Consider the following 144,179-nt stretch of genomic DNA (forward strand, 5'->3'; position numbering starts at 1 on the left):
CTGTAAAAGACTCATTGCAAGTTATCGCAAACGCTTGATTGCAGTTATTGCTGCTAAGGGTGGCCCAACCAGTTATTAGGCTCAGGGGGCAATTACTTTTTCACACAGGGCCATGTAGGTTTGGATTTTTTTTCTCCCTAAATAATAAAAACCATCATTTAAAAACTGCATTTTGTGTTTACTTGTGTTATATTTGACTAATGGTTAAATGTGTTTGATGATCAGAAACATTTTGTGTGACAAACATGCAAAAGAATAAGAAATCAGGAAGGGGGCAAATAGTTTTTCACACCACTGTATACATGGTACTGAACTTGAAATACTCCAATACCAAAACTGTCAATCAAAAGGAGGTCCAGCCCCTTTGACAGCTCCTCCAATAATCATGCAGAATCCCAGCGTCTTGGCCAGCCCACTGCATCATTTACTCCGATTGATGCTAAGCTTCCCTAGAAATAATGTTTTGAAGCATTTGTCCAAACAAACATCGAAGCTTTGCTGCACTGAAAACAAAGCTTATTCTGAAGTGCCATTGAAGTCCAGTGAAGCTGCACACGTCAATGGGTTTTAATGGATTGAACTGCCATGGGAATGTATGAGGGGGGAAAAAAATAAAAACGCGTTTTGATGACCAGCAAGAAATTGCCAATTCTGAATGAACTAATAATGAAATTGAACAACGTTCTCGCATGCTCTTTGTTATAGCGATGCAAATACAATACATATTTGGCAGATTTTTTGGGACATTTTAGAGGAGACAGAGCTTCCCTTGCAGTCTTACGGCCAGTTTATACTTCACACTGAGGACGTGTATGAATGCACATCATGGCTGCCACGCGTTCCCAGAGTTCATTTGATGCATCCTCTGAGCAGGTCCTCAGAAATTAATGTGATGGGTGCGTGAGTTGCAGTACCAGCAAAAAGTCAGGGGGCACAGTGTGATCAAGTTGGAACGGGATGTCAGAGTCTCCGTTTACAATCTATGTGTGATGGAAAGCTGCTATGCAGATCCTACAGGATTTGCCTGCTTCGATGTTTGATAATACTACCACTACTACATTTTATTTATACAGTAATCCCTCGTTTATCGCGGGAGATAGGTTCCAAGGCCGGCCGCAATAACTGAATTTCCATGAAGTAGGGACACCATATTTATTTAATTAGTGTATTTGGACGTTTTTAAACCCTCCCTGTACCGTTTACAACCCACCCTTTATTAATAACAGGGACAACTGTTAAGTAATATGAAATCGGTAGATAAGTTTACAGTTACTGTATAGCGAAGTACACGTAGCTATATCTATTATATATATATATATATATATATATATATATATATATATATATATATATATATATATATATATATATATATATATATATATATATATATATATATATATATATATATATATATATATATATATATATATATCTCTATCTATCTATCTATCTATCTCTATCTATCTATCTCTATCTATCTATCTCTATCTATCTATATCTATATCTATATCTATATGACGTGATGAATATGCTGTGCAGTAAAAATGACGACGATGAAGGTGATGATGACTTGTAAAATACAGTCATCGGATGCACAGTAAATCTCTTCAGGCGGCGGTGCCATTTCCTGGAGCAGCTCTTCCACGGTTTCCGAAGGTGTATCCGTAGTAGTAGGAACTGGCTGTTTTTTGCGAGGCTGCAAAAACATTAGTTGCTGCCGCTGCTTCTTTTTCCAGTCAAAGAGCAGCTTGTAGGCGGTCATGACATCATCGACCTTGTTGCAAAATTGGACCGATCGAACCATATCATCGTCCCATTCCTGTGACCGCTCTTGCAGATCCTTAGCCAGTCTGCAGATGTCGGCGAGCCGCACCAATCACAGGCCCGATTAGAAAGCGGGAAGCTGTGATTTGTCGTCTCCCTCCCATGTACCAATCACAGCCCGTGTTACAACACACTTAGCCACCGAACTTGTTTTGTTTTTCTGTCCCCCCTGGCCATTGAACCTTACTCTTATTCGATGTTAATTAATGTTGACTTATTTTGTTTTCTTATTGTGTCTTTTATTTTTCTATTCTTTATTATGTAAAGCACTTTGAGCTACTGTTTGTATGAAAATGTGCTATATAAATAAATGATGATGTTGTTGTTTTGTTGTTCTTAGACTAGGAAATACTACTACTAGATTTAAAAACCCACAAAGTCGTGAATCCGCGAAAAGTGAACCACGAAGTAGCGAGGGATTACTGTATTGCACATTTCCCATGCTCAAAGCATGAATGGTTCGAAGTGGTGAAGCAAAATGCCGACATACAGATGCATTCGTGGTGCTTTTATATTCAAGCGTCGCATATTCCCCATCGTAATGACGCGATACATTTTAAAAATCTCACTTCAAAGTCTTAAAAGCCAAAATCTTCTGCGCCATCTTTTTTTTTTTTTTTGCACCTTCACAGCAGCATCAGAATGTACTGCGGCATATTTGAGCCACAGAGAAATAATAATAAAAAAAAGACGCACATGGTGAAAAGGTCCATTTTGAGATTAAATTGGAAATTTCAGCTTTAATCTCGAAATGTCCACTTTAACCTTGTAGTTTATCATTAAAGTAGAACGTCATAAACGTCATCTTAAAACTGACCCAGTTATTAATCACTACGTGCTTCTGGGGCTTCCTCCTGAACTGACAGCAGCGGCAGGCAGCGATTGCCACACAGAACACGTTACATTTCTGATATTCCAGCTCTCTGCACATTTAGAATCCTTAGATTTATACTTGATATCACTTTCATGATGAAATGCATTAAAGTATTATGTTACATTTTACAAGTAAATCGTCAGCTTCATTTAAATAATGAATACTGTTAATAATTACACATGTGGGTGTGGCAGGGTGGCAGAGTGGCAGCGCTGCCATCTCACAGGGTGTCACATCGCTGGTATTCCCTGCCTTGAAGTTTGCATCTTTTCCTGCTGGGTTTCCACAGTGTGCTCCAGTTTCCTTCCAAAGACATGAAGGTTTGGGGATTTGGTGAAGCTAAAATGATGCCAGTGTGTATGTGTGTGTGTGATTGTATTCTCCTTACGATGAGCTGATGCCCCATCCTGGAATTCTGTTTCTTTCTCGCGCCCGATTCTTGCTGGAATGGGTGCATCCCCAGATTGATGAATGTAATCATTAAAAATCCTTTTCAGAGATACTGTGGCAAGGTGTCCTCAGAATTTAATGGGCGTTTCGGGCAATTCACAACACAGAGAAGCTGAACCTGTGATGATATTCGCACTGCCATCTGGTGGAATCTTCCGGATTCACGTACAAGTATAAATAGTACACTGCTCGGGTAGCAGTAGCATCCACAGTCACATGCGTCACGTGAAGTATGAACCTGACCTTAGTGCATTCAGCTCTGCTATAGAAATAACACTAATCAGTTTGCCTGTATGTAACATCATTAATCTAGACAAGAAATCGAAAATCTCTTCAAAATGATGGATGAAGATAAAATCCAAATATCAGACCTATCCTGAGCTGCACCGTACTGGAAACTGTAAAGAAATTGCACCCTGGTGTAGTAGACAGACAGATACGGGGCAGGAATGTTGACCATTTTCAGGATGGCATGTTTTAGGATTTTAGAAAAGAAAGAACTGCTGTGTTTGTGAACTGTGATGGCAGCTGATATTGTAGTCAACAGAATAAAAACCAAAAAAAAAAAAATTAGGATTGTGGGAATGGGAATTGTTCAAACCTGTAGCTCTTTCACTTCCTCCATCTTTCTCTGTTCTGCCACTGCAAGTTTCTCTTTCCATTCTCTAAAAGACAAATACAAAATATGAATAAAAGTCATATTTTAAAATCGATAGATCAATACACAACCAAATGTTTTCCAATTCATATTTTGCTCCTATAACACAGAACTTGGGAAATAACGCATCACTTAATTAGTCCAGGAGTCCAATTAAAACCAGAAGCTGGTTGGAATAAAAACCTGCAGCAGCCACAGTGGGCTCCCAGGACCGAGGTTGGGAAACACTGGTGGAGTGCAAGAATCAAATGCCTTACAGGACCCTCTATTGTTTTCTTCACTAAATATACACTAAATTAGATTAGGTCATCTGTCGGACGGAATAACAAAAATAAACTTGAGAAAGCAGTTTCATTTTGGCCATTTTTGACCACAAAATAGAACTTTAGTAATGCCAGTAAATTATAACCTAAGTTTAACAGAAAGACAAGCCTTTCTAATTGCATTAGCACCACTGAAACCCATCTAATAATGAATTAGCATGTAGACGGGACTCATTAAGGAAAGGCTCAAGGATTTGACCATTAAGACCCTGAAAGAATGGCTGCTGAAAATGGGGCTTACAGCCATATGTGAGTAATAAATTAAAAATTAGGCACTTCAAACAGTATTGGCTTTTACAAACATTAGGAACGTCTTGGCTATATACGGTTATTCAAGAAAAGATTCATCCGCTTTCAAAGTGCCATATTTTTTACAACCATGATGTGCCTAACAACTGATCACATACCACTTGAAAGAAGGGGATTAGGGTTTCTGACTGTCACTGGGAGATGGCGACCCCGGAGCAGAAAGTGTTTTGTGATCTCCACTTCCAAAAAAAAAAAAAAAAAATACGATTTGGCACTCTACTTCTGGACCCTAAGATCACCAGATCTCTTGCCGTGTGACTTTTATTTGTTGGGGGTACATTAAGGATTCTTTTATGTGTCACCACTCCCAACAGCACTGGATGATCTCCAAAATCGCATTAGAAGAGCCGGGAGTACAGCGACACCCGACATGCTCAACCGAGTACGAGATGAATCTGACTGCTCATATTCAGCATATAAACCTTTATGCTCACCTAAACCAGGGGTCCTCAATCATGGTCCTGGAGGGCCGCAGTGGCTGCAGGTTTTTGCTCCAACCCAGTTGCTTAATAAAAAGCACTTATTGCTAAAGTAACACTTCTGCTTCACTTTAGTGATTTTGAGCCCTTATTGCTTAATTTTGTCTTAAACAGCTATTTGAATTGCTCCTTATTATCAATAACATGCAAATGACAAGAGAGAGCAGCATTTCTCCATTTTGCTTATTTACATTTACACCTGTGTGTATTGATCTGCACTATTGGGTTTAATGAAATACTTGGAAGAAAAATGAAGAGAAAAACGTGAAGGACTGAGAATTACTCATCCATTTTAGCCTTCAAATCATTTGCATGATAGAAAGGGAAAGAAAATCTAGGATATGAGAATGAGCTGACGTAGCACAATTAATTTAATTTCATAGCTTGTTAGTGCTTTATTGGCAAGAATTGCTTTCTAATTAAGCAACCAGGTCAGAACAAAAACCTGCAGCCACTGCGGCTCTCCAGGACTGGGATGGAGGACCCCTGCCCTAGGCGGTCGCCTACTTCGCCTATGCCTAAGGCCAGGCCTGGTGGGCAGGAGGAGAAGTATAGAAACCTAATCAAGGACTTTGTTAACTGGTGCGACTCAAACCACCTACACCAGGACTGGGATTGAGGACCCCTGACCTAAACCATTTACAATTTACTGCATTGCTCTGTAATGATTTACAAGTAAAATAAATCATTTTGAAAAAAAACGGATGAATCTTTTTGAAATCACCCTGTATATTTAAATTAATAGCACTTTTGACTGGTAGTTCACAGTACATAGACACTCTGCTAAAATCAACTTTTGGTTGAATCAGAACCTGAACTTAACACGTTTGACTCCATCAAAAAACTTCCATTTACACAGAAGTAATAAGCTGAACAGAAGTCAGCAAGTAATTTGCCCCCTCGAACTCTAATTGCTAAATTTGAAGGCATTTGTCTGAGCTGCCTTGTACAATTAATAGCAAACAACAAAAGTCTAGAATCAGTTGATCATCATCACCACCACCACCACCACCACCACCACCACCATGTAATAAATCAGGGGTGGGCAAAGTCGTTCCTGGAGGGCCGCAGGTTTTTGTTCCAACCCATCCATCCATCCATTTTCTAACCCGCTGAATCCGAATACAGGGTCACGGGGGTCTGCTGGAGCCAATCCCAGCCAACACAGGGCACAAGGCAGGAACCAATCCTGGGCAGGATGCCAACCCACCGCAGGACACAAACACACCCACACACCAAGCACACACTAGGGCCAAATAGTTGCTTAATTAGAAAACAATCCTTGCCAATGATTACATTTCATGGCTTGTTAGTTGCTTTAACTCTGCTATGTCAAGTCATTCTCATATCCTAGATTTTTTTTTTCCATTCCAAGGATATCATCCAAATACTTTGAAGTGTAAAACGGATGGGTAATTCTCAACCCTTCACTTTTTTCTCTTCTCTTTCCTTCCAAGTATTTAATTAAACCAAATAGTGCACGATAAATACACACAGAGGTGTAAAGGGGAACAAGCAAAATGGATAACTGCTGGTTTCTTTTGTCATTTGCATCTTATGGCTAATAACGAACAATTAAAATATGAGAATGCAGCTGTTTAAGACTTAAATAAGCAATAAGGGTTCAAAATCTCAATGAGGGAGACAACTAAAATGAAGCAGACGTGTTTCTAGTGCTTCTTATTAAGCAACTGGGTTGGAACAAAAACCTGCAGCCACTGCGGCCCTCCAGGAATGACTTTGCCCACTCCTGTAATACATGAGCCAGTCGATTACCTTCATGACCACAGAATAAATGTAGTCAGAAACAGAAACCCTGTAATATTTCACTTGAGTGGGTCAAACAAAAAAAACACCGGCTAAAAACCATAAAACTTACGCCTCAACCCGGTTCATCTCTTGCTCCTGCTCTAGAAGTTTTTGTTTGAGGATGAAGATCTCCTGAAGGTCAGCTTCACACTTTAAGGCGTCGGTTCCTTGGAAATTCTGCTGCATAGCTCTTAGCTTCTCTATTTCTGCCTTTAGGTCTGGAAAACAGAGACGGCATCATAAACAGAAGCTGAACAAAACATTACAGTGAGGTTTCATTTTTTTGTGTGTTGCGGTCAAGGTCAGGGTTTTTATTTAGTCATATTTACTTTTCTTTTTTGGTTGCAACCAAGAATACAGAAATAATCATTCTTCATTTACATAGCAATTTTCTCACTACTCAAAGAGCTTCAGTGAGTGGGGAGCCACTTCAGCCACCAGTAATGTGCAACATCCTCCTGGATGACGTCAAGGCAGCCATTTTTGTTTTGCACCAGGATGCTCACCACATACAAGCAGTCAGGTGGTGAAGTAGTGAGAGAGATAGTCAATTAGAGACAGGGGATGATTAGGGGGCCAGAATGACTAGGCCATGGTGGGCAATTTAGCCTGGACATCGGGACTCACCCTACTCCTTATGAAGGATGCCCCAAGATCTTTAATAGCCACAGAGAGTCAAGATGTGCAGCAACTGTGTGATGCCGTCACGTCAATATTGCCCAAAATCACTGAGGAATGTTTCCAGTACCTTGTTGAATCTATTCCAAGAAGAATTAGGGCAGATCTGAAGGCAAAGGATGGTCCAACCTGAAATCGGCATGGTGTACCTAATAAAGTGGCCTTTGAGCGTATACCACGTTTGTAAGAGAAAACAGACTTGAAAAAAATGCCAAATGTATCCTTTAAGGAGCTCATGAAAAAGGAGCAAAGTGATAGCAAAGGCCTGGCGAGATGTTCTGAAGTCAGACCGACATTGGGAGTATGCACTGAGACAGCACATTGCTGCACCCACCAAATGAAGAACCACCCGAGGATCCCAAATTAGGACCCGAGCTCAGCCGTGCGACAGGTGACACCTCAGCCCCACACTAGTTCAAATGGAATGGAACAGTGTGAGGTTTTTAGTACAGCGGCTGGAGTGCCAATCCCGCCATCAACTCCAAGTTGGCGGGACCTCCTTGCAGGGAAGGATGCAGGCGAACGTCATACCCAGGACAGAGCAATGGCAGATTAAAGGCCTTGCTCAAGGGCCCAAACAAGTGGAATCACTTCCACCATTTATGGGATTCGAACCGGCAACCTTCCAGCAATTGCTGGCACAGACACTGTACAAATAACGCTTCTATTAAGTGCTACTGCTCCTTACCTCGGATAATTCTAGAACTGGGGTCTTCGTTGATTTTTGCCACATTTACGATCTTCCGTGCCTGTTTGGCATAACGCAGTGTACTCAGGGTTTCTTCCAGGCTGACCGCAGCTGGGCTCACTGTAGCAATCATTGCCGTTTTCGAGTTTCCTCCAAGACTTTCTTTTAAAAGCCTACAAAAAAAAAAACAGAAGGGATCTGTCCTGGTTTCATTTTTAAAACACGTGTCTCACTAGAGCCAATCTGGAGAGTCCTGCTCTGCCATTCAAGGGCACTGAAGAAGTTTCATGCGTCTTACCAGGTCAGCACAGAATCCCGATAGGGAATGAACGGCTTTTTCTTCGAATGGGAGGCCTCTGAAAGAGCACAAATCACTTTCCCCAGAGTCATTAGAGATTTGTTGATACTGGCCCCTTCCTAACAAGAGGGAAGAATTTTAAATTCCAGGTTAAAACTTCTTAAAAATCATGAGAGAGACCAGGAAGTGCTAAACAGCTGCTCCAGGATGGCTTCCTGTCGATAGAGGCTCCACCCACCTGCAGCCCTGAACTGGATTAAGCAGGTTTGTGAATGAGATGTAAAAAAAAAAAATAAAAAAAAGTTAAAGAGTTGGTGAAGGAGGAGGAGTTTAAATACTTGGGAACAACAGTACAGAGTAATGGGGATTGTGGAAGAGAAGTGAAAAAGAGTGGTGGAGAAGAGTGTCAGGAGTGATTTGTGACAGATGGGTATCCGCAAGAGTGAAAGGGAAGGTCTACAGGATGATAGTGAGACCAGCTAGGTTATATTACGCCCCCCACTCCATCATCAATGGGGGAGGAGTGAAAGCTTTAGATCAGGGGTGTTGAACTCCAGGTCTGGTGGGCCACAGTAGCTACAGGTTTTCATTCCAACCCTTTTCCTAATTAGTGCCCAGTTTGCACTGCTAATTACCTTCTTTACCCTTCACTTTAATAGCCCTGTTTTTAAGGATTCAGTCCCCTGAATGTATTCCTTTCTTCATTATATGGCAGCCAAAATTAAATGAAATTTGAAACGAGACAGATGACCAGCTAAACCAATTTCACTCCAACCAGTTCCTTAATGAGAAGGAAATTCTTGCTGTTAATTAAGCCTGTTATTAAACTCTGAGGCGCGTTGCTGCTCTCATTTCCAAAACTGTGGATTTTCCGGTTTTATCCAAGAACGCCGTCAAAATGTTTTGGTGACCCAAGAGATCAAACATACCGAGACCTTCGCCTTTTTTTATTTTCAGATATTGTATGATAGACACCAGTTTTGGTTCATTTTGTGTCTCATTCTTGTTTGGCTGCTATTTAAGGAAAAAGAAACAACTAAGGGGCATGAGTCAAGTGAATTAAAACTAAGGCAATTAGCAGCAAAAGCTGGTCACTAATGAAGAAGATGGTTAGAATGAAAACCTGCAGTCACTGCGGCCCTCCAGGACTGGAGTTTGACACCCGTGCTTTTGATTTATCAAACATTTTAAGCTCCAATTTGACTGAACTCTGTTTTAGGGTCCCCCGATACCGAAAACAATCAATCAATATCTTGTTGATGGGCGTGTGTGTGTCTGTGTGTCAGTTTCTTGAGGACGGTCCAGAGCTCAAGCAGAAGCCTGTTATGAGATGACGAGGTGCCGATTATTTTTGGAGCCAATTCATGCAAGAGAAAGAGTCCCTCGAGAGGAACCCTCAAATATCATCATTCTACAATTAGTTAGGAATTCTTCTCATCAATTGCTATTGTAATGATGTGCTTTATGATCAGAAAGATCAGCAACAGAGAGGTAAATAATTACTGCAATGTTACAGAATAGTTCGGGTAACTTGGCTCCTAGGGCACCTACTGACGCTCACGTCCAAATTTTTTAATGTGAACTCTACCTGTGAAGGTATTTGTCAAAATAAATTATTCAAACCAGGACTTGTGTTGATGACACACAGCTGTACTTCTCAATAGCGCCTGATGACCCCGACTCTCTTGGTTCACTGACCTCCAATGTCTTACTTGTGTTTTGGAGTGGATGAGAGGAATTTTCTCAAACTAAATAAGAAAACAGAAATCTTAGTGATCGGTAAAAAATGGATATAATGAGAATATTAGCAATAAACTTGATCCATTAGGCTTAAAATGGAAGTCAGAGGTAAAGAATTTAGGGGTCATTATTGACTCTGACCTAAATTTTAAATCGCATATTAATCAGATCACTAGGACAGCATTTTTTCCATTTAAGAAATAGAGCAAAAGTTAGACATCTTATAACTCTGAAAGATGCTGAGAAAGGAGTTCACGCTTTTTTTAATTAGTCGACTAGATTACTGTAACACACTCATCTCAGGACTACCCAAAAAAGACACCTATCGATTGCAACAAGTGCAGAATGCAGCTGCCAGAATCTTAACAAGGAAAAGAAAATCCTAACACATCATGCAAGTCTTCGTATCGTTACACTGGTTACCAGTGCCATTTAGAATTGACTTTAAAATCCTGCTTATGGTTTACAAAGCCTTCAATGATCTGCTCCATCCTAGATTGCAGAATTCCTCCCACCTTGCACTCCAAAAAGTAACCTTAGATCTTCAAAAGAGGGTCTGCTTAGAATTCCAAGAGCTAAACTTAAAAGAAGTGGTGAGGTGGCCTTCTGCTGTTATGCACCTAAAATCTGAAATAGCTGACCGATAGAAATTCACCAGGCTAATATGGTGGAGCACTTTAAAAAAAACTGATAAAACACTTTAATATGGCTTTCTCATAGCTTTACGTTAGCATAACCCTGATATTCTGTGCATGCATTGAATTATCATTTGTATCATATCTACCCAATCTGTACTAACCCCTACTTTCTCTGCTGTTCTTTTTCTGGTTTTCTGTGGTGGTGATCTGCGCCTCCCACTACCTGAACAGGGAGCCATGCAGTCCCTCCATTGATGGATTGAAGGCCAGAGGTCCACATGACCCTCATCGTCCAACACTTCCACGTAAAACCTGAAAACCATGAGGACTGATTGAGATCATTGATATTAGGTAGAATGCCCATTGGGGGCTGGGTGGTCTTGTGGCCTCTGAATCCCTGCCGATTTTTTCTTACAGCCCCTGGAGTTTTGTTTTTTCTATTCTCCTGGGGCCTCATGTATAAACGGTGCGTACGCACAAAAATGTTGCGTATGAACATTCCCATGTTCAAATCACGATGTATAAAACCTAAACTTGGCATAAAGCCACGCACATGTTCATGCTAGCTCAAACCCTGGCGTACGCAAGTTCTCTGCTTGGTTTTGCAGACTGGCGGCACTCAGCTTCAAAGCAGTGCTACTGTTCCTGTGTGATTATCCTTTTCTTTTTTAGATCCACATCCCTGACGCGGCTTAATAAATACACTGAAATTAACCGCATATTGTTCATTAGTTTAATGCATCTGATTGTAATTAATCTGTAACTATATAATGGTCCACAGAATGGTCAAACTGTTCTAAATACAATAGCTGCTTTAGCATTGTTACTCTCACTGCACTCTCTTTCAGCTGCTCCCGTTAGGAGTTGCCACAGTGGATCATCTTTTTCCATATTACTCTCACTGCACAACTCGGAGTATTTATATCACTGTATCTGAATGGGGAATCACAGCAGCAGCTGATCGGAAAGAGAATTATCGGTATACAGCATCAAGCACACGCTGTCTCAGCCATGTACACAGTCTATATGAACTTCTCTCATACAGCAAATGCTTCAGAGGCTTTCCTGTACGGACCTCGTGGTTCATAAAAACAGTTTCATCCCAAGAACTATAAATGCACTCAATCAGCCCATCAAATGCTCCTTGTAGAACGGTTTGTACTTATTAGTACAATCACCTTACTGTAAACTTAAGATACAGTTATAATATTGCACAACCTGAGCCACTTTATAAAGCACGTATTTACATATGATGACGATATCATTTTTAAGATGAAATGCAGCAAAATATGTTTATTATACAGATAAAACTAACTTCATTTAAATCTATATTGTTAATAAAAAAAAACATGATGTGAGGACATGGTGTCACACCGCTAGTGAGACTCTGGCACTCAGTTCACGGATTGTTCCTGCCTCGCGCTGTATTCTTGCTGGGGCGACACTGAAAGGATAGATGCATAGAATAATTAAAAACATGTACTACGAAGATATTTCGATGTTCCATAAAAGTTTTGAAGAATCAGCATTCTAAGCTTACAGATGGCTTAACGTCTATTACAGAGCTGATTGTGTGGCGATTGGGTATTTGGAGAAAGAAAAGGACGGACAGGAATTGCGGGTTAGTACGTTTGAAAGAGACAGTACCGCTGCAATGAGGTATTTCATCAAAGGTCGCGTATGGTGCAGCAGCATCTTGATCACTGCGCCACCGTGTTCCCATGTTTAATAACATGCTTAAACTATCATCATGAAAATGATATCAAGTATACATCTCAGTATTTTAATTATTCAGAGAGCTGTAATATCACGAATGTAATGGATTTTGTGTCCTGTTGGAGGAAGAGGAAGCCCTTTTAAGAAGCAAGTAGTGATTCACACACATAGAACACATACAATACAAAAGCATTTAAAGGTGCTACTTTAGTTACGATGGGATTTGAGAAACTAGTAAATTAAACGATTTTAAGATGAAGTTTATAATGTACTACTTTAATGACAAAATAAACGATGTGATTAAAGTTGACATTTCGTGCTCCCCACTATTTTTTCCGTACCCTAATAAGCTTTCATATGACACTCAGACGGTGGGCTACGACTTGCCTTTTCACGGCGACTTTGATTTCTGACAACTTTTTTATTTCGGGCACTGTGCGACTTTGTGAACTTGAGCTTTCAAGTTTCTCCGACACTCTGTGTCACTCAATCAACTTCCTTTTGTTGATTATATCACCGTTTAAACCGACAAATAGTACGTTTTCCTTGCCTCCACTTGGTATTCGCTGAAATTCTTCTATTTCCCCCGTGCTTTTGCCATTGCCTTTTCACAGAACGCGGAGCTTAAGGGCTATTTATATTGATTTGTACTGTACATTCAAAGAGGTGTAATTCTGCGAGGAGTTTTGGTGGGGCAGCAGGCGTGTGTATGTGTGTTAACTTTCACACTGACCAGGATTTATGGAGCGGAAGAACGTGGAAGTTGGCGTTCGTATCTGGATTTTTTTGTGCATACAGACATTTCCGCTTTTGTCCACATGCCATGTTATAGTGTGAATTCTACACACGGCGTTATGCAGGAGGCCCCTGGTCAGTGGAGCCGACTTTATTCTTTGTTACTTAGTATTGGCTAATCTTTTTTTTCTTCATCTTGTAAAGCACTTTGAGCTCCATCATTTGTATGAAAATGTACTACAGAAATAAAATGTTCTTGGTGTTTTGTGGGTTTGTTGGGTTTTGTGTCTCAGTAGCACCCCCTACAGGTCACCTACAATGCAGAAAACATTTACAGTCACTTAAAGGACAGTATTGAGTGCCGTTTGATTATTAATACCACACCCTGTTTTGTATAAAATGTTTAACACAGCAGGTATTATGCTATGAAACACAATTTACAGATTATATATTTACTTACTGCCAACGTGCTAGGAAGCAGTCAGACATGGAGTTAGGCTACTGAATGGAGAGTTCTGCCCTCATCCTATTTGCCAGTATAGCACATTTACCTTAAATGATTGCTGCTTCCAACTTTCACTATACTGAAAAATCTTAAACCAACTGATTTTTGTCAAAATTAAGTATTTCCTATTTCACCCACCTTTTCTTAATTTAGCAAAAAAATCATTTATGTTTTGAACTATACTGGTTCAGCTTTTTAAAGTTGATCAATTAAAAAAATGGAAGTGAAGGTCTGAAAGCTGGCATTGTACCTTCTGGCAGATGGCAGAGACACAACAGTCAAAGTAGCTGGAGGGCAGAAGCGACTGGTAGGAAATTGAAAAATGGTGCTGAGTAACACCGCGGACAGACGGCATGAAGACTGAATCAGCTGCTGGGACTGGAGGGCATACGGTCACCCAAAGACATGAAGAATCAGATACATGGCTGCAAAAAAAATTGTCACCAGACCTGGCAAACAAAATAAAACTTCATTCTAGCATTGGCAAGCCATCTTACTATCCCTATTGTTTTATTTCATTTACAGCAAATGAATGCGCACGTGCCATGGAGGACAGAGGGGTATCCTACTAAGATGAAAGGTGCCAGAGAACGGACACGCAGATGGTGGAGGAGGTCAGGAACAGTTCCATCCCCCATATGTTAGGTGGCGGTGGTCTTCTGGATGCGTCCAAGCGGTGGTTCATGGGAACTGGAGGCAGGAAGTGCAGCCCTGGGTTCTGTAAGGTTGTGCTGACTGGGGCAGGCTGACCCCTGAAGTGCTCCCCACATGTCATGCCATGTCAAGCATTAAAGAAGACTCCTGACTAATTTGTTGAGGTAAAGCAGCGGGCAAAACTAAACCAGAGGAAGAAGGAAACACTTTAATTTGTATGCTTTTTGTCTGTGCTTCATTATAAAAGTGCTTGATGGATTAAAAATGAATTATTTGAACCCGTGTTTGTGTTGGGCATTATTGGGTGTTTTTTGGCTTGGTGGTGCCCCCTACTGATTACAACTGTTAACTTAATAGAGCAAAGATTTCACCTTCAAGAGTCAGTTTAGAGTGCAGTATATTTCAAAACAATTCATCAGAAGTAAATGCATTTTGCCATTATGAATAAAAACTCCTACTGTACCTTGAGCCGCACCCCTGTTGTCTGCGCCGTAGAGGAGCGTTCACTTCCAGCTAAATCCACCAAATTAACGTGACTCCTCATCGTGTGCTCATAAATCTCACCGTCTAAAGTCTCTCTCTATTTAATAATAATAAAAAAGAAATCATTTAACTCAGGGTACTCACACTATGTCAGAATTAACTTCACATATCTGAATACATTAAGCTTGACTACACACATCTACACACACAGTATATGCACACGTACACATGCAAAATTACGGAAGCGTATTAGGACCACGGTGAAAAAAAAAAATACGGACACAGCGAAGAAAAAAAAAGTCTAAAATGTCGAGATTAAAGTCGACATGTTGACTTTATTCTCGACATTTCCACTTTATTCTCGCCATTTATGTCGAGATTAAAGTCGACATTTACACTTTATTCTATTGTTTATTTTGTCAGTAGAATGTCGCAAACTAAACTTCATCTTTAAATGAATGTTAAATTTACTAGATTTTCTCAAACCCCTTCATTAATTAATGTAGCACATTAAATGCTTTATATTAAGTGTTCCCCGACGCAGTTTTTAATCTCTATGCGCTTCTTCAACTGACTTCCTCTTGCACTGAGAGGCGCAGACAGCGATCGCCGCACATTGACTTCATGATGTTCCTGCTCTAAGAACATTCAGAATACTAAGAGAAATACTTGATATCTTCTTCACGATGAAATGCATTAAAGCATGTATTAAACATGGGTGGCGGGGGGCACGGTGGCGTGGCTATAGAGCTGCTCCCTTGCATTAAGGGGTCCCCAGTTGTATGTTCAGTGTAGTGCAAAGTCCCAACAACTGGATATATGAATGGGTATCGCACAGGTTTAACTTAAATATTGTGTAAATATTGGGCTTGGTGGGTCGGAGACATGAACACAGGATTAAATGGATGTTCTTCTGAGCGGGCTTTCTTTATTGCATGCGTGCTGTCTCTATCTGACGTACTAAACCTCCAGTTTCTATCCTTGCTTTTTCTTTCTGCACATAACCAATCACCACAAGATAAACGTCTTTGTGAAATTAAAACAAGTTATAAACTTAGACCTCGGAGTTTTCAGAACTTTAAAATATTAAAGCATGTGGGGGCACGGTGCTTGCTGGGATGGAGTTTTCAGAAATTAAAACAAAATCTTCATTATACATGCTTAATTATGCCATCCATTCAGGGATGCGCCCATCCCAGCAAGCATCTTGTGCGAGGCAGGAGTAAATCCTGAATGAGACGCCAACACATCGCAGGGTGAATACGTGCAACATATAAAGTAGCAGGGTCAATAATACATAACAAAACCCCACATCCTACATGTCTTTGAAAGGAAACTGAAACACGCCGAGTAGACCCACCAGAAAAACATGCAAACTCAAGGCAAGGAACACCCGGGACCCCCTTGCTGCTGCGAAGCAGCAGTGCAACCACCACGCCACCGTGCCCCATAAGCTTTAATACATTTTAAGTTCTGTACATTTTAAGTTTTGAAAACTCTGGGGTCTAGGTTTATAACTTGTTTTAATTTCACAAAGACGTTTATCGTGTGGTGATTGGTTATGTGCAGAAAGAAAAAACAAGGATTGGAACTGGAAGTTTAGTACGTCAGATAGAGACAGCGCGCATGTAATAAAGAAAGCCCGCTTAGAAGAACATCCATTGAATTCTGCGTTCGTGTCTCCGACCACCACATCACGAACCCAACATTTACACGATATTCCAGTTAAACCTGTGCGATACCCATTTATATATCCAGTTTTTTGGAGATTCGTCACACTTGCCATAAAGTTCACTACACAGAACATACAACTGGGAACCCCTTAATGCAAGGGAGCAGCTCTATAGTCACGCCACCGTGCCCCCCGCCACCCATGTTTAATACATGCTTTAATGCATTTCATCGTGAAGAAGATACCAAGTATTTCTCTTAGTATTCTGAATGTTCTTAGAGCAGGAACATCATGAAGTCAATGTGCGGCGATCGCTGTCTGCGCCTCTCAGTGCAAGAGGAAGTCAGTTGAAGAAGCGCATAGAGATTAAAAACTGGGTCGGGGAACACTTAATATAAAGCATTTAATGTGCTACATTAATGTAGGGGTTTGAGAAAATCTAGTAAATTGAACATTCATTTAAAGATGAAGTTTAGTTTGCGACATTCTACTGACAAAATAAACAATAGAATAAAGTGTAAATGTCGACTTTAATCTCGACATAAATGGCGAGAATAAAGTGGAAATGTCGAGAATAAAGTCAACATGTCGACTTTAATCTCGACATTTAGATTTTTTTTTTCTTCACTCTGTGTCCGTATTTTTTTTTCACCCGTGGCCCTAATACGCTTCCGTTCAAAATTGACTTTACACACGGCGGATTTAAAACATTTAAATGCCTTCACGCTCTGCCCACTGTTTTGCAGGTTTAAATTTTAAAAAGGGTACATTTGCCATTTTTGCTTCCCATCTCAATAACCCTTAATGGCAAAGGGAAAAAAAACATTTTGAGGAAGGTTAACAAATTTATTAAAAATCAAAAAAGTACTAGCCGTTCTACTTGTCTAAGACGGGTTGAAATCTTGGCAAAGACGTGAGCGTTAATGTTTGCAGTGCACCAGCTATTGGAAAAAGAACTTTGCAATGCAAGTAGTAACTGAATATATTGCAGTCGTCATTTCAACAGATGGCACATCAAACATTAAAATGCTTTTACAAATCCCATTCCAAAAGACATAACAGAGACATACAGTATGTACTGCATTTGTCATACTAACAGATGACACAAACACTACTTTTCAAATCCCATGCCAAAAGGCATATAACAGAGACAAAACGCATTACATTTGCAAATCTCATACTAAATAACAGAGACATAGACATTGCATTTTGTTTGAATATTTATGATGCACCATCTGTGCAAGGAGAAGGACAAATGGAAATGATCTCATTTGATCTAGGCTTTGTAAAAGTAATTTTAATGTCTTGAGTGCATTTATTGAAACATATTTAGCAATGCATGTAGTAAATTGAATGAACTGCAGCTGACATTCCAACATAGGGCACATCAAACATTAAAATGCTTTTTCAAATCCCATTCCAAAAAACATAACGGAGACATACAGTATGCATTGCATTTGTCATTGTAACAGATGACACAAACACTCCTTTTCAAACCCCATGCCTAAAGGCATATAACAGAGACAAACAGCATTGAAACACTTTAAATTTGCAAATCTCAAACAACAGAGACAGACATTGCATTTTATTTGAATACTAGCAAAATACCCGCGCTTCGCAGCGGCAAAATACTGCCTTAAAATTTTTATTAAGAAGAAAATTAAACCTTTTTAAACTGAGGGAAAATATACCAATAATTATTTGTTAAGCATCTCTTTGTATACCACATTGTCAGTTCGGCCCTCCGGTTGTAATATGACCAAGCTGTGCGCTGAGCTTACTCTTGAGCATGTAACGTACAGCTGGCCATGTGAACAGTAATCTTGTCTCAAATCTCACAGCTTGGATTGCTGCTGTCGTAATCGCTTTGAGTTTCATGGTTTGTTTCAATGACGACAGTATTTGCAGGATTTGTTCTGTTGAAGTGACATTCGGCATCTGTCAAGCGCTGTAAGTATACAACCGGTTTCATCGATAACTTCACATCCAGCTTTTGAGAGTTTAAACATTCATAAACATCAAAGTGTCCACTCCTGAAATCGTCACCTGTCAATCTAAGATGTTTAAGAGGCATTGGCGGTTGTCCAAAGGTGTAAAATATTTGGCCATTTCGGTACACTTGAAAGCGACAACCAAACAATTCAGCGGCAGCCATCAACTCACATGCAGAACCATAGGTGAAGGGCTTAAGCATTTCACTCTTCTAGTGCTCCTGTGTAGTCTAATTATCTCCTGTACCGTCATCAGTCCACACATTGAACTTGTCCAGTCATTCAATACATAAGACACAATGTTCCTCCGGATATCAAGAGTGAGCCTGATATGGCCGTGTAATATGTAACAAAGAGAATGGAAAAGGCAGGTGCCATCTCCGGGCATGGAAACCACTCGGTAAGTGACAGTTCTTTGATCGATGGTGATCACCTCGATAGACATGTTAATGGGGGTACGGTTGGAATGATAAAGGAAATGGGTACCTGAACAATGTAAAGTAAGTCTAAAATATCTACATAATACCTATAATCATAATAAACGAACAATAAAACAGCGGAGAAGCCGTGGATTAAATAAAAAGGCTGTAGTTATCAGCAGGGAGACGTGAATCCCGTGGTGAAGCAAGAAAGGAAATGGAGACTGGAGCGACAGACGGCCTTATATAGGCAGGCAGCCAACAACGTGGGAGGCGTTGGGATGGGGCATCCAACGCCGCCTCACACGGTGACCGAGCTGCAGGCTATGGACGTATATATGTACGTAAGTAGGATTCAGTTAGTGTTGGGAACCCGCGTATCAAATTTCTTGAAGATGGGCCCATAAGTAACAAAAACCGTTGAAAAGTTCAATATGTCGGCCGACAGTGGCATCATACCACTGAAATAAGTACATACATCGGTTTTGGTTAGCGCAGGGAAGCCGCCTACCAAATTTCGTGAAGATGGGTCCATATATAAAGTTTAACATGGCAGACGTTGTCTACCATTATGACCATTACGCGTAGAATTTCGAAATGAAACCTGCTTAACATTTGTAAGTAAGCTGTAAGGAATGAGCCTGCCAAATTTCAGCCTTCTACCTACACGGGAAGTTGGAGAATTAGTGACGAGTCAGTCAGTCAGAGCTTTGCCTTTTATTAGTATACTGTAGCATTGTGATGCACCATCTGTTGGAAACATTTTGCAATGCATGTAGTAATTAAATAAACTGCAGGTGACATCCCAACAGATGGCACATCACAAACATTAACTCTGCTTTTGCAAATCCTATTCCCAAAGGCATATAACAGACATATGCATTACATTTGCAAATCTCATGCTAAACTGCATCCAACAGAGATGCATGCATTGCATTTTGTTATTAGCTTGAATATTTGTGATGCACCACCGGTTGGAATGACTAAAGCAAATTATGCCACTTGGTATAGAATTTGTAAAACCAGTGTTAATATTTGTGATGCGTCATCTGTTGGAATGACACATGTAATGCATTCAATTATTATTATATGCATTGCAAAATACATTCCAATAGATGGTGCACTGCATATCTGTAATATGCCTTGTGGCATGAGATGTGTTAAAGCGGTGTTAATGTTTGCGATGTGCCATCTGTTGGCATGTTAGAGAAGCACTCTTTTTGCTCAAGTGAGCTTTTGCACCATTTGGGACTGCTTCACTCAAGTCTCGTTACTCTTGCAGTTGGTCACTGATGTGGGTGCGCGCCTGCGTGCCACCACCCAGATACAGTGGGCCGTTTCCAGCATTGTGCAGCAGCCTAACATCGGAGCAGAGGGTATCTGGAAGTTTTATTTTTTTTCCCCCAATTTAGTGGGATCGGGCACAGAAGAAAACAGAGACCTTAGACACCAAATGTAACAATTCTGTTTAAACAAAGCAGATGTAACAGATGTTGCTTTCAAGCAGGGGCGTTGCACATTTTGTTCAGGTTCTCTGCACCGAGGGTATATTTACGCGCCTCTTTCAGATTCCGACGGTCCTTGCACACCCAACACCACCACTTTATCAGACAGTAGTGAAAGTTAACACTCTTTACCTTTGTCTGTGTCACCACTACAGTGAAAACGGAGTGAGATCGGGAGCTCTTTTCATTCATTCCTGTAGATGCGGTGGCCCTCTGCTTGTTCCCCAGCTGTAGCCAGGACTGGTGAAAGAAAGAAAAAGGCCATTTAAAACTTTGAAACAAAGTTTTGTCAGAATTCCCCATAACCCACTTTTACGCCTGCTGATCATGTAATGCAAACATTTTGATCAAACGTACTTACTCGGCACAACACTGCTGATCAATTTGCAGACATGTCCCAAAAGCCATTGTCTATTGTCATTACCTCCAAATAGCCATGCTCAAACAAAGCAGCGCCTTAAAGCCAACATCACATTATGTGACTTTTTGATGTTGCTCTGCTCAGATTTATGGACTCCTCTTCATCCCATGTCAAATTACACGACTGGAAACCGCAGCACACGTCACATCCACCGACCTCGTAGTGCAGTTTGGCCGGCCCTATTTCTGACAGCCAATAGCGTGCTGCCTGATGGAGCCAATGCTGTTTCAGCAACAATCTTTGCCTCTCTCTGGCCCCTCCCATTTTGTTATGGAATGTAAAATGTGAGACAGAAAGACGAGCTGCTCTTCCATGTGTGAGGCCCACACCCCAAGTGCTGCCCGATGTAGCTGGCACTGTACGATAGATTAATGGCTGCAGCCTCGGAGGTAGACAGGGGTGGGGAAAGGGATGAAGCAGCAGGGTGATGCCACTAAAGTGCTCTGTCTGTGAGCACTGCCGTTTTTAAACCAGTTTTTTCCAGTAGTCTCCCGCCCCTTCGGACAATTGAGCAAGTGTACGAGATGTAATCAGTTTGTGGTTAGTAAAAGTAGTAGTGTGGCCTGGAATGTTTTTTGGGTTACAAAACGTGTGCCACCTACAGAAAAAGGGGTTGGGAAGCACAGACTAACCTATGCAAACCTCTGATCCAGAGCTCACTCCACAGAGGACAGCCTGCGACGGTGAGGGTCGGCTCCATGCACCCTGTGGTATGGCAGCTCAGAAAAACTAAAATAATGAACACAATCACACTGGGGAGTAGAGCAGGTGTGAGAAATTGTGAGGACGGCTCGTCTCTGGGTTGGCACGAGGCGGTAGGCCAACTGTGCATTGCCTGAGCTGGCACGCATGGGCGGTCGTCTTGTCTCGATATCAGCCCTTGGGCAGCAATCAGGCAATCACTCCCCAGCATATAAAAGCACAAGGGGAGCACAAGGTGTGGATAAAGGAAGAAACAAAGAAAGAGATGAATAGAGCGGAGGTTAAAGGACAGGAGAAGAAGCAGGCAAGAAAGCAAGCAAACAAGCTGGTGGAGGAGAGTAGAGCGCCAAGGAGGAGTGTGTGGCCATCGCTCAGGAGGGGGCTTGTGGGTCACTCCTGTCGAGTGTCTTGGGGGCAGGAGCGACCATTACGCTCTGGTGGGGTTTTCGCCAGGTCCATCTTAACGTATGGGCACACTGGGCAGTTGCTTGGGGGTCCCATGCAAATCTATGAATGCTGTGACTTGTTGTCAATAAATAAATCCTATACTCTACTAAACTAAATACTTTTAAATTGTGTTACAAGTGGACATTGGCAATCGCCTCTGATTTAGTGTCATGGTGACCTCTGCCACCTCACGCGCCTCTGTGTACGGATCTCACGCACTACAAAACGTCAAAGCGTGTATGTGAACGTCGCTCCAACTCCGTTCTCTACAGAGACAATTCACAAATGTTTGTGTCGAACACCCGATTCATAATAAATAATTCATAGTGTGCCATCTCCGTCTGTATGGTTTACCAATTGAGTTTTACTTACTGTATATATTGACATTTTTTCCCCCCCAAGGCTCATGTTAGATTGTTCAAATGTTTGCGTTGATGTTTTTTTTGCTGTACAGCATGTATTTTTAATGTTTATACACTGATTTTGGTGGAAGTACCAATGCAATTTTCTTCTATAATACGCTACCGTGGCTGTTCAGGATTTTAAATCACCTATAGCTCGCAAACCGTTTGACTTATTGACCTGAAATGTGGTACACATACACTACATGACGTCTACTATCTGCTTTCGGGGTGATGATTGACCTCCAAGGTTATTCCTCTCTATTTTATTGTAGAATCGACTCTCAGCAGGGCAGCCATGTAGCGCATGCGTACGGGCGCCGTTCTCATCCCTACCAACTTGGCCGTCACTTCTTCATATCTTTACTCATTCTTCAGGCAGATGACTTCAGTGCCAGCTTAAGTGAAAAAATTTATGAAAACGTACTAAGTAATTGAAACGCACTGACTTAATCAGTTTTAACGTGAAAAGATGCTGACAAAAGAAGAGAAGAAGCGGGCTGCTAGGGCGGAGAAAAGAAGAGCTGCTCAGGAACAGCAAGTGCATCAACCTCTGAGCAGACGAATAAACGTACAGAGAAGGAGGATGAAAACTAGAAGTGTATTCACTGAACGTTATCGTTCAGTGCGCCTACTATATACACACACACATATATATATACACACATACACACATACACACATACACACATACATATATATATATATATATATATACACACCATTTTAATTGACCATTTACATTTCGATTCCTGCGAGTGGTTGTGTAGGTGGGGGCCCAGTGCACTGCTTTGCCTTCTAATGTTGTTAAAACGACCCTGGGTGGAGCCAATGGAGTAGCAGTGGGAGTACAGAGCACCCACACTGGGTGGAGCAGGGCTAGGTGGCTGCCCGCAGATGCCATCGGATTGGCAGCCCATGAGCCCTGTTGGTCGACGTCTCTCCGGGCTGCGAGGTCCTAATAGGATAACCTGGAGAGATTGTCAGTTTTAAAGGAAGACACCAGGGCTTGAAGATTGTAAAGAAGTTTCCGGCCAGACCTCATTTAAATGGTTCTTTTTTTAAATTGGATTTTAACCTCCACCGTGCACCGATCAGGACTATCGGCTGTGTCGGGTTCAAGGGGCTCCCAAAAGCACTGAGTGACATTTGTATGAAAATGTGCTATTGAAATAAACGTGGTCTTTGTTGTTGATAATACCCGACACCGTCGACAGCCTTTACCAGGATGAGCTTGGCAGAAGAGGACAAAACGCAAACCAAGCAAGGGGATGGTGAAAAAGTGAATTTATTAAAACCAATTAAAAAAAAAAAAAATCAAAGTGTCCAAAAAGCGCAGAGCTCAAAATGTCAGCAAACAAATAATCCAATAAAAGAAAGGCACAGTGGAGGTTAAAAACACTTCAATAAATAATCCATTAAAAACCAATGAGGTCCAAAACCAGAGGGACAGTCCGTTTATATATAAAAAAAAAAATACAATGCTGCCCTTTAAACCTGGCACCGACTCCCCTTATTCGTTCCGCACCTTGCAGAAGGAAGAGACACCCGCTGACAGGTGTGATCAACCTTCATATCGGGGCTCCATTCCCGGACGCACTTCTTTCGGCGTATGCCAGGCAACCCATCGAGCCCCCCACGCCACTCACCTTCAGCCCTTGCAGGGAGATGCCAATCAATCAGACCACTCCTACTACCATTAAAGCTCTCGGTAGGAGAGCCCCTTTCACAGCCTCCAGCTCCCACGGCCCAGAGGTTCACTCCTGACCACCTGCCTCGCTCACTCGCCATCTCTACCCGTTTTTCCTTTTACCCTCATCCTTGTCTACCTCTCTTAGTCACTGGCCAGTCTATTTTCCTCTCGAACCTCTGATCTGCTTTTTCTTCTCCCCTCTCTCATACTCTTACTTCCCTTTTAAAACAGGGACGTGGCACAGCTGTGGCAATCAGCAGCCCCCTGTGCCAATTAGTGTCATGGGCAATTCTGCACCTGTGCACTGGAGTGTGGGGCCATCTGCTTCCATCCCACCATGCTACCACATTCCCAACACTAAGATGTGCAGGCAGCAAGAATTTATTTAATATTCACCCACCAGGCGCAGACCTCACTGTACTGCACAGACCACATTTCCCCTCACTGGGCATTTTGAGCGGTCACAGGAGCCTCTGTGTCACTTGAAAATACGTCACCGACACCACCCTTGTACGCAATCCTTCTGGTAAATTCAACATTAAAAAACGGGCCACTTGCCGGTCTACAGACCTCATTTACTGCATTGCTTGTTGAACGTGACCAGCCATCTGCACGACATTGGGGGAAAAAAAACGTGGGGATTGTTTCATGGAGCCCGTTAAAAATCAAAGACCTTACAAAGCCTAGTGTAGAACACTGGCCATGCCTTACACATCCACACTGACCTCTGGGTTCTTTCACAGGGCTTCAAAAACACTTTTCAGAGGAGAAACAGCTCAGTCTGGGATCACACGTCTGCAGGTCTTAATGATCTCCTTTCTTCTGCCCTAATGGCAGCTTTTCCATTCCTCCTCCCACCTGCTCTGGCTCTGTTCCCCCCCAGCCTGTCCTATCCTTGTCACCCCGCTCTTCTTCAGTTGCACACTTGATTGCTATACAGCTAAACGTTCTTTCCTTCTCAGTGTTGAAGCGATCTTTCATTTTCTTTTTTTCCCTTTGCCGATGCAGCCTTTCACCCTTTGTGAATTTCCCCTTGGGATTAATAAAGTATCTATCTATCTATTCAATTAAAACGAAACATTGTGAAAGTGCAACGGCAGACTAGACATGAACACTGGCTATTGAATACAAAGTGGTTACCAACAAGATTCAGTTAATGTGTTAGAGTTCCAGGCTGCCACCCGGTCCCCCCTATTCCTCTTTCAGGTGGAGGGTCCACAGGAGGGCAACCCCCATGTTGCATTTTCAGGCCCCATGGTAGGTCCAACCAACAAGCGCTAGTCTGTGGGCACTTCTGCCAGGCCAGGAGGATACCCACAGGCAACCCCACACTGGGCAGGGTACTCTTTTAGGGCAGATGGCAACTTTTGTCAACAGTAAGGGGTCAACATCCAGAGACAGAGGGCGATAATCAGCTGTAAAGCGTCAAAACTCGCCACTATATTATAGTTAGACCCTCCATTAGACTCGTCGATTTGATGTCACATCCTTGCACGTGTATAAGGAGGAGCGTAAACGTCGCCTAGAATGGCAACGACACTGGGCGAGAGTGCAAAGCAAAATGCTCTGTGCATTATTATTTATTTTTTGTGTAGTATCGACTTATATTCTGATGCAAGCGATCTGGAAATTGAAATCGAAAGACAGATAAGCTGCTTTCCCCCAAGCAGCCAGAAAGTGCATTTCAGCTTATGAATGATGAGATAAACAAGTCAGTGAATTTATATTCTGTAAAGGCTCATGGAAAACAGGGACATTGGTCATAAATAAGTATTACATGTTGACCTACGTGGAGACGGAGTGGTGGCTCTGAGACTAGGGACCTGTGCCAGCAATCCAAAAGGTTGCCAGTTTGAATCCCGTAAACGCCAGTAGTGACGCCACTCAGTTGGGCCCCTGAGCAAGGTTAACCTGCCACTAACCCTGCAGGCGGGTCGTTCAACATACATGGCAGGATTGGCACTTAAGCCACTGTATTTAAAAAAAAAAACCCCTCACACTGTTCCACTTAATTCGAACTTGTGTGGTGTTGAGGTGTCACCCGTTTGCACTCGGGTCCTAATCTGGGATCCTGTGGTGGTTCATCGTGCTCAAAATACTCCTTCAATTCATCTATACTAATAAAAGGCAAAGCCCTCACTCACTCACTCACTCACGGACTCATCACTAATTCTCCAACTTCCCGTGTGGGTGGAAGGCTGAAATTTGGCAGGTTCATTCCTTACAGCTTCCTTACAAAAGTTGGGCAGGTTTTATATCGAAATTCTACGCGTAATGGTCATAACTGGAAGCAGGTTTTCTCCATTTACTGTAATGGAGATGAGCTTCAACGCCGTGGGGGCGGAGTTTCGTGTGACATCATCACGCCTCCCACGTAATCACGCAGTACATAGAAAACCAGGAAGACCTCAAAAAAGCGCTCAAGAAAAGATGCATTATATAATTGAGAAGGCAGCGAAACAATAAGAAGCGAGCGAGTGACATATACAACCATATTCATGAGTTCTGCTACTTCGGAAACAAAGCACGATGTAAACCTACACTTTAAGTTCATAGACAGGCTGCCGCTGGCGTTTGTAATTTAGTGCCTGCCCATATAAGGCCGTCCGTCAGCGGGAATCCAATAGCAAACTGCCACGGGTAAATATTCACGGATGAAGGACTGTGCTTATGGAGAGGAAGATGAGATGGTCAGGGTGGTGTTTGACACAAACTCAGCGAAACTGCGAGAGAAAGTTTTAAGTGCCAGGACTAAGGTATGGCGTTATTTCAGTGCCACTATTCTGAGCGCACGTAAAAAAATATTGCAAGTGCAAGTGTTGCATTTTGAGGAGAAATTTATTTTGAGCGTACAAAAGCTGAATTTGAGTGAACAAAATTCATTGCTGCGTGCAAAAAATGTATTTCAGTGTTTGCACTTATCCATATACACACACACAATAGCACCCCTCTCGCTCAGTTTTTCATTTGCGCTTGCTCGCAATGTGTTGCTTGCGCTCACAACATTCTCTGCTGCAAGCGCTCAACTCTCTGTACACCGTTATAAGTGTGCCACAAAACCAACCAATCACAAACTTGGTTTCAAAAATTCTGATTGGCTCTTACGGTCTCCAATCAGCTCGCTAGCTGCTGCATTCCGGAAACAGTCCGAAATGTAGCTAAATCCAGCTAAACTCAATTAAACCCCAATTTGCGGATAATATCTTTAATTATTTTATTTTAAAATATATTATTTGTTAAGACTATCGTTGGTGTAGTACTCTCCCAGTCAATGCCTGGATCCTGAAGCTCCTTCAAATCCACAAACATATATAATAGTCATTATTCCAGAATAGGTACTTTTGGGAGTAATGTTATTTTGTGTAAGCGTTTTTTCCAATAAATACAACAATTTAAAAAGAATGCCTTTGTTTTCATGTTCTTCTTACTGTGATTTACATTAGTGGTAATTGATAGGCAAGAATGTATAAAATCACCAGAAGCATCTCGCAGATGTGCCACAATGAATGCAGCAGCTAGCGAGCTGATTGGAGACCGTAAGAGCCAATCAGAATTTTTGAAACCAAGTCTGTGATTGGTTGGTTTTGTGGCACACTTATAACGGTGTACAGAGAGTTGAGCGCTTGCAGCAGAGAATGTTGTGAGCGCAAGCAACACATTGCGAGCAAGCGCATATGAAAAAACTGAGCGAGAGGGGGTGCTATTGTGTGTGTGTATATGGATAAGTGCAAACACTGAAATACATTTTTTGCACGCAGCAATGAATTTTGTTCACTCAAATTCAGCTTTTGTACGCTCAAAATAAATTTCTCCTCAAAATGCAACACTTGCACTTGCAATATTTTTTTACGTGCGCTCAGAATAGTGGCACTGAAATAACGCCATACTAAGGTAACATTAAATACAGCCATGGACATAGCAGGAGATGGCACCAGCACAGCTGGGAACCTTCGATGCATGTACACCGAGTGGCTCACGTGAACTGACGCAGTGCATATATAAAAAGCAATAGTTCCAAAGAGCGCTGAACAAAAACCGAATTACACAATTGAAAAGGCAGCAAAAAATATGAAGCGTCTGATAAGCATATTCATAAATCCAGCTACTATGGAAACAAAGCACACGTTGGAAAAAGTTTATGTCCCACTAAAGGAAGACAGTGTAAAAAAACCTGTGCATGCAGTGTGTCAGGTCTCAGATAAAGAAGACGACGAGCTGTTTATTGATGCAGTAAGAAACGAATCGATGAATGAAACCTGTCATCTTTACAACGATTGACAAACACGGAATGTAACTTGAACACAACACATCCTACAAATACGAACCTGATTGAAAGAAATAATGATAATCAAATCCTTGATGACAGCAACACTCACAAAACAAATACCGTATATTGACAGTAATGTTACGTTATTTTTAAAATGTTCCCTTTTCTTTTTCTACCTTTTTTAACACACTACTTCTCCGCTGCGATACACGGGTATATATATATATATATATATATATATATATATCCCGCTCTACATACTCGAATAATGGATACTTTATTCGCCATCAATGATTGTTTTGGTAAAGCCATACTCAGTGTATTCATTAGATGAACGGTAAAAAAGTAAGAGCGAGGGAGGATGAGTCATTGAGGCATGCAGGCTGTAGTGCGCGTCAACTCTATCTGAATTGCGCGATCACATTTGAAAAAATATATCTTTTCAAGTTCTATTTAGTCCATATGTGTCAAACTCAGGAGATTGCGAGATCATTTTATATACTGTATTATTGTTATTAATGGCCCGGGTATATGAAGCGCTGGTAACACAATAAACTACAGATCCCATAATGCAGCGCTTCAGCTGCCTTGCCGAACACTTACCGCGTTAATCAAGTGTAGCTTATGATGCTGCAAGTTATTGCGAAGCTAGCTCACACGATGCTGAAGAGAAAAGTTGATTCTGAAAATAGAGCCTTTAAAAACCGATGGGAGGCTGAGTATATGTTTACTGAACCCGTGTGTCTCATTTGTGGAGCTAATGTGGCTGTAATTACAGAATTTAATCTAAGACGGCACTATGAGACAAAACATCAGGTTAACCTGAATGCAATGCAGAAGATACAGAAAGCAGAAGAATTAAATAAGAATCTGACACTTCAGCGGACGTTTTTACCCGTGCACAATCACAAAGTGATTTCAATTGAGGCTGCTTTTATGGGAGACACAAATGCAATTTGCCCCACTTTCCCTGTTGCCAAGTAATGTTAAACCAAGTCGTCACTACGGTGTTCCCAAATACGCACTTTGCTGATAAACTGAGCGCACTGAGTTTGCACGGCGCTTTGGTGACTTTGAAGAACAAAAAAAGTCCGTCTACATGCGGCTCGAACCTTGTGCATGTTTGGTAGCACATATCTGTGTGAGAAGCTCTTCTCAGTGATAAAGACTAACAAAACAGCACACAGGATGAGCACCTGCAATCCATCCTGAGAATCTCCACAACACAGAACCTCACAGCAAACAGAAACGAACTTGTGGCCAAAAAAAGATGCCAGGCGTCCAGCTCTAAAATGACATAAGAGCAAAGACAACTGAATGATTTGATTTGTTATTGCTGAAAGGAACACATTTTATTTATATTTCCAGGTTTTGTTATGCAGCATGTTCATATTTGAATTTGTATAATTTTGACAGGATATATTTTTATGGAGAGCAAAATATTATAAGTTGTTTAAGGTTTGAGTTGATTTATTCACGAATAATATTCCTGTCTGTTTTTACCATTCCTACCAAAGATATTTCTGTCGACTAAATAAAAATTCCTTCTATTTAAATAGAACTTGAACAAATACGATAGTTCATAATATCCACGCAGACTTGCATGGAAGAGCGGGAGTTATCCGTTTTAACAAACAGCGTATTGCACGAAATAGCTGTGTGTATTTTATATATATATATATATTATATATTTATATATTTTATATATATATATATATATTTATATAACACTCATCACTCACAACAGTGACAAAACAATTACATTGACAATCAGGTTACGTTATTTTCAAAATGTTTCCTTTTCTTTTTCATTGCTTCTTTAACACTACTTCTCCGCTGCGAAGCGCGGGTATTTTGCTAGTGTATTATAAGCCTAATAATGCAAATAAATGCCCTTCAAAAAGGAGAGGAACTACAAAAACCTCTAGGCTAAGGCTACTATTATGTCCTCCCCTGTCTGGGAATAGGAGGCGGAGTGGTGGCTCTGAGACTAGGGATCTGTGCCAGCAATCCTAAAGGTTGCCAGTTTGAATCCCGTAAATGCCAGCAGTGACGCCACTCCATTGGGCCCTTGAGCAAAGCCTTTAACCTGCAATTGCAGGGGGATAACATCACTCTGGAAATCAGGTCGCCCAACTTGCAGGGGAAACTAAAGGGGTTGGTGGCGGGATTGGCACCCCCACCCTAACACCACTCCACTCCATTCAAACTAGAGTGGTGCTGAGGGGTCACCCGGGTCCTAATCTGGGATCCTGAGACGGACCGTCATGCGGTTTGTGTGGCACAATGTGCTGTATCAGCGCAGGCTCCCTACTGATGTGTGAAACCATTGCTTTGTGTGCTTTTTATAAAACTTTTTTTTTGTAAAAATTAATTTAGCCCTGGGAGAAAAGGGGGAGGGAAAAAAAAAAAAAGCCCTAAAAGTTAAAATTTACGGGTTTGCATTATTAGGGGTTTTAAAAATCGCTCTTTGTCTGACCCCTCACCTGGGACCAATTTGGTATACTCTATTCATCTCAGAGAGAAAATTCTCTCTTTTTCACATACGCCATCTTACTCAGAGTGTTAGGGTCAGAGCACAGGGTCAGCTATTTGTAAAGCCCCCAAACTGGAGCAGGTTAAGGGTCCGACGGAGAAGCATTCCTTCAGTCACTGCTGGGATTCGAACCGGCAACCTTCAAGTTACCTGCCCAGACCTCTCTATCCAAGGACCTAATCTTAATCCTAATTTGTTTTGGGAGACCCGGCCTGGAGCTTCTGCTCCAGACAACATAGCTGCCAGGATCACAGGGGCACTCGGGCCTTTCCACCATGATAAGGTGGCAATCCTCTGCATCGAGAGAAGCCATTTGAGGTGGTTCTGATAAGGATGCCTCCTGGACACCATAGACATATATAGGTAGACGCCACATTCACTGTGTTGCCTAGTCGACACGATACGTCAGCGCATGTGCCCTATTGCGAGTGGCAAAAGTGCCATTTAAACTAATACAGATAGACATGGCATCGTTTACATACAACAGATTTTGGTAAATCGTTTAAATACAATTACTTATATATACCAATAATGGAAATTAAATTCAATAATTATTAAATTAAATAATTCCTCCCATATAAGTAACATTTCTCGGACTGCCTTCTTCCATCTCCAAAACATTTCTAGACTTCGCCCTGTTCTTACGCAACACAGTACTGAAGTATTGGTTAACGCCCGAGTCACCTCACGTTTAGATTACTGTAATGCTATTCTGTAATTCTTCTGCTATTCTATCTGTCATCCCACAAAAACGTATCCATCGCTTACAATTTATTCAAAATTCTGCTGCCAGGATAATAACCTGCTCTTCTAAACCCACTGAACATATCACACCGATTCTCTCAACTTCACTGGCTCCCTGTTAACTACAGAATACGATACACAATCCCGCTCTGAACATTTAAAGCTCTCCACACCTCTCTGATCTCCTCCAGACTGACACTCCTCTCCTCACTCAGATCCTCATCTGCAGCTCGACTTTCTGTACCACACATCAGACTCAGTGCTCTGGGAGCTCGAGCGTCTCTCCTGGTGCTCCTCAACTCGGGAATTCTCTTCCCTCTCATATACGTCAGCTCGATTCAATAACACATTTTAGAACTCCCCTCAAAACTTCTCTTTTCAAACTGGCATACCAATTGTGAATTTTGCACTGGTACTGCCAGTTATCTTTGTTTGTTTGCTAATTATTGCTTTTTGATTTATTATTCTATTGTTTTAAATTTTACTAATGTTTAATTTTATTGTAAGTGACATTGAGTGCTAAGAAAGGCGCCTATTAAATAATTATAATACATATTGAGACGAAAACTCGACCAATGTCTGAAAATCAAAATAGCTGCAACTGGCAGTCTGGTCGGTCTTTTGACAGTGAAATGGCAAAAACAAAATTTTATTGTATACAAATTGGCTTAATTTCTGAAAACATTTCACTCATTCCTCTCTCAAAACACACACACACACACACAATGTGGTTACTTAAATATTTACAGGATAGGATCTAAAATCCTTGAAAGAGAACTGTCTTCCATAGCTTTTTCCGTGTGTTGCCACTCTATTTTGAGAGTATTCAGTGTGGCAATATGGTGCAGCCTTAGGTTGTGGAAGACAGACACAACTAAAGACATGAGCATAAAATTATGGTTGTCAATTTCAAACTGTTTCCCCTCAATGTGCTCCTTGAGACAGAAAAAAAAAAACACATCTGAACCAATCTCAGTCTGAACAAAACTGACTGATCAAAGATACACGGACAGCTTGCCCACCTTGACTGGACCCTCAGAAGGAATCATCAAATCTCCTTTGTTTTTTAATGTGAGTAAGTGGTAGCTTTGATCATATGACGCCGGTACAACATCTGCTACCAGACTAGCACGGCACACATAACAGGACAGCTTTTTCCAAATCCCGTCTAAGGGCTACCTGACCTCCCACTGCATCCTAAGGTGGATTTCTTTGGGAAACCTTCAAAGTTTGAGAAATGTTAACAGCCAATAACAATTAGTTACTAAACACATCTAGCCAAAACGTTGTTTGGAGGCTCACTTGAGCGCATAAATGCATAGCTTTGCTAGCTTAGCCTGGTATAGCTAAAGATTATAAAACAGGATTTTCTAATGGCCAAATATAACCTAAACAATTGTTCAGCCTTACCTATGAAATGTAATCCCCCGGGATCTGGTTTGGAGCGCACAGCGGTTTGTACAATCCCAAGCAGCACATTTGTGAGGCATTTTTATCCATCCAGAAGTGGAAGTCCAGGGTGATGTTTTTAGATGGGTGCAGAATTGGCTCAGAGACAGGAAGCAGAGGGTGATGGTGGGAGGAACCTCATCAGAACTGGCCAATGTTAAGAGTGGTGACCAACAGGGGGCAGTGCTATACATATATATATATATATTGATTTTCTGAATATATAAAGTCATTCATTCCGTCAAAACTTGAATATATAAAGTCAGCGTCTGTATATATAAAGTCATTCCAGATTATATAAAGTCAAAACCCGAGTATATAAAGTCAGCGTCGGAATATATTAATGGCCAAGATAAATGCAAGAATGATGCGAAGATGTTCCTCGGCACATTTAGATATGTGCTCTAAATGATTTAGATTGAGGGAATGTTGGGACAGTTCACAGATAAAATTGTCTAATACCATCAAATACTCCGATTTCCGTGCTTGTCATTTTACAAACTAGTGAAAGAAATCTTTCAGTTTGAGTAATGGTTGCGGTAAACTTCCACAGAAGCCACTAAGAGTCACTTGGGCTTGTTAGATTTGTCCAAAAATAAGCCCATACAAAAAGAATAAATAAATAAATAAGTGTTCAAAACGCTGGGCACATGCATCATTTTCAAAACATTAACCAAACAGTTTTTTTAATTTATTTTTCTGAATACGTTTTTGTTAACTTAGTTCAGTTTTTTTTAGTTTACTAAAAATGTGCCTGAGTCGTTTCAATCAATATATTTTGACTTTGACTTTATATAATCAGGAATGACTTTATAAATTCCGTCGCTGACTTTATATATTTAAGTTTTGACTTTATATATTCAGAAAATCAATGTATTTGCCTGTTCGGCACCCCATAATATATGTATATATTAGATATATATACACATTATATTATCTCTAGATATCTCTCTATCTATATATAAATGATTTAGATAGGAATATAAGTAACAAGCTGGTTAAGTCTGCAGATGATACCAAGATAGGTGGATTAGCAGATAATTTGGTATCCGTTGTATCATTACAGAAGGACTTGGGTAGCAGACAGGCATGGGCAGATGAAATTTAATGTCAGTAAATGTGAAGAATTACACATAGAAAGGAAAAATGTGAGGTTTGAATACACAATGGGTGGTCTGACAATCGAGAGTCCACCTTACGAGAAGGATTTAGGAGTCATAGTGGACTCTAAGCTATCAACTGCCAGACAGTGTTCAGAAGCCATTAAGAAGGCTAACAGAATGTCGGGTTATATAGCGCCTTGATGTGTGGAGTACAAGTCACAGGAGGTTCTGCTCAGGTCTTTATAAGACAAGGGTGAGGCCTCACCTGGAGTCCTGTGGGCAGTTTGGGTCTCCAGGCTACAAAAAGGACATAACAGCACAAGAAAAGGTCCAGAGAAGAGCGACTAGGCTGATTCCAGGGCTACAGGGGATGAGTTATGAGGAAAGATGAAAAGAGCTGAGCCTTTAATGGAGATGAAGAGGAGACCTGAGTGAAGTATTTAAAATTATGAAGGGAATTAGTACAGTGGATCGAGACTGTTATTTTAAAATGAGTTCATCAAGAACACGGGGACACAGTTGGAAACTTAAGGGTAAATTTCACACAAATATTAGGAAGTTTTTCTTTACACAAAGAACGATAGACACTTGGAATAAGCGACCAAGTAGTGCGGTAGACAGTAAGACGTTAGGGACTTTCAAAACTCAACTTGATGTTTTCTTGGAGGAAATAAGTGGATAGGACTGGCGAGCTTAGTTGGGCTGAATGGCCTGTTCTCGTCCAGAGTGTTCTAATTACTTCACTCCACAGCAGTGCCACTCGCAATATGGCGGCGACGTTGAGTACGATGCTGCTGGTAATGCGGCGTCTAGTAATTATGTCTATGCTGGACACCACCCCTTACAGACATAACCAGACATTCCCCCTCCCCCGAGGAAAACCCACGGCATGCTGGGAGGATTGTATCTCCCAAATGGCTTGGGAACACCTTGGGATCCCACAGTACAAGTGAAAGGGTCCTATGAGCCTCACTACTAAGCCAGTTGCCCCCACAACCCTGACTTCAGATTTACGGTGGAAAAACGGATGAATGAAAGTTTACCAACAAAACCTCAGCAACTAAAAAACACTTAAACAGCTTATTGTGGACTTCTCTAGAACACAAAAAAAATTTAGAAAAATAAGCAACGACTCCAAAACAGAGCGCGATCTACTAGGAGATTTGCTGACTGACATACTCAAAGGAGAAGCAGACGGATATTAAAACCACACACAGGACTGTGAAGTTAGCGAGAGTCAATTGAGCAAATCGTCACGTAGAAGAGTTTAGTCAGACTTACCTGAACATCTGCAAAGGAGCCAACCACGTACCTGCAAGAACAGCCGAGAGGCAAAAATATTACCACGGCAAAGAAAAATAATAATTGTACAACATCTGCTACAATATTGCAAATCAAGCAGCAAATGCATGGAGCATACCCTCCAGCTAACAAAATGTTTTGTCAGTTCCCAGAGCACCTAACCGGCAGCCGCTTTATTCACTGCGTGTCAATCAAAATCTAACATTGAAAATTGCTCTCCTGGGATGCTTTGCTGCAACTTTATCAGGAGAGGGGAAAAAAAAAAAAAAAAAAGCGTTTTTATATTTCTTCTATTTTATTTAGACTTAAAAAGGGTACCAACTGTCAATTTTGGGTAATTTACACTATAAAATGTGAATAACTACAATATATAAAGCACACATCCACTGGTATATGCAGAGACTGGATTAGAAAAAAATAGATCAAAATAAAAAGAGGGAATGACAGCGTATGAAATTAAAAAATGAAAAAATACGGAAAGGCACGTGTTAAGAGGGACAAAGTCACAAAGTTATGGACAGTCCACACTGATGGTCACTGGCTATTCCTGTTGATGATGTAGAAGGGATGGTGTGAGGAGACTGGTCACTGGACAGAAAATGGCAGTGGGAGGGGAAAAAGAAATTGGTTCAGGGTGTTAGCTTCGTCCATATCCCCTTCTAGCACCTCAGCCCCATAATTATACTTTGGTACTTCCCCTTTAAGATGGCAATCTAAGAAATCAACGTTGACCTCAGCGTTAACATTTGCACTGCACTATTCGATGTGTGTGTCTCTGTTGTATGGCATTTGGTATGGGATTCTGAAAAGCAGCGTTAATGTCTGGGATGCGCCATCTATTGGAATGATAAATACGATGTATAGGTCTGCTATATGCCATTTGGTATGGGAATTCATAAAAGCAGTGCTAATATGTTTGCAATCTGCCATCTGTTGGAATGACAAAGACCTAGCAACTTGACAGCCACACAGACTCTTACCCTTTGAAGTTGGATTAGTTGTGCTACCCATCTAAAATGTGGTGAAATTTATGTAATCAATGTAGACCTCAGTGTTAATGTTTGCAGGGCACCATGTAGCACATTGTGTCTACGATTTGCCATTTGGTGTGGGTTTTATAAAAGCAATGTTTAATGATTGTGATGCACCATCTGTTGGAATGACCAATACGATGTATAGGTCTGCTATATGCCATTTGGTATGGGATTCATAAAAGCAGTGCTAATGTTTGCAATGTGCCATCTGTTGGAATGACAAATGCAGTGCATTTTATTATTAGAAATGTTTGTGAAATGCCATCTATTGGAATGTCAAAGACCTAGCAACTTGACAGCCACACAGACTTTTATCCTTTTAAGCTGGATTAGTTGTGCTACCCATCTAAGATGTGTTCAAATCCAAGTAATCAATGTAGACCTCACCATTAATGTTTGCAGGGCAACATGCAGCACATTATGTCTGCTTTATGCCATTTGGTATGGGATTCATAAAAGCAGGGCTAATGTTTGTATTGGTTAGTGAATTAAAGGAATGGATGAATAAGAACTACTTGTCTCTAAATACAGATAAAACAGAGATGTTAATTGTTGGAGGGAATGACGCTGATCACAGCAATATTGTGTTAAACATTTAACTCAGTTGGAATCCCAATTAATTTTACTGAATCAGCCCGCAATCTAGGTGTTATCTTTGATTCTAGCATGTCATTTAAAGCGCATATTACAAAGTCGTCCAAAACCTGTTTTTTCCATCTTAAAAATATTAGGAAATTAAGGCGCTTTCTAAATAAACAAGATTGTGAGAAATTAATTCATGCATTTATCTCTAGTAGGATTGACTACTGCAATGCGGTGTTCACTGGCTGTTCAAACTGTTCTCTATACAGCCTCCAGTTAATCCAAAATGCCGCTGCAAGAATTATTACAAGAACAAGAAAATATGAACACATAACCCCAGTTCTTAAATCTTTACACTGGCTCCCAGTTAAGTTTAGGGCAGATTTCAAAATCCTCCTTTTAACATATAAAGCATTAAATGGCCAAGGTCCGGCTTACTTGTCTGAACTTATCATGACTTACAAACCTGAGCACATTAAGATCTCAAGATGCCGGTCTGCTTAGGATTCCAAGGATTAATAAAATAACAGTGGGAGGTCGAGCTTTTAGTTACAGGGCCCCTAAACTGTGGAATGGTCTTCCTGCTTCCATAAGAGATGCCCCTTCAGTCTCAGCCTTTAAATCCCGGCTGAAGACTCACTACTTCAGTTTAGCATATCCTGACTAGAGCTGCTGATTAACTGTACATACTGCATCTCTGTTGTTAGTCATTAGCACTAAAACATAAGTAACATGATAATTATATTTGAATACTAACCCTCACCTATTCTGTTTCTTTTCTCGGTACCCAAATGTGGCCATTGGTGCCACGGCCCACTTGCCAAGTTGTTTGCCTGCCTATGGTAAAGTCATCCCTGATGGAGGATCACAGGAATCATGGGAAAGAGGGTCCTTTCATCGAGCAACGTTTCAGCCGTGGCATGGCCAAATGGGAGGCAGCTAGATGGATGAGGTCTTCAGGAAAATATCCAAACCTAATTATGTCATATCATCTACTGTTAAACCGTACTTCTAAAATTTTTATTATTATGCTGTCTTAAGGAATTGTTCTGTTCTGTGTATTGTATTGTATTGACCCCTACTTTTGACACCCACTGCACGCCCAACCTACCTGGAAAGGGGTCTCTCTTTGTACTGCCTTTCCCGAGGTTTCTTCCATTTTTCCCTACAAGGTTTTTATTGGATGTTTTTCCTTGTTGTCTTAGAGAGTCAAGGCTGGGGGGCTGTCAAAAGGCAGGGCCTGTTAAAGCCCATTGCGGCACTTCCTGTGTGATTTTGGGCTATACAAAAATAAACTGTATTGTATTGTATTGTATTGGTCATTCCAACAAATGGTGCATCACAATGTATAGGTCTGTTAAATGGCATTTGGTATGGGATTCATAAAAGCAGTGCTAATGTTTGCAATGAGCCATCTGTAGGAATGACTAATGCAGTGCATTTTATTACTACAAATGTTTGGTGATATGCCAACTTTTGGAATGACAAAGGAATAGCAAGTGGACAGGCACTTGTTCTCTTATTCAGTTGGACTCGATGTACTGCCTTGTGTAAGAGGAGTTGAAATCTCAGTAATCAATGTAGACCTCGGTGTTAACATTTGCAGTGCATTATGTAATATCTACATCTGATAGGTCATTTGGTATGGGATTCATAAAATCAAGGGCAATGATTGTGAAGCACCATTTGTTGGAATGAAAAACAATGCATTTTACTACTAAAAATGTTGATGTGTCATCTGTTGGAATGGCAGAGACACAGCAACTGGATGGACAGAGACAGACTTTTTATAATACACTTACACAGAGTCTTACCCATGCTCAAGATGCTTATATTATTAAGATGTATAAAAAAAACTGAAATATCCTTTTGACACAAGTATTCAGACCCTTTACTTTCTAAAGAAGATACTGGGCTGGAGTATGAGGCAACAAGCTTCACTAGATTCACTAGCTTCTAGATTTGGGGATTTTCTGCCCTTCTCAAACTCTGTCAGGTTGAGACGGAGACCATCGGTGGCCAGCTAGTTTCCAGATCCCTCCAGGGATGTTCAATTGGGTTCGAGTCCGGACTCTGGCTGTGCCACTCAAGGACATTCTCCGATTGGTCCACTTGTGTTGTTTTCGCTTTGTGTCCTGTTGAAAGGTGAACTTTTGGCCTCAGGCACCCTGGAACAGCAGGTTTCCCTGAAGAATGTCCCTGGACTTTGCTCCCTTCAGCTTCCCCTCATCCCTGACTGGCCTCCCAGTCTGTGCTGCTGAAAAACAACCCCACCGTGGGATGCTGCCATTGTCTTGCTTCACCAGTGGAATGGTATTGCGTAGATCAGGGTTTCTCATCCACCGGTGGGTCATGTGAGGACATTGTTTATAATGGTATTGGGTTGGTGGTCACCACTCCGATGATCACACTCAATCCCAATCCTGCTCCAATGATCAATCACGCTCAAATAACCAATGGGGAGGGATGGACAGACTCTACACCCCCGAAGCTTTGATGATCGCACTCCATTTACCAAAACACTCTCTGATGACCATGCTTGATTCATCAGGGGGTCCAAAACATCCCTTCCTCTCCATGGATAAGCGTGCCCTCCATGGTTTAGCACCTCATGATCTCTCCGAGCTTCCTTACACTAATGCTCATGCATGAAGATCATCGGACGCCACCTTACTCAATGTACCTAAATACAGGTTAGTAACTATGGGTGGCAGAGCTTTTAGTGCGATAGCCCCTAAAATTTAGAGTGCTCTCCATCTCAGGCTCAGTGAGGAAAAAAATCTATTATTCTTTTCACACTCCTGTTAAAAACACATCTCTTCAATGAGTATTATTCATTTTCTTGTCTTGTTAATGTTTATTGAATTGTAAAGTGTCCTTGAGTGTATGAAAGGCGCTACATAAATAAAAATTATGAAGTGAGAAGCTCAGGAAATGAAGGGATCGCTAGCAGTTTACAGCGTTAGTAACCGTTTCATTTGGATTGAATGGTTTATTTTAGTTATTATTATCTAAAGACTTGCACATACTGAAAAAAGTCAGAGATGCGCAAAGTGTACAAATTTTATGGAAACTTGAAATAGACATTGCATGCATAACTAACATGCAGGGTTCCCAGCTTTAAACAAAAAATGGTTGCCAGATCTTTAAGAACGACGCAGCTGAAACGAGGATGCAAGGTGGTCTTTCCTATTCTACCCCTCACAGAACAGAACTGCAAAGATTAACAAACCATTCAAAGGGTCTGCAGTTGCTGCTGCCACCTCTCATCCACAGCTGCCTCCTGCCTTGTAAGCAGTGCTAATGGGGTAGACCCCCGCTTCCCAAAACGTTCAACTGAATTGGCACATTATAAAGTAATAATGGATAACTGGCGACGCGGTGTTCTCCAAATCGTCAAACTCCTCAGGCACTGGCCGTTTTGCTGTTAATCTTTATGCAGATTTCAAGAACCTCACAGGTCGTAGCACATGCAATACAGCAGGATAGCACAGGCAATTTGCAGTTGAATACAGAGCCAGAATAGCATTTTTTTCCATTAAAGATTAACATTAAAACACACAAGAGATACTCACGAAGAAAGTCCTGCTACATAAGGTCCCAGATGTGGATGTTCTCTTACACGAAGCTATTAAAAAAATCAAAGAAAAGGCGCTGAAAATGTGGAAAGGGTTAATTATGAGAATGTGTGAACATGAGACATGGGCCATCAGATAATCCGATGAGAAAGGCACAATTAACAGACAAACAGATATGAAAGGCACTATATAACAGACACAGACAGACATGAAAGGCACTATATAACAGACACAGACAGACATGAAAGGCACTATATAACTGATACAGACATATATATGGTGCCTTTCATAACTAATAGACAGACATGAAAGGCACTATATAACTGATACAGACATGAAAGGCACTATAACTGATACAGACAGATATATGGTGCCTTTCATAACTAAGACAGACATGAAAGGCACTATATAACTGATAGACATGAAAGGCACTATATAACTGATACAGACAGATATATGGTGCCTTTCATAACTAATAGACAGACATGAAAGGCACTATATAACTGATAGACATGAAAGGCACTATATAACTGATACAGACAGACATGAAAGGCACTATATAATAGACACAGAAATGAGAAAGGCACTATATCACTGACAGATACACACATAGAATGTCCGTCCGACTGTTCCTTATATAATCCTATACCCTTTGATGAATCAACCAAATTTTGCAAAGTTGCTCCCTATGACCATATCAATAAGATGGACTACTTTGGAACTTAAAATTTTGCCCCTTGGGGTCCCAGTGTTTGTCTCCCAACCGAACCCTCCCCCATAAGAGTACATGCTCTCTATCCCCGGTGGGTTACATTTTGCACCCAAATGGCACCTGCTGGCTCAGAACAATCAAACAATTTGAACAGACTGAAGGCAGACTAGCAGACAAAGGAAGCAGAGCCTACCATGACTTACCTGGGCAGCGCCACATGTCTCTCTAAGGCAATATAAATGCCAGTATTGGTGGGGTTTTTTGTGTTTAGCTCCTAGACAATCCCACACCCTTTGACTAATCTGGACCAGATTTTGCTTACATGTTCACTAGATCCATGTGGAGAAGAGAACATTTTGGGTTCCAAAGTAGCCCGATTCTGGAGCTGACAGGGTTTTCTTTTTTTTCTCTCCTGTGTGCTACAATTTGCACAACAGTGCCACCTGCTGGCTGAGAGCAAGCCAAACATCCAAACTAGCAGACAAAATAAGCAGAGCTGAACACGACTTACCAGGCAATGCCATGGTGCTGCTTCTCTGTACTGTAATCTAAATTGGAGTATATTGTGTGTGTGTTTTTGCAAGGGGGGTGTTGGGTGGGCTCGATCAATAGTGGAAGTGCTGTGCAACACAAAGGAGAGAACCAAAAGGGCTGCTGTTTAACTCCTGCTTTGTTGGCTTTTCTTCATAACTAAAGCCCTATGAACCGTCCACCTTGAGCCAAGAAGACAAGTCAGACATGACGGTGTTCATTAATACAACCGAGAAAGGAGTTACCACACTACTGGAGTCCTATTGGACCCCAAAAGGACAAAATACTTGACTCAAGAGCAGAGACGTTGCTTCATCTTTTATCTGCATTGCCTCTTTATCAGACAACAACAGGGTCACCATTTTAAAACACACACACACACACAGAGAAATCATTGCTTTCTACAAATATACCTGTGGTACTAGGGTGTTGTCACTACATTCATAATGGTTAACACGGTATAAGTCAAGTAAAATGACACCTTTTATTGGTCAACTAAAAAATTACATCTTGCCTGAAGGGACCCCCAAGTTATCTCAAAAGCTTGCATATTAATTTTTAATAAAAGGTGTCATTTTACTTGAACTTGTCACTACAAATATATCTGTGAAACACTGGGTACTTCCGTTAGTTTACAATAAAGCATGACCAAGTGGTCTGGATTTCTGAGTCCAAACCTAACACACTTAAATATACACCACGATATATGGACATCTTTCACTATTATTGAACAAATCTATACTTCCAAAACATACTAGACTCGTATATGAAATAAGAAAACATTCGCCTTAATAGATTTTCTTCAACTTCTTTCGTCTGCTCCCTTTAGAGGTTGCCACAGCAGATCATCTTCTTCCATATCTTCCAGTCCTTGTCATCTTGTTCTGTCACACTCATCACCTTCATGTCCTCTCTCACCACATCCATAAACCTTCTCTTAGGCCTTCCTCTTCTCCTCTTCCCTGGCAGCTCTCTCCTTAGTACCCTCCTCTCAGTATACCCAGCATCTCGCCTCTTCACATGTCCAAACCAACGTAATTACACCTCTCTGACTTTGTCTCCCAACCATCCACCTACTGGTTGCATACAAACAAGTCATTAAGTGTATGCGTACACATGTGCATAAAACAGAAGTGATATAAACTGCTCAAAAAAATTAAAGGAACACTTTGAAAACACATCAGATCTCAATGGGAAAAAGAAATCCTCCTGGATATCTATACTGATATAGACTGGGTAATGTGTTAGGAACGAAAGGATGCCACATCGTTTAATGGAAATGAAAATGATCAACCTACAGAGCCCTGAATTCAAAGACGTCCCAAAAATCAGAGTGAAAAAATGATGTGGCATGCTAGTCCATTTTGCCAAAATTTAATTGCAGCAACTCAAAATTGTACGCAGCACTTTGTATGGCCCCTGTGTTCTTGTATACATGCCTGACAACATCGGTGCATGCTTCTAATGAGATGACAGATGGTGTTGTGGGGGATCTCCTCCCAGATCTGGACCAGGGCATCACTGAGCTCCTGGACAGTCTGAGGTGCAACCTGGTGGCATTGGATGGACCAAAACATAATGTCCCAGAGGTGTTCTATTGGAAGACACAGAGAGAGAGAGAGAGAGAGAGAGAGAGAGAGAAGATGGTGTGGCAGCAGAGCGATAGGGTAGAACATTAAACGAGAGTGTAAGAAAAAGAGGAAAAACGATGGGGTAAAGAAAGCTTGAACTAAGGTTGAGGAGAGAGCTGGGATCGTTTTCTTCACATCAATGTTAAACGCGAGGGGGCATTGAGAGGGTTTGGGTCATTGGAACGTGGATGACAAAAGGGAGCTTCGCTTTTCACGGCAGGCAGACGAAACATCAAATGCCTACTTTGTGAGAATTTGCAAGCTAATAGAAATGTGATAAAGAGAATGCCAATTAATCCCACATCAAGATGAAGCTGCAGGTGTTTCGAAGGAGGAGCTGCGAGATTGCTGCATTTCATTGGGGATGTAAAAATGAAGCACGACGACAGTTCCAGGAGGACACCTCGAGTACCCATGGATCCGTCTACTGCATACGAGCACCAATTAAGCACGCCTATGGTTTCTTTTACATTTTTTATTATTGATTTTTATGTGTGAACAGTGTCCGTGCTGTAACTCGTACCAACAAATTGAGTGAAGTTAAACTGATGATATTTCCGGAGTGACATGTTTAATAAATTTTTATTTTATTGTTTTTTTTTCTCATATCCATGATTGTGGGGAGTTTGTACCTGCTGGTTGCATACAAACAAGTCATTAAGTGTATGTGTACACGTGTGCCTAAAACAGAAGTGATAGATTGTGTAATTAACAAAAGGGCGAGTGTTTACAAAGCATTATTTTGAAATATTGGAACAGCAGGTATAAATATAATCATTTTACTGGACCCATTGGTTATTAAAATTAATTGGGATGTGTTTAATGTGGATCCCCTTCACCCTATGACAGAAGTAATGCGCCAGTCCCACGGTGGGAGGGCTACACAGCCATGAACGCCGTGTTTGGAGAGGATGCAACAAGGCCATGATGAGAGGTACACCATCCCTAATGTGAAGCATGGAGGGGGATCTCTGATGTTCTGGGGATGTGTGAGCTCCAGTGGCACAGGTACCTTAGAGGAAATTGATGGCAAGATGAATGCCGGAATATACTGGAGGACAACTTGCTCTTTAAACAAAAATTGCTAAAACCACATTACTTTAACATGGCTTTCTCAAAACTTCATTTTAGTTTAATTCTGATGCTCTGTATATTCAATTAAATTGTCATAACTATTCATGGTGGCTCCAAAACCCCCCCTACTCTCTCTTCTGTTCTTTTCCTGGTTTTCTGTGGTGGCGATCTGCGCCACCACCACCTAGTCAAAGCACCGTGATGTTCCTACAGTGATGGATTAAAGGCCAGAAGTCCACATGACCGTCATCATCAAGTCCTTCCATGACAACCCTGAACACAATGAGGACTGAGTGAGGTCATTGATGTGAGGTAGAACGCCTAGAGGGGGCTGGGTGGTCTCATGGTCTGAAACCCCTGCAGGTTTTAATTTTTTCTCCAGCCGTCTGGAGTGTTTTTTTTTTTTTTTTTGTCCTCCCTGGCCATCGGACCTTACTTTTATTCTATTTTAATGAGTTTGGTCTTATTTTAAATTCTTTGTCTCTCTCTTTCTTCATCATGTGCACTTTGAGCTTCATTATTTGTATGAAAATGTGCTATAGAAATAAATGTTGTTGTTCAGTCTAGAAGCTGCGCATGGGGCGTACTTGAATCTTCCAACGACAGTGATCCAAAACACTAGGCCAAGTTGACCGTTCGGTGGCTACAGCAGAAATAAACGTGAAGGTGTTGGAGTGGCCATCACGGTCACCTGACCTCAACTTCACTGAGCCACTATGGCAGCGTTTCTCAACCTTTAAGTATCTGCGACCCGAGTTTTCATAAGTTTTAATCATGCCCCCCTAACATTTTTTTGAAATGTAGATGTATATTTTATTATACCTACTTAACTTTTATCGACATTTATCCAACACTATATTTACTGTTCTAGTATCAGAATGTAGTTTAAGATAATTTGTTTTGGTTTCAACAGATTTTTTTTCATATTTTTTTCGTTTTCTTTTTTTCACATCTTCGCACCCCCTTTTATGTTACTTCGTGCCCCCCTAGGGGGGCCCGCCCCACAGGTTGAGAACCACTGCACTATGGGGCGAACTCAAGATGTGCAGGTCATGCAAGGCAACCCATACATTTAAGAGACCTGGGCAGCTACACCACCTGAGAAAAATCAACGACGTCATCCACAACTATCACAAAAGACTTCATGCCATCACTGATGCTAAAGGGGGCAACACACAGTAGTGAAGAACTAAGGGTATGCAAACTTTTCAACAGGACCTGTCATTTTTCCTTATCACTATGATCTTTTTAATGGTTGTGCTCTTCTGTGATGCCTTAAAGTTTAATTTGAATTCCATTAAATGTCAATGAAAGGTCTTTTGCCCGATCAGTGGTTTTTAAGAATATGGTACACATTGTACAAATTCTCTGAGGCTAATGATCTGCGCTGGTATCCTGAAGGTTGCCGGTTTGATATCCCCGTCACTGCCAAAAGAGATCCTACTCTGCTGGGCCCTTGAGCAAGGCCCTTAACCTTCATTTGCTCCAGGGGTGCTGTACAATGGCTGACCCTGCGCTCTGACCCCAAGGGGTATGCGAAAACTAAAATTCCTAATACAAGAAATTGTAGAAGGCGAAAAAAAACAAAAAAAAAAACATTCTGCCAGGGTATAAAAACTCATGAGCACAACTATCTATGGTGAATAAGACAAGCAATAGGACACGTGTCCAGAAAGGCAGGAAGATATTTATGCCTTTTTGCCTGGAAACTCACTAAAGTAGTTCAAGCTGGCTACTCCACCAGCATCCTTAGGCTTCACTTTAAAGTCTTCTTTCGGCTGCTCCCGTTAGGGGTTGCTACAGCCAATCCTTTTCCAGATCTTTGTCCTCGTCATCTTGCTCTGTCACACCCATCACCTGCATGTCCTCTCTCACTACATCCATAAACCTTCTCTTAGGCCTTCCTCTTTTCCTCTTGGCTAGCAGCTCTATCCTTAGTACCCTTCTCTTATTATACCCCTCATCTCTCCTCTGGACATGTCCAAACCAACACAATCTCACCTCTCTGACCAATCTCTCCCAACTGTCCAACCTGTGCTGACCCTCCAATGTCCTCATTTCTAATCCTATCCCTCCTCGTCACACCCAATGCATATCTGATCATCTTTAACTCTGCCACCTCCAGTTCTGTCTCCGGCTTTCTTCTCAGCGCCACCGTCTCCAGCCCATATAACATAGCTGGTCTCACTACCATCCTGTAGACCTTCCCTTTCACTCTTGCTGATACCCGTCTGTCACAAATCACTCCTGACACTCTTCTCCACCCACTCCACTCTGCCTGCACTCTTTCACTTCTCTTCCACAATCCCCTTTACTCTGTACTGTTGATCTGATTAAGTATTTAAACTCATTCACCTCTACCAGCTCTACTCCCTCCATCCTCACTGTTCCTACTGATCTTCAGTCCTCTCCTTTCTAGAGCATATCTCCACCTCTCCAGGGTCTCCTCAACCTGCTCCCTACTATCGCTACAGATCATAATGTCATCACTTTAAACAGTAAAAGCAAGAAAACAGGGCTGTAAAGAAAAAGCTTGCAATTTGTGTTTGGTCAAAAGTTCAACTGGGTCAGGAACAAATCTCAACATAAGAAGAAACCTAACATTTATTGGAGGATTGTTTTTTTTTTTTTTAGTTTCCCCAATGCCAGGGTAATATATTCTTCAAATATACCGCAATATACTGCAATATATAAAAAATGATAGGTATCTTGAAATATAAACTCTAAAATACTGCATATTGCACATATTGTCCAGGGTTTTAAATCACCCGTTAGCTCACAAACCGTTTGAATTATTGACCTGAAACTTGGTACACAGATGCTACGTGACGTCTACTCTCCGCTTTTGGGGTGATGATTGACCCTCCTCTGTTTTTTTATTTTTTTATTTTATTGTAGAATCAACTCTGGTCAGACAGTACAGCGCCGTGGTCATCCCTACCACCCTTGCCGTCACTTCCACTTCTTATTTTAAATCATTCCTGAGGCAGATTGAAGACTTAAATGCCAGCTTACGTGAAAAATTAAGGAAAACGTACTAAGCAGTTGCAACACAAACACTGACTTCAGCAGTTTTAACGTGAAAAGATGCCAACGAAAGAAGAGATGAAGCGGGCCGCCAGGGTGGAGAAAAGAAGAGGAAGCAGCAAGCTTATCAACCTCCGAGAAAACGAATGATAAACAAGCAGAAGAAGAAGTGAATGAGAACTAGGAATGCTCAAGTCAAGTGTGTTCACTGCGCATTCTCGTCATAGCAGTGCGCCGTTACTGGTAAATTATAATAAGCAAGCACAGTATGCTTAAAAATATATCTAAAAAAAATGGTAAATGGCCTGTATTAGATATAGCGCCTAACTAGAGTTCAAGAACCCCCCTAGGTGCTTTACAACACAACAGTCATTCACCCATTCACACGCTGGTGATGATAAGCTACTATGTAGCCACAGCTGCCCTGGGGCACACTGACAGAAGTGAGGCTGCCGAACACACTGGCGCCACCAATCCTTCCGACCACCACCAGCCGGCAAGGTAGGTTAAGTGTCTTGCCCAAGGACACAACAGCTGCATTCTCATGCCGGGAGCCAGGATCGAACCTGCGACCCTCCGATTGCTGGACAACCCGCTCTACCGACTGAGCTACTGCTGCCCTAATAGCTAATAGCTTTAAGAAATGCAAGTTCTAAATTATAAAATCTTGTAATAGTATATTTTAGAAAACAGTTCTGAAAAATTAGCAATTTATATACACATCAATATATTTCAGTATACTGGAAGATATTGAAATATTTTCTCAAATAGTTGAAAGTGTTTAAAACTAGTGGGCAGTAATGAAGATGTATTTAGCTCGTGTTTCATGCTGTCCCCTTTCTATACTGTGGACTTGACCATGTGACGATGCAGGTTCGCTCTATGCTCCCATCGTCTGTCCCGGGAGCCCTTGAACCCTGCACGGTCGGTAATGCTACTGATAAGCACGGCAGTGAGGCACAACAAATAGAGCAAGGGGATGGTGCAAAATTGTAAAATGCTTTTATTAAAATTAAATCAAAACAGTATCCAAATAGTGCAGCGTTTCAAATCTTCAATAAATAAATAATCCATTAAAAACAGAGGCGAAAAGTGGAGGTTAAAATCTATTAGAAAAAAATCTAAAACAAAGAGGTTAAAATAATGGCTGGAAGTTTTCCTTTTAAAAATCCGGTGTATCCTACTACTGGCGGCTCCCCTGCTTCTCCCAAACGGGCTCCGCAACAGGGGAGTCACCTGAGCTGTAGCTGACCTGCTCCGCCTGCTTCGGCTGATCGGTTCGCCTCACCGACCCCTGGCTCCGTTAGGCTCCTCCAAAAAGCGACTTGGGCTCCCACGCTGTGGAATATACGTCCTAAATCCCAACTCCCGCTGCCTTTCGTGGCGAGTCATCCACCTTCCGGTCACTCCCGCTCTTCACAATAAACTCTGCGGGAGCAACCACGACGACTGCTCCCCGGGTGTCTGCCAAAACACCCAGGCGAGCCTGCACTCGCTCATTCTCCTGCACCCTCCCCGTTCTTTCCCATTTTCTTTTTTCTCTCCCCCTTAGCCGCTTCGTGCTTCTATTTATAAAAAGAGGATGTGGCAGCTGTGGCAAATCAGCAGCCCCAAGCTCAATCACGAATGCGGACGGTTTCTCACCTGTGCACTTAGGTGAGCAACGCCCACATCACGAATCATCCCTTGAGTGCGGCGATTATTGTAAAACTAGCCAACCCGCGGCATACCATACGCCGCATAATCTGGACGGTTTAATGATTTTTAAGCAGAGGGAAAAAAATTACATTTGAAAAATCGGTAATGTAATAAGTCAGCAAGAAAAGCAACATTGTAACAATGCACGGAACGAACCAACACACAATCGTCTGAAGTGACTGAAAACTGGCGCACCGTCCTCGAGCCTTCTCCTGCCAGACGGAGGGATGGGGGTGCACGGCGCGGAGTGTGGAACGGGAGGAAAGGATAAGGACGTCCGTTCAGCTCCGTCCGTCATGCTCGTCTGCCGATTTCTCTTTCAGTATGCACTGCCCGCTCATGTGCCCACCTCCAACTCGTCAAGTCGCCGTCTTTACATAGTCCAGATGTACCTGTGAGTGACGTAGACTTTTCACTGCTCTGTTCAGATCTGGCTGCTTTTCTATATATATAATCCACCAAGACACCCGACCATGGTATTAGCAAGGTGGGAGGGGGGTGTGTACAAAGGGTTGGGACGCAACCAGTGGGAGTGTAGGAATCGCACTTAGTTTGCAGCCCGAATGGGGTTCAACGGCTTACCCACGCCGGGTAGACACGCTTAATGTCACGCATAAATATTTATTGAATGCTAAACACTTCTGGAAAGACACAGTTGTCTAAAACGGGTTGGTGTGAGAATACAACAGTAAGCGAATGAAAAGATGGAACTCTGGAGAGAGCAAAATACAACACAATAGTGAACCCGCGGCATAACAAACGCCGCGTGGCTCAGACGTGCATGTGGACTCTTACCGCAGAGGAAAGGGACTAACTGGGTGGTCGGTGAGTTTTTGCGTCCGGGCAAATGGGCAGGCAGTGTGAATGCCTAGAGAGCGAGGGTAGACGCCGGCCGGTGAAAAAGGAGCGTTGGTGGGCAGGAAAACTTCTTCCGTGTTCCTGCAGGAGCATCCAAGATGACGCATGCTTGTCGTGGAAGCGAATAGCTGTATGTAGCGTGTAAAACAGTTTGCTATGGTGTACGAGTCATGCGTCGTAACCGAAAAGTTGGTTTTTAAAGACTGCTTACTTCATTGTGCTTCAACCTCAGTTGTAAAGGATTGTTTTAAGGATCCCATGGGATACCCCTCGCAAACCGTTTCACACGCTGCATATGGCGATTCACCTCCGCGAGAAACATGCCTCTATGAACAGTCAATGCACATGACATTAACCTGACCTGCACTGCATGTGGCCTCTACGACAGACGAATATAAATGACGCCATTTTTCAGTGTCGTCGCGTCCGAGTTGGTGGGTGTGGCCCTGCGAGTTGTCGTATCCAATGGTCTTGGAGTTGGTGGGCATGGCTCTTTCAAGCATGCGCCATAGGTGTCTTATTTGTCGGCGGCTTAGTGAATCCACGCCTCTTCCGGCGTGCTTTCCATGGTTGTCTTGCCAGCCATGCATGGTTGTCTTGTGAATTAGATAGATAGATAGATATGAAAGGCACTATATAATTAATAGATAGATAATTATATAGTGCCTTTCATATCTATCAATTTATATAGTGCCTTTCATATCTATCCATCTATCACTTATATAGTGCCTTTCATATCTATCTATCAATTTATATAGTGCCTTTCATATCTGATAGATGGGCCTCTTGATGGGAGCTGTGAACCCGCAACACCACAGACCAGAATGTCCCAAATCCTGCCCTCCTAACACGGTCAGGTACTGCAGTTCAGCACCCCCAAACCCATACACCCCTCGCTCAAACTTTAACTAGGGATGCTCCGATCAGTCAGACGCCAATCTAAATCGCACCCTCACTTGGTGATCGCTAAATTGGCCAATCACAAAAGCTGATCATTTCAGGCCCAGCCTTTCTAAGCTTTACGGTAAATTAGTTTTAGCTCTCCTTTTCGCTAGGCACTGCAGTGATCAAGTCCTCCTGCCGTGTAAACAGAGAGCAGCAATTCCAGGGAGTCGGACTCTTCCAAATAGTAGAGAACGAGGGCCGATTAGAATATATCGGCCTTTAACGTTACATAAAGTGGAGTAATAAACTGCAAAAACAGAAGAATCGGAGAAGTCATCTTGTACAATTAGACAAAACCGCAAGAAAAAGCTACTTGAATGAATTCAGACCTTTCTATTTTGTCCTTTAAATGAAGGCAGACACCATTGCAGTATGGACAGAGAGCTTGAGTGCGAGTGGAGCAGGTTACATTTTTAACTGGAAAAAAGTAAAGAAGAATTGAAAATTGCTGCTTGGTATTAACAGCAAAATGCATCTAACTTATAGATTTGTTAAGCACGCTAGTTTTTTGTCTTTTGAACATTGGATTCACTTGCAGCTTTTTTTAAAAATTTGTACAGTTATTGTTTATTTGTGTCATACAGCATACATTTTGGCAACAAATAAGCACATAAGCATAATTAAAATAGTAAACCATATTTAAAACCGCACCAAGAATTGTCTAGCTGATACACTAAAGAAAAAAAAAAAAAACCAACACCTGTATAAATATAGTTAAGTGTATACTTTAACAGAAAAAAGCTGTAGTGCAATTAATGATTTTAAAATGATTAACACCTATAAGTGCAGGCATTTTTACATCTAAGCAGTGTTTAATTGCCAATACCAAGTAATTGATTGTGTGAGAAATGTAATTTTGTTCTCATTCAAGAAAAGGTGAAAACTCAATTTTTTTTAATTAAGCCTGGTTTCAGGTAGGTACATTACAGAAAAAAAAATTAAACGACAGCTTATAATTAATGAGAAGCATTTTCTTTTATGCCATATGCATTCTAGAAACATTAAGTATTTTAAGATAATTTAGTTTATGGTTACTGAACAACAAGCTTACACAATTTCATTTGATTAATACAAAACACCTGTCGTTTATAGTTTAATTATAAAAATACAGTTACATATAAGGACCTAAGACTTTTGTGTATCTGGTTATGCAAGAGCTTACTTTAAAGAGGAATTTTAAAGGGATAAAAAAAAAAATCCCTTTAAATTAGAATTAGTATCAGAATTGGCCGATCAAGCAACATGAATTGGTGGTCGGCGTCTGCCTTTAAATAACTGATCAGAGCATCCCTACCCGTAACCACAGGCAATTAAAGTGAAACGAACAGGCAGGGGAAAAAGAGCAACAACTTTATCATCTTATAGATTATATAACATTATAATAAAGCTTATTATTACTCAAATAGGAAGTGGCTCTGTAAACCAACCTAAACCCCGATAATGGTAGGTGTGTAGTTCAAACCTGTAGTTACACTCAGAACTACAGCACATACCTTTGCAAGCCTCCTTCTTTAAAGCATTAAAAAAAAATTGTAGAACAGAACCCGCAGTGGGCTGGCACCCTGCCTTGTGCCCTGTGTTGGGTGGGATTGGCTCCAGCAGACCCCTGTGACCCTGTAGTTAGGATATACTGTAGCAGGTTGGATAATGGATGGATGTAGAACAGAACACTCAGCCCAATAAAGCTCACCAATCCTATCCACTTGATTCTCCTACAATGAGTTTTGAAGGTCCTTAAAGTCCTACTTGTCTACCACACTACTTGGTCGCTTATTCCAAGTGAATATCATTCTTTGTGTAAAGAAAAACTTCCTCATGTTTGTGTGAAATTTACCCTTAAGTTTCCAACTGTGTCCACATGTTCTTGATGAACTCATTTTAAAGTCAATGTCTCGATCCACTGCACAAATTCCTTTCATAATTTTAAACACTTCAGTCAGGTCTCCTCCAAATCTTCTTTTCCTTAAACTGTAAAGGCTCAGCTCATTTAATCTTTCCTCATAACTCATCCCTGTAGCCCTGAATCAGCCTGGTTGCTCATCTCTGTACCTTTCTTTGTGCCGTTATGTCCTTTTTGTATTCTGGAGTACTCCAGATGAGGCCTCACCAGTGTATTATAAAGACTTGAGCAGAACCTCCTGTGACTTGTACTCCACACATCAGGGCGCTATATAACCGGACATTCCGTTTGCCTTTTAATGGCTTCTGAACACTGTCTGGAAGCTGATCGTATCAAGTCCACTATGACTCCCAAGACTGTACCTTCACTTCCTAGACACTTTAAGCCACTCACCTCAAACAGCTCAGGCACAGCATTCAAATCCCCACCAATACTTCAAGTCAAGTTTTATTTCTTCAGAATTTTCTTCCATTTCAAAGGAACGTACAAATGCAGTTTTGAACAAAATCATAAAACGGGCCGGTGAGGTTCTAATCAAATTGATGAAGCTCTGGTCAATTCTCCTCCTAACAATAGGTCTTATCTGATATTTAAAGTTGTAAATGCCACCAAGCAAGGAGTGGCACATAAAAATCCTTATAATTTGCTACTATCCGTATGTATGGTGTTTGCGTCAATACCTCGACTCAACCTCTGGGACTCTACCTCTGTAGTTAGAACATCACGTGGCAAACGCAGACGCAGTATTGCACGATTGGCTAAGAATGTTCGAATGCTTCAGTGATGCCGCTCGACGGCCGATTACAGCAAGTCTGTGTTGGTTCGAGCAGATAACAGCAAGTTTGGTTGGTTTTTGGAGCGTTGCTTTGGTGGGGCGTAATTTCCAGGACTAACATCATTGACCGACTTAAACCCTTGAACAGCTCCGGAACCGTACGTAACTTCGAACATATCGCCATTTGCTTGGTACATCGAAATCTAAATTTTGGGCAGTTCGGTTTTGGCATCCGTCCTTCTGACATCCATTGGCAAACTGAGTAATGATGGCTGGGTATTAACGGTCATTGTTTAAAATTTGAGCCGATCTCAAATCTAAAACGACCACGCCAACATAATTATTACTCCGACTTGAGTCGTAAAATACGGTTTGTTTTGAAAATTTGTTTGCTGGAAAAAAAAAAAAAAATCAAATGAGGTGCGTTGAAGAGCTGACTTCACGTCTCGCAGCCCCATTTAAACAGGAAGCTCTTCATTACATCGGCTGAAAGAGTCTATTTTAAGCACAAATCAGTGCCATGATAAAATCTTTTCAAGGACTTAAATTTATACAGAAAGTATTGATTTCACAAACACAGAATTTGTAGCCTGATTCGATCAGGCCCCCTGTTGCTAGTAATAAAATAAAAATGTAAAGAAGCTCTAAGTTAGACATTAATTATTAAAAAAAAAAAACCTACACTCACCTAAAGGATTATTAGGACCACCATACTAATACGGTGTTTGACCCCCTTTCGCCTTCAGAACTGCCATAATTCTACGTGGCATTGATTCAACAAGGTGCTGAAAGCATTCTTTAGAAATGTTGGCCCATATTGATAGGATAGCATCTTGCAGTTGATGGAGATTTGTGGGATGCACATCCAGGGCACGAAGCTCCCGTTCCACCACATCCCAAAGATGCTCTATTGGGTTGAGATCTGGTGACTGTGGGGGCCATTTTAGTACAGTGAACTCATTGTCATGTTCAAGAAACCAATTTGAAATGATTCGAGCTTTGTGACATGGTGCATTATCCTGCTGGAAGTAGCCATCAGAGGATGGGTACATGGTGGTCATGAAGGGATGGACATGGTCAGAAACAATGCTCAGGTAGCCCGTGGCATTTAAACGATGCACAATTGGCACTAAGGGGCCTAAAGTGTGCCAAGAAAACATCCCCCACACCATTACACCACCACCACCACCAGCCTGCACAGTGGTAACAAGGCATGATGGATCCATGTTCTCCTTCTGTTTACGCCAAATTCTGACTCTACCATTTGAATGTCTCAACAGAAATCGAGACTCATCAGACCAGGCAACATTTTTCCAGTCTTCAACTGTCCAATTTTGCTGAGCTCGTGCAAATTGTAGCCTCTTTTTCCTATTTGTAGTGGAGATGAGTGGTACCCGGTGGGGTCTTCTGCTGTTGTAGCCCATCCGCCTCAAGGTTGTGCGTGTTGTGGCTTCACAAATGCTTTGCTGCATACCTTGGTTGTAACGAGTGGTTATTTCAGTCAAAGTTGCTCTTCTATCATCTTGAATCAGTCGGCCCATTCATTCTCCTCTGACCTCTAGCATCAACAAGACATTTTCGCCCACAGGACTGCCACATACTGGATGTTTTTCCTTTTTCACACCATTCTTTGTAAACCCTAGAAATGGTTGTGCGTGAAAATCCCAGTAACTGAGCAGATTGTGAAATACTCAGACCGGCCCGTCTGGCACCAACAACCATGCCACGCTCAAAATTGCTTAAATCACCTTTCTTTGCCATTCTGACATTCAGTTTGGAGTTCAGGAGATTGTCTTGACCAGGACCACACCACTAAATGCAGTGAAGCAACTGCCATGTGATTGGTTGATTAGATAATTGCATTAATGAGAAATTGAACAGGTGTTCCTAATAATCCTTTAGATGAGTGTATATACTAGAGATTATTTTCCGGAATCATACGTGTATCTCATATCTGTGAAGGGTTGTCTCAAGTGGCAGACTTTGCTCCACCATTTGTGTTTTCAAGCTTGCCATAAACATGACTCCCTTAGCATGTGCATTAGGCCTACTTTCCATTAATTTGTTTTAACATTTTCATGTCGACCTTTACAAGTCCACGCCATCATGTGACCCCTCAGAATTTTAAGATTACGGACTTTATTATTTCAGCAGGTAACACTTACCGAGGCCTTGGCTTTACTCTGTTCTTTGTCAGATGTCAGTAGATCGTGGATTCTTTCGTTATATACTTCAAAGTAGCTCATCTCAATGTGGTAAGTCACCTGTTTCATTCAAACACAAAAATGAATGATTTACTAAGAGCGAGCAATTTTGCAGTTGGTTTCCCAAAATGCATTTACACTTATTTTCCACATCAATCAAAAATGTCTATTTTCGACAAGTCGGAGTAAATAATAAAACTCATACATTTGGCTATTCTAAGGTAACTCATTAATATTCATGAGTGGGGTGGAGTCAATCCAAAGACAATGGCGTGTAAATGAGAAGCTGTAAAGCCAGTTTTAGAACAAACTGAAAAGTAAACCATTAGTTGAACCAAACAACCGTGAAGACGATGTGAATTGGTAAATCGGACATTGAGATGGATGGTGAAACTGAAGCATTCGGCACTGAATGACCAAACTGCTAGTGAATTCAGTGAAGCCTGGCCGCAGTGCAAGTAGATTGTGATCAACTGGAAGGACAAAAAGATGTCAGTTCTCATAGCACTGTTCACAACGTAGCTGACCTGGCAGGAAACAACTCATGTGTGTTGAATGGGGAGATGCATGCAAAAGGCAAAACATAAAATAAATTAAGTGACCAAAGCCCGGACATGAGGCAAAAATCATGCAAAACATGAATATCAATAACAGTTTGTTTTAAATGATTTATCTGCATATCAAATAATGTCTATTGCGGACGCAGACCTTTTATCCTGTTGTGCTGAAAACTCAAGGTCACAACGACGGTGAGCTCGCCCCCTAGAAATGTGGGACACAAAACTAACAGCAAAATGGCCTCTAATAGATAGGAAAATAAAGCCACAAGACCCTAAAATTCAGCCCTGATCATGACAGTAGCAACTGTCAATGTTCATGTCAGGGGAAATGTGGATGCCACCAAGCCTTGTGCTGCGATTTTCTACAATAATCAGAAGGGGCACAACAGTCGTGAGGTTCAGGAACGGACATTCAACCCTCTCATGCACAAGTCAGTCAGTGTCCAACCCGCTATATCCCAACTACAGGGTCACGGGTGTCTCCTGGAGCCAATCCCAGCCAACACAGGGTGCAAGGCAGGAACAAATCCCCGGGTAGGGTGCCAGCCCACCGCAGGGCACACACACGGGACAATTTAGGATCGCCAATGCACCTAACCTGCAGGTCTTTGGACTGTGGGAGGAAACCCACGCAGACACGGGGAGAACATGCAAACTCCACGCAGGGAGGACCCGGGAAGTGAACCTGGGTCTCCTAACTGCAAGGAAGCAGCGCTACCACTGCGCCACCATGCCATGCCCCCTACAGCACAAGCACCAGAAAAAAAATAAAGTACCCAAAAAAACTCACTTCCACTGTTCCAATTGAGGAGTCTGGCGGTGCGCTAGTGACAGTTTCAAAACAGGTCACACAAGGGACTTGTACTAAATTCTTCATTAATAGAGCAGAGGACACTCCGCAGGCCTTTCCTACTGTTTTAGTATTTTCAGGTTTCTGTTACAGAGCAGGCGGTGTGGTAGCTCCAAGGCCAGGAATCTCCACATTTCACTGACAACACTACCATTGTGGGTTGCATCAGGAGTGGGCAGGAGGAGGAGTACAGGAACCTAATCAAGGACTTTGTTAAATGGTGCGACTCAGACCACCTACAACTGAACACCAGCAAAACCAAGGAGCTGGTGGTGGACTTTAGGAGGCCCAGGCCCCTCATGGACCCCGCGATTATCAGAGGTGACTGTGCAGAGGGTGCAGACCAATAAATACCTGGGAGTGCAGCTGGATGATGAATTAGACTGGACTGCCAATACTGATGCTCTGTGCAAGAGAGGACAGAGCCGACTATACTTCCTTAGAAGGCTGGCGTCCTTCAACATCTGCAATAAGATGCTGCAGATGTTCTATCAGACGGTTGTGGCGAGCGCCCTCTTCTACGTGGTGGTGTGCTGGGGAGGCAGCATAAAGAAGAGGGACGCCTTGACAAACTGGTGAGGAAGGCAGGCTCTATTGTAGGCACGGAGCTGGACAGTTTGACATTTGTGGCAGAGCGGTGGGCGCTGAGCAGACTCCCGTCAATCATGGAGAATCCACTTTACAGGATCATCTCCAGACAGAGGAGCAGCTTCAGGGACAGACTGCTGTCGCCGTCCTGCTCCACTGACAGACTGAGGAGACCCCACACTATGCGACTCTTCAATTCCACCCGGGGGGGTAAACGTTAATATTACACAAAGTTATTGTCCGTTATACCTGCATTGTTATCACTCTTTAATTTAATATTGTTCTTTATCAGTATGCTGCTGCTAGAGTATGGGAATTTCCCCTTGGGATTAATAAAGTATCTGTTAATTCAACTCCTGTGAATGCCAGAATAGATTCCACACCGTTGAGTCCTTGAGCAGGGTCCTTATACGGAAATTGCTCTGCTCTGGGTATGATGTCAACTCTGAGGGCTGAATATTTTCCCCAAAAACAGTTTTCTGAAAAGCACACAAAGTAATGGTGTCATACAGAAATCATCATTGAACGTTTGTCGTTACATGCTGTGGCCGCCAGTTCGTCAGGATTGCTTGCCAGGCTGGAGCCGTATGCATTCGCAGTGCGTCTCAATCTGGTTTGTACCTCTTATTCCAAGTGGTGGTCCTCCCAGGCAAACGTTGCCACATCAGCTACATGAACCTGTTAAGCACTGTGATCAGCCGATGCTGGTACCTCACGTTTGTTTTTGGTCACTTGTATCAAAATCAGAGTCTGACAAGTCAGAGTCCAATTAAGCGATAATATGCAAAACGTCATCAACAGGGTATTTTGATTACACCTTCACTTCAATCTCTTACCAGATGTCGATGCCACTTTTGCCGTTGCGTTCACCACGCTTACTCCCACAAACGCAGGGAATCTCGGTCAAAGCAATGAAGCCAACTTTCCTTCTAGCAACGAGAGTCCAAGTAAAATGTGATGGTGGGTTTTGCCACCGTTTACAGTCGATTGCCACCTCAGTTTGACAGAACTCGACATCAGCCCGGAAACAGTTAATCGGCATCCAGCCCCGCAAGCAGCCCCTCCAACCTGCCAGGGAGACTTGTTGGCAAGATTGGCACTCCAGCCACTGTGTGTTTAAACTCCTACTGTCCCATTCCATCTGAACTAGTGTGGTGCCGAGGTGTCACCCATTGCCTAATCTGGGATCTGGAGGTGGTTTGTGTGTCATGTGGTGGGCAGGGCTGGATTAAGATGAAATTGGGCCTGATGGTGCAGCGCAAAAAAGGCCTATTTTTTCTTGGCATTGGTGCCTGCTGTGCATTCGACACTCACCGTACACGCGCACTCAGACTGACCAAGGAGCATTAATTGCTTGCGACACAACCAGCCAGCCTTTATTGAACACGAATAACAAACGTAGTATCGTAACAACTCGAGATTAACATCAAACTATGTAACATCAACATTCAAGAGCAACTGTCTGAAAAGTGCACTTAATACAGAAAACCGAACAATGAAATATACAAAATTTTGCAATTCTTTTATGAAACAGAGTAAGAAAAAAATGAATTTGCAGAGACATCGGGTCAAAGGGACTCAGTTCAGGCTCTTGAGGGTAAAAATTTGTCCGAGATTTAAATTTCATAATAAACCAGAATTCTGTCGAGGATTTTAAAAATTTTAAACATCCATGCCGGGCCGGCGGGCCAGCTTTTAGTTTTATCTTTACAGATAATCATTTAAATAGACCTTGATTTTTACTGCACAACTAACTTTCAAGGTGAAAAAATTTATTACGTGGCAGTTACCAAGCAATAATAAAAGTGGCAAGAATCACCAGGATGTTGCAAAAAAAAAATGCAGTTACTAACTATTTTAACGTAAAATTGATAGCATTAACTTGAAATCTTCGGTTAACAAACACAATGACGTTATAGTTACTTCACAGCACAAAGAACTGTATAATAAGTAACGCTGTGTCTAGGCGTCTGAAAGTCGGACTCCAAATTTCATTCTAAGAATTATTTTGAGGTTAATATAGCAAAGGAAATCTGTTCAGCTTCCAGAAAATTCTCGTCGGTTTTCATCTGGGCCTAATGCTGCAGCATCAATAGCGCCCACTGGCCCTGGTTTTGGGTGTGCTGTATCAGCGTGTGCTCCCGACTGGTCTCTCTTCTCTTACACAAATTTTCTTTTTTGGGGGGGAATAAAAACAATTTGCCATGTTTTCCAACCCCTGAGTAAACCTAATGCTAGGAATGCAAGATGAGGTTCTCCAGTACCATGGGCCAGCAGCTCGTTCATCCATCCATCCATTTTCCAACCCGCTGAATTCGAACTCAGGGTCACGGGGGTCTGCTGGAGCCAGTTTGAGCCAACACAGGACACAAGGAAGGAACGAATCCCAGGCAGGGTGCCAACCCACCGCAGGACACACACAAACACACCAAGCACACACTAGGGCCAATTTAGAATCGCCAATCCACCTAACCTTAAATCCTACAGCCTTAAATAATCTCGCTCCATCTTATATATCAGAATGCCTGACACGTTATATTCCAAATCGTAACCTTAGATCTTCAAATGAGTGTCTCCTTAGAATTCCAAGAACAAAACTTAAAAGAAGTGGTGAGGCGGACGGCCTTCTGCTGCTATGCACCTAAAATCTGGAATAGCCTGCCAATAGGAATTCGCCAGGCTGATACAGTAGAGCACTTTAAAACACTGCTGAAAACACATTACTTTAACATGGCCTTTTTATAACTTTAACTTAATACGGATACTCTGTATGTTCAATTCATCATAACAACTATTCATGGTGGCTCTAAAATCCATACTGACCCCTACTCTCTCTTCTGTTTCTTTTTCCGGTTTCTTTGTGGTGGTGGCCTGCGCCACCTCCACCTACTCAAAGCACCCTGATGCACCAACATTGATGGACTGAAAGCCAGAAGTCTACGTGACCATCATCATCACGTCCTTCCATGAAAACCCTAAATACAAAGAGGACTGTTTGACTTATGTTAGGTAGATTGCCCAGAGGGGACTGGGTGGTCTTTTGGTCTGGACCCCCTACAGATTTTATTTTTTTCTCCAGCCGTCTGGAGTTTTTTTTTTTGTTTTCTCTGTCCACCCTGGCCATCGGACCTTACTCTTATTCTATGTTAATTAATGTTGACTTATGTTTATCTTTTATTGTGTCTTCTATTTCTCTATTCATTTTGTAAAGCACTTTGAGCTACATTTTTTTTGTATGAATATGTGCTATAGAAATAAATGTTGATTGATTGATTGATTGATTGATAACCTGCATGTCTTTGGACTGTGGGAGGAAACCCACACAGACACGGGGAGAACATGCAAACCCCACGCAGGGAGGACCTGGGAAGCAAACCCGGGTCTCCTAACTGCAAGGCAGCAGCACTACCACTGTGCCACCGTGCCATCTGCAGCTTGTTCGCTTTCCCACTTTTTCAGAACCTAAATTGTGTGTAATGCTGAGGAAATTTAAACTTAAAGCAAAAAAAAAACCAACAACTTACACTGTTGCAGTCTACACAGATTGATTTCAGAAAAATTTCTTCACAGAATCGTGGGATGATTCCAGCTTCATCACCATAGCCCATCATTCTTGAGGAGAAAATTAAAGACATGGGAAAGGCACTATATCAGTAAAATGGATTATATAGTTTACATGCCACAAAAGCCCCATACAATTTGTATTGTTGTCCGCATATTTTATTTGGCAAAATTTTGCACCGGAAGCCCTTCCTGACGTAACCCTCCCCATTTATCCAGGCTTGGGACCGGCGCGAAGAAACACACTGGTTTGTGCATCCCCTGTGGAAAAGAGAGATGCCGAGTATATTGGAAGAAGGATGCTAAGGATAGAGAGCTGCCAAGGAAGTGGAAAAGAGAAAGACCTAAGAGAAGGTTCATGGATGTGGTGAGAGAGAGGACATGCAGGTGATGGGTGTGACAGAACGCGAGGACAGGAAAATATGGAACTAGATGTTCCGCTGTGGAGACCTCCAACGGGAGCAGCCAAAAGAAGATTACAGGTAGGCATATCACACAGTATTGGTTGTGCATGAATGAAGCTTTAGAATTGGACAACCAAAGTTTTGTACTACTCTAGTGCCAAGCTTCTCTCTCGGTCTATAGAAGGTGAGGACTTGAGGGTCTTGGGATTCAGCGACACAAGAATTCAAGCCATTTCTTACTGGACTGTGCAGCAAGGGGGTTAAAACCATTTGTAAAAGGTTTGAGCGAACACAGAGGCCCCGAGATTTGTGAAAAAGAAGAAATTTGGAACCACTGGGATTCTTCCAAGGGTTGGCAGTCTGGCTAAGCAGACTAACCGACCAAGAAAGGCCTTGGTGAGGGGAGGTGACTGAGCGGTGGTCCCAACATCCCTAGAATATACTTGATGTAGGTTTGCACCCCTTATAAACAGTCAGAACAAATTGGAAGATTAAGTCAAAATTTGTCATTTTTGGACCACATGCAGTACTGTGGGTGAACAAATTGGACTCAAAAAAAAAAACTAAGCTTTTAACGCCATGCATTAAATTTAAACATAAAATTGAGCAATTTACGCTAAGAAATTTTAAGTCTTATAAATATGTTCCCCAGTGAGCCTTAGACAATCAACTGAGAATTCCAAGGATTGGGGTAACCTGTGAAGCATCAAGGACCACGAGATCACAACACACAATCTGCGACGATGCCAGTCCCCCTACAGACTCCCTCTTCCAACATGGGAGTCTGTGGAACGAACACCGTCGATAGTTATGACCGAGATGAGTAGACATGATGACAATCCACTGATGATGCCAGAGGATTGTGGAAAAAGTGCTCAAGTGCTTTTATTAAAAACCAGTCAAAACAAAAGTAAAACCAACAAAAGTGTCAATTGTGCAGTGTTAAAAAAAAATACATATATAAATCCATAAAATCCAGTGAAAAGTGAGAATAAAAAAAATAAATGAATAAATAAAACTATTAAAATCCAAGGTTAAAATGCAGTCTAATTCCTCCTGATCTCAGCCCACCTCCTTCCATTTCTCCCTGGCCCGAATCAGCAGCCTCGAGCTTCTTACGTACAACCTCCATCTTGGCTGCCTCCAGGCATCAGAGGTCAGCTCTCCTCCCTTCTTCCTTCGCACTCACATAGTCGCACCTCGGAAGCCTAGGGAGAGCACCCTGCTTTCGCTCGCCACACCCCACCTGAATATTTCGTGGGACGCACTGGCCCCTAGAGCACCACAGCCAACACTCCTTCGCAGGGCCACAGCTCGCACTACTTACTCCTTTCATGTGGCCAGATCCTCCTGCTAAGACATTGCACAACTTTTAACCTCTTTCCTTTTCTACTTTTTATTCTCCCATCACTTTTTCCTCTCCCCTACTGCCAGCCCCCGTGTGTGTGTGTATTTTTTTTTTTATACACACACACTTGCCTCAGTGGGTGCAGCGCCTTAATCAACTGCTGCAGGAAGCCAATGATGCAATGGAGAATAACGGCACCCACATGTGCAGGTGCAACTCACCCCAACTACCACATTAACTCCCTGCGGTCATGCAATCATACCCACGGAAACCTGGCCATATTTCATGAAGCCGCTAAACCACACAAACAACAAATGGGAGGGGGATTTGGGTGACTTGAGACCCCCGTGAAGCAACGGGTGTCAGCGTGCCACCAAACAATGAAATGTGGTCGAAAGACTTTGTCTAAGCAACCCCCCTACCACCCAGTAATGCCTGCATCTACAGTTAAAAAGCAGATGTGTCTCACTATTAAAACTGCTGCACTAATAATAATAATAATAATAATAATAATGTGACTGGGAGCCGATTGAATAGGGCTACAAATTCTACGTTTGTGAAATCCATACTTTCTCAGCAAATTTTTTTTTTCCTTGAAATGATTGTTATCATGGCACCGATTTGTGCTCCAAATTTGCCTTTTCAGAAGATTTTTTCCGGCAAACAAATTTTCAAAACAAACCGTATTTTATGACTCTAATCAGAGTCAGAGTAATTATTATGCTGGCGTGGTCATTTTAGATTTGAGATCGGCTAAAATTTAAATAATGACCGTTATTAATACCCAGCCGTCATTACTCAGTTTGCCAATAGATGTCAGAAGGACGGATGCCAAAACCGAACTGCCCAAAGATAGATTTCGACGTACCAAGCAAATGGCGATACGTTCAAAATTAAATTACGGTGCCGGAGCTGTCGAAGGGTTTAAGTCAGTCGACGAGGTTAGTCCTGGAAAGTACGCCCCACCAAACCAACGTTCCAAAAATCAACTGAACTTACGGTTATCTGCTTGAACCAACACCGACTTACTATACTCGGCCATCCAGAGGCATTCGAACATTCTTAGCCAATCATGCAATACTGCGTCCGCGTTTGCCACGTGATGTTCAAACTACAGAGGCAGAGTCCCATTGCATGGTTCTAACTTGTATTGAGTCGAGGTATTGATGCGAACACCATACATACGGATAGTAACAAATTATATACCATAGATAGATAGATGGATAGATAGATAGATAGAGAGAGAGATAGATAGATATAGATATCTATATCTATACTGCTCAAAAGAATTAAAAGAACACTTTTTATTCAGAGTATAGCATAAAGTCAATGAAACTTATGGGATATTAATCTGGTCAGTTAAGTAGCAGAGGGGGTTGTTAATCAGTTTCAGCTGCTGTGGTGTTAATGAAATTAACAACAGATGCACTAGAGGGGCAACAATGAGATGACCCCCAAAACAGGAATGGTTTAACAGGTGGAGGCCACTGACATTTTTCCCTCCTCGTCTTTTCTGACTGTTTCTTCACTAGTTTTGCATTTGGCTACAGTCAGTGTCACTACTGGTAGCATGAGGCGATACCTGGACCCTACAGAGGTTGCACAGGTAGTCCAACTTCTCCAGGATGGCACATCAATACGTGTCATTGCCAGAAGGTTTGCTGTGTCTCCCTGCACAGTCTCAAGGGCATGGAGGAGATTCTAGGAGACAAGCAGTTACTCTAGGAGAGCTGGAGAGGGCCATAGAAGGTCCATAACCCATCAGCAGGACCAGTATCTGCTCCTTTGGGCAAGGAGGAACAGGATGAGCACTGCCAGAGCCCTACAAAATGACCTCCAGCAGGCCACTGGTGTGAATGTCTCTGACCAAACAACCAGAAAGACTTCATGAGGGTGACCCAAGGGCCCCATGTCCTCTAATGGGCCCTGAGCTCACTGCCCAGCAGCATGCAGCTCGATTGGCATTCGCCATAGAATACCAGAATTGGCAGATGCACCACTGGTGCCCTGTGCTTTTACAGATGAGAGCAGGTTCACCCTGAGCACGTGACAGAAGTGAAAGGGTCTGGAGAAGCCATGGAGAACATTATGCTGCCTGTAACATCATTCAGCATGAGCAGTTTGGTGGTGGGTTAATGATTGTCTGGGGAGGCATATCCATGGAGGGTCACACAGACCGCTACAGGCTTGACAAAGGCACCTTGGCTGCCATTAGGTATCAGGATGAAATCCTTGGACCCATTGTCAGACCCTATGCTGGTACAGTGGCTCCTGGTGCACGACAATTCCTGGCCTCATGTGGTGAGAGTATGCAGGCAGTTCCTGGAGGATGAAGGAATTGATACCATTGACTGGCCACCACACTTTCCTGACCTAAATCCAATAGAACACCTCTGGGACATTATGTTTTGGTCCATCCAATGCCACCAGGTTGCACCTCAGACTGTCCAGGAGCTCAGTGATGCCCTGGTCCAGATCTGGGAGGAGATCCCCCACAACACCATCTGTCATCTCATTAGAAGCATGCACCGATGTTGTCAGGCATGTATACAAGAACACAGGGGCCATACAAAGTGCTGCATAATTTGGAGTTGCTGCAATTAAATTTTGGCAAAATGGACTAGCCTGCCACATAATTTTTTCACTCTGATTTTTGGGGCGTCTTTGAATTCAGGGCTCTGTAGGTTGATCATTTTCATTTCCATCAAACGATGTGGCATCCTTTCGTTCCTAACACATTACCCAGTCTATATCAGTATAGATATCCAGGAGGATTTCTTTTTCCCATTGAGATCTGATGTGTTTTCAAAGTGTTCCTTTAATTTTTTTTGAGCAGTTTATATACATCTCTCTCTCTATACATATACACACACACATATATATATATATATACATATATATACATATATACATACATATATATATATATATACACACACACATATACATATATACACACACACATATCTATAGATATATTTTATAATTTTAACAACTTTACATTTATAAAGCATTGTTTATAGTGCATGGGGAGGCACTTTAATTTATATAGCACATTTAAAACAAGTACCATACATAGAAAAAATAACACTATGAAATAAAAGCCAGATAGAGTTAAGGTAAACATCACACATACATGAACACACAAATAAAAATTATGCAAAATACATACAGAAGGTGAACACAGTATAAAATATATAACTAGAAAGATTTAACCACTCAAATTCATTAGCTAAAAGCAAATTCATAAAAATGCTTTTTTAGCAAAAACTTAAAAAAACTGAAGTGTGGGTGCGGACCTTCGTACTTTAACGCCCACCAATGTGTCGTATCCACCTGGATGATGCGACGGTATTAGGTGAAGCGGCGAGTGACAAAGAATGACCAGGCCACGTAGGACAAATTAGCCAGAAGATCGAGACACGCTCTACTCTTTACAAGGGAGGTCCAAAAGATCTTTTTTTGACCACAGAGAGTCAGGACCCTCTCTATTATGTCTCATCCAAAAGGATGGCGTCACGTTTAATGGCACTGGAGGTCCACATTCAGACCACAGGTTAAGAACCCCCAGCTGGCCTGAAATATTCTTCCAGTAACAACCCAAGCTTTTCCTAGATGGTCTCCCATCCAAGTACTGGCTGGGCCCAAAGATTAGGTTCAACTGGATGAGCTCTTCTGAAGTGTATGTTGTATGGCTGCTGGCTACTACCTACCAGGACCACCAGCAGAAGAGATGGGCTGATCCTCAAATGAGTATCTCCTTAGAATTCCAAGAACAAAACTTAAAAGAAGTGGTGAGGCTGGCGGCCTTCTGCTGCTATGCACCTAAAATCTGGAATAGCCTGCCAATAGGAATTCACCAGGCTGATACAGTGGAGCACTTTAAAAAACTGCTGAAAACACATTACTTTAACATGGCCTTTTTATAACTTCACTTTAAACTTAATCCTGATACTCTGTATGTTCAATTCATCATAATAAACTATTCATGGTGGCTCTAAAATTTGTACTGACCCCAACTCTCTCTTCTGTTTTTTTCCAGTTGCGGAAACCACCACCACCTACTCAAAGCATCCTGATGCTCCAACATTGATGGACTAAAAAGGCAGAAGTCTACGTGACCATCATCATCATCATCAAGCCCTTCCGTGAAAACCCTAAATCCAAAGAGGACTGTTTCAATGATGTTAGGTAGAAAGCCCAGAGGGGACTGGGCGGTCTCATGGTCTGGAATCCCTACAGATTTTATTTTTTTCTCCAGCCGTCTGGAGTTTTTTTTTGTTTTTTCTGTCCCCCCTGGCCATTGAACCTTACTCTTATTCTATGTTATTTAATGTTGACTTATTTTATTACTGTGTCTTTCATGTTTCTATTCTTCATTATGCAAAGCACTTTGAATTACTTTTTGTATGAAAATGTGCTATATAAATAAATGTTGTTGTTGTTGAGGGTAAGCAACAGGTGTTGCATCCAATTCAATCACCCCCCCAAGCGCCCCCCCAATCCCCAGTCAACCCCCCTGGCTAAATTGTCATACTTCAAAAATCAGTGATGTTTCACAATCGGGGCTTGTACAGAAATCAACACTACACCTCAGCCTTTTCTATGGACCATTGCAAGGTCCACATTCTATTCTCTTAGGTTACTCTGCTTTACGACCGCTCCACCACCATTTCTGTGCCTCATTCAGATGACAGTCGCACATGCAATGCTTCTTTCTTTTCATATCATAGAATAAGATTGACCAAACCCAGCCACAGAGGATGCACAAGCCAGTGCGTTTCTTCATGCCAGTCCCAAGCCCGTATAAATTACATCAGGAAGGGCATCCGGTGTAAAAAATTTTGCCAAATCCATATGCAGACAGATGATCCTCTGTGGCAACCCCTAACGGGAGCAGCTGAAAGAAGAAGAATAGGATTGACTGACTAATAAATGGCCTACAAATGACGTCACACTGCAAGACAAGAGGTGTACAGCGGTAAGTCGGACAACGTAGCTCTCTCAACTTTGGTGAATCACAATCCTCTTTGGGGCACCCCCTGAAATGCCATCTTGCACCTCCTGGGGGCCTGGTAATCCCTGCGATAGAGTGACCAGAAAATGGAAGTTTAGCCAGATCTACATCATCAGAACTACAACTTTGACAGTTCTATACAGCGGATTCAGAAAGTATTCAGACCCCTTTGTGTTACAGATTTATCAAAACTACTCTCAATAACCCATTACGACAATGAAAACATTGGCAGAAAAGTTTGCAAATTTATTAAAAACCCAAAAGTGAAATCTCTCATTCCTAGTAGTAGTCAGACCCTTTGCTGTGACCCTCCAAATTGTGCTCAGACGCTCCTTGTTTGCTTTATTTCTCCTTGAGAGGTTCCTAGAACTTAATTGAAGTCCACCTGTGACACACTGAATTGATTAGACATCACTTAAAAAAGGGACACATGTAACTGGGAATAAAAAGGTCCTACCATTTACATCAGATGCCGAGACAAAAACCAAGCAATGAAGTCCAAGGAACTCTGTAGACCTCCTATGGTGAGGCAAAGATCAAGACAATGAGATAAAACCATCTCTAAAGCTTTGAGTGAGCACAGTGGCCTCAAGAATTGTGAAACTGAAGATGTTTGGAACCTCCGGTATTCTTCCTAGAGTTGGTAGTCTGACAGAGCAAGATCATCCTTGGTCAGGGAGGTCACAAATCCAATGCTCACTCCAACTGAGCTTCAGGAGTCAACTAAGATCGGAGAACCTTATGGAAGGACAACCACCTCAACAGCATTCTATCAATTAGGCATGTATAGAAAAGGGGTTGACACCTGCTTGGAGTTTACCAAAAGGCATTTATAAGACTCGGAGCAGGTCAGGTTAGGTCAGGGAGCATGCACCGGTACAGCGTGTTGCCACACCCACCTTCTGATTTACATTTTATAAAGTTTAAAATACACTTACGTGTAAGATTTCCCAGATCCAGTTTGCCCATAAGCAAAGAGACAGACATTGTAGCCCTGAAGAACCCTCTTGAGAAGTGGCTGTGCCAGTTTCCTGTACACCACCTGTTGGCTGGCATAACTGCGATCTTGAGGGTCACATGACCAGAAGGAGAAGTCATAGACAAATGAGAACTTCTGCTGCGATTCTGGATTGAAGACTATTGTCTCTTGTCCGGTTACAGATATCACTGACTTTGTGTTCAGTTCATGCTCCCTGCAAATCAAGTGGTAACAAAAACAACAAATGCATGAATTATACAGAATACTCACATAATAGAATTGGACCGGAGAAAAATAGTTAAAAAATTGGGTTTAGAGGAAGACCAAGGAAGACATGGAAGCCAGCTGAGAAATAGGCCTGCACTTAACAGACGGGCATAGAGAGCAGCAGTAAAACAATCTGACCTCATGATGAGAAAATGTAGATAAAATTGCTTGTATTGGGGCAACAGCTTTGAATAAGATTCATTTTTCGCTGCATATGTTCAGTCCCAATACTTCGCAGTGGCCACATTAAGAGAACACCTCCTCCTCAATATTTTAGCATAGCTAAAAACGTACAAATTTAACACCTACTAGCTGTGCTGCCCATCTAAGACAGGCTGAAATCTAAATATTCAACGTAGATCTCAGTGCTAACGCTCCATCTATTGGAATACATTTTGTAACGTATGTAGTAATAAAATGTATTGCATTTGTCACTCCAACAGATGCCATATCACAAACCTTTGCAGGAATAAAATTCATTGCATTTGTCAATCCAACAGATGACGCATCACAAACATTAATAAATTGAATTTTCCATTCCAGATGGTGCATCACAAACATTAGTAATAAAATACATTGCATTTGTCACTTCAACAAATGCCATATCACAAACCTTTGTAGTGATAAATGCAATGAATTTGTCATTCCAACAGATGGTGCATCACAAACCTGCATTAAATTTGTCATTCCAACAGATGGTGCTTCACAAACATTAGTAATAAGATACATTGCATTTGTCACTGCAACAGATGCCATATCACAAACCTTTGTAGAGATAAATGCACTGCACTTTTCAATCCAACAGATGGTGCAGCACAAACCTGCATTAAATTTGTCATTCTAACAGATGCCACAAACACTTGCAGTAAAATTCATTGCATTTGTCAATCAAACAGATGACGCATCACAAACATTAATAAATTGAATTTTCCATTCCAGATGGTGCATCACAAACATTAGTAATAAAATACATTGCATTTGTCACTTCAACAGATGCCATATCACAATCCTTTGCAGTAATAAAATTCATTGCATTTGTCACTGCAACAGATGCCATATCACAAATCTTTGTAGAGATAAATGCATTGAATTTGTCATTCCAACAGATGGCGCAGCACAAACCTGCATTAAATTTGTCATTCCAACAGATGGTGCAGCACAGACCTTTGTAGTCCCGCATTTTATTACTGTAAATGTTTGATGCACCACCCATTGGAATGACAAATGCAATGCATGTTATTACCACTTGAATTACAAAACTCACTCCAGTAGATGATGCACTGCAAACTTAAGGGATGTCGCCCTTAACATTTCGGTTTCAACCAATCTTGGACAGGAAAAATAGTAATCACAAAGCCTCAGACAAAATGTTGGATATCCAACCTTTCAACACAGAAATAACATTTACCTCATTTTTCTCCCCCTCATTGAGAACGAAAACCCCACTTTTTGGGCAAGTCGTTCAATAGCAAAATTAACGAACTCTTACTCTAAAAAGATGCTTTCTACTGATCATATGGCTGTGTGCAGAGTATGCACGAATGACCCACTAATACGATTTCACCATCAGCTGAACTGCACAGAAGACCTACCTGGAATTTAGTGGTCGCACTCGAATCGCAACAGTGACGGCGCTGCTGTCCAAGCCATATTCCTCAGGGGCATCAGCAGCAAGAGTCCTTCTGCGTTCCTGGTCTGCCTCCGTTTTATCAGGAGATGACACCTGCTTGCCAACAGAGTGCGGTGGCATTGGAGGAATGGCCTGGCACACCGACACTTCACAGGACACCTGCATAGCGTCGTGATCTAAATTTTCCGCCGATAAATCAAGCTTGGGCAGGCCCGTCCCCTCTTTATCTGTGAAATGACCCTTTTCTACATTGGAAATCCTTGACCTGCTTTTCATTGTGTGATCAAGAGAGCTGGCCTCCAAAATTCCAGATGCACCAGGACTTGATATTCTAGACTTTGTAGCTACTGGCAACCTACTTTTAGGCAACTTGTTCTCAGATCCTGAAGAAATCCTAAAATTCTGATCATTTTGCTCTTGGTCCAGCAATGGACTAGCAGCCATCCCCATATCATGTTGGGCCATTCGTTTCTTTGCAACATGGCAGTCAGAACTCTCCTGGCCAATGTCCTTGTCCTTATCAGCCAGCTTCCTCTTGCTAGCTGTGACCAAAGCTCTTGGCTTGCTTGCAGTCTGCTGAAGATCTACCAAAGGTGGCAAATCCAGCTTTCGTGAGCCATCTAAACTGACGGTTGAAAGTTCCAAGAATTCCTTATCTGAATTTTCTCGTAGACTGTAGTTTATCTGTGTGCTGTTTAGCGGGATTTTAGAAGATGCTACAGAAATAATAGAAGACTGATGTCCTCTCTCTGGCGAGAATGGAGTTGTATCTTCATTCACTTCAAAGGTGACAGGAGACGGCTCTCCATTGCTTTCCCAATAAGACTTCTTCACTAGCTGGGAGACAAATTTATTATGGGTGTCGAACCCAGATTTCAATTTGACTGAACATATGTCCATTAAATATTTTTTTGATACGGGAAGTTCAAATGCATCAGTCATCATTGTGAATGGGCGACTCCTGAGAAATAAGACAAAGAAGTTCAGGTTAATCATGAGCAGATGAAGAAAAAAAAAAAAAAAAATCAGTTCTACTTATTTCAATCCATTAGGTGACACGGGCAGCTGTCTAGGGCGATGTTTAGGAAAGTTAAGGGGTGCGCAGTGTGGAAACCGAGGGTTTATGTAACTCAAGGAGGCACCCAGAAGTACTATGGACACCGAGGGGTGCTGTTCTGGTAACTCGAAGGGACTCGTGCTCCAGACATACCCTCCTCGGTCCTTAAAGTCTAATACTTAATGCATGCTACGGACATCGACGGGTGCCATTGAGTAACTCAAGCAGCACAAAACTCCGGACCTTTATTCACCCCCCACCCCATCCCAAAGGCACTGTGGGCACAAAGGGGCACCATTCTGGTAACTCAAGGGACACCTGCTTTGGTCACCTCGGTCCTCGAAGTCTAATACTAGGTGTGCTATGGACACCAAGGGGCAGCATTCTGGCAACTCAAGGGGCACATTTCAGTCCCACCCCAGTTCCTTGAGGTCTACTACTAAATGTGTGCTATGAACACCAATGGGTACCATTCTGGTAACTCAAGGTGCACATGTTTTAGTCACCAAGCCCCCCCCCCCCAGGTCCTGGATATCTACTAATAATAAAAAAAAAAGTGTGCTATAGACACCAAGGGGCACCACACTGGTAACTCAAGGGGGACATACTCCAGTCATTCCCCCTAGGTCTTCAAAGTCTAATAGAGAAGGCACACCATGGACACCAAGGGGGCACCATTGAGTAAATCAAACAGCATGCACTCCAGACCTTTACACCCCCCAACCCAAAAGTACTACAGACATGAAGGGGCATCATTCTGGTAACTCAAGAGGCACGTGTTTTAGTCATGCCGCATCCCAGGTCCTCAATGTCTACTGCTGAATGTGTGCTAGGGACAGAAAGGAGCAGGATTCTGGTAATTCAAGGGGCTTGTGCTCCAGACATTCCCCCTCCACCATTTTCCTTGAAGTCTAATATTGAATTTGTCACTCCAATAGATGCCATATCACAATCCTTTGCAGTAATAAAATTCATTGCATTTGTCAATCCAACTGATGACACATCACAAACATTAATAAAATTGAATTTTCCATTCCAACAGATGGTGCATCACAAACATTAGTAATAAAATAGACTTTAAGGATGGGTTCATGGGACAGTGTAAGAAAAAGGGACAGCTTAGTGATTCAAGGGGTTTGTGCTCCAGACAATACCCCATTTTCCTTGAAGTCTAATATTGAATGCACTGTGCCTCCATTCATGGTCCAGACCACCCCCCAACCCCGGTCCTTAAAATACATGAAGGCACAGTTTAGTAACTCAAGTGACACACACTCCAGACCTTTACAAACACCGCCCACCCCCCAAAGCACTTTTGACACAGAGGGGCACTGACCTAGTAAGACACTCAAGGGCTCCATGTGAGCTTCAACTGGAACTGGACCTAAATGGATTCCCCATTATACTTTGTTCTTAAGTTTGTTCTCTTTGCTTTTATAATTTAACAATTTTATTGATGTGTCTGAGCTACTGGATGCCTGAATTTGAGTAGATAAAAGTATTTATTCATCCACTCAGTGGTTGGCATCGGCTTTCAGGGTGTCATTTTGCATTGCTGGTTTGGTTACAAGTGAGACTCCGTGCATCTCGGTGCAATCCAGTGTTTTAGCCATCTAAGGCTCAGTGCACTTCAGAGCTTCAAATAGTATTGAGATAACAACATAATTTAATAACACAACATCTGAGGTGGTGCAGAATCACATAGTAAAGCAAGTGCTTCATTTTATTATACACTAACCATCCCGCCGTTGCCCCACCCACATGGTAGTGAAACGGAACAAAGTTTAAAAATCAATAAACAAAAGGTAGCGCTAGCTTAGCGTGAGGGAGGAGGGCCCCACTCCTGACCTCACGCTTCCCCCTCCATTCGGCCCGCAGCCTGCCTCTTGGATTTGATCAAATAAAAATCAGTGCCGCAACCAAACTATAATACTTAGCGTAATGACAGAAATCGTAAAATCAACTGGAATGTTTTATGCAAATTACAGAAAAGCCTGATCTAAACCCATTAAGTAGTGTTCTCTTGTGAAAAGCGGACCGACAATGAAGAGAGAGACAGACAGAGAGAGAAAGAGACAGACAGACAGAGAGAGAAAGAGACAGACAGACAGAGAGAGAGAAAGAGACAGACAGACAGACAGACAGAGACAGAGACAGAGAGAGAGAGAGAGAGAGATCTACTGTGTCCAAATAAATAATCAGAAGCTTACTTTCTGTCGGACCAGGTAAACAAGAGCACCTCTAATCTTTGTGGTTCAAATTAATCACATCATGAAGCGTGGAACTGATTCTGAAATGGGACACTCAATGAGCCGTCTAATTGTTCCCACCCACTTTTAAGCACAGTTCACTCATCTTTGTCTCCAGACATATCTACTATACTGTACGACTGGCTTCAGCAAGACTAGTTCATTCTTTCCAAACTAACTGTGTAGGGGGTTAACAAAGGACTCATTCTGACAGTCTAGCAGCATTAATATTTTTTTTTGTAAAACCAACAACATTCTTTTCCTACCCCCATAGGTTTTGATGGACTTCATGGCCCCAGTAGTTTTAGCCCGTGCAAGACTCTGGCCATGAACAGATGTGAACAGAAGAAGGTCTACGCTTCATCTCACATTAGCAGGGATAATCAAAACTGTTGAGATGAACATCCTTCACAAGCTTCTATTTCACAGGATCCCCATATGCATTAACAAATTGTTATTTAAGAAATTAGATTCAGTTATAATCTAATTTATTTGGAAATCTAAATCATCCACCCCCTACAATGACTTAAAGCAGAAGGTGGCATGGCACTACCTAACTTTCAATCGTATTACTGGGCAGCAAATACACAGGCCATAAAGTCCTGGACATCGACAGAAATTGATGAATATACACAAGCCTGACCTGCCATAGAAATAAAATCTTCTTGCATTTCTTCATTTGCCCAGATTTGTGCCCCAGTAAATACAAAATCATCCTCAATAAACGGATAATCCAATTATCCATCACTCACTCAGAATTTGGAACCAATACAGGAAGCACTGAGAGGGAGATCGCAGCTCTTATCTGATGCACCTTTACGTGATATTCACCTTTTTCTACCCTCTCAGAGCTACACAGTATATCATGTTGGAAAACATTGGGGATTAAAACACTTAAAGATTTTTATGTAGATAATGTCATTGCATCTTATGAACAATTATGCTTCAAATTTAAAAAAAAAAAACATCAAAAAATTTTTCAACTACTTTCAAATTAGAAATGCCAATAAAGGAAACCTGTCCACTTTTCTTCACCTCCCACACTGTAAAAAATGCTGCGTTAAAAATTACTTAAAAAAAAAATAAGGCAACAAATTACAAGCAATATTTTTGAGTAGATTTAATATACTGCACTATTGAGTAAACTTAATTTATTAATTAACTCAAATTTACCTAAAATAAATGAGTTTGATTAAATATAAGTAGTGGCAAAAATGGTTTCGTTTTACTCCGATTTTCATTTGAATTAAAGTACTCAAAAAAAGTGAGCATGTAACGCTGGACAGTAATGATTTAACAAATACATGCTAAAAATCCATATCTTTATTTATTTGAACATACAGAGATAGTCACAACAACGGAGTTATATTTTCAAAGGAAAATTAAATCAAATGTCTGAGGATAATTTTTACTGAATTACTGACATTCAAATGTCAATGAAAATTGTCTTTTCTTTTTTTAAACTTTCTTCAAAAAGTATATCTCAATCAAATAATGTCCCAGGAAGGAGTGGTAAACGGGAAGGAAACAGAGTGAAAGCGTGAAATCCTGCAGCAGGCACCGCTCTTCAAACACTTTCTACATTTACGCCAACATGTCCTCTTAAATGAATGGCCGCCTTTTCACTACTTTTCAGTATGCGATAGCGAAAATCCTGAAATAAAATAGGACATAGGAAATCAAACATCGCTAAATAAATCAATGTTAAAAATTAACCAGAAAATACATGGCCTATGTAGAACACTAAATAAGAGGTCAAATAATAAGGTGACGGTTAGGCAAACGTCTTTATATGTTGTTTACAGGTCGTAGTTTAGGACAAAATGCCATATCGTTCTCAAACTTCTCAAAGTGTCATTTTCTTTTTCTGTGTAAATTAAAAGTTTTAAACGATAAAAAAAAAAACATTAACATACGTAACTATCCGAGAAATGTGCTTGCTTTTTAAAGCAAACCAAACGAGGTAAGTTGTTAGAAAGACGCTACCTTGCCCGCCATGTTTCCCACATGAAGGGAAAGTTTTCATGAAAACAACAAATGCTTACATCTGTAACTATATGAGATGAAATTTTACTTATTCATTACAGAATTAATATGCTTTATACTTACACATTCATAGTAAAATAGCTCTTAATATGGATAAGCGTTACAGCTGAATGCGTTGTTGTAAAGACCAAGAAATCAATGTTACAGGAAGTGCCGTGTCATTAAATTTAACTTCACTTAAATGTGTTCAATTCACAGTATTTTTTTTTTTTTTTTACTTAGAATAAGTTATAAAAAATGTTTACATTTTGAGAATAATAAGTTAACATTTTTCTTAATTTTTTTATTAGAATTAAAATAATCAAGAAAAAGGGTAAAACCCATTTTTATTAATTAAGGTAATGATTATTTTGCGTATAGTTAGCTATTTATTATTTTTCACACATGCAAGATTTTTTACAGTGCATCCATTTCTGTTCCAGAGGCAATACCTCCCAAACAGCATCTCAACAATATATTAAAACATCTTCAAGTCCCTTCCTTTCAAAATTATCCTAAGGGATGCTGGGGAAAGAATCTTACACTTAACATCTCTGAAGAGGGGAAGGCAGCCATGCATAGAATACACTCCAAATGTGCAAAGCATTCAATCATCAACTTAAAATCTTATTTTATCAAGCACATTTGTCTTGTTTAAAATTGTCCAAAAATGTATCCAGGGCAAAATTCAACATTGGAACATTAGCTCCAGCCACACTGAGCCACGTGTTCTGAGCGTGCACCAAACTAACATCATTGTATACAAAAAGCTTTGAATGCCACTCAGATAGCCTTTGGCGTCACAAACACTCTGAACCCATTAACAGGTGCACTTGGACTCCCAGAATGGATTAAAATGGAGAAATGTAATTTAATTGTAATTGCTTTTACCACTCTACTAGTACATACAGTCATGGCCGAAATTATATAGGCACCCCTGGAATTTTCCCAGAAAATGCACCACTTCTCCCAGAAAATTGTTGTAATTACAAATGTTTTGGTATACACGTTTATTTCCTTTATGTGCATTGGAACAACACAGAAAAACAGAAAAAAAGCCAAACCTGACATTTCACAAGGTCAAGGTCCCTTACCATTTAATAAAGACTGTTCCTACTAATGTTTATGCGCTACTGTTCTAGCGCCCGTTATTGTAACGGGCTTAATGTCTAGTTAGCAATAAGATGCAAATGACAACGGATCATTTATGATTAGAAGTCTAAAAGCAGATCATTTTCAATCTGTCACATTTTCCTCAAGTGTTTTATTAAACCAAATAGTGCAGGATGAATCCACACAGGTGTATACGGAAACAAGTTAGATGGAGAACTGCTAGCTCCGTTGTCATTTATGTCTTATGAGCCATTAAAACAGTGAAAGCAGCCGTTTAAGACTGAAATAAGCAATTAAGGGTTCAAAATCTTAACCAGAGAGACCACTAAAATGAAGCAGAACAATATCACTTGAGCAATAAGTGCGTCATTACAGAAGCCGAGAGAGGATGTGCAATATCATTATTATTGTTATTGTTTACTCGAGATAATGAAATAATTTTAATCGAGATCGATAAAACAAAAAATCTTGTTTTCTCGAAATTATGAAATAATTGTATCTAACGTTTAATGTTTAGCTTATTGAAGCCACGTCCTGTTTGAAATGGCAGAAGAGCAGAACTGCATTGATCAGCACGTCACATTTTTGTTCAATCAAGGGCTGACGGAGGCTGAAAGACGTTTATCCCTTAGTTTAGAAAATTACGGAAGCCAAGACAGGACGTGCAATATTGTTATTTATTTTTAATTGTCTCCTCAAGATAACAGACAAATTTTTATCAAATGTTCATTCAAGGAGTTATTTTTGTTGGAGTGCTAATGCGTTACAAAGTCCTTACACTCAACTAAAACAAAAAAAAAGCTGAATTTGGTCTATAGAAAGCCAAATTAACATTTAAAGACTAGGGGGGCAAGTCCCCCTGGCGCCTAACCCTCAGTTGCAGCTGAAGCTGTACAAAAGAAAATGTATTGGAGTCAAAAAAATCACAATTCTATAAATATGTAAAAAAAAGCTTTATTATTTAATGGGGTAAAAAAATCATGAAATGAGAATAAAATATTTACTCTCTTACCAATTGGAGTATTTCCGTTAAACTGAGGTCCACTATGCTCGATGAGCATTTATAAAAGAGACTAAATAAACAATCCATTCATTTTAACGGACATTCTTATAAACTTTTTTTAAAACAGGAAAAATCACGTGAAAACTAAAGTGGTACACAATGGGTCATCATAACTCGACCTTCAGCTAACTAAATCAACGAAATACAAATATTGGTGTTGTGATTTTTTTTTATTTTTATTATTTTAATAGTCAGTCAAAAATAAAATCCACGACTTTCTTGATATTTTAGTTTGTAATTTAAAACCAAAATAATCTGAAAATCTAACAACATCACCTTAAAGTTTGATAAATTCTGAATAGAATGATAAATATATATATGTAGGTTTTAAAATAAGCCCCATGCATTTAAAGCGACATAAAACAGGACATAAAAACGTCACATAAAATCATTGCACTTTTTAGAGAGATAGATAGAGAGAATTCATTTTCAAAGTTCAGCTTGTAGAAAGAGAGAGAAGTATCGTGCGTATGCACTGATTCAGCACGTTGCCTCACCCACCACATGACAGACCACCTCAGGATCCCAATTTAAGACCCAAGTGCAGCTGTGCAACAGGCGACACCTCAGCGCCACACTAGTTCGAATGGAGTGCAACATCGTGAGGTTTGTACAGTGGCTGGAGTGCCAATCCTTCCACCAACCCGTGAATTCTCCTCCCAGCAAGCTGAAGGACCTCCATGCACTGCTGGATTTAGGTTAATATCACACCCAGGGCAGAGCAGCTACAGGTTAAAAGCATTGCTCGAGGGCCCAACATAGTGGAATCACTTCTGGTATTTATGGGATTCGCACCGGCAACCTTCCGATTGCTGGCACAGCCTCGGAGCCACACATTGTAAAACCAAAAGTACACTCTTTAAAATGCTGGTTCCTAAAAGACACGATATTGCTCTTCACTGCTTTGTGTTGTTTCTCAGAGTCATTGCTTAACAAAGCATCCTTTCATTTTGGGACGGGTTCTTTGGATATGAAGTCGGTTCTTTGTGCTTTGAAAAATGTCCTAATATGTAGGAAAAAAAAACCCAAAAAACAGACATCTTTAAAGTATGATAAGCAAGCTAGCTAGCAGGGCACCAACAGAAGTGGAAAACCCGATCTTGAACCTGTAAATTTACAGTAAATTACTTGCTACTAATTGCATCACTTTACTGTATAACAAATGTAATACGTGTTGATATGGTTTTTACCCAATACTTATATACAAAATTTGGTTGACGTAAGTGAGAGCATATTCAAGGTAGCGTGTTTACACACAAACACACAATTCCAAAAATGTATATCCCTCCAAAACACAGGTTAGTCTAAAATGTCACAATTAATCAAAATCTTTAAATCAAATTTTGGGATGATTACCATTCTTTCCCTACAAGAATGTAAATTGGACTCGGGCAGGGAGGTCCAAAACGTCAAGATTCATCAAAATCTCGAGGTCAAAGTTTTGGACAATTACAATACCTTCCCTTTACTTTGTATACAAGAAAGTTTAAAAAAAAAAAAAAAAAAAGTAAAAGCCCACCATCATCATCTTCCACGACCACAGAATAATCTTCAGCACACAGAAAAATCAGTTTGCTAGCCATCTTCACGTTTGTCACAGTCCAAAGGTGTGGGAGACAGTGCTGCAGCAAAGGGGGCGTGGCTTATGTAAATAGGGTAACTTTATGCAAATTTAGCTATGCGCCGTTGTGATTTTACAGCAATACAATTATTCACAAACATAGTACATCAGCATCAAATAATTCATTGCTGCTTAAAATTAACTTAATTTAGTGCATTTATTTAAAAGCATTATTTTAATCATTTAGTGTATTACAGATTTGTAAACCGTGAAGTGCATAATTAATGATTTTTAGAGGATTTTTTTTTTTTTTAAACATTTGCCTCACAATTTACATCAAATTAAGTTTTGAAGGATCCTAAACTCTCTCTCCTGTCCACCTCACTATTTAGTTACTTATTCCTTATGTCTCTGGTTCTCAACTTTGTAAGATTTGTATATCATACAAGTTTAAATTAGTATCCCTGTAGCCAGGATTTCATTGTTTAACTGCCATCTTTACCCATGGCTGGCGCCACCATGAAGGTGAATTAGGTATTTTCCTAGGGCACAGCCACACTGGTTTGCTACCGAACAGTAGGTTGGCACACTAATAAGCTTGGCATAGGGTTTATTTGCCCGGATCTTACTGCGCAAATAAGTGAAACGTTATGAAAATGCACAAACTGAAAATGTCCCACAATGCAAGGCAGATGAGTCCAAACACAAGTTTACAGAAATATGCGGTCTTATGACAAATGATGGATTAGCCTGCTGCGCTTACACAATTCATTGTTCATTACAGCATTTTATTATAAAAAAAATCAGTTAACTCCTGTAACGAGAATTCAATCAAAAATGACACCTTTTATTGGCTAATTCAGGGGTGTCCAACTCCAGTCCTGGTGTGCTGAAGCTTTTCATTCTAATCCTTTTCCTAATCAGTGCCCAGTTTTCATTCCTAATTAACTCCTTTTCCCTTCATTGTAAATCGCCCCGTTTTTAAGGATTCAGTCCTCTGAATTGATTTTTTTCTTCATTAAATGGCAGCCAAACAGAAATGCGATGTGAAACGAGCCAACAGATAACCAGCTAAACTGGAACGTCAAACTCCAGCCAATTTCACTCCAACCAATCTCTTAATGAGAAGCCGATTCTTGCTGTCATTGAATATCATTACTAGTTGCTGCTCTCGTTCTGCCACAGCAGCAGATTTTCTGTTTTTTTCTAAGGCCACCGTCAACGTGTTTGGGTGACCTGAGCAGACCAACATGACCGAGACCTTCACCGTTCTTTAAATTTTCAGGTGAGCCAGTCATGTGTGTCCCATTATTGTTTGGCTGCTCCTTAAGGAAAAATGAAACTACTAAGGGGTCTGAGTCACGTCAATTAAAATGCAGGCAAAACAAGTTAATCTGCAGCAAAAACAACTCACTAAGATAGTTAGAATGGAAACCTGCAGCCACAGTGGCCCACCAGGACCGGAGTTGGACACCCCTGGGCCAACTAAAAAGATAACATGCAAGCTTTCAAGGGAGCGCAGGACCCTAATCTTGCCTGAAGAGTTGCATATTGACATCTTTTTAGTTAGCCAATAAAAGGTGTCATTGTGCTTGATTTTTGCATCAATAATAGCTAAATGATTAAAATGGTACAACACTTACTGCTACAGTTAGAAATTCTAATATGTTACAGGAGTTATTTTATTATTTTTTTTTACAGTTAGCTGCAACTATAGTTCTTATCATAACCCCTTTTTTTGAATAAATCCAGGCTATTTACAGTCCAGAGCCTGAACTTATCATGACTTACAAACCTGAGCGCACATTAAGATCTCAAGATGCCGGTCTGCTTGTGATTCCAAGGATTAATAAAATAACAGTGGGAGGTCGAGCTTTTAGTTACAAGACCCCCTAAACTGTGGAATGGTCTTCCTGCTACTATAGGAGATGCCCCTTTGGTCTCAGCTTTCAAATCCTCACGACTTCAGTTTAGCACACCCTGCCTAGAGCTGCTGATTAACTGTGCAGACTGCATCTCTGTTGTTAGTCATTAGTATTAAAACATAGCAGGATAGTTAGAATTTGTTACTAACCCTCACCTGCTCCGTTTCTCTACTCAGTACTCAAATGTGGCACTTGGTGCCCACTGTCCACCTGCCAAGTTGTTTTGCCTCCCTAAGGTAAAGTCATCCCTGATGGAGGATTGCAGGAATCACAGAAAAGAGGGGTCCTTTCATCGGATTGGCTGGCCCAGCACTGGCCAAATGGGGGAGGCAGCTTGATGGCCAAGGTCTCCAGGACTCTAAACAAATCCATATCATATGATGGGATATCATCTACTGTTAAATTCTGCTCTGTAGTTTGTTTATACTGTATTGAGGATTTGTTCTGTTCTGTGTATTGTCCCCCTTTTTTTAAAAAAACCCACTGCATACCCAACCTACCTTGAAAGGGGTCTCTTTTTGAACTGCCTTTCCCAAGGTTTCTTTCAGTTTTTTTCCCTACAAGGGTTTTTTGGGGTGCTGTCAAGAGGCAGGGCCTGTTAAAGCCCATTGGAGCACTTCTTGTGTGATTTTGGGCTACACAAAAATATTGTATCGTTACAGATCTACATAAATAAAGGCTCTTCCTGGAAACCTCATGTGGATGGGTCTTTTTTGGAACCAGAAGTGGTTCCCCTATGTGTTATTATTCCGAACTACTGCTCGGGCACCTTTATTTCACTTTTTATTTTAAAGAGAGAGGGTTTCCAAGAGAAAGATTCCAAGAGAAAAGGGAGGACACGCAAACTGCCCAGATATTAACCACGACCTTAAACTCGTTCACTCGGGGTTGTGAAACAAATATAGAAAACCATACAAGATCGACCCCACTGACGTTGTCACCGCTTTAACTCATCAAATAAAGAAAGATGCGTCACTTTCCCCCCGACGAAATTCATTCTTGGTTAGACCCTCGGTAAACATTACAAACTACCTTACAACTCTATTCCTTCGATTTATTTCAATCACCGTCGTCTTTCGTACCTAAAGGTAATGCAAAAACTACAAAATACTCGTCTTACACGCCAATCTAACCTAAAAATCAAATGTGAGCTCATGAGAATCCAAATTACCTTTTAACTGCAGGGCAGGCACAACACTTCACGGTTTCCCTCTTAAAAAAAATGTGAAGTAAAATAAACTTCCGTCGAGAATACAAACGCAAATATATTAAATAAAAATTTAATATAACAGTCAAATAAAAGTCCGCGCAGCTTCTTGCTTCCAATTAAACACCTTCGGCTATAGAAATCGCGGGTTATCAAGACGCCCGCCGTTCTCTGTTCTCTATTTATCAATTACCCCGTTTATTCAATTAGCAAACTATAATAAATCATAATAAAAGAAAAAAAAATGGGTCGATCATTATCAGCAAAACATTCATATATATTTTTTGCTTTCACTTTTATCGGCACGAAAAAATGACTCTGCTTGGATATCCTCCGTGAAACAATATCGGGATAAGTGAATTTGAGAAAATTAATTAGCGGCAGAAACAATTAGTAAAAAGCGGGTATCAACGTCCCTTACCGTTGTTACTACTCCACTTGCATACATTAAACGGAACTTGTTAATTACGGTCGTCACGGCTGCGCGAGGCTTTGCGCCACTTCTTCAAATTCAAGTGCGCGCCGTTGCAGCCTGCGGATCGGGCGGTCCCTTCAAACGAGTTAAGGTTGCGCTCACCTGAGTGCGCTTATCATAAAACAATACGTCAGTTTCCACTTTATGAATTCAGCCCAGCAAGCAAACTGACAATGGGCCAAAGTAAGCCCTGTGTGGGCAAATATTTTAGTCTATAGTGACCCACTTGAGATTTGCACATCAGTGCAACATTGGCTCCAAATTACTGGTCCAGTGTGGGCAAATATACAATACAATTTATTGTTGTATAACCCAAAATCACACAAGAAGTGCCGCAATGGGCCTTAACAGGCCCTGCCTTTTGACAGTCCCTCACCTTTGACTCTCTAAGAAGACAAGGAAAAACTCCCAAAAAAAAAACCCTTCTAGGGAAAAAAATGGAAGAAACCTTGGGAATGGCATTTCAAAGAGAGACCCCTTTCAAGGTAGGTTGGGTATGCAGTGGGTGTCAAAAAGAAGGGGGTCAATACAATACACAGAACAAATCCTCAATACAGTATAAAAATAAACTACGGAGCAGAATTTATTAGTAGATGATATGCCATCATATGATTTGGATTTGTTTAGAGTCCTGGAGACCTCGGCCATCAAGCTGCCTCCCCAATTTGGCCAGTACTGGGCCAGCCAATCCGATGAAAGGACCCCTCTTTCCCACAATTCCTGCGATCCTCCATCAGAGATGACTTTACCTTAGGCAGGCAGAACAACTTGGCAGGTGGGCAGTGGCACCAAGTGTCACATTTGAGTAGTGAGTAGAGGAACAGAGCAGGTGAGGGTTAGTAACAAATTGTAACTATCATGTCACTTATGTTTTAGTGCTAATGACTAACAACAAAGATGCAGTCAGCACAGTTAATCAGCAGCTCTAGTCAGGGTGTGCTAAACTGAAGTTGTGAGTCTCCAGCCGGCATCTTGAGATCTTAATGTGCTCTCTGGTTTGTAAGTCATGATAAGTTCAGACAAGTAAGCTGGACCTCGGCCCTTTAATGCTTTATATGTCAAAAGGAGGATTTTGAAATCTGCCCTAAACTTAACCGGGAGCCAGTGGAGTTATGTGTTTGTATTTTCTTGTTCTTGTAATAATTCTTGCAGCAGCATTTTGGATTAACTGGAGGCTGTAAATAACAGTTTGAACAGCCAGTGAACACCGCATTGCAGTAGTCAGTCCTACTAGAAATACTGTAAATGCAGGAATGAATTTCTTATTTTTATTTAGAAAGTGCCTTAATTTCCCAACATTTTTAAGATGGAAGAAACATGATTTAGACAAGTTTTTATTACGTGCTTTTAAATGACATGCTAGAGTCAAAGATAACTCCTAGATTGCGGGCTGATTCAGTAAAATTAATGGTGATTCTAACCGAGTTAAATATTTTTGTGATTAGCATCATTCCCTTCAACAATTAACATCTCTGTTTTATCAGTATTTAAAGACACGTAGTTTTCATCCATCCACTCCTTTAATTCACTAACACAACTAATTAAAGACAACATTGAAGAAACTTAATTTGATCTAAATGAAAGGTATAAGTGGGTGTCATCTGCATACGAGTTAAAATTAACATTATGTTTCCTAATGATAGATCCCAGTGGAAGCATGTAAAGCGAAAACAGTAAATATCCCAGTACTGAGCGCTGCTGGACACCATATTGAACTTCTGTGTATAATGATGGAGTACTGTCATCACATTTCTGTACATATTGGAATCGATTTGATAAATAAGAATTAAACCAAGCGAACACAGTGCTTGTAAGCCCAATGTTATTTTCTAGCCTGTGCAGTAAAATAGAATGGCGAATGGTGTCAAATGCTGTGCTTAAGTCTAACAACATAATTACAGTTTAGTTTCCTTCATTAGAGGATATCAGAATGTCGTTTATAACCTGTGTTAGTGCCGTTTCTGTACTATGACCAGTGTGGAAACCAGACTGGAATTTCTCAAATAAGATGTAATGCATAAGGTGTGACTGAAGCTGATTGGCGACTACTTTTTCTAGTATTTTAGAGAGGAAGGGTAAATTTGAAATAGGTGTATAATTATTAAGTATGTGTGGGTCTAGGTCTGACTTTTTTTATATAAGCAGGGAACCCAAATTTGGTCATGAACCTGAAAAAAAGTCCATAGCTTACTACTCGACCCTTCTGTTTTCTATAAACACTTACCCAGGTGTTGTGGTGCACCTGGAGCCTATCCCAGCAAGCAATGGGCACAGACGGGCACCTCTCCTGGATCAGAACCCATCCCACCACACAATTCTTAAAAATGAAAGTGCCAGAGTGGTTTTTCAGACCGATGCCATAGGGGACTATTTTTGATTTCCAAAAGCCCCATCCACATGAAGCTTACAGAAAGAACCTTTTTTTCTTTAGATCTGTAAACCAGTTCCATGGATTAACCATTAAGCATGGGCCTTGGGCATAAAGGGAAGGGTGTGGGAGCAGGCACTGAGTGTGTGTTGCTGCACCCACCATATGCCAAACCACCTGGATTGGGACCAGAGTGCAGTAGGTGACACCTTAGAAGCACACTGGAATATTGTGAGGTTTTTTATGGTGGCTGGAGTGCCAATCCTGTCACTAACTCCCAAGTGTTCCCTCTAAGTTGGAGGACCTACTTGCATGGCTGGATGAAAATTAACGTCACACCCAGGATGAAGCAATTGCAGGTTAAGGGTCTTGCTCAATGGCCTAATGGAGTAGAGTAACTTTTAGTATTTATGGGATTTGACCTGGCAACTTTCCAATTGCTAGCACTGATTCCTCAGAGCCACCACTCCACCCCATAGGAAGGTGAGTACCACAGAAAGTTTACCATGGACCTTATGATGCAAACCTGCAAATGGTGCTGCTGAACCAGGTTCTACAGATAGGGGCTCCCTCATTAAAAGGAAAAATTGCATACATGTATATTGTACTGAACAGCTAGGACTCTTATCTGGCCAGGACACTTTCTGAAGGAAAGGACAAGGGAAAGGAACTTTGTACGGGGCAGTCCCCCTGTTACTTGCTACGGATTAACAGATTTGGAGCATGGAATCTCAAACTTGTTGGGGCCCGGAAGGAAATTACGGGTCACCTGCAGTCCTTCTGGGTGCCCTATAAAAGGAGCCGCCTCACTCCATTCAAGGTGACAGAGTTGGGAGGAAGGGAGATCAAGCTTGCCAGGAGGAATGGAGGTGGAAAGAGAGACAAAGAAAGAAAGAGCTTTTCTGTCTTACTAGGACTTTGTACTGTACTAAATTGGTGGGAAACGTTTCCCACAGTTGAATAAAGGCTGTTGTACTGGGACTTCTTCTGGTGTCTGTTGTGTTTGGGGAGCATTGCGCCCCCTGGTGGTCACACACACAGATATATATATATATATATATATATATATATATATATATATATATATACTGCTCAAAAAATTAAAGGAACACTTTGAAAACACATCAGATCTCAATGGGAAAAAGAAATCCTCCTGGATATCTATACTGATATAGACTGGGTAATGTGTTAGGAACGAAAGGATGCCACATCGTTTGATGGAAATGAAAATGATCAACCTACAGAGCCCTGAATTCAAAGACGCCCCAAAAATCAGAGTGAAAAAATGATGTGGCAGGCTAGTCCATTTTGCCAAAATTTAATTGCAGCAACTCAAATTGTACGTAGCACTTTGTATGGCCCCTGTGTTCTTGTATACATGCCTGACAACATCGGTGCATGCTTCTAATGAGATGACAGATGGTGTTGTGGGGATCTCCTCCCAGATCTGGACCAGGGCATCACTGAGCTCCTGGACAGTCTGAGGTGCAACCTGGTGGCATTGGATGGACCAAAACATAATGTCCCAGAGGTGTTCTATTGGATTTAGGTCAGGAAAGTGTGGTGGCCAGTCAATGGTATCAATTCCTTCATCCTCCAGGAACTGCCTGCATACTCTCACCACATGAGGCCAGGAATTGTCGTGCACCAGGAGCCACTGTACCAGCATAGGGTCTGACAATGGGTCCAAGGATTTCATCCTGATACCTAATGGCAGCCAAGGTGCCTTTGTCAAGCCTGTAGCGGTCTGTGTGACCCTCCATGGATATGCCTCCCCAGACAATCATTAACCCACCACCAAACTGCTCATGCTGAATGATGTTACAGGCAGCATAATGTTCTCCATGGCTTCTCCAGACCCTTTCACTTCTGTCACGTGCTCAGGGTGAACCTGCTCTCATCTGTAAAAAGCACAGGGCACCAGTGGTGCATCTGCCAATTCTGGTATTCTATGGCGAATGCCAATCGAGCTGCATGCTGCTGGGCAGTGAGCTCAGGGCCCATTAGAGGACATGGGGCCCTTGGGTCACCCTCATGAAGTCTTTCTGGTTGTTTGGTCAGAGACATTCACACCAGTGGCCTGCTGGAGGTCATTTTGTAGGGCTCTGGCAGTGCTCATCCTGTTCCTCCTTGCCCAAAGGAGCAGATACTGGTCCTGCTGATGGGTTATGGACCTTCTATGGCCCTCTCCAGCTCTCCTAGAGTAACTGCTTGTCTCCTAGAATCTCCTCCATGCCCTTGAGACTGTGCAGGGAGACACAGCAAACCTTCTGGCAATGACACGTATTGATGTGCCATCCTGGAGAAGTTGGACTACCTGTGCAACCTCTGTAGGGTCCAGGTATCGCCTCATGCTACCAGTAGTGACACTGACTGTAGCCAAATGCAAAACTAGTGAAGAAACAGTCAGAAAAGATGAGGAGGGAAAAATGTCAGTGGCCTCCACCTGTTAAACCATTCCTGTTTTGGGGTCATCTCATTGTTGCCCCTCTAGTGCATCTGTTGTTAATTTCATTAACACCACAGCAGCTGAAACTGATTAACAACCCCTCTGCTACTTAACTGACCAGATTAATATCACATAAGTTTCATTGACTTTATGCTATACTCTGATTAAAAAGTGTTCCTTTAATTCTTTTGAGCAGTATATATATATATATATATATATATATATATATATATATATATATATATATTTTTTGTTCATGGCATTCGTAGTCTGAATCACAATCTGATTGTATGGGTGGTTACCTACCAGGTAACGCTTGTGGTTGGCCTGCAAATCGGCAAACATCCGCCACGGTGCCCTCTTTCAGTTGCGAGAAGCAGATCATAGAATGTTGCAAAGTTTTACTGTCAAATAATGCAAAGAGTACTGATTTGAAGACCAACCACAAGCGTTACCTGGTAGGTAACCACCCATACAATCAGATTACTACGAATACCATGAATGTAATTACCCCGATCTACATGCTGTCAAATAAACAAACCACACACTGTGGCGCAACGTAAGAGGCTTCGCCTCTGACGTCCGAGGTTTGATTCCGAGAGGGGGTGCAGTGAGTGTGTAAGCTTGATGAGCCCAGAATTAGGGTGAAACACGTGTCGCGTACTCTTTTCATTATTTGACAGTAAAACAATATATACTGTAAATATATATATGAGGGGACCCAAAAATAATAAGACTTTCTTTTTTAAAAATTGTATATTTCTCAGAACATTTCCAAAATGTAATCACCCTCAAAATACTCTCCCTGAGACATAATACGCTTGACCCACCGTTTTTTCCATTGTTCAAAACTGTTCTGAAACTCTTGCAAAGTGATAGCCTTCAGTGCCTCTGTTGTTTGCTTCTTGACCTCCTCGACATCCTGAAAACACTTTCCTTTAAGGTCCCTCTTCAATCTTGGAAATAAGAAAAAATTTGCAGGGTGCAAGAGCCAGGGAGTAGTGGGGAGGGAAACCATTGTCATCACGTTTTTCGCACTCAATGCTGTGTGTTGTGATGCAGAAGCCACTCGCCTGATCACCACAATTCCGGTTGCTTTCTCCACACTGCATCACACAATCGCTTGAGCACTTCAAGGACGCTGCTTGGCCAAATGATGCAGAAGGCAGTCTAGTACACGCACCTACCTACCAGAGTACGTTGGAGCTAATGCCCCTCCAGCTTCCAGAAAAACAATTCTTGTTATTTTTGGGTAGATAGATAGATAGATAGATAGATAGATAGATAGATAGATAGATAGATAGATAGAGTGAAAGGCACTGATAGATAGATAGATAGATAGATAGATAGATAGATAGATAGATAGATAGATAGATAGATAGATAGATATGAAAGGCACTGATAGATAGATAGATAGATAGATAGATAGATAGATAGATAGATAGATAGATAGATAGATAGATAGATAGATAGATAGATAGTAATAACAGAGGTTAATGATATATATTAATGTTGGGAATACAACAAAATTAGAATCTGGTAAAAGCCACATGGTCCACTGAGGCTCACGTGATTGTTCTCATCTTCGTCATGTCGTCTGTCCCGTTCAGTCATCTACTGAGAATGAGTGCAGTGCATCGTTGCCTGACATATGATCAATTTCAAAAAATAAAATGTTATTTTATTGTTTATGACCGTTTATATTTTGAGTTAGATAGGTATGGAGCCACTAAGTGCTTAAGGCCTCCAAATGTCTTAATCCAGCCCTGAATACAGCAATCTATGAATACAGATCTATGAAACACCAGTGAGTCACGATTTTGAAAGGACTCTTGCTGCACAGGAACAGTGATGTACATGTACACAGGCTACATCAATGGTTTTCTCAATCTGTTAGTGTCCTGCTAAGTAGACTCCATCTATCCATCCATCCATTATCCAACCCGCTATATACTAACACAGGGTCACGGGGGTTTGCTGGGGCCAATCCCAGCCAACACATGGCGCAAGGTAGGAACAAATCCTGGGCAGGGCGCCAGCCCACTGCAGAAGTAGAATCCCATACGTTAAATATTTTGTTTCTTTTTTTCTACATATTAGGAAGCTTTTGCAAAGAGCAACAACAACATTTCTTTATATAGCACATTTTCATACAAACAGTAGCTCAAAGTGCTTTACATAATAAAGAATAGAAAAATAAAAAGACACAATAAGAAAATAAAATAAGTCAACATTAATTAACATAGAATAAGAGTAAGGTCCAATGGCCAGGGTGGACAGAAAAAACAAAAAAAACTCCAGACGGCTGGAGAAAAAAAAAAATCTGTAGGGATTCCAGACCATGAGACCGCCCAGTCCCCTCTGGGCATTCTACCTAACATAAATGAAACAGTCCACTTTGGATTTAGGGTTCTCATGGAAGGACTTGATGATGATGATGGTCACGTAGACTTCTGCCTTTTAATCAGTCCATCGTTGTTGGAGCATCATGATGCTTTGAGTAGGTGGAGGTGGCGCAGGCCGCCACCACAAAGAAACCGGAAAAAGAAACAGAAGAGAGAGTAGGGGTCAGTACGGATTTTAGAGCCACCATGAATAGTTATTATGAAGAATTGAACATACAGAGTATCAGGATTAAGTTAAATTGAAGTTATAAAAAGGCCATGTTAAAGTAATATGTTTTCAGCAGTGTTTTAAAGTGCTCTACTGTACTAGCCTGGCGAATTCCTATTGGCAGGCTATTCCAGATTTTAGGGTCATAACAGCAGAAGGCCGCCTCACCACTTCTTTTAAGTTTAGCTTTTGGAATTCTAAGGAGACACTCATTTGAGGATCTAAGGTTACGATTTGGAATATAAGGTGTCAGACATTCCGATATATAAGATGGAGCGAGATTATTTAAGGCTTTATAAACCATAAGCAGAATTTTAAAGTCAATCCTGAATGACGCAGGTAACCAGTGTAGTGATATCAAAACTGCAGAAATGTGTTCAGATTTTCTTTTCCTAGTTAGGATTCTAGCAGCTGCATTCTGCACTCATTACAAACGATTTATGTCTTTTTTGGGTATTCCTGAGAGGATTGCATTACAGTAATCTAGTCGACTGAAAACAAACGCATGAACTAATTTCTCAGCATCTTTCAGTGATATAAGAGGTCTAACTTTAGCTATGTTTCTTAGGTGAAAAAATGCTGTCCTTGCGATCTGATTAATATGCAATTTAAAATTCAGATTACAGTCAACAGTTACCCCTAAGCTTTTTACCTCCGTCTTGACTTTTAATCCTAATGTATCCAGTTTATTTCTAATAGCCTCATTGTATCCATTATTGCCAATCACTAAGATTTCAGTTTTCTCTTTATTTAACTTGAGAAAGTTACTATTCATCCATTCTGAGATACAAGTCAGACATTGTGTTAGTGAATCGAGAATCGGGGTCATCAGGTGCTATTGATAAGTACAGCTGTGTGTCATCAGCATAGCTGTGGTAGCTCACGTTGTGCCCTGAGATAATCTGACCTAACGGAAGCATATAGATTGAGATTGAGCAAAGAGCCAACTTTATATACAAAGAACCCTTTCCAGAATGAAATGGTGTTTGGTCAAGCAGTGGCTCTATGAGGAACCACAAAACCCAGTAAAGAACTTTATAGTGCCATTAAAGAACCACAATTTTAAGTGTGCAGACTGAACACATTCACTCATTCACACACAAACAACAATTGGAGCATCATCATGTCCACCTAACCTGCATGATTTTAGACTTTGGGGGGAAAAAGGAGCACCCTGAGGAAACCAACATGGGCCCATGGAAAACATGCAAACTTTAGACAAGGATGACCCCGGACATGAACTCCAGTCTCCTTACTGTGAGGCAGCAGCACTAGCACTGCACCAAGCCTTACTGGTTCTTTTCTTGAAACTTTTTTTTAGTGTTTTTTGATCATTTCAATTATGTGAAATTAGGAAGATTTCTAATTTATTAATAAAACCAGAATAAAAACACAATACTAATGTGGCTTTAAACTGTTTAAGCTTATAAAACACAAAATACCTTTGCATTTATTGATGTTAGTTCAGCTTTTTTCCTTCCATTATACATTCAAATTGTTATTTATACTTCTGAGATCAAATTCTAAAACCCATCAAAATACTAATTCACTGTGTGCAAACACACACAGAGTGGTCCCCTGTGGGTAGACGTTGGTGCAGTGTGGGTTTGGGAAAACCCAATTAAATATCAAAGTGGCTATTAATGTGAGGCGCTATTATAAAAGGCCCCTTAGAAAAGTTCCCCTAGTGGCACAATATGGGTTAATGGCTGGCTGTGTAAATCCCTCACAGGCCCAGTGATGCTTTGTACCCCTTAGTTTCCCACGTTTTAATGTTGCCTCAGAGTAAGTAATGCAGTGAATTAGTATTTTTGGTGGATTTAAAATTTTAACTGTAGAAGTATAAATCACAATTTCAAAAACTTCAAAAAGTCTTCTTCTCTCCACTGCTCCCATTTACGAGTCGCCACAGCTGATCATTCGTCTCCATCTATCCCTCACTTTTACATAATTTTCTACCACACTGACTGCCTTTGTGTTCTCCCTCCTTTTTGGTCTTCCTCTTTTCCACTTGCCTGGCAGTTCCATCCTCACCATTCTTTTCCCGACATACCCGGCATCTCTCTTTTGCATGTGTCCAAACCATCTGAAATTGCGCCTCTCTCAATCGGTCACTGAACTGTCGTACCTATGTTGTCCCTCTAAAATACTCACTCCTAATTCTGTCTACCCTCGTTACTCCGAGCGAAAATCTTATCATCTTCAACTTCGCCTCCTATCTATTCATCAGTGCCATCGACTCTAAACCATACAACATAGCTGGTCCCATTACCATTTTGTAGACCTTCCCTTTCGCTCTTGCTGATACCCCATCTGTCACAAATCACTCCTGACACTCTTTTCCACCCACTCCACCCTGCCTGCAGTCTCTTCTTCCCCTCTCTTCCACACTCCTTGTTACTCTGTACTGCTTATTCCAGGTATTTAAACTCATTCACCTTCGCCAACTCTACTCCCTGCATCCTCACCATTCATCTGACCTTCCTCTCATTCACTCACATGTATTCTATCTTGGCCATACTAACCTTCACTCCTCTCCTCTCCTTTCTAGAGCCACTTCCCCAGGGCCTCCTCAACCTGTTCCCTACACTCTTTAAAGATCACGATGTCATACACAAACATCATAGTGCATAGGGACTCCTGTCTAATCTCGTCTATCAACCTGTCCATCACCACTGCAAATAAAAAAGAGCTCAGAGCCGAACCCCAGTTTAATCCCACCTAAACCTTAAATGTATCTGTCACTCCTACAGCAGACCTCACCACGGTCACACTTCCCTCATACATATCCTGTGCAACTCTTACATACTTCTCTGCCACTCCTGACTTCCTCATATAATACCACAACTCCTCTCTAGGCACCCTGTCATATGCTTTCTCCAGGTCCACAAAGACACAATTCAGCTCCTTCTGGCCTTTTCAATATTTTTCCATCAACACCCTTAGAGCAAATATTGCATGTGTGGTGCTCTTTCCCAGCATGAAACCATAGTGCTACTCACTAATCATCACCTTTCTTCTTACTAGAGCTTCCACTACTCTTTCCCAAAACTTCATGCTGTGGCTCATCAATTTTATATCTCTGTAGTTACTACAGTTCTGCACAGCACCCTTATTCCAAAAAATCGGTACCAGGCATCCTCTCACTTTCCATGATTGCATTAAGCAATCTGGTTAAAAACTCCACTGCCATCTCTCCTAAACACCTCCTTGCTTCCACAGGTACGTTATCTGGACCAACAGTCTTCCCATTTTTCATAGCTTTCCTTACTTCCTCCATGCTAACCCATTTCACTTCCTGATTCACTATCTCCACATTATCCAACCTTCTCTCTCTCTCTCTTTCTCTTCATTCATCAACTTCTCAAAGTGCTCTTTCCATCTGCGCAACACACTCTCCTCGCTTGTGAGTACGCTTCCATCTTTATCCTTTATCCCCCTAACCTACTGCACATCTTTCCCAGGTCTGTCCCTCTGTCTAGCCAATCGGTACAGGTCTTTTTCTCCCTCCTTAGTGTCCAACCTCTCACACAACTCATTATACGCCTTATCTTCACCTTACACCTTATCTTTTTGTACTCTTGTCTACTTTCTTCATCCCTTTGACTATCCCACTTCTTCTTTGCTAACCTCTTCTTCTGTATACTCTGCTGAGCTTCCCCATTCCACCACCAGATTTCCTTGTCCTCCTTTCTCTGTCCAGATGTCACACAAAGCACCCTTCTAGCTGTCTCACTTTCCACTTCTGCTGTACTTACCCTGCTATCTGGTAACTCTTCATTGCCACCTACTGCCTGCCTTACCTCCTCCCTGAACTCCACCTTGCAGTCTTCCTTTTTTCAACTTCCACCATTTGATCCTTGACCCTGCCCTTACTCTCCTCCTCTTCTTAATCTCCAGAGTCATCCTACAGACCACCATCCTATGCTGCCTTATCTACACTTTCCCCTGCTACAACTCTGCAGTCTCCAATCTCTTTCAGATTGACCCTCCTGCATATAATACAGTATAATCCACCTGTGTGCATCTTCCTGCACTCTTGGACGTCACCCCGTGTTCCTCTCTCTTCGTGAATATGTATTCACCACAGCCATGTCCATCCTTTTTACAAAATCCGCTACCATCTGTCCTTCTTCATTCCTCCCCTTGCACCATAGTTACCCATCACCTCCTCGTCTCCTCTGTTCCATTGAAATCTGCTCCAATCACCACTCTCTCTCCCTTGAGTACATACCATCACTTCATCCAGCTCACTCCAGAAATCTTCTTTCTCATCCATCGCACACCCAACTCACAAGGCATACACACTAACAACGTTCACCATCATACCTTCAGTTTCCACCCTCATAATCAACTTTCTGACACTCTTTTTGCCTCCGTAACACTTCTGACATACTGTTCCTTCAGGATATCCCCTACCCCATTTCTTTACCCATACACTTCATGGTAGAACAATTTGAAATAGCCTTCGATACACCTGGCCTTACACCCCTTCCAACTGGTCTCTGGCACGCACAATATATCAACCTTCCTTCACTCCATCATATCATCGAAATACCTTTATCAGTCATACTGCCAACATTCAAAGTTCCCACCCTCACTTCCACTCTCCTAACCTCCCTCCTCTACTCCTGCCTTCCTCTTTTCCTCCTTCGGCCAACAGTAGCCTAATTTTCCCCAGTACCCTGTTGGCTAACAGTAATGGTGGCGGCCATTGTTAACCCAGGTGTTGACCAATCCAGTGTGGAAATCTGTATTGTTATCCACATATTGATCTGGCAAAATTTTACACCGGATGCACTTCCTGACATAATACTGCCAAATTATCCAGGCTTGGGACTGGCACTGGTTTGTGTGCCCTCTGTGGCTGGGTTATTTTTTCTTCATACATACAGTATTCAATTTGAAAAGTGTGCCACGGTCACACTGGGCGGGCACGCACGCACGCACACCCACAACGGACCAGTTTACCAGATTTATTTTTATTCACTCTACAGGTCTCCGGATTGTGGGAGAAAACCCTAGAAAACGCGACAAGATTGTGAAGACATCCCACTGACGGCTTCGAAGAAGGCATTTGAACCCAGGAGCCTAAGGTACAAACCACTCGGCCGCCTTATATTTATTGCTTCTTCTTTTTGTTCTTCCTTCGGCTGCCATAAGGGTTTGCGACATCTGATTATCTTTTTCCATATCTTCTTGTCCTGTGCATCTTGCTATAATATATTTATTGCTATTTGCGCTAATTTCCATCTTCTTCGTCCATATCCTGTTTCTTTTCTTTTCTTTTCTTTTCTTTTCACCATTTTTTCTCTGAGGCAGGACTGTCTGTCCAGTTAAACGGCTGCCTTTGAGATCTTATAACGAAGCATCGAGAGATCCTAAGTCCACCCCGCTCCTACGGCGCTGTTCAACAGATCCCGGAAGTGGAAGGGTTGCGCGCACAAGCGGCATTGCCGGGTCTTCGGACGCGAGCGTGCACGTGAAACTCATTGTGCGCGGAAAGATGGCGTCCCTGTCAGTGTGCCAGCAGTCGTGCGGCGGTTTCAGTTTCGAAAATTGTAAGAGGTAAGAGACGCTCAGAAACCGGTATAAAATAATTGGCATAGGCATGAGTGGTGCTATTATGAGAAGTGAAAATAAAAGAGAAAAAAGGGACAGGGAAGCCACGAGTCGCCACATACAGCGCACCGCTGCTAATTCTATCTTGAGGCCAGGAGTGGAATGACTCAGGAAAATTCCTGTATTTATTTTTTTTTCCTTTAGCTTACTTTTTTAAATTAAAGTGAAGATTAATTGTATGTGGATCTGCTTAATGAAATTATATCTTCTATAAGTAAAACGTTACTAGTGTGTGTTTGATAGACTTTATTTAAGGAAAATGCTGAATTTCCGTGGGTAATCAGTTCGCGTGTACTTTTACTGTGCAACAGGCCACACCGCAGGCTGATGTTGTTTCATTCAAATTTAAAAAGTGACTTGAAAAGTGCTAAATGTTTAGTACCGTGTATGTATTAAAGCGAGCACAAGAATTCAATTAGTGTCGTTTCCGACGTGCATATTTGTAAGGCTTTATTTATCAGTCTAAACTCCAATCTGACGTAATGATATGTATAACGTTTAGTTTTGGCATTGATTCAGCCGCACGAGACACTGGCCGTGGTAGAAAACGTTGTCGGAGGAGAGCTGATCATTTTTTGAACCAGGGCGAGCGGGTGAAGCTACAATTGAATGTTTAAGTGAGATGTACAAGCTCTCCATCGTTCTGTCAAACGAAGGTGTAAAGTTTTTCTGCTGTTCGCATGGTTCACTTTTCTGAACCGCGTATCAGAACTTGATGAAGTCGGACGGGTACTTAATCAATCAACATTTATTTATATAGCACATATTCATACAAAACAATGTAGCTCACAGTGCTTTACAAAATGAATAGAGAAATAGAAGACACAATAAAAAATAAACATAGGTCAACATTAATTAACATAGAATAAGTAAGGTCCGATGGCCAGGGTGGACAGAAAAAACAAAAAAAAAACTCCAAAGGCTGGAGAAAAAATAAAATCTGTAGGGGTTCCAGACCACGAGACCGCCCAGTCCCCTCTGGGCAATCTACCTAACATAAATGAAACAGTCCTCTTTGTATTTAGGGTTTTCATGGAAGGACCTGATGATGATGGTCAGGTAGACTTCTGGCTTTCAGTCCATCAATGTTGGTGCATCCTGATGCTTTGAGTAGGTGGTGGTGGCGGCGCAGGCCGCCACCACAAAGAAACCGGAAAAAGAAACAGAAGAGAAAGTTGGGGTCAGTATGGATTTTGGAGCCACTGTGAATAGTTATTATGAAGAATTGAACATACAGAGTATCAGGATTAAATTAAATTGAAGTTATAAAAAGGTCATGTTAAAGTAATATGTTTTCAGCAGTGTTTTAAAGTGCTCTACTGTATTAGCCTGGCAAATTCCTATTGGCAGGCTATTCCAGATTTTAGGTGCATAACAGCAGAAGGCCGCCCGCCTCACCACTTCTTTTAAGTTTAGCTTTTGGAATTCTAAGGAGACACTCATTTGAGGATTTGTAATATAACGTGTCAGGCATTCTGTTATATAAGATGGAGCAAGATTATTTAAGGCTTTATAAACCATAAGCAGTATTTTAAAGTCAATCCTGAATGACACAGGCAACCAGTGTAGTGACATCAAAACTGGAGAAATGTGTTCGGATTTTCTTTTCCTAGTTAGGATTCTAGCAGCTGCATTCTGCACTCGTTGCAAGTGATTGATGTCTTTTTTGGGTAGTCCTGAGAGGAGTGCGTTACAGTAATCTAGTCGACTGAAAACAAAAGCGTGAATTAATTTCTCAGCATCTTTCAATGATATAAGAGGTCTAACTTTTGCTATGTTTCTTAAGTGAAAAAATGCTGTCCTAGTGGTCTGATGAATATGTGATTTAAAATTCAGGTTACAGTCAACGGTTACCCCTAAATTTTTTACTTCCGTCTTAACTTTTAATCCTAGTGCATCTAGTTTATTTCTGATAACCTCACTGAAACCATTATTGCCAATTACTAAAATTTCAGTTTTCTCTTTATTTAGTTTGAGAAAATTACTATTCATCCATTCAGAAATACCAGTAAGACATTGTGTTAGTGTATCGACAGAGTCAGAGTCGTACTTTACTTAGATAAAAATGAACACAGACATGGGGGAACATGCAGACTGGGTGTTGGACATCCGAAATCCTCATCAAAGCAGAGAAACGTTTTGTGATTTATGGAGCAAGAGCTTTATGAATTGGTTAGTTCTTGAACGACGTGAACAAACATAAAAACACAACTTTGTTTTGAAGAGACCATTTAAGCACTGTCAACGGCACCCGGGCACAGACAGGCAGACATCTTGTTTTGCACAAACCACCACACGTTTATTTACAATATGTACAAATTATGGTCACAAAGACCCCAGTCTATTTGGTCACTCAGACCCAGTTTAGTGCACAATACCCCAAACAGTCCTCAAAGTCCTGGCCACAATGCCTTTCTTCGGGCCGCCTCCACTCTCCACTGCTTCGTCCTCCTTCCACCCGACTCCAGCCTCGAATGAATGGAGACGGCCCCTTTTATAGATGACCCGGATGAGCACCTGGTGTTCCCGGCATTTCTCCTCTGGCCACGCCCCAGCGTGGCGGAAGTGCCGGCTGTCCTCCCGGCTGCTCTCCGGGCGCCATCATAAATCTTCCCCCCAGCACTTCCTGGTGTGGCGGAAGTGCTGGGTTAACAGGTCCCCAAGGCATTGGGGCGCCTCCTGGCGGCGACCACGGGCCCCTACAGGGAAAGGCTTCCATGCCCTTGACCCGTGGCCCCAAAGCAACCCGAAGGCGAACCCACGTGATCCAGGCCGGGCTCTGACCCTCTTCCGGTCCCTCCTGGCGTCCCGGCCGGGTCATGGCCCCTGGCATCCCTGACAGCACTATAGTTCTCCTTCATTTTTATTTAGGTTCAAAAATGCCAAGCTGAGATTTGAAGAAATGATGTTCTTTCAATTGCAGTAATAGATGTCGTGTGTTATTTATCAATCTTTTCTCATGTTGCCAGAGAGTGGTGCCATGTTGTGTGTTGGCTGGACATGCATGTAAGAGTTTCACTCTATGCACGTGACAGTACTATTTAAATTAAATCAAATTTATTTGTCACATACAATATTCAAAGTTTGAAGCAACTATAGGCTAGTAAGCTTAATGGAAGCAATTATTAAGGACTAGCAAAATACCCGCGCTTCGCAGCGGCGAAGTACTGCCTTAAAACTTTTATTAAGAAGAAAAGCGAACCTTTTTAAACTGAGGGATATACCAATAATTATTTGTTAAGGATCTCTTTGTACACCACGTTGTCAGTTCGGCCCTCCGGTTGTAATATGACCAAGCTGTGCGCTGAGCTTACTCTTGAGCATGTAACATATAGTTGGCCATGTGAAAAGCAATCTTGCCTCAGATCAATGCCAACCTTTAGTAGGGTCTGTCCCTGAGACTTATTAATTGTCATTGCGAAGCAGAGCCTTACTGGAAATTGGAGGCGTTTGAATTGAAATGGGAGATCAGGAATAAAAACTCTCTCCCCTGAGCCACTGCCAGTAAAAATAGTTGCCTCAATTAGGTTCTTTTGCAGACACGTGACCTGAAGTCTCTTGCTGTTACAAAGTTTCGGTGGCTGTAAGTTTCTCAGTAACATTATTGGTGCCCCAAACTTCAAAATTAGATTATGCTCAGGATTGCCTGGAGGATTCAGAGTGTGGAGAAACTCTACCGGATATTGCACCGCGTCTTCCACTTCTACTACTGAATGCACAGACTGATATGTTTTCAGTTGTGAAGGTAGTTCTTGAAGTAAAATGTGGTTTATAGTCGTAGTCATGTCATTTCTTGGTGTCAGGATAGCTCTCTCTCTCAACCATGACACGTCGTTTTCGTTGGAAAGTTTAATATGGCAGCCGACAGTGGCATCATACCACCGAAATAAGTACGTACATCGGTTTCGGTTAGCGCAGGGAAGCCCCCTCCCAAATTTCATGAAGATGGGGCCATAAATAAGAAAGTTTAACATGGTGGACGTTGTCGACCGTTATGACTGTTTTTTCATTTTTAAATGAAACCTGCTTAACTTTTGTAAGTAAGCTGTAGGGAATGAGCCTGCCAAATTTCAGCCTTCTACCTACACGGGAAGTTGGAGAATTAATGATGAGTGAGTCAGTGAGGGCTTTGCCTTTTATTAGTATAGAAGATAAGAATGAGCAACACATGGAAAGAACAGCAGTTTCAATGAACAGTTAGCATTGGTTCAGAAGAGGGAGGTCGTGTTTTACTAACATGAGAGAATTTTATGAGAAGGCAACAAAAGGATACAATGAAAGTGGACCATATGTTGTTATTTATCTTGGCTTTCAGAAAGCTGTGCATAAGGTGCTACACAAGAGGTTGGGCATCAAACTAAAAGAAGTGGGAGTTCAGAGCGTAGTGTGTAGATGGGTGCAGAATTGGCTCAGATACAGGAAGCAGAGGGTAATGGTGCAAGGAACAATATCAGGATTGTCTGATCTTAAGAATGGTGTCTCACAGGTACATGACACGGGTTTTGCCCTAATTGGGGCTTGTCAGATGTATGCACATTTGCTTCCCCTTACGGGATCGAACCTTGGACGTCTCTGATGTTTCACCACGGCAGCTGGCTCGCTTACATGACTGTGTGTGTGTATGTATGTCTCTATATTATATATAAAAAAAAAAAAAAATCCTGGACAGAAACTCTAGGGCGTCGAGACGTGATCTTCACATGAAGATCACGGAAGACACTTAAAAGACCCATGAGATGAAAGAGATTGGCCATGGAGCGCCTCGCGGGGACCTTTAACATGAGACTTTGTGCCAAGAGATTGACCCAGAACCGTCTCACGGTGACGTGGAACATGAGATTCTTGCAAGACACGCCCTCCTTACAATCAATATCAAATAAGCTCAGAGGCAGCAAAACACTCAGTTGTGTAAAGGAGGCTTTGAGCACACACAGATCCAGGGCTCTCAGCGCATATAAAGCGTATAAGGACAATATGTTATATAAATGAATTGTAGACGACTAAGCGAAGAAGAAAGCAGCGTGGAGTAAAGAGACTCAAAAGCATTAGAGAGAAAAAGAAAAAGAAGAATCTAGGTGCCAATTCTGAAAATAAGGAAAGTAATTATCATCCCGGAACAAGTGGTAATTGAAAACGAAGCACGTCCAATCCGGCTCAAAATTATAAGACAAAGTAGAACTTCATAAACATGTTCACAAATGTTGGCGCAATACACATGCAGTGCAGGTTAGAGATTATGAAAGCACTGGAATTCAAAAGGCTTAAAAAAAAACATTGGTGCGATACACATGGAGAAAGTTAAAGAATATGCAAGTAGGAAAATTAGAAAGTATAAAAAAAAGAAAGTAAAGATCGCAGTAGCACAAAGAAACAGAAATTATTACTCCATCCCATCCATCCATTTTCCAACCCGCTGAATCCGAACACAGGGTCACGGGGGTCTGCTGGAGCCAATCCCAGCCAACACAGGGCACAATGCAGGAACCAATCCTGGGCAGGGTGCCAACCCACCGCAGGACACACACAAACACACCCACAGACTAGGGCCAATTTAGAATCGCCCATCCATCCATCCATCCATTCTCCAACCCTCTGAATCCGAACACAGGGTCACGGGGGTCTGCTGGAGCCAATCCCAGCCAACACAGGGCACAAGGCAGGAACCAATCCTGGGCAGGGTGCCAACCCACTGCAGGACACACACAAACACACCCACACATTAGAGCCAATTTAGAATCGCCCTTTGGACTGTGGGAGGAAACCCATGCAGACACGGGGAGAACATGCATACTCCACGCAGGGAGGACCCGGGAAGCGAACCCGGGTCTCCTAACTGCGAGGCAGCAGCGCTACCCACTGCGCCACCGTGCTGGAAATTATTACTCGAAAAGGGAAAATAATCACCATGGACCAGGTGTCATTGGGGAAAAAAAAGCAGGACAAAGCAAGGTCAGAAATAAAAGATATAAGAGTACAAAAAAAAGTAAAACGTCACACATGCAGAGCAGGTTAGGGATAATGAAAACTGGTATTCAAAAGACTAAAAAAAAAAACGTAGGCACAAAACACATGCAGAGCGCGATACAGAATATGAAAGCAGAAAAAAACGACAGTGTCAAAACAAAGAAAGTAAACATCGCATTAGCGCGAAGAAAGCAAAATTATTACTTGGAGAAATAATGAAAAGATGAATTGAGATCGAATATATGGACACAGGTGATATGTCAGAAGTATGTAAATATTGTAAGGCTTTGAAGTTTAAGTCGGAGAATTTCCAAAACTGAATTTACCTCACATGCATTTATTGGTTACTTTGCAAAAAAAAAATTATTAACTGCTGATGATGAAGATCGTTTTGTCTGTGCTGAAATTCCAAGCAGAGAAACCTATCCTGAATTAGGGTACAAAGTCATTAAACACACGTCTCACTGACTTCATTTAAAAGATTCAGCATATTGGGACTCAAAAGATTCCAAATATTGTTTTTACAGAAGTTCTGAAATAAAAGTGAAACTAATGAAATAGCAACAATTCAAAGAAAAAAAAATCTTACAAGTGTGTATCCGGAAAACCGAACATGGGGGTATGCGAGTGAAGCCCCCTAGTATATCAATGTAATGATATCAAGCTAGGTGGATCAGCAGATAATCTAGAAACCAATAAATCATTACAGAGGGGCCTGGGCAGATTTGTGTCAGACGAAATTTAATATAAAGTATTACATGTAGGAAGTAAAAATGTTAGGTTTGAATACACAATGTGTGGTCTGATAATTGAAAGTACACCTTATGATAAGGACTTAGGAGTCGTATTGGACTCGTCACTGTCAACTTTCTGATAGAAGTTCAGATGCCATTAAGAAGGCTAACAGAATGTCAGGTTATATAGCACCTTGATGTGTGAAGTACAAGCCACAGGAGGGTCTGCTCAGGTCTTTATAACGCACTGATGAGGCCGCCACTGGAGTACCGTGTGCGGTTTTGGTCTTCAGGCCACATAAAAGTGTTAGAAAAGGTCCTCAGAAGAGCTAGTGGGCTGATTCCAGGACTGCCTGGGATGAATTATGAGGAAGATTGAAAGAGTTGAGCCTTTTCTGTTTAAGCAAAAGGAAATTAAGAGGAGATCTGACTGAAGTGCATAAAATTATAAAGGGAATTAATCCAGTGGGTTGAGATGGTGACTTTAAAATGAGTTTGGCAAGCACATGGGGACACATTTGGAAACTTGTTAAGGGAAAATTTCTCACAAACATTAGAAAGTATGTCCACCCCTACCCCCACAAAGAGGAAAATAGTGACATGGAATAAGTGACCAACTAGTGTGGTAGACAGTAGGGCTTTGTAAACCTTCAGAACTTGACTTAATGCTGTTTTAGAAGAATTAAGTGGATAGAGCTGGCAAGCCATGTTAGGCTGAAAGGCCTATTCTTGTCTGGATTGTTCTAATATGTAGTGAAATAATTAGTCGCTGAACTGCAATAAAATTATATAAAAGACAATAAACAGTAAATACTCAATGCTGTAAACATCAATCCATTGCAATATGTGCAACTGACAGTATTATATCAATCAATATAAAAATATATCTGCGGTGGGCTGGCGCCCTGCCTGGGGTTTGTTTCCTGCCTTGCGCCCTGTGTTGGCTGGGATTGGCTCCTGCAGACCCCCGTGACCCTGTAGTTTGGATATAGTGGGTTTGATAATGGATGAATGGAATATAAAAACATATAGTGAGCACATAAATAACTTAATGTAAGGGAATTGAAAATAGGGCATCATGAAGCTCTATATTCTGTTCTCATTTAAGTTATGGATGGACTGTAATAATAATAGTAATAATAACAGTATTACATTTTTATATAGGACCTTATAGCCCTTTACAGACTTTCAAAAAGAACAATAGGACATATACAACTTTGGGTACATATAATATCTGCATAAAATACACAGCTGAAAAAAATTAAGGGAATATTAAATCATCCGAATCTATCACCAAGTCAATTAAGCTTCAGGGATAGCAATCTGCCCAGTTAGGAAGCACAAGCGATTGTGAAACAACGTCACCTGCTTTGGTACAAATGAAAGTGACAACTGGTGACCTGGAGAGGCAACAGGAAGACAACCCACAAAAAGGGAATGATGGCCACAGACAATTACTCTCTCCTTGTCCGTCCTGACTGATTCTTCTCTAGTTTTACATTTGCTTATTGTCCTTGTCACTACTGGTAGTATGAGGCGGTTCCTGCAGCCGATTCAGGTTGCACTGTGGTCCAGCGCCACCAGGATGACACATTCATACATGCCATCAGTATAAGGTTTGCTTTTCTCCCAGCAGAGTCTCAGGAACATGAAGGAAATCTCAGGAGATGGCTGTTACATGAGGTAATCCTTGTCAGAACAGCAAACCATAAAAAACAACCATCAGAAAGGAGCTGAAATTCTTGTAAGCTCTATTTTCCCTTTTTTTTTTTTTCACAATTATGAAGCGTTTGTGGCACAGTTGCATGGGTCCCGCTTGCACCAGTCAGCTGGTGTCCTGTGCTATAAACATATCATGAGTTGTATTGTTACTGCATGGGTTGAGTTGACAGGGTTAGGAATATTGCTGTCGTGCCCAACGGGCAAAGGCAAAGTGGTTTAAGATTAGGAGGAATACGGGTTAGTTATTAAGACTGCAAACAGGTAAGAATAGTGAGAGAATTAAAAGAGCATTAGAAAATTAGACCAATGTAGACAAGAACAGGCTCAACAAAGCTTGCCAGTCCTTTTCACTTATTTCTTCCCAAAAAACATTAAGTCGAGTTTTGAAGTCCCTTCTTGGTCGCTTATTCCAAGTGTCTATTGTTCTTTTGTGTAAAGAAAAACTTCCTAATGTTGGTGTGAAATTTACCCTTAACAAGTTTCCAACTGTGTCCCCATGTTCTTGATGAACTCATTTTAAAATAACATTGGAGTCAGGTCACCTCTTAATCTTCTTTTGCTTAAACTGTAAAGGCTCAGCTCTTTTAATCTTTTCTCATCATTCAACCCCTGTAGCCCAGGAATCAGCCTGGCCGCTCTTCTCTGGGCCTTTTCTAGCGCTGCCATGTCGTTTTTGTAGCCTGGAGACCAAAACTGCCTTCCTGTGTAGGTAGAAGGCTGAAATTTGGCAGGCTCATTCCTTACAGCTTACTTACAAAAGTTGGGCAGGTTTCATTTAGAAATTCTACACGTAATGGTCATAACTGGAACCTATTTTTCGTCTATATACTATAGTAGACATCTGCTCGATGGCCGTGGGAGGCGGAGTTACGCCTCCCACGTAATTTAGTGCCTACCCATATAAGGCCGTCCGTCAGCGGCAATCCCAATGGAAACACTGCCGCTAAATATTCATGGGTGAAGGACTGTGCTTATGTAGACGAAGATGAGATGGTCAGGGTGGTGTTTGGCACAAACTCAGCGAAACTGCGAGAGAAACTTTTAAGTGCCGGGTCTTAGCTAACATTAAATATAGCCGTGGGGTGGAAAAAGTCAATGTCTCGCTAAAGGAAGACAGTGTAAAAAAAACCCGTGCATGCAGTGTGTCAGGTCTCAGATAAAGAGGGAGACAAGCTGTTTATTGATGCAGTTAGAAACGAATCGATGAATGAAACCTGTTATCTTTACAGCGATTGACAAACACGGAATGTAACTTGAACACAACACATCCTACAAATACGACCCTGATTGAAAGAAATAATGATAATCAAATCCTTGATGACAGCAACACTCATAACACTCACAAAACAATTACTGTATATTGACAATCATGTTACGTTATTTTTAAAATGTTCCCTTTTCTTTTTCATAACTTCTTTAACACACTACTTCTCCACTGCGAGCGGTATATATATATATATATATATATATATATATATATATATATATATACAGTAATCCTAGCTATATCGCTCCGACTTTTCAGGTTTCACTCTATCGCGGATTTTAAATGTAAGCACATCTAAATATAAATCACGGATTTTTCGCTGGTTCGCTGATTTCTGGACAATGGGTCTTTTAATTTATGCTACACGCTTCCTCAGTTTGTTTGCCCTGTTGATTTCATACAAGGGACGCTATTGGCGGATGGCTTAGAAGCTACCCAATCAGAGCATGTGCACAAAAGCACACGTATTGATTTTTTGATGATTTGCTTTAATCGCTCTCTCTCTCTCTGACTTTCTCTGCGCCTGACGGAGGAGATGTGAGCAGAGGGGCTGTTTGCACAGAGGCTGTTTGCTTAGAAGATACTGACGCTCCTCTAAAAAATGCCGGCAAACTTAAAAGCACACGTATTGATTTTTTGATTGTTTGCTTTTCTTTGCGAGCGCTCTCTCTCTCCCTCTGAAATTGTCTGCTCTTGAAGAGAAGATCTATTTGCATTCTTTTAATTGTGAGAAAGAACTGTCATCTCTGTCTTGTCATGGAGGGCAGTTTAAACTTTTGACTAAAGGGTGTTATTTCATGTCTAGAGGGCTCTAATAATGTTAACAGTGTGGGAATGTTTATAAGGGCTTAAAATATATAAAAATAACTACACAAACATATGGTTTCGCAGATTTTCGTCTATGCGGGGGGTTCTGGAACGCAGCCCCGATCGAGGAGGTGTGTGTATTACTGTGTGTATATATATATATATATATATATATATATATATATGTATGTATATACCCTGATCTACATACTCTCAAATAGACAAACCACATGCCGTGGCGCAATGGAAGAGGCTTCGCCTCTAGCGCTGACGTCCGAGGTTCGATTCCCGAGAGGGGTTGCACTGAGTATGTACGCCTGATGACCCCAAAATTAGGGCGAAACGCGTGTCGCGTACTCTATGCATTATTTCACAGTAAAACTATTTCAATATATATATATATATACGTATACAGTCCCTGACTTCGCTTGTGTACAAATTGACCTGAAGTGCCGCTAAAATATATTTCTAATCAAGATTTTGTTACAAGAAATGGGTCATTTTAATCCCATCAGCTTTTGTAATAATTTTTCAGTGCAAAACGAAACTGACAAAAGTATTCTAATATTCACAGCTTGGTAAAGCCCATTGAGTCAATTTTGGCAAGACATACCACTCCTCAATGCAGAACTTTTTCAGCTGTGAGATGTTTGAGGGTTTCTTGCACGTACAGCCCTTTTCAAGTCACCCCACAGCATCTCAATGGGATTCAAATCTGGACTTTGACTTGGCCATTCCAGGACTCTCCATTTCTTCTTTTCAGCCAATCTTTGGTTGATTTACTAGTATGTTTTGGGTCATTGTCATGTTGCATGGTCCAGTTCCGCTTCAGCTTTAATTTTCTAACTGATGGTCTCACATGTTCTTCAAGCACCTTCTGATACACAGTAGAATTCATCGTGGATTCTATGATGGTGAGCTGACCAGGTCCTGCTGCAGCAAAGCAGCCCCAAACCATGACACTTCCACCTCCATGCTTCACAGTTGGTATGAGGTTCTTTTCTTGGAATGCTGTGTTTGGTTTACGCCAAACATGTCCTCTGCTGTTGTGTCCAAATAATTCAATTTTGGACTCATCTGTCCAAAGAACATTATTCCAGAAGTCCTGGTCTTTGTCAACTTTATCTCTGGCAAATGTCAGTCTGGCCTCGATGTTTCTCTTGGAAAGCAAAGGTTTCCTCCTTGCACACCTCCCATGCAAGTTAAACTTGTACAGTCTCTTTCTGATTGTAGAGGCATGTACTTCTACATCAACAGTAGCCAGAGCCTGCTGTAGTTCTCGAGATGACACTTTAGGGTTTTGGAGACCTCTTTTAGCATCTTGCGGTCTGCTCTTGGGGTGAACTTGCTGGGGCGACCAGTCCTGGGCATGTTGGCAGTTGTTTTGAAAGCCCTCCACTTGTAGACTATCTTCCGGACAGTGGAATGGCTGATTTCAAAATCTTTTGAGATCTTTTAAATCCCTTCCCAGACTCATAGGCTGCTACAATCTTTTCTGAAGTCCTCTGACAGCTCTTTTGTTCTCACCATGGTGCTCACTCTCACTTCAACAGTCAGGAGCACACCAAACTAAATGTCTGAGGTTTAAATAGGGCAAGCCTCATTCAACATGCAGAGTAGTGTTGTCGCCTTGTCATATGAGCTTCACCTGTGACTAATAATGGATCAGTTAGGTCTCAGGTGTGTATAAAAAGAACCCCAGTACACTAGACCTTCACATCAACTGCAACTAGACCTCTGCAAACATGCCTAAGATTCACCCTGAGACTAAAGTGTTGATTATCAAGAGGCTGAAATCCAAATCCACTGCTGATTTTGCAAACATCTTCAATGTGTCTCAGCGTCAAGTTCAGAGGATAAAAAAAAGATTTGAAGAGACTGGAGACGTTTTTGACAGGCCCAGGTCAGGAAGAACCCGCAAGACAACTGCTCGAGAGGACCGTTTGTTGGCTCGAAAATCCAAGGCCTGCCCATTTTCCACTGCAGCAGAGCTCCACGAGACCTGGTCACCTGAAGTCCCTGTGTCAACCAGAACAGTTTGTTAGATTCTGTCTTGAAATGGCCTCCATGGTCAAATCGGTGCCCATAAGCCAGCACTAAACAAAAGACAATTGAAAAACCGTGTGGCATTTGCCAAGGCCCACAGCCTGCTAAAAGGATGAACGCTGGAAAAGTGAATGGGACAGCATCAGTAGTACTAGGGTATTGTAACGTGTTAGCCATTATGGATTAGGTGAGAAGTTAAGCAAAATGACACCTTTTATTGGCTAACTAGAAAAATTAACAATATGCAAGCTTTCGGAGAAACTCGGGCCCCTTCTTCAGGACAGAATCAGATACAGGTTGATATTTTTAGGACAACAGAGAAGTGTTAAAAACTGCTCGGAGTGCGCTTGTAGATCAAAGGATAAAGTAGTGTAATAGGAAAATAAAACTGTTGTTAAAGGGTTTTACTAATGAAGATAACAAGCTGACCATTCAAAATTGTGAAGAGACTTGTGGAAAAAGAGATCTGTAGAATACTGAAGCTTTACATGGCACATCTAGCTTAATACCAGAATCAGAGTGAGCAAAAATACTCTTCTTTTACAATCAAATGTTGCTTTTTGCTTTTGAGTAAAGCCTTGTTTTGAATAAATTCAAATTATATTTGATTAGCGCCGGTTGATGTGACCTCCAAACAGATTAGAGATTATGATTAGTTGTTCATGTTTCATCTCTGTTGGTTAGTCATTTATGCAAAGATAGATACTTTATTAATCCCCAAGTGGAAATTCACATACTCCAGCAGCAGCATACTGATAAAAACAATATTAATTAAAGAGCAGTAAAAGCGCAGTGCAAGTTAAAAAATGCAGGGTGAAGAGTGCAAGGCAGGTATAACGGACAATATCATTATATAAATAAATATAACATATATTATACAATAATATAAATAAAACTGTGACAATCTTTATGAACATTTTCTGGCTATCTGGTACCCCTGTTTCTTTTTTTGGTTTCCTGCACCTCTGCTGAAGTGCCATACAGTTACTCCTGCTTATGGGCAGAGAACCTTGGAATTTAAGAATGCAACAATTTTGTCTTTATATTAGACCTCCAGAGTGTGTACGTTTAGATAGGTAGATAGATAAATAGATGCTTTATTAATTCATCCATTATCCAAGCTGTATATTAAATATATATATTATATATATTAAATTTAAAGTTTTAAACATTTTATTGTGTAATGCCCAGTACTGGTGGAGAGCCAGAACACCTCAGTTTTTTCTAGTTTCATATGTAATCAGTTGAAATGCAATGAATGACCTAAAATGTTAAAAAGGTAAACAGTAAACCTCCTGAAGTTTAAATTTAAAGTTTAGGTTAGCAAAAGCTGAAAAGCAAGGAAATCTCAGAATATTACAAATGGACCACCTTCAGGGAACAACTAATAGGTGACAACCTACAGATGCCCTGCAGCAAATAAAGTAAATGAAGCCTTGCAAGTTGAAGTGACTTTTTAGTTTGGCTTTGCCTGTTAAAACTGACTGTGGACCCTCAAGTATAATACTAGATGTCATAATTTTATGTTAAGTAGATTCAGTTTTGTGCAGAACTGTTTGTGTACTTGTATGCATTTTATGTATGGTTTAATTTGTTTTGTTACTGCATCATAACTGAAAACTTGTTTTGAGTCTTTACTTGGTTAAAAGTGCTATACAAAAGTATACTGAATTAACTGTATAGTGTATCTGTGAATCTACTGTTCATTTACAGATAAAAGCGAATAAAATACATGCCAGAAATTTCCAAGGAGGACTATTATGCTTAAAAAGTTTGATATAAGGGATGTACCTTACCCTGGAAACTGACAAAAATAAAACACCAAAGTTTCCCTTTTCTAGAATTGTCATACAATTCAGATCAGAGTCTTTGTCTTTACAACAGAGTGCAGTATTGTCAATTCAGGGTTGTGCTTTATGCTTATTATTATATTAATGACGAAACATCTGCTTGATATTTTTAGCATTCATGAATATAACCAAGTTCTGAATCTTTATACAGTATTCAGATGATAATGACATATCTTTTAATTCAATTCCATTGCATAGGTAAAACATGAACATGCCAAGATAAGGGTTCAAAATTGAAAATTGTATTTATCAGATTTTTTTGTCCACTGACAGAAGTACTTCAGTTGTACTAAACTCATTAATTAATTATTAATCATAGATGTGTAATACTTGAAGGACATGAAATAATTAGGGGATGGGGCGGCAGCTCAATATAATCATCTGTAATTCAGTTTTAATTATCCATCCGTCCATTATCCAACCCGCTATATCCTAACACAGGGTCACGGGAGGTCTTCTGGAGAAAATCCCATCTAACATAGGGCTCAAGGCAGGAACAAACCCCGGGCAGGGCGCCAGCCCACCATATGGCACACACCAAACACACATTAGGGACAATTTAGGATCGCCAGTGCACCTAACCTACATGTCTTTGGACTGTGGGAGTAAACCCACGCAGACACGGGGAGAACATGCAGACTCCATCAGGGAGGACCTGGGAAGCGAACCCTGGTCTCCTTACTGCGAGGCAGCAGCCAGATTGGCAATAAATACAAAAATTGTGCACCTATAACCATGTCTCCTTAACTGTTGAATATTTAATAAATGCCCTATTAAGTATAATAGAAGTCTGTGTGGTGAAATGTTTTTCAAAAATTAAGTCATGTTTTGATTTCTGTCTTTGCTTGTCATTTTAAAATTTTAGAAATGCCCTTTTAGAGTCGGAATTTTCCAAGCAAGGACACTACCTACCATCTGCCAGAAAAACTGGTACCACTATTTGTGGTGTTGTGTACAAGGTAAGCAAAATGTTTAATTTTCCCATTTTACCTATTTTGCGTTTTATATTTATATAAGTGTTTATTTAGATTTATTTAAATGTTTGTGGCAAAAGTTATATTTCTATGAAATTATTTAATTGGCTTACTTTTATTCAGTTGTTCGGTTGCTTTTATCACTTTTTTCCCCACTTCCTCCACATTTTCCACAATAAAAATGTTATATTTAATTTTTTTTTATCCATGTGTTCCTGTTGCAACTTTAAAATGGTTGGTAAGTAAAATAATTTGCTGACTACCTTAATTATAAAGAATCAGTCAAGAGAATTGGCTTCTTGTGTCTTTAACAAAAATTAATGGCGACCTCTGAATGAAAGGGGAATTGCGTGATGTTTACTTTTCTTGAATATTTTTAATTCACAAAGTTGTGCCAGAGTTTAGGTATCTATTAACCAGTTCTTCACTGAAGTGCTTCTGTTTAGAATGAGAAGTTCATTTTAATTGTTGTTATCTGACTAGGATGGCGTTGTCCTTGGTGCTGACACTCGAGCTACTGAAGGAATGGTGGTTGCAGACAAGAACTGCGCCAAAATTCACTACATTTCTCCTAACATCTAGTAAGTACATAACTTCTATTTGGATAGTGTTCGAGAAATTTCAAAAAGAGTCATTCTTTTTTATGTTTAGAATTCTTTTTAATTTTTCCCTGCGTTCCTCAGTTGAGTTTTGTGAGCTTAAAATGGATAAATAAATGGATTTATGTTTTGAATTTGGTTAAGACTACAGTGATACTTGACTGTTGTATTTAAGGGTGTGGATGTCGGTGTAGGATTTTATGAATCAAGCATTTTATTGAGCAATCCCATACAGTTTAAGTGAACAGAGCTGGGAAATCACAGCTGCTCTGTGAGGATAAAAAAAAAAAACCATCGGGGTGAAGATACAAGAGTATTGCTATATTTGTTGCCGGAATCTTTAAAGTGTATGTAAGAATAATTTAGAAAAACTGTCATTGAAATTACCCAATTTGGTTTTATTGTTGTTATGAATATTATTTGTGCATGGTTTTAGCAGTTGTTCACGTTTCTAACTCCTTGTATAGTGATTAGTGGTACAGCATGGTGTGGGAAACCACATCATTGAGCAGCAGTCTCAGCAAGTAACTCCAGTTTGAGAGAAGAGAGCCCCTAACATTTGTTCTGAGCTTCTGGATTATCATTAGTCCTCCTTGCCTGCTGAGGTATGGCATGTTTAGATGTAGATCAAGAAAATGGGTAGTGATGAAAAGAAAACGAGCACTGCTCTGCGATCTATTCCTGGCAGAATACACAAGGGGCTACTTGAGGATAGGTTCTGCTCCAACGTCAGAAAGTTTTTCTTCACATGGATAATCATTGACCCATGGAATCATCAACACATAGACCAAGTAGTATGCTAGAGAGTGGGACATTAGGTATCTTCAAAACTTGACTTGATGTTATTTTGGAGAAATCGATGAATACGATTGGTGAGTTTTGTTGAAGTTGAATAGCTTGTTTTGTCAAAGTAGTCCTAATCTTCTGTAATGAGTCATTTGCTCAGGCAGTGTTAATAAATTTGCAACACTATTCGGGGAAAAAAAGTATTCCATCATTCTTGAGGCAGATTGGCACTTAAGTGAAAAATTAAAGAAAACATATTAAGTAATTGCAACACAAACACTGACTTAATCAGGTTTAACCTGAAAAGATGCTGACGAAAAAAGAGAAGAAGCGGGCTGCTAGGGTAGAGAGAAGAGCTGCTCAGGAAGCAGCAAGCACATCAACCTCTGAGCAAACGAATGCTAAATATACACAGTGCGTCGTTACTGGTATTTTTAAATGATTCTGTCTCTTTCCCTATGCAGATCTTCAGCTAGCCTTTTCCTCTGTTTTCCCTTATGTATTAAACTCTCTTCTCCGGTGCTCCCTGTCTTGAGTGCATTCCCATAAAGCCTGCCTCTCAGACTCAGTCATTATTTTCAAGACACCTCCTTTGCCTCCTTTTAGCTTTAATACTTCCCATCTTTTGAAGGCGACTCCCTCAGTGCGCCTCCTATGCCATTTCTCTTCCATATGTGTCTACAACTACTCTTTTAATCACGTCACCAAAGCCAAACTGGCCAATCATACTGCTCAAAGGGACAGGGGACACACATAGACATTACTGTTTTATTGTTTTGTGGATAGTTTGTTAAACTGTTGGTTACAGGTTGCCTTTTTTTTGGATTGTGCAGAGTGGTGACACCATTACTTTCAATTTTAAAGGGTCGCATTAATTTTTTGAAGTGTCTAGCAATGGGTTTCTGCAGGCAGTTTAAGCAAACAATATTCCTCTGACCTGCTCTACCGATTCTTGAATTGGGATACCCCCCCAAAGTTGACTGTTGGTTAACAATTCTCCAAGGAGGATCCTCCCGAGATGTCTGCTGGCTGAAGATTCTCCAAAGGGGCTGTCCACTCAAGATGACTGTTGGTTGGTGATTCTCCATATGTTACACGAGTCCGGATGAATGTCATTGGTGAATCTCTATTAGGGACCGCCATGACTAGTGGTGGCAATTATGGGTCTTGAAAAGGCTAAAAAGAGCATGATTGCGAGGAAAAAAAAGGTTTAAGAATCACTGATGTAGATTATTACATATTATTACACCATACACCTTAGTCTTTAACAGTTGCATTGCGTCTTTGTGGACCTGGAGAAAGCACATGACAGGGTGCCTCGAGAGTATCTGCGGTATTGTATGAGGAAGTTGGGAGTGGCAAAGAAGTACGTAAGAGTTGTATAGGATATGTACAAGGAAAGTGTGACAGAGGTAGGGTCTGCGGTAGGAGTGACAGATGCATTCAAGTTGGAGGTGGGATTACATCAGGGATCGGCTCTGAGCCCTTTCTTATTTGCAATCGTGATGAACAGGTTGACAGACGAGATTAGACAGGAGCTCCCGTGGACTGTGATGTTTGCTGATGACATTGTGATCTGTAGCGATAGTAGGGAGCAGGTTGAGGAGACCCTGGAAAGGTGGAGATATGCTCTACAACAACAAAAACAACAACATATATAGCACATTTTCATACAAACAATGTAACTCAAAGTACTTTACATGATGAAGAAAGAGAAAAAAGACAAAATAAATAATTTAAAATTAGGGAACACTAATTAACATAAAATAAAAGTAAGGTCTGATGGCCAGGGAGGACAGAATAAACAAAAAAAAAAAAAACTCCAGACGGCTGAAAAAAAATCTGCAGGGGTTCTAAGGCCACGAGACCACCCAGCCCCCTCCAGGCATTCTACCTAACATAAATGACATCATGGAAGGACTTGATGATGACAGTCACGTGGACTTCTGGCCTTTAATCCATCAATGTAGATAAGAGTACAGGAATGAAGGTCAGTAGGACCACCAAGACAAAATACATGTGTGTAAATGAGACGTAGGTCAGTGAAATGGCGAGGATGCAGGGAGTAGAGTTGGTGAAGGTGGATGAGTTTAAATACTTGGGATCAACAGTACTGAGTAACAGGGATTGTGGAAGAGAGGCAAAAAAGAGAGTGTGAGCAGGGTGGAGTGGTTGGCGAAGAGTGTCAGGAGTGATTTGAGACAGATGGATATCAGCAAGAGTGAAAGGGAAGGTCTACAGGACGGTAGTGAGACCAGCTATGTTATCTGGGTTGGAGACGGTGGCACTGATTTGAAAATTGTCTGACCTTGTTTCTTCTCATACTTACTGTAAGTGGTAAATGCAAACAATTTCCAAACGGAAAATGTTAGATGCCTGGCAAAGTGACCTGTGGATAAACTGGATTTGTAAAGTCTTGTTGCAAAAGCAGCTTTTAAGTTTTTGTAAATTAAGGGGTATTAACGGGATTAGTTTTACACAAGGAAGTCGGGTAAAGTAATTATTACTGTAGGAACTCTGTCATTTTTAAGCCCAGTGTGGACAGGATTTGTTTTACATCAGGAGGTGGGGTTAAGTCATTTTTACTAGCGGACCTTTGTATCTTTAATCCCATCCAATTTTACACCATGATTCAAAGAGTCCTAATTTTACCTGGGGTAATTTTTTAGACTTTTTATAGAGAGTAAAAGTAATTTTTAGTGAGACAGGAATGCTTAGTCCGTAAAAAGTTACTGACATGAACAGGTCGGACAAGACTAAAATTACAGGTCCTCTGGTAATAATTACCCCACCTCCTGGTGTAAAAATAATCTGTCTTAATTGGGCTATATAGTCTGTACTGGATCTTGTGGTGTTGATACTATGTTAGAATTTTGAATTTCCCTTCATTGATTAAGCATCCATCCATCCATTATCCAACCCACTATAGCCTATCTACGGGGTCATGGTGGTCTGCTGGAGCCAATCCCAGCCAACACAGGGCGCAAGGCAGGAAACAAACTCCGGGCAGGGCGCATATATACACACACACACACACACACACCCCCACCCACCAAGCACACACTAGGGACAATTCGGAATCGCCAGTGCACCTGACCTGCATGTCTTTGGACTGTGGGAGGAAACCGGAGTACCCGGAGGAAACCCACACAGACACAGGGAGAACATGCGAACTCCACGCAGGGAGGGTGCCACCTTGTCGCCCTTGATTAAACTTTTTTTTTTTTTTTCCCCCAATTATTTAAAGCCAAAAATCAGTGATACTGGCAAATGGATCTATAAACATGATAGAGTGGCAGACCTAAACGTACAAGTATATTTACATGTATGTCCTACCGATTGCATTGTAAATACACAATCGTGTACTGATGGTTTCTTTACTTTAAACATTTTTCACAATATCTGCCTTTTCTTTGAAATTGTTTTTTTCTAACTCTATCTGTATACTGGACCTAATATTTCCACTCCTATTTTCACTTGGTACTGGTGTCTGTTCTGACAGCAGTGGAGAAGGGGAAAAAAGATTATTAGTTTGTGTGTCAGTGGGACATCAGTGCATCACAAGGCAAGCTGTCATGCATATTTGTGCTTGCTCACAAGGTACCAGTTTAGGGCTAGTATTTGACTTCATAGCAATGCATTTCTAACGAAGGGGTAAACTGGAGTACCTGGGAACATATGCTAACTCCATAAAAGCAAGTGACTTACCCAGAAATGGTATTGCGGTCAATGAATCTAAGGTGCAATCTGATAGCACTAGTGGTCCGAGCATGTATTTACTTAATAGGAAGAATGTGGATTACCAATACAGCAAAAGAACTGCGGGAGATAGCAGTATTGCAGTTGTTTGTTACATTAAATTAGATTACACCCTTTTTTTCTATGCTTTTTTTAAATATGATTATTAGGATATTCAGACCTCTTCATTTTCTGAACACTTTGTTGTGTGCAGAAAGGAGTGATATATAAGCATTCACTGCATCCTTCCTATAGTAGTTCCTCTTATGTGATGCTTATTTAACAAAACCTTGAATAAGGATGTAGCTCACAGCTCAAGGAGATTTCTACCTTCCTACCGTAGCCACACCAGTGAAGAGGATGTTCTTAGCTGTGAACCAGACTGTAAACTATTAGCATGCCTCTTGTTGCCCTAACTGGTAGATACGATCATTATCTGAAATAAAATTGTTGTTGATTTTTACTTATTAAGTCATTTTTACTTTCTCATATATGAAGTATCAGGAGGGTATTGTAATCTTCCAAAAATTCGACCTCAAGATTTTGATGAATCTCAATGTTTTAGACGTCCCTGGGTCCGATTTACTTTTTCATAAGAAAAATATTGTCATCAGTCAGTCATTTTCCAACCCGCTACATCCTAACACAGGGTCACTGGGGTCTGCTGGAGCCAATCCCAGCCAACACATGGTGCAAGGCAGGAAGAAATCCCAGGCAGGGTGCCAGCCCACCGCAGGACCCGCACACCCATACACCAAGTACACACTAGGGACAATTTAGGATTGCCAATGCACCTAACCTGCATGTTTTTGGACTGTGGGAGGAAACCCACGCAGACACGGGGAGAAAATGCAAACTCCACGCAGGGAGGACCCAGGAAGCGAACCTTTAATGTGCATAATATATTCATTGTCTTGCGGTTTACTTTTCAAATAGATAGATAGATAGATAGATACTTATCTATCTATTTGAAAAGTAAACCGCAAGACAATGAATATATATGCATAAAATAAAGATCGCCATACTATCTATCTATTTGAAAAGTAAACCGCAAGACAATGAATATATTATGCACATTAAAGGTTCGCTTCCTGGGTCCTCCCTGCGTGGAGTCCATCCCCATATCTGAGTACTGTATATGAGAAAGTCTAGGGGAGACCAATCCCCAAATTTTTTGGTAAAGCATTAGACTGTCCATATATCTAAGTGATGAATTAATCAAAGTGATTTGTTTTTTTTAATGTTTCCTTAAAAATTCTTCAGGATAAAAATGACTTGTTTGATTTTATTTCTATTTACCCTGTGGATTTATACTTTTTTTTTTTTTTTTTATTTCTACTGATACTTAACGGCTCAGTTCACACCTTGGGACAAATAAAGTAATATCTGTCTAGCTTATCTATGAGCCCAGTAAGACTATGTGCAGCAAGCTTACATACAGCGTGTGCTTAAAGAAACCTCATCAGGTTGTTGAGACTTCTACAATCTCGACTTAATGCATACCTGAAGGTTAAAATGAAAAGATTATCCAAACAGTGTTAGTTGACTTGCACTGTCTGTGGTTGATGTGGCAATGGGCATGCCAGGATTGTACATTGTGTGTTTCAAAAATCCCTCTCTTCAGTGTTTTACATCTTAATATATTGATGGAATTGATTTCTGGAATGAAATTGCAGTATCTGGAATGCAAGATTTTTGTTGTTGTATTCCATAGTGCATGAAATGTTTTACTGATAGAATGCTAGCATGCTAGCGTAGGTAAAAAAATTGAAAATGTGCTGCTCAATAAAACTAAACAATCAAAAAAAACATGCACATTTATACTTACACACATTTTAAAATCCCAAATCACCTAAAGAAGTGTCCTTTAATTAATAATAGGTCTCTGGCTTTCTTCCTACATCCTCAGGCTCTAAAGTAAGTTTCAGTGTGATGGGCTGATGACCTATCCAGGATTTGATCATGTCATTCATCTAATTATGCAGCAGGCACACTCTTAACTTATTGTGAGTCTAAAACAGTGAGCTTGCTAAGGGTATGGGTAGCTACTGTATGTCTTTTATTACTAGTAATTGCATATAATGATATATCAGTATAGTTGTTTCTAATCACAATGTTGCTTGATAACAGTATACAGTTAGAGATTTTACCTCGGCTAGTTTCCTTTTTTTTTTCCCTTAAATATTTCTGTTTAATTTTATTATAGTTGCTGTGGAGCAGGAACTGCTGCTGATACAGAAATGACAACACAACTTATATCTTCCAACCTAGAACTCCATTCACTTTCTACTGGTCGCCTTCCTCGAGTTGCTACAGCAAATAGAATGCTGAAACAAATGCTTTTTAGGTAATTATAGAATTTTTCTTTTTGCCAATATTTCTCTATTTGGTTCTGGATATAAGAATAGTATAATTAAAGCAGTTCACTACCACTGTTTTTCTGCCCTGTCCTTAACTTAAAATGAAATACTTTACATAGTATCAAATTTGATAACTGCTTTATGGCTAGTGTTAAAAGTGCATTTGAACACAGTATCATATAGTAAGGGGTGTTATACCAACTGATCCAGTATACTGGCTTAAATTGTGTTTGAAAACCATTTTACCCATTCTAATAAAAATTTGTGGTAAACTTGTCAACACATTTAAATGCAGAAATTCAAATGTGTGTATTCCAGACATGGAATTTAATTTTCTGTTATTGTATTAATGTCTTAAAAGTAATATCTCTACATGTATGTAATAAATGATCCTATGCCATTAAGAATATTACCCAGAGTGCCATGTGGTTATTGCAGTAGAGTTTCTGCTCCATTCATGAGCCAGTGAAATTACACACATCAGATAATGTTTACTGTAATGACCTTAGTAATATTTATAAATATCTTGGAATTCAGTACATGTATAATAATGTTAGAATTTTTATATTTTTCTGCGGGTTTACCTTAAATAGATTAAGAATGTGCATATGCTAAGATAAATCTGGTAGTTAGTGATATGTTGTTTGTTATAAACCCTCCGCTGAAATCTCCACAAGATTATAAACCCTCATTTGTTGTTACACAAGGGGCATCCCCACATCTGCTGTTCATTAAAATTCAAGCGTTGCATTGTATTTTGATATTTTTGAATGCCAATGCTTGTTTACTTAAATGATATTTGGGTATCTACTTGATGGATATAGCAGTGTTTTAAAGCTGATGTTATAGTTAGTATTTACAGCATATATTTTTTACTAGGCTGACCCGCCTTTTAAGATGACCGACTTTTAAGTTGACCACTTCTTAAGGCAATTCAATATGTAGATCAATTTGATATTTTATACAAACTCATTAATTTGGTTATATTGCATTTGAGCGGGATTACTTTAATACTCGTAGTTTCTGTTATTTTTGTGATGAAGTTTAAACTTTTTTTCTATATTGAGGTCGCCCTTTTGAACCCCCCTTATATTTACTACGCGGTGAGGCATTTGTACTCCATCAACTGTAATTATTTCCAGAGACATCATTTTGTCTATTTTTCCAGCGCATCGCGCACAAAAGCAAGGGAACGATGGGAGCACCAGAACTCTGCTCACATCATGTCGCTTCGTACCGCAAACTGCAAGTAGTAAGTCTGTGATAAGTGGAATACCGCTACGCTTTCCACTCACGGGATGGAAAGACAATCCCGACCGATTTTATATAGAAAGAAAGAAGATGAAGATATCGCACAGTCTGGAGTAGAAAATCATCTTTTACCTGGAAAAATGAAACTACAAATCCCATCGTGCATTGCAAAATGGACGGGGCATGTGTGAAACTCCGCACCTGGGTAGCACTCACGGGACAGAAGGACAATCCCGACCGCTTTTATATAGAAGGATTGTCTGTCAGAAGTAGAACAAGGCCAAATTGAAAAAGTGGGTTTTTAATAGTTTCTTAGATTGACCAATGGTATTAGCCTGTTGTGTAACTATCCGTAAAGTATTCCAAATTTTCATTGCATAACAGTCAAAGCCTGCCTTACCACTTCTTTTATGCTTAGCTCTCGGTGTAATAAGCAAACCAGTGTTAAGATAATTTGAAGGTAACGACTGGGAAAGTAAGGGGACAAGGGATTCCAAAATACACAAGGGTGAAAGATTATTCAGAGCTTTATATACCATGAAACATATTTTCTTTTGATTGGATCAATGTATTCCTTATATTTTTAAAGGGAAACAAGTCTACACAGTATATTTGTAATCTGTCCGTGAGATGAAATAAGTCACAATTCTGAAAAGGTAAAGTGTTTATTTTCAGTGTTTAACAAAATGCTCCTAATCAGTTATCATCAACAACAACAACAACAACATTTATTTATATAGCACATTTTCATACAAACAGTAGCTCAAAGTGCTTTACATATTAAAGAATAGAAAAATGAAAGACACAATTATAAAACAAAATAAATCAACATTAATTAACATCGAATAAGAGTAAGGTTCAATGGCCAGGGGGGACAGAAATGCTCCTGGACTTCAGTCAGTGAGGGCAAAACATGCCTCATATGAAAAATATCATTTCCTACCCTGCTGCATTTTCTTAAATTATGCCACTGATTTGTAGGTGTGCTCAGAATGTATGAATGCACCTTTGTGAGTAAAATAAAAAAATAACACCAAAGGGTGCAGTTCTACCCTCCAACCAAAGAATTTCCATCTGTTTTCTTAACTTCTTATCACGTCACTGGTTTCAGGTAGCTTTTGCCTCTACACTATTTGTGTAAAACCTATTAGATTCCTTGGAACGCACTCAAGACTGGTTTATAGCTAAAATTATTAACCAGTCAATGTCCTAGAGAAGGTCTGGTGACCTCTTTCCAGCACCCTAAACAGGAGTGCAATATGGTGTGGTGCAACATGGGAGCTAGTCCTGAAGGAGAACATGATAAGTAGTGATCTTTAACATTTGCAATGCAGACCATACCATGTAATTTGTCAATTTATAAGGGGAAGATGATCACCTTTTCCCAGAACTAATTTAGGACTAGGGTTTTTTTTCTTAATACTTTATTACTTTCTGATAATTTATATATATATATATATATATATATATATATATATATATATATATATATATATTTGCTTATTTGACACTGCTCCCATAGAGCTAGAAGCCCCTGTAGTCACATTATTCACAGCTCACCTTAGAAAATACACTCGATTAACACAAGCTCCTAAACTTTTGATCAAAACCAGTTGACAATGTCACAGGCATCATTTTCACACTTTTTTAATATGTTTGTGATATGTCAAAGATAATTAAACGTCAGTCTGCAGTTTCAGTTTTTGAATTCAGCTGAAAGTTTGTTGCAGAGCTGCACATGTTGTTCATGTCCACGAGGAACAAAACTAAATCCATGCAGGTTACCAACAGATGTAACAAAGCCGTTTTACACAAAACGGAGTCATAATTTTCCAGGCACAGCAGCACTCATTAAAAGAAATAACAATGTTTGTTGCTCTGGGACAGACATTTCAAGGAACAAATGAGGTTTGAGTGTACTTTTCTCTTGATAACTGCATCATGTATTCATTTTTCTGTAGGCAAGGTAACATGCATCTTCTAATGGTTTTTCTTTAGGCAAGCAATCACACCTGGATCTGTTTATGTAAAAAGAGTAGATATTTATTTAAAAAGTATTAATGTGAAATTCTTCCCAAGTTTGTAATAAATAACATACCTCAGTTTATCATCCTCTGAAATAAACACCACATTTTTCCAGGTATGGTAGTCAATTTTAATGCTATATTTGCACAAAGACGATTGATATTAGTCTATACTTTTGAAAAAGCCTTGTTAAAAGGCTCAAATTTCAATTTCAGACTACATCAGTTAAACAGTATCACTTTAAAAGAATATTCCACCCCAAAATTAATAACTTTTTTTTTTATCTGTTACTTACCCTCTGTTGTTTTTAATAATGACCAAGAAAAGTGTTTAATCTCATGTTTGTTGGGAGTCTGGAGATAAAGTCCCAGAGATGATAGGCTTCAATAGGGCCAATGTGAAACAAAGAGAAAACAATATCAAAATGTACGTGAAAAAAAGCTCAATTTACTCATGTCACTTAATTGATATATTGGATATCTAGTCCTATGCTCGCAGTGCCCCAAACACGGGTAGTTTTACTAAAACATTGTTAAAAAAGTTATCTCTATAAAAATCGTCTTACAAACAGCTGAGGAGCTTGCTTTAACATAAACATTCTTTTGAATTGAAAACTTAGTATAAAGCTAACAAATGATTTTTGCTTTTTTTTTGTGTAAATTATCCTTTTTGCCAGGCTTTGCACATGGTATAAATTAAATGGGAACTGGGCTGATTAAGAAGGAGTATCGAGTGTAGGTCAGTTGCATCTGGCTGATACCCGATTTGTGTAATAAAGTTGTTACTGGTGTGGGTTGTGGCATCACTGGCTAGGTAATCATGTCACACATTCAATTATTTGTTATATACATGTTCCTTAATTTGGATTCTCATTTTTTGTGACTGTTTGAGCAGGTATCAAGGCTATATTGGTGCAGCCCTTGTTCTTGGAGGAGTAGATTGCACCGGACCGCACTTATACAGCATCTACCCACATGGTTCTACCGACAAGCTACCTTATGTTACAATGGGTGAGTTTCTTTCATTTTCCCTATTCTTGGTGAATGGCTTTATTGGTATATTTGTGTGTGTGTGTGGAAGTTATACTGTATAACTCAAGTGTTACTTTTAATGTGTGTCACTGCCTGGTTGTGTCAAATATTACAAGCAATTTTTGGTATGTGATACTGATTGATTAATTTTACTTTTACATTTATTGATTTGGCTGCTGCTTTTATCCAAAGCGACTTACAACGTTTGAGATACAGTTTATTGCATTTCTTTTTTTTTTTTTGTATTTTCCAAATGGGACACAGGCTTGTGAAGTGACTTGCTCAGAGTCACACTTTTTCAGGATTTGAACCTAATTTATTCCCAGATCAGCCAAAAAAGAGTCAAGATACCTGTATCAGTTACATTAGAAATTTGGTGATTTTAGAGTTTTTGACTCTGCTAAGGGGGGTGTGTCCCAAACCCTCCTCAATAGCTTGCTTTGCTCTCTGTCAGTCCACAGGTGTATTCCAAAATGGTCAAAACTCTGGCCCTAAGATTTATTTATAGTTACAGTACATGCTAAAACTATTGGAAATTTTCATCTATGCGACATGAATGGGCATCTACTTTTTTGAAGTATCATCAGTGTCTAATTTAATACGTGGAAGGAATACGACAATTTCTAAGTGTGTTCCTTTACATAGGCTTTATTATTGCTAACACATAAATAAACTACTGATGTTCTTAGTGGAGTGGATGTATATAAGGTATTTTGTTTGACGTATGTGCCTTTACTTGGTTGTGTTGACATGCGAGTATCGTTGTATTCTCGTAATAAAGACGAAAAAAGTATTTACGATGTATACCATATGACATACGAATTTGAAGAAAAATGAACATTGCATAAAACATTGCACGATTTCACTAATCTTTTTACAAGGGAGAGTCATGCTAAAGTTAGAAAATGGGATTTATTAGAAAATGGAACGAACATTAGTAAAACTGATGCTGTCATTTCTCAGTGTAGCCTCCACCCTTCTTAATGCACTTGCACTACCTGCCTGGATTCCAGCAGAATTAAAAGGTTTTATCTTGTCCTCGCAACTACTCATGTACCGCTTTCTTCATGTCGTCATCTGTCTTGAATCGATGACCACCCAGATATTTTTTTTTTTAACGGTCCGAAAAGGTGGAAATTCCATGGTGCCAAATCTGGCAAATAAGGAGGATGTGGCAATAAATCAAACTTCAGTTTCTCCAGACAAGCCTTGGTGTTCTTGGCAGTGTGTGTGTTATTGTCTTGAGGCAATAGGACCCCTGGAGACAGCAGTCCCCGCCACTTGGATCGAATAGCAGGCTTCACATTGGTCTCCAGAGAGTCACAGAAACTTGCACTAGTGACTGGAGTACCCCTCAGCATGTAGTGTTCAACAATAACGCGGGTGCACGAGTGGTTACAAGGACAAGACAAAACCTTTATATATCAAGTGTGTTATGTTGGTACTTAAGCACAAGCAACAGAATGCTAAAAGAAGTGGCACATATAGAATATGAGGAGTGCCACTTATTCTGTGCATGGAAAAGTTAGGTCCAGATGCAACAAAAAAAGAAGAAAACTGCTGGCAGGAATTACCAATTTTTTTGTAGAGGGTGTTAGAATCTATATAATAAAAGCCCAGCACGGTGTCTTGTGTCCTGTTCCGCGTTCCTTTTGGCTGTGTAGCCACCCCGTAGAAAAGCCCCAGTCCCTCGCAAGAAACGGACACTCAGCATTCACACAGATTAGCTCAATGACGCGTCTCTGCCGCTGTGAAAGGCAACTAAAACCCCTACAGAGAGAGAAGACAGATTACGCCGTGATCGCGAAAGAAAGACAAAAGCGTGCCAATGAGACACCCGACGAGAGGTCCTTACGATTTGAGTCCTTCAACTGTGGTCATCCAACGCGCAGCATAGCGCGCGGCAAGTTGCTAGTTTAATTATAAAATAGGTACATTAGCTATATTTTTATCTTCATTTAGAAGCTGGCAATATGGCCCAAATCCATTTCACAGTATAAGTAAAAGTTCTGGTGGTTCAGTAAATACAGGTTTAATGTTTTAGTATACATTTTTCTTACACATACATTTATTAATGAATGACAGATTCATTAATGATTAATTGTGCATACAGGTGTTCATCTTGTCTGCTATTCAGACACATTCAACTACAGATATTCGCCTCCCTTGAACCATAAAAGTACTTTGTGTAATTACCACCAAGCAAACACCACACTGGACACTGCTATTTCCTGTCCTCACTTCCTGTTCGCGTCAATTCACCAATCGGGTTGAACCATACATCACTATGGAGAATGTTCTTAAAGGGCTATCCTCAGTTGTTGCATAAAGTTCAAATATAAGACCATACACAAAGACAAACTAATAGATCAACAGAAAATCTTATTTCTGTTCTCGTTTTCGTTAACTGATTTTGATATTTTGTGATAGAGCCTGTTTTAAATTTACTATATACTAGCTTAGCTGTACTAGCTTATCAGTAAAAGATTTCTTTCAAAATCTCTACCTTATTCAGAATTTGATTTCATATACAGGATCAACTGGTCTGTTGCTCACTACATTAAATGTGTGGATCTGTTCATAATTCTTGATATTTGTTACTACATTATGAAATTTGTGTAGTAAACAAGAGGAGAACCTTGTATTCTAATGATAAGAATGAGATTCTTACTTTGCAGTGTCACACAGACTTGACCGTAGGTATAATACACACATCAGGTCCACTCCTGCAGTTGTCAGAGTAAGCATATGTATAGAGTGTCCTTATTACAAGCGGTTAAAAATGTTCATTAATCCAGTGACATGCTAATGGTTCTGAATATAAGAGGGAGAAAATAGACAGTGCAAGATGGCTGATGTTTTAACTAATCTTTTCTGCTTTAATAAAGGAGTTTGTTTTTTTCATAAATATACACCAGTAGGCCACAGCATTAAAACCACCTGCCTAATGTTATGTAGGTCTCTCTCATGCCAGAAAACCAACTCTGACTTGTTTTCTCAGCACATCCCACACATGGTCGATTGAGATCTCTGGATTTTGGAGGCCTAGTCAACACCTTGCACTCTTTATCATGTTCCTCAAACCATTCCTGAACAATTTTTGCAGTGTGGCATTATCCTCCTGAAAGTGGCCACAGCCATCAGGGAATACCATTGCCATGTTAGGGGTACTTGTGTTCTGCTGCAATCATTAAGAAGGTGCTGTGTGTCAAAGTAACTTCCAAATGAATGGCAGGACCCAACTGCTTCTGCCAGCTTGCCTTCTTCCATTCGTGCATTCTGCTGCCATCTGTTCCCCAGCTAAACGATGCACCTGCCTATATACACATAAAAAAACCACGATTCATCAGACCAGGCCACCTTCTTCCGTTGCTCCATAGTCCAGTTCTGACACCTGCATGCCCACTTTCGGTGATACACAGCAAGCTGTCCTGACACATTTGTCTCACGGCTACCATTATGTTTTTTTAGCAATTTGTGCTACAGTAGCTCTGGTCTAGCCTTTGGTATCTATGTGCATCAGTGATCCTTTGGTGCTCATGACCCTGTTGTCGGTTCACTAGTTGTCCATCTTTGGACCATTTTTGGCAGATCCTAACCACTGCATACTTGATGATCTAGTCATCTAACCATCACAATTTGGCCCAGATCCTTATGCTTGCGCATTTTTCCTGCTTCTTCTAACATATCTCCTTCAAGAACTGACTGTTCACTTGCTGCCTAATATATCCTGATAGTTACCACTGTCATCAGATAATCAACGTTAAACACTTCACCTCTCAGTGGCTTTAATGTTGTGGCTGATTGGTGTATAAGCCTCTAATGGAAGGGAGCTGTGTTCCAGTAATATTCTGTGTTTTTTCACCACCCTCATCAAGGGTTTCACAATGTTGTGCTCTCAGTCTTGACATTGGTGAGCATAAATGGAAACGCCTGCAGTTTACTGAGACACCCAAGAAAGTAAAGGGGCTGGTGAACCTCCATGATGATAGACAATATGTGTTATTAATGGCGACTGTATGAATGCAAAGTTGTTTTTTTTTTTGTTTCGTGTTTTATTACAATTTGCTGTCAAAGTAGAAGAACATATGGAAACGAGAGTCCTTTGTTTTTATTGTGTGCATGTTGTAAATAAGAATGACAATGGGGAAATAATGCAGGGTTGGGGACCAGCTGGGTCCCTGTTCAGTGTTTGGTAAATAAACAAGTGTACCAAAAAAAATCCGTCAGTCTGACGTTTGTTCTTGCAACATGGGTTCACACTGCTGTTTGCTCCATAATGAGTACAGAAATGAACATGGACTTCCAGCAACGCTTTTTTTTAAAAATCCCATTAGGCAGAAGAGGCAGGACCTCCGTGGCAAAACGGGATGTGATGTTGAGCGGTCATCGTGTGGGTTGCCCTCTGGTTGTCGAGTGAGAACAAAAGAGAGGCAGTTGTGGTGCTGATTTGCTTACCTTGGGTAGGGCTACATGGTGTTCTCTGTGTGCACACTCGTGATAGTGTTCACAGGGAAAGACTTGGGCTCCCTGCAGCATTTACTGATTATAAATCTATTTTATTACTTTTTCTTTTTTTTAGTTTACTAATGTAATTAACTCCGTAAGCCTCTCGTCGGTTTGATCTATTTTTATGAAGATGTGCCTTGTCCTGAGTGATCTCACTGGTACTCGCAGCAAAAGTTATACATAGAATGAAAACTTAATTTCTGTATGTAACTTTTTTTTGTTATGGTTACCTAGGCTTTGGTTTCTATGGTATGTTGTAATGTTCAAGAATTCTTCACAAAACAACTACCAACTATAATGTACAGTTGGTATAGAAAAGTGTCACCCCCTTTGAAATATTCCTATTTTTTTTTGCTTTACAGCCTTGAATGAAAACACACACAAACCAATATTTTTTTCCAGCTTTACTTACTTAATGCAGTCTATAACATTCAATTTTTCTCCAGTCCATTTTTTCTGAACTGTAGCTGTGATATTTCACTGTTTTCATTTAAGGCTGTAAAGCAAAAACAAAAAAAGGAATATTTTGAAGGGGATGACTCTTTTCTATACCCACTGTAGCTGTTCTTCCAGTTCTTGAATGCAGCAACTGAAAAGCCATCTTCTCAATTGCACTTAGTTTGCGCCCAACTGGAATCTCCCATCGGAGGCACCACCACTGTGCGTTATCACTTGAAAATTTCCCAGGTCAGAACTGACATCTGAACATTCACACTCTGTGAAAATGTAACCTCTTTTACAGGTGGAATAATCTGCACAATAAATAAAAGTTCATAGGGTTATATAACCAAACCCTGCAAATACCCGTTTGTCCCATCACCAGTCCAATGCCGATTTATGGATTTGCTGCTCCTCTTGCTATTATATACCCAGTTGTGAAAGATTGCGAACATCTTACATTTATTAATATACAGATTTCTAAAAGATTCACAAACTTTTGCTCACAGCTAGGTATGCTTTGCAAGTGAACAGATGCAATACATTTTTTTGCATTAAAAAAATTTGGAATTTTGTCATTGTAGTTTTTTTTCTTTTTCTCTAAGAGTTAATGCAATGCTATTGCATTGTGGGTTAGGTTATTATGTACTTTAAGGGAAACACACTTGCTAGTAGAATTTTTCTTATTTTCATTTTTCTTCAATTTCTTTTTTCTTCAGTAGTATTTGAATTTGTAGATTTCCAGCTAAAAATGTATTAGCCTCAAGGTGGCAATGTTTGGTCAGGCTTCACTGGGATCATCTTTTCAGCTTCTCCGGTATGTTCATTCACAAATTTCAGCACTTTATCAAGGATACAGATTCTCTCTCTCTCTCTATACTGCCTCCCTATTTGAGTCTCATAGCAAGATTCCCTTTTTGCCTTTTTGTCTGTTGTTTGCCTTCTTTGTAAATTAAAGTTTTGAAATCTCATCAAATGCTTCCTCATTGCATGTTATACCTCTGGGTTTTATTTTACATTGGTTCTAACTTAAACATTAAGTATAGTTGAGTACTTATGTGTGCTTTATTTTTATTTTGTTCTAAATTGCAGGATATTATTAATGTTTTTGGTATAAGTCGCATAATTTAAAGGCGATTGTTTTTATGTGTATTTGGCTGTGGTTTTGCTAAAAACATATTTAAAAGATGTTAGCATCACTCAGTCTTTTTTCGCTGACTCATTTCACTTTCTGAATGCGCCCTTCTGTTTTGAGCTGTGTTCAATAAGCTGTACAGTAAACATGTTTGAAAAACCCAGCAAACGGGGAAACAGTGTAGGGCTCCACAAGAGAATTACAAATGATGCAATACTTATTACACTGAAAATAATATGTGCTGCATCTGTGCCTAAGAAGCTGAGTTAAACAAAATGTTAATTAGGGATCAGATGAAAATTGGTTTATTTACATATGTTTTAAACTTCAGTGCATAGACTAGTCATTTTCTTTATTTTTTAATATGATGTTTTGTATTTTTAGAAAACAAAATTGCTAGTTATGTGGAAATACTGTTAAACAGAGATATTAAATCACAATGAGTCCATTTATCATCATTTTCTGTTCACATAAGTGATTAGTTCTCTTTTTACATATTTAATAATTTATTAAATGTTAACTGCTACTGTATAAACATACTTGCTCATGAAAAAAAAGCTTCTCCTGCATATATCTCAAGAGTTTAAGAGATATTTGGTGCTTACTCAGGAGTGAAAACATCAAATTAAACTGTTTGTGCTGACAAAGGACAAATGTGGAATCTTTTTTTCCTCCTAGCTCACTGTGTAAGATTGTCTAGTTGCTCAAAGTGTCTAGGACAGCTCCTGGTCGACACCTCTAATGAAATTTATGCATAAAATTAAACCAGCCGAGGTAGCTGCAGTTCAGCTGTAGAAGAGCAATAAGAGACGTTTCGTCTTTCTCTGGTGGCGCAAGCTGTTCCCTTGATACTAGGGCTGTTTCATATTCATAAATCAGAGTTTCATGCATTGGCAACGTCGGCCTGCAGAGCAAGCAGTACCACCAAGAGACCAGGCCTCTCAGCCAGGAAAAGGAGTGAAAAATGATCCCAATCGATGGGCCTGTGGAAAGCACCAAATTTTTCCCCAGAACAAGCAGCAAATTGAATAACAATGAGTAAGTGTGAATAAGTACTCTGTCAGGCAGATCTGACACTGATGGATTAGGAGGTCCTAAATGTTGCCCTTTCTGCACTGCAGAGATCTAGTGGCAGGCTCTAGAATGTGAATCAGGTGAGGGTGGCACTAAGGGCCATGTGGGTGACTGAATTGGACCAATACTTAACTGTAGCTACCCACTAGTTAAGTAAATGCCCTACTTGGAAGATTAATATTAAAAAAAAATAAAAATAAAATAAACTGCGGTGCTTTAAGAATTTTATTCAAAGCATCAATAACAGTCTTTCTAAAGAGCGATTGCATCTTGTCTGATGTAATGAAAAGTGCCCTGACATTTGTAATATTAACATTTCCAGTGGTTTATAGTGAGGGTTACAATTGTTTTGATATCTTCTGTTTGGAGGAGAAAGCATTGATATGCTTTGATATTTGACTACATTTGCACATATTTAAACCTTTTGATAAATGCATTGTTATAAATATATGGCAGTATTTAAACCTAAAAATTATTAGTTTGAGTTATACATATGAAATTATCCTTGCACCTAAAAGAATGTCAGCTGTTCAGTTAGTCAGTAAAATAAGTATTGCCCAGCAATTAATAAGGCATATTTTCCATTATAATATTATAAGTAAAAAAATAAAATTTTATTGTAATTTTAATTACATTAGTCTCTCATTAAGCCATTCTTTCAGGATTAGCTGGTTCTGGTCACAGGAAACAATGGTTTGTAGATTGCAGTGATAGCGCATTGCTGCACCCACCACGTGACGAACTACCTGGATCGGGACCTGAGTGCAACGGGTGACACTTCAGCACCACACTGGAACAGTGTGAGGTTTTTGATGGTGGCTGGAGTGCCAATTCTGCCACCAACCCACAAGTTTTCCTTGTAAGTTAGAGGACCTCGATGCAGATTAACATCATATGCAGGACAGAGCAATTGCAGGTTAAGGGTCTTGCTCAGGGGCCCAACGGAGTAGAGTCCCTTCTGACGTTTACGGGATTCGAACCAGCAACCTTCCGATTGCCGACGTAGATCTCTAGCCTCGGAAAAGAAATGCATATGTAAAACTTCTTGATGTAATAACAACCTAATAGTGAACTGTAGGCAGAATATGATTCCTGGGAAAGTGGGTGTGAAAGGCATGGTACATGCTGTTCTCCCATTCTGCCTCGTTCTACTTCTATTTTCTTTTTGCTACTAGTGAGTACTTTTCTAGCTGCTGGTCCTTAAGATGAACTCAAACATTAGTTTTTTAAATAAGTGATCAAATCATTTTATCTTAAGCTCTCATATTTAGTCTACTGTTACTTGCATGCTACAGATAGAACCAAAAATAATATATTGTGCAGTCCCATTAAAACTCCACTTTGTGTAAAATATAACTTGTTAACAAACATACTGGTAAGGAGTGGTTGAGCGTCAGTGCATTCTCTTTTTGCCCCCAGGCATATAAACAATGATGAAGACAAAAAGCTGTGATGGTACACCTTAAGATTATTATAATTAACAGTACTGTGACTGAGTGATCCTGTTTTGGAATTCTACCAGTTTTCTTCCATGATCTTGGAGAACATTATTGAAATTGTAGAATTTAGTATAACACCAAAATTAGGTCACAACAATCTTGTGTAATCTAGTCCTACCTAACTTGCATGTTTTGTGGGAGCCTAATATTTTATGTCTAGTATAATACAGTAGCACAGATTTTAAATGCTATGTGCTTACTTGTAGTACAAGGAGTATGAATTTGTGATTTATTCTGTCAGTATTTAGATTTCTTTATATATGAAAACTTTCAACTTAGTGTTTTGGAAAGACTTTGTACTTTATACAGTGCTTTGCAAAAGTATTCTGACTAATTCTATAATTTTAGTCAACAGCAGATCCTATGCTGAAGTTGCACATCCATTTGAAGCACAACATTTTTAAATGTAATATTATGTTAGAAAGATTTAGAATTAAAAAAAAACAAAAAACAAAGTGTTAATTCCACGTAAAACAGTTGCTTGATAAAGACGCAGTTTTCCACTCTACAGTTTATTTATTAAAATAACCGCCACTCCTTGTTGATAAAAACTTAACACTTCAGGGATCATTGTTTGGTTGTGGAACTGAACGGCATGCGAGATGACGAAGACTAATATAAAAGGTAAAATAATTAAAATGCATAAGTAAGGAAAAGGATACAAACAGCAGTAAAGCAAGATATCCCAGTGGCCATTATTTATTATCTTATCAGGGGTCCTCAGATACATCCTGGAGTGCAACAGTGTCTTAAGGTTGTTCCAACCAATTTCAAGCCATGACTAGCAGATAATGAAACTTAATGTGCAATTATATGATTTGTCAGTGCTTTCATTTTTCCAAGACAAATCCTTATGACATTGTAGATTTTTCATTTTCTGAGAACTTTATGCAGTATTTTTTGTGATCTAGAACATATGTATACTTTTTGATCCTTCTCTTTTCTCTCATTTATTTCAAAACATTTTATTAACACAGATATGTCATATGCATATACAAAGGTGTAAATGGAAGCAAGGTTGCTGGAGAGCTAATGGTTCCTTTGTCATTTGTTCCTCCTTATTAACCACCTGGAACCTAAATACAACTGTTGAAAACTAAAATAGCCAATTAAGACCTCTCTATCAATCTAAGGGTTCTGAATCGTAACAGGCAAGTTAACTAAGACCTCTCTATCAATCTGACGGCTCGTTTATACTTCGTGCTCAGAACGCGCATGCATCATGGCTGCCATGCATTTCCAGAGTTCATTTGACGCGTCCTCTGAGTAGGTCCTCAGAAATTTACGCAATGCATGCGTGAATTGCAGTACCAGAAAAAAGTGCGGGGGGGGACCGCGCAGTGTGATAAAAGTTGGAATGTGACATCAGAGTCTTTGTTTACTATCTACATGTGACAGAAAGTCGCTATGTGGATTCTATGGGATTGATGAAGTGATGAAGCAAAATGCTGACATACAGATGCATTTGTGGTGTTTATATATTTAAGCGTCGCATATTCCCCAATATCCCCCCATATTCTTGTCAATAATGACACGATACATTTTAAAAGTCTCAAATGCCATCTTTTGTGCTGTCTTTTTTTTTTTAAACTTCACAACAGCAACATAATGTACAGCCACAGAGAAAAAAAAAATAAGGACATGGTGAAAAGGTGTATTTTGTGATTAAAGTGGACATTTCGGCTTTAATCTCGAAATGTCCACTTTAACCTTGTAGTTTATTTTATCATTAAAGCAGACCGTCGTAAACGTCATCTCAGTTTTTAATCGCTACGAACTTCTGGGATTTCCTCCTGACCTGACAGCAGCGGCAAACAGCAACAGATCACCACACAGAACACATTAAATGTATGATATTCCAACTCTATGCACATTTAGAATCTTTAGATTTATACTTGACATACTTTATTGCATTTCATCATGAATGTTACATTTTACAGATAAATCGTAAATTTCGTTGAAATAATGAATACTGTTAATAATTACACACATGGGGGTGACACGGTGGCATAGCGGTACCACTGCTGTCTTGCAGGCAATTACATCCCTGGTGATCCCTGCCTGGAGTTTGCATGTTTTTCTCTTGGGTTTCCACTGTGGGCTCCGGTTTCCTTCCAAAGATATGCAGATTTAGTGACACTAAAATGACGTTTGTGTATGTGAGTGCTTGTGTTCACCTTGTGATGAGGTGATGCCCTGTCTAGGGATTGTTTCTGCCTCGTGCCCAATGCTTGCTGGAATGGGCACATTCCTGGATTGACGGATTTAATTATTAAACATCCTTTTCAGAGATATTGCGGCATGGCGTCATCAGAATTTTATGGGTGTTCCAGGCAATTCACAACACGGCGAAGCTGAACCTGTTGTCACCGTGATATCATCTCTCACTGCCACCTGGTGGATTCTTCCAGATTTACGTAAAGTATGCCCACAAGTATAAACGGTAAACCGTTTGATTAGCAGGAGTGTCCGCTGCAGCATGCGCCACGTCGCGTGAAGTATAAACCCGGCCTAAGGGTTCTGAATCGTAACAGGCAAGTTAACTAAACTAAGACTGAAAAAAAATAATGCTTTAGTAGTAAGTACATGGGTTCTGATTAAGAAATTGGTTAAAGCAAAAACCTGACTCTACTGCAGCCCTCCAGGATCTATTTGAGGGGCCCTCAACTATGTCACCCTTCAGCACTCTCTTCAGAGAAACTACAGAGAATGTCCAACAGTTGTTTTAAAGGAGCCACAGGGTTCAATAGTTTAGATTGGAGTGAAGATGCACTAGAAAATCGTGGCAAGAAGTCTCTGCGTCATGACACCAGCATTAACTGGTTCCAGTATTGTTATTAAGTGTGTGAAATCTAGAGATCCTAAAATGTGAGGTATAGGAGATGTTGAGTCGACACAATCAATAAATCAAAAAGATATGGGCAATCTTTGTAACTGTGAAAACACGTAGAAAATACAGTTTAATGTCGAAAAGTGTAAAATGCTAAATTGGGGTTAAAGAATGTTTATTATAAATGTAAGATTTTGCCTATGAAAGAGATTTAGAGGTTTACATTAATGAAACATTTTCATTGTCTGAACTCTTTGCAGATGCAACTTGAGAGGCCAATAAAATATTAGGTTATATTGTAAGGACTATCAAGTATAAATCAAGGATTTGTATGTTTCTGCATTTCAGTACTGAAAGGCATGCCCTACTGTTTAAGGCTCAGGGAATTAAATCTTTTTAGTCCTGAGAAGAGGGCCCTCTCTTGGGAATTAATCCAGGTCTGTAGAATTCTTAAAGACATCAAAAAAGTTGGTTCATGTGAATTCTTTCAGTTACACAGGAAATAACGAAATGAATGGCAGCTGTGGAAGTTAAGGGTAGGTGTAGTTAAGACTAAAGCCAAAAAGTTGTAAAAATCTGGGAACAAAATCCTGTCTAATCTTTTGAAGCAGAAATCTTGATAACGTAAAAAACAAAAAAAAACTAGATGAGATATTGAGACAACATAGTTCTCCTCTTGTTTGTCAGTCAGACCTCTTAATCCTCTAGCTACAGTATATGAAAGTACATTTGGAGTTTCATATGTTCTAACCAAGCAATGATTGGTTAAGAAGTTAAGTATGCCATCCTAATATTGAGCCGTTATAATAAAAGGAAAATCAGGAAAAAGACAGTTCATTTCCTTTTATGTTTAATAAGAAGGAAACCCAGCTTTTGTTAGCTATGATGAATGCAACAGCAAATCGGGGATCTCGGGTTCAAGTGTGAAATGGAACAGAATCAGGAGCAAAAATTATACTTTCAGGACTCTAGACGAAGAGTTTAAAATCTGTTGTTAGTACATTTAGTACAAGTGTCAGTGAGTCCAGTGATGTCCTACACAATCCCAAGGCAATTGGAAACTGGGAGAAACTCTTGATAGGAATAGATCTGGCTGAGCCAAAGTCGCAAGTCAATCAGAAGACAAGTTTTTGAGGGTCACCAGCTTGCTTGATCACAGGCGCCCCACAGTACAACACCATCAAGCACCGCTTAACAGTGGTCGAAAAAAAGCAGATGACTATTTTTACATGGTACCTGAAATTAGTTTTAATGTAAACAATTAGCACCCTTTTGTGATGTTTGAGCAGTCACTCCTTTTTGATCTGTGTGTGAGATGTTCTCCTGGTAATTGTGCAGTTTCTGTGAGTGCTTGTTTGTTTTTACAGTACTAGGATCCATGTATACTTAATTCCTAAACCTTTATCCTTGTGCATCTAGTGAGATGGAATAATTTAGATAATATTTTGTAAAATTAAGAATTTATTATCACTATTGATTTGTTTGGCACATCTGTTGTTTTGCCATGTTTTCTATGGTTAACCAAGAGTGACCTGTGGTGAAATTCAATAAAGTGTCTTTTTTTAGTTTGAAGTTGGCTAAAGTGTACACATTTAGTACCATTTGATGCTTTCGTATTCAGATATCATTGTTTTAAGATAGTTTTGAGCTTTTTCCTTTAATAAATGAGGAAAAAATCACTATGTCCTAACTTTTGAATTAGAGCAATTTTGATGAGAATAGTGCATTCTGCCCAACACACCTCGTCAATCACAACAGTTAATTTCTCCAGATTAAGTCAATCAATCAATCAACATTTATTTATATAGCACATATTCATACAAAAAATGTAGCTCAAAGTGCTTTACAAAATGAATAGAAAAATAGAAGACACAATAAAAAATAAACATAGGTCAACATTAATTAACATAGAATAAGTAAGGTCCGATGGCCAGGGTGGACAGAAAAAACAAAAAAAAAACTCCAAAGGCTGGAGAAAAAAATAAAATAAGTCAAGTTTTAAATGTCACCCGAGTCCTGCTATCTACTGCCTCAATTTGGTAATTTGTTCCATGGGTCTATAGATGTGTCTCTATGAAGAAAAGAATTTGCACCAGCTTTGTAAAGATTTACCATTGTTCAGTCTCCATCTGTGTTCCTATTTTCTTACAAAAGAAATCAATTTACTAATTGTCTGTCATAATTTAGACAGCAACGTCACCTCTTAATCTCTGTTTGCTTAAACTGAAAGTGTTCATCTTCTTTTGTCTTTGCCCATAGTTCATTCGTACAGTCAATTGATCAGCCTAGTTGCTCTTCTCTGGACTTTGTCATACAGTACTGTCTTTATTTTGTAATGTGCAGACTAAAACTTCACACAGTACTCCAAGTGAGACCTCGCTTATGTGTTATAATTGTAAATAATAATTTTATAAAGTGTTTTATGCAGAATCGTTTGTCCTTGTTCATTGATATTGGAAGCTGCTTGGGGGAAAAAAAAGACATTTCATTCTACATCTACATTTAATAATCCTGTTTTAAAAACCAACAGGAAAATTCAGCCTGTAGCCTTGCAGTTATTAATATTTGGAAAGCTGGATATGTGAAACATCTTATTAAAATGTGCTCAGGCATATGTTTCATGTATGATATCGTATACAATGCAGGTGTCTCACCAACTGCAGATAAATCACATTTTAATAATTTTACACATTGTAGATCACAGTAACAAATTGACTCCAGGCAATCAAAAGGGTTTGGGGCAGCCACCCGTATAATATGATCCTGGCTGCAAAAGGTCAGTGCTGAATGAGTTTACAAGACTGAGTCCTAAGCAGAACTGAATATGTTGAGGTAAGATGGCGGTTTTATGGACTGGTGGAGGAAATGATATCATCTATGCTGGAAGTGATGTCATCAGAGGTGTCAGAACTGGAAGTGACATCAGAGGTGCTGGAACCTGTTGGGATTTCCCGGGAATAGTGTGCAAGGAACTGAGAGAGACAGTCAGCACACTCCACCACCCCCTGGTCTGATGTAGTATTACAAAGCTTAGCAAAGGGACTGTTGATGTGAAAGCTGCAGTAACAGAGGTGGCACCAATAAATAATTAAGTAATATTAGCAATAAATAAATAATGCAACGACTGTCTATAACATAATAGATATACATGCACCATTTTAAATTTAATTACAGCGAGTGCAAACCCACAAAAAAGGCATACATACAAGTTAAAATTTTGTTCCACTCGGTAGACAGGAGGTAGCTATCACCTCATTGCCTTGCTTGAGACAGATAAATATATACATGTAGAATACAGCTCATTTTTCATAACATTAAAATGCTGTCATACTGATAGTCTATTTGTTTAGCATGATTTAATAGAATGCCATTCAAAGCCATTGTAATGAAAGGTAATTTTCTCTATACTGGGAGGGGGGAATAAATAGTGCAGATGGGTGTTGCTCGCTTCAGTGCAAAACCAGCTTCAAGAAGGAATGTACTGGGAAGATGGCCAAAGGGTTATGCTGACTTGTTTTTCACTTCAAGGGGCTTCATTGCACGCAACTCTTATTATTGTGTGTCTTCTGGTACTAGGCGCCGTCTCAGTCAGGACCAAGTAAGGGAAAAACAACACCGCGTCCCGTGGAAGGGTGTGTGCTGAAACTTATCACTTCTGTATACACTGCTTGCACGTAAGCCGCTTTGGGCAAGGACACTCAATTAGTATATAAGGGAAGGTTTCGCTCTCAGTTTCTTTGGAAGCTCAACCGTGGGGAACATGCACACCACCCGGTATTGGACCAGGCTCACGAGTTGATCCTCTGACTTGAGACTGACAAGTGGGCTCCCTCAGTCTACTGGTCTAGGATGATGGCTCTGGGTCTTTTGATATTACTGTAAGCATAATTTTATTTCTGTATGTCTATTGTTATTGCATTATATGTATTTGAATTTTACTAAAATATCGGACCTTCTCTCTCTGATTCTTGCCTACTTACTCTTTAACCATTTTCTAAATTAAAACAGCCATGTATTTTATTTACTTTACTAATGCATGCAACTCCATTATATCATTAGTTTGAATATGATAAATATTACCCAAAATTGTGATCTGACTCTCTAATGATGTAAACAAAAATTTAACATGTTTTAAACTTTGAAAACCGTTAACTAAGGCCTCAAAAGCCACCTGAATGTTGCACAATCTGTACATTTTCTACCTTCATAAATTAAGAAAGGTGTTCAGAACACTTGTTGCTTTGCATTGCAAGTTAAACATTTTTAACTAAGGGGAATAATCAAGTTATTGTTTAAACTTGCAGTCAAATTTACATCTCAAAACAGTTAACAGTGAATATTAGACAGAAAACATGTCACATTTAAGGACTGCAGTTGCTAAAGTCTTCTCACTTCATTAGTTGCTGGAGCTGTCCCCTTGAGTGAATTGTAGTGTGTGAATAATCATGTTTCCTAGTTTTCATAGTGATTTCAAGTCATGTATGGTACCTTGCACAAGTAGCACTAGGTTAAGGTCATTTTTGTAGCCTATTGAAGCAAAGTAAGGACCTAAGCCAAGAGCACTGTTTGCAAGTCGACAAACACTCTAGATAACTTGGTTTCAGTATTCCTTCTTTGAAAAGTTGCAGATGTCTGATAAATGTAATTCTTCTTGAGATTGGATGTCTTGATGCCTTTGACCCAGTGCCTATGAATTACTGGCTGGCCTGGCCAATAATTTCAGTGGTAAAAAGAGGAGTGGTGGCTATGAGGCTAAGGATCTGCGCTGGTATCCAGAAGGTTGCTGGCTCGAATCCTCATCACTGCCAAAAGGGATCCTACTCTGCTGGGCCCTTGAGCAAGGCCCTTAACCCACAATTACTCCAGGGGTGCTGTACAATGGATGACCCTGTGCTCTGACCCCAAGCGGTATGCCAAAACTAACAAATTCCTAATACAAGAAATTGCATTAAGGTGAAATAAAGAACAAAAAAACAAAAAGGAACACTGACTCCTCTTACTCCTCCATTTTCTTCACTGTTGTTTCATAGCCATGTTTGGTAAGAAAACAGATAGAAGGAGACAAGACTATTAGGCATTCTTGCATGGTGTAGCAAACTTTACAGTTGTTTGTTGCTGTCACCTTTAGACATGTTGCTTCAGGGAAATGTTACTATTATTAATGCAATGCAAATTTAGAAAAGGTTATTTGTACTACTTCTCTAATAGACTGTGTAAATATTATAATGCATATTTATTGTTTTGGGCTGTCGTAATTAACATTTATTTGAGGGTCACAGCTTTGCAATAATTGTTGCAACCACTGGGAGGAAACTGTTCTTGAAAGGACTTGCAGGACTTGTTTACGATTTGTTTTGGATTTTACTAGTGAAAATGCTAACTTAGCATGCTTAACCCATGTCATTATCTTATGTCATTCTGTGGCATAATTGGGACATGTTTTCTCACACATATACAGTATCTGTTGTTCTCGTGCCATACAAATCCAACTTTGCGTATTTTCGAAGCAAACTGTCTTCTTATATGCCGAAGTAAATTACTTACAAAACTTCTGCTGACTTGGCTGGACATGGACATTGTCCTCTCTATCTTCCATCTCTGATGTTTTCGGTTTCAAGAAGTAATTCAAACTTATGTGCAACGTTTTTGCCAACTAATTTTTTTAATCATCGATGTTATCAAAGTCATGCATTAGTTTGTGAAGATCTAGTTAATTTAATGACTCTGTTTTAAGAAGAGTATAGCCACACAGTAAGGGCTTTCAATAATCTGCAATGCAGCTCTCCACTTCATATGGGTGAAGTAATTTGCAGATATGAAGTCTTCCTTTAAAGCTCCACTCTTCTCAACGTGGATTATTGAGGATTTCCATGCAGGAGAATGGTTGGATAGATGGTACCCTTTGGTTAGAGTAGGGGGAGTTAAAGGAGGAAGGCATTTTCAAATACAAACTGGCATGCCTAGGGCCGCTTAGTGATTATGTGTGTGTTTTTGGTTTTCCTGCCCTTTCTTAGTATTTGATGATGAATGACGTCTCTAGCGCTGACTTCCGAAGTTCGATTCTCCGAGAGGGGGTGCAGTGAGTGTGTACACCTGATGAGCCCAGAATTAGGCCGAAACATGTGTCGCGTACTCTTTGCATTATTTGACGGTAAAACTAGTTCAACCATTCTATGATCTGCTTCTCGCAACTGAAAGAGGGCACCATGGCGGATGTTTGCCGGCTTGCAGACCAACCACAAGCGTTACCTGGTAGGTAACCACCCATACAATCAGATTGTGATTCAGACTATGAATGCCATAAAATAAAATATATATATATTGTAAGAAGAGGGGGCCAGAGACGTAGAAAGGTTTGGGGCAGCCACCCGTTTAATTCGGTTTCCCGGCTGCAAAAGTCTTTGAGGCATAATTAAACAGTTGTTACACAACAGAGTCCAAAACAGAACTGCCTGCCTAAGCAAAGGCAGTGAGCTTTATAGCACAGAGGGCGGAAATGATGTCGCCCTCTGGGCGGAACTGAAGTGACATCATCCTTGGGGCGGAACCGAAGTGACCTCATTCTTGGGGCCGGAACCGAAGTGATGTGTCCTTCCTGGAAATGGCGGCTCCTGGTGGGATTTCCGGTAAGACCTGCAGAGAACTCAGAAAGAGCGCCAGTGCACCCCCCCTGGGCAGATGTATAAACAGTATTTCCTAAGCCCTTCAGCTGCTTCCCATGCACACGCAGGTGACAAGACTCCCCTCAGCCCAGACCCGTGGGGTCGGGCGCCCTGCACCGAGAGGTCGTGGGCCCGGGAGAGGGCATCGGCGTTGGCATGAAGAGACCCCTGTCGATGAGCGAGCGTATACTTGTACTGCTGCAGGTCAAGAAACCACCTCGTGACCCGTGGATTCGACTCCCTGTGAAGGGCCATCCACTTCAGAGGTGCATGATCCGTCACCAGAGTGAACATGCGACCCAAGAGGTAGTACCGCAGCTGAGTTACCGCCCATTTGATCGCCAGAGCCTCTTTCTCCACCGCCGCGTACCTGGTCTCCCTGTCCAACAGTTTCCGGCTCAGGTACATAACGGGGTGTTCAACACCGTCGGCGCTTTGGCTCAACACGGCACCCAAGCCTGTGTCCGGCGTCCGTCTGGAGGATAAAGGGAGAGAGAAGTTAGGGGAGATCAAGATAGGTGCTGAAGTCAGCGCCCTTTTTAAGTCACTGAATGCAGCCCCCGCTTTGTCAGACCATACCACCGTATTAGGAGCTCTTTTCTTTGTCAAATCGGTCAAGGCGCCGCTCTCTCGGAGAAGCGAGGCACAAACCGGCGGTAGTACCCGGCCAAACCGAGAAAGGATTGGACTTGCCGCTTGGTTTGGGACGGGCCAGGCCATTATGGCTTGCAACTTGGAACACTGTGGCCTCACAGTAACCCGGCCCACTAGGTAGCCCAAATATTTGGCTTCCTCAATCCAAAGAAACATTTCTTGGGGTTGATTCAGAGCCCGGCCTCTCCCAGCGTCCGTAATACTGCTGTGACCTGCTGTATGTGTTCCTTCCAGGTGCTGGACTAATGACGCGTCATCCAGATAGGCAGCACAGAACGAGTTATGGGGCGGAGCACTTTGTCCACCAGGCGCTGAAAAGTCGCAGGCCCGTGTAACCGAATGGAAGGACACGATACTGCCAGTGTCCGCTAGGAGTGCTAAACGCGTTTTTTTCCTTCGCGGACTCCGTTAAAGGACCCTGCCAGTACCCCTTTGTCATGTCAAGTGTAGTCAAGAATTTGGCTGGTCCCAGTCTCGAGGAGGTCATCCACGCGAGGCATGGGATAAGCATCAATTGGAAACTTGGTTAGGCCGACGGAAGTCATTGCAAAACCTCCAACTGCCGTCAGGCTTAGCAATCAAGGCGATGGGACTGGACCAGGGACTACTACTTTCCTCGATTACTCCTAGTGCCAGCATTCGCTTGATTTCCAGTTCCACTTCTACTTTCTTTGCCTCCGGGAGTCTGTAGGGTCGCTCACGGACGATCACCCCCGGGTCAGTCAATATGTCATGCGCAATCAGAGAGGTCCGACCGGGTTTTTCACTTACCACCTCTGGGACAGAGCGGATAGCTGCTTCGAGCTCTTGTTTCTGCCTGGGGATAGCTGCTCGCGAAATTAAGGGAACTTACTTCAGCGAAGAGAGCAGGGCTGTCCGGAGGAGGGATCGGGATCCCTCTCCTTCCACGGTTTCAGCAGGTTTACATGATATATTCGCTCAGCTGGTCGGCGATTGGGCTGTTTCACCAAATAGTCAACCAATCCCTTCCTTTCCTTAATTTCGTAGGGGCCTAGCCAATGGGCGAGCAGTTTAGAGTGAGAAGTTGGTACCAATACCATGACGCGATCCCCCGGTTGGAACTCCCGGAGAGTCGTTCCACGGTCATAAAGGCGGCCTGTGCTGATTGCGCCTCCTCTATATGACTTTTAGAATCGGTCTTATTGCATCAAATCTACTGCGCAATTGGGCGATATATTCCAAAATATTAGTGGAGGGCTGTGCCTCC

At 40.7% G+C, this 144,179-nt stretch overlaps 2 protein-coding genes across 3 annotated transcripts in view; one reads left to right on the forward strand and one right to left on the reverse strand.

Moving 5' to 3' along the window:
- Positions 1-3,746: 3,746 nt before the first annotated feature.
- LOC120535337 (kinesin-like protein KIF14) lies at positions 3,747-83,610 on the reverse strand. The gene is made up of 13 exons (XM_039763112.1): positions 83,434-83,610; positions 71,232-72,230; positions 69,332-69,586; positions 61,588-61,675; positions 56,027-56,125; positions 40,708-40,760; positions 35,496-35,526; positions 20,584-20,691; positions 14,845-14,961; positions 8,394-8,512; positions 8,096-8,268; positions 6,800-6,947; positions 3,747-3,816 (listed from the first exon to the last, which is right to left on the reverse strand). Exons 2-13 carry the CDS (start codon positions 72,212-72,214, stop codon positions 3,747-3,749), a joined length of 2,244 nt encoding a protein of 747 aa, XP_039619046.1. The 5' UTR covers positions 72,215-72,230; positions 83,434-83,610.
- Positions 83,611-96,816: 13,206 nt separating this feature from the next.
- psmb7 (proteasome 20S subunit beta 7) overlaps positions 96,817-144,179 on the forward strand; it is a 101,991-nt gene continuing 54,628 nt past the window's right edge. The window contains exons 1-5 of one of the 2 annotated variants that reach the window (XM_039762697.1): positions 96,817-96,942; positions 112,252-112,345; positions 112,844-112,941; positions 119,690-119,830; positions 124,014-124,129. In XM_039762697.1, the coding sequence (XP_039618631.1) occupies positions 96,881-96,942; positions 112,252-112,345; positions 112,844-112,941; positions 119,690-119,830; positions 124,014-124,129 (511 nt within the window). In that variant the 5' untranslated portion in view covers positions 96,817-96,880. The remainder of the gene's footprint in view (positions 96,943-112,251; positions 112,346-112,843; positions 112,942-119,689; positions 119,831-124,013; positions 124,130-144,179) is intronic. The other variant, XM_039762698.1, reaches the window with a different exon arrangement.

This window comes from Polypterus senegalus, chromosome 9, assembly GCF_016835505.1.
Source record: "Polypterus senegalus isolate Bchr_013 chromosome 9, ASM1683550v1, whole genome shotgun sequence".
In the NCBI taxonomy this organism is placed as follows: Eukaryota; Metazoa; Chordata; class Cladistia; order Polypteriformes; family Polypteridae; genus Polypterus; species Polypterus senegalus.

What these genes read in the sequence shown, in the direction of transcription:
- LOC120535337 (XM_039763112.1), bottom strand. Translation starts at nt 72,214, where the DNA reads ATGATGACTGATGCATTTGAACTTCCCGTATCAAAAAAATATTTAATG. An exon ending in GGATCTGGGAAATCTTACAC is followed by an intron (nt 61,676 to 69,331) that starts GTAAGTGTATTT and finishes TTTCTCCTCAAG; the next exon opens with AATGATGGGCTATGGTGATG. An exon ending in TATGTAGCAGGACTTTCTTC is followed by an intron (nt 35,527 to 40,707) that starts GTGAGTATCTCT and finishes CTGTTCTTGCAG; the next exon opens with GTACGTGGTTGGCTCCTTTG.